Below are 118301 nucleotides of genomic sequence, written 5' to 3' on the forward strand. Positions count from 1 at the left end.
ACAGACGGTCGCGGCGTGGACACCTGTGGCCTCCGTTATGTGTTCGGGGCGGGATTCCAATCAAAAACAGCCTTAAAAAGGCAATTTTTTGTTCTGGCTGATGCTGGAGTTGCCTTTTATAGTAATCCGGACATCTTCTCCAGTGGACAGCTTGCATTACGCGTTACATGCCCTGGACAGTTGATCGAAATAGGACAGTATAAGTTGAAGAAGATCTCACTATACATAATAAAGAGCAAACAAAGAGTTGTATTGCTATAAGGGCAACCCTGAAGTAGGGTGCTGTGAGCTGAAGGTGTTTCAAAACCCATTTCGAAACACCTGTGAGTTTTGAAATCCACTGGAGGTCGGACCTGTTTCTAAACAGGCATGTGATATCCCCGCAATGGCCGAACTAGAGATGGCGAGGTTCGGTTCGGTTCAGGTTCAGAGCGCTTTTTGGCGAACCCCGAACCTGAACTTCGGTTCAGGTTCGGCTTTTACCTGAACTCTGAACCGAACTTCGTGTTCAGGTTCAATCCGGTTCAGTTCAGGTTCAGAACCGGTTCGAACTCTGAACCTATGTGTTCATAATGGGCCACCCCAGCACGCCCGCCGGGCCCATCCGGGGTGGCCCACACTCATCCCCATCGATGCCCCAGGCCTGCGACGGTGGCGCGCTTTAGTTAGCAGGCCGCGGATGGCCCTATGTGCTTGCTGCCAGTTGCTGTCAGATGCATCCGGGCTACGGGGTATCAATTTTGTGGGGATAACAGCCACAGGATCACCCACCTTCCGTCACTGGCTGTCGGGAGGAACACTGATGGCTCCCGGCATGTAACCCCATTCGGCATTTTTTGTCATCCGGAGGACCTTCTGCCGTCGGTCCGGCGCCTCCGGCGTTCGGCGTTCGAACGCGTTCGGACCCGGTTCAGGTCAAGCCAACACCGGCCGAACGCCGAACTGAACTTCAGGTTCAGGTTCAGCCTTGCGCTGAACTTTGAACCTGAACGCACGTTCGGTTCGGTCCGGTTCAGGTTCAAACTGGAAGGCCGAACCGGACGCCGCCATCGCTAGGCCGAACGGGCCGAGCTTGCTGACAGCCAATGACAGCTGTCAAAAAACTTCTTTCTCATCTTCCCATGGCACCAAAAGTCCCAGCCCTGCCAAAAATCGGAGCCCTCCACTATTCCGAGCCAATGCATCAGCTCGAGAAGCTGCTCAGATCACTTCCCACATCTATCCCACTTGGGTCTGACCACGACTTCACTGACTTCGAGCTCCATACCGATGCTGTGTTAGAGCTCGGCTGCACTCAGAGTGTTGTGAACCAGGACCTCGAGCGCCTCCTTTGGTATACGTCATCGAGTTTAAGAGCAGAGGGCCGGGCTTGGAAGCGGTTATGGTGGTCCTCCAGGAGTACATTACAGGCCAGCTGGGTAGAATCTCCTTCTCACGACATGGGTGGACGATTTGACTGCAGCGGTGGAGGCAGCCATCAAGAAGGATGGTAAAGCAGTGCGTAACAGCTTGTTTTCTCTTCTTCATCTCATAAATCTGTCCAGCAACGCAGATGCAAGGAAACCAGCAAAAAGCACCAGCGACAGGCTGAGAAGGATGTCGAGGATGCTAAAAAACGACAAAAGCTGGATGCAGTGATGCAGAAGAAATTGAAGGGGGCAATTGCGACAGTGGCAGCAGAGGTAACACATCAAGGGACAGTGCGTGAAGCGCACTCGAGAGCCTATAGACCACTGAATTATAACAGATAAGCTGGGCCTTCAATGATCTCATAGACACCGCCGTCAAGGAGAAGGGTGGGCGCAGCCATAACTCAGACGCGCTGCTAGATTCCCTTACCATTCGCTGCCAAACGGTTTTGCTCAATTCCACAAATAGCAAACCATGGCAATGGCACCATTGTGCAGGTCAAGGCTGCAAGGAGAGCTGGGCTTATCTACGCAACACTCTACATATCTACAAACATGCTTCAGCCTGTCCCAAACTCACTAATGAGCAACGCGCTGATTAGTGTGAAGTGCAGACTGCAAATGAGCTCTCTAACTAATCTAACCCACAAAACAACCAAACTCCACTTGTCATAGAGAGAGAGATATGTATAATGTCGAGTAGGAAAAGTCACAAAACCCCAAAATCGTCTTCTCCTTGTGTGACAACAGGCCCCTGTCAACAGAGCCTTGGCACAGATATGTAAGGTTGTAGGGTAGATACAAGTCTTCTTGCGAAAAACGTTGATTTTGTGTGCCCCAAAGCGTACTATCGACGAAACTCCGCAATAGAGAAGCGCCAATACAGGTATGAATAGTAATGAATATGTATCAGTAATTTAATCATTCTAAGCAACTAAAGTAAACGACAAGACCTAGGAATTGAATAACAATGAATAATCTGAACTGCAGAGAGGCCAAGTCACATCGGGGTTTTGGTAAAAAAAAGCAGCCCAAAGCTGGACTTATTTGTGGCAGATACAGGCCCAAATAACGGGGGGCTGATTGTTACGGCCCTGATTTAGGTGCACGTGACTTAGAAATTACCAAATAAGGTAATTTCCGAGTCACGCATGCGGAAATCCGCGGCCTTGATTTAAATCCAATCGGCTGACCCCATTTGGCGCTGGTTTTCCCACAAATAAGTCCTGCTGTTTTTGCGCGAATCCCCGATGTGAGTGCTGGTCTGTATAACACAGACTGTGTAACATTTGTGACCTGTGTATGTTCTTTGTGTGCTGCCTAAGAAGCAGTATTCAAAGACGTGATTCCAATGTCTCTTTTTGAGAAAATAACCTTTTGTTGTTGACAGAAAGAGGTATAAATTTTTTAATCAGCATCTGTTGGATTGTAAGGACAACCCCGGAGGCCTGAGATCAAGGTCCTAGCAGGGGAGGATCCAAAGAGTGAATAATGGTAAGTAAATACAAAGGAAGCTGACCTAGCAGGGAGGATCCAAAGAGAAGAAACTCTAAGGGTCCACCTGCTAGGTAGCTGAACTACATACTGTGCTCTTGATGTGCCAAGTGTGATTGTTGCTCTGAGCAGTATGCCTACGCCATGCATCTGTGTAGCCCACAGTTAACTGCCAGTTATTAGATGAGATGCGCCAGGTCAACACTGACAAGCCAGGGCTCTATCCAGGGTTCCCATTTAAATGAATTATTATTGAAGACAGGAATGAATAATTTGAACTTTTTTAAACTCCCAAGACCTTTTTTCGCCTAAGTTAACCATATTGACACTTGTCAGCGTGGATACAGGTATGAATAGTAATTAATATATATCTGTAATTCAAACTTATAAGTAACTGAAGTAAATGACAAGACCTAGGAAATGAATAGCAATGGATAATCTAAACTGTAGGTAGGCCTGTGTGACATACTGTTCCAAAAAGGAAATTTTGCTACAAGACACTTTAGCTAGTCCTACTGCCTGTATATAGCGTCATATTGAGTGACCAGCATCACAAATTTCCTCAAAAGGAACTTTCTTAGTCAATCATCAGAGATGTCACAGATTGTCACAAAATCCAAGTTGTGTATTTTGACTATATAAACAACTTTCATTAAGTAATCTGTAGTGACAGCTAAATAGTTGTGGCAGCACTAGCTAATCACTAACTGGTATATAACTGATAAGCCTCTATCTCCATAACTACTTAAGATAAATGCATGATTGAAGTATCATTAGGAAGGTTATCAAAGGTTGCCATTGATTGACCATGGTAGTTGATCAACATCATATGATATAATCACAATATTGACTATTCATTTATGTAAACACAGGAACATCTGGTACTCAAATAATGTAAGGTGACTGACTTGTAACTTCACATACTCCAAGCTAGTACTCTAGCATGTCCACCTCTGGCCCAAAGTGAATATAGCACTGAAAATGCTATGAATTGTTTCATCAGTTACTCTTATATTAAGCAGATGTTGTGTGAATGTATGCACATGTTTGGCATCAGCTTTAGCAATTTATTTACTCCACATTTCCATTTTTGGGACCACTGCTGTTGAAACCCTAATTTGGTAAGAAAAGCTGTAAAGTCTAATTGGGACACAAAGCTGTAAGATCAAGATTTTATATCAAGTACCATAAACAAGTGCAATCTAAGGCTATTTGTCATGTTGTTCTTGGCTGTAATATCAGTATAGAGGGCATGCAGACCTTGATATTTCATAAACTCATAAATAAAATTGGGCGGTTTAATTGGCACATTCAGTCTGCAAAAAATTGTGAAACAACATTTGAAGCTGGGGCGTAGCCCCAGCCTGTCTAGTGGTATTTGATCTTCATCAACTCTCAAAGATAAGCATGGATCTCCTGCTCACCTCAGTAGATCAAGCTAGAAGAGAGCTCACTTGAAAGGTATATTATTGTACAATTCTCTTGTCTATCTAGCAATCTCATCTGGTACCATCACATTAATCTATTAAATGCCAAGCATGACTGAATACTGAGTTGAGGAGTATTTTGCTGATATCCTAGGACCCTATGTATGGAATATCATGATCCAAGTTGATATAGCTCCACAGGATGGTCCTCCATGATCCTATCGATTTGTCAGCATGCGGCTAATACTAGGGTCAGGCAATCCATGGAGGCCTTAGGTGTCATATAACCCAGGATAGAGATATGCTAGTGGGGCAGAGACACAACTTTCTGGGAGGTAGACCATACCCCCACTGGTGGATATACTCAGATTCCTCAGACTCACAAAGATCATGCCATAGTGAACTCATCATCTCTAGAGTAGATAACACTGATCATGGTACTATAAGAGATCCGGAATAGCTATGAGGGTGGTTCAAGCACTGGACAGGTTCATTTGAAGGCCTATACCATCCTATGTTCAAGTCTTAGATCATACTTGAAATTAATTTCTAACCAGTCGTAAGAGCAAAGACACTCTCTTTTACTGACCGATTTCAATCAATTCAGCAGGCCTGTGACCCATGACCGTTTGGCTGAAATGTTTAATTCGCCGAATTACGTGTGACCTATTACCCGATTAGGAAATCTGGCACACCGCAGGCAGGGAAAATTTGAAATCTTACCCAATTGGGACACTTTGGGACCAAAAAAAATTTGCTGTAACCTGTGACCCGCTGAAATATTTTGGCCAAAAAATCTGATGTGACCGTGACCAGCCTAATTGAATGAAATGGGTCAGCTATAGTGTCAAATTTCAATTCCGAGTCTTAGGCAAAAAAAGGTCTTGGAGGTTTTGAAAAGTCCAAATTATTCATTCCTTTTTTCAATAATTATTCATTTGTATAGGAACCCTGGATAGAGCCCTGGCTTGTCAGGGTCCCCCTGGCTTGTCAGGGTCCCCCTGGCTTGTCAGGGTCCCCCTGGCACATCTTACCTGATAACTGGCAGTTAACTGTGGGCTACACAGGTCACCATGTCACAAGCTAGGTCTCAAGGGGATCACCAGTGCGGGCGGTAATGCACCCGATGGAGGCAGTGATACGATCACCAGAACCGCAATCGGACCGGAATCGTGATCGGAATCGGCGGGTTGAAGGGGAGCGTCCTTTGACCTGGATGGCTTATTATCAGAGACTCAGAGATGAGAGAGATACACTTTTTCAGTCTTTTAAACAAGAGCAAAAGGGAGTTATTTCAGAATCAGTTTCTATTTCAACAGAATAGGTTTTTTTTTTTTTTTTTTTTTGTAAAAACCTATGTTGACATGAGTAGAATAAATTCCTCTTGATGTGGAAAAAAAGAAAGATTCTCTGTGATGCTATGATATTTCTTCTCTGTAAAAAGATATATTCCACTGTTCACATTAAATTCATATATTACCACTAGTAATGGGAAATGAAAGTTTGGTTTGGTATTGGCTCTGTAGCTGTTGAACTGGCACATAGCAAGTTTGGTTGAAAGCTGTTGAATTATTTAAATGTCACGGTGCCTAAATTAGTCACATAGAAAACTGCAGAAAGATACCAGTATGGCTGTTTAGTGCAAAGTGATGCTCAAAATCAATATTAATCCCCAAATAATATCTTATTTAGAATCATACCCATCTGTCAAAGTACTCAGCTGCTCAGACTTCCAAAAAAGGCAAAGCTGACATCAGTAATGGAGTTACAAGAGTCCAACTAACTAAACATATTGATTCAAACATCCAGACATATTGATAGAGGTTATATAATGCTGGCACACACGGCCAAATGTTGAACCTTGGGGCTAAAAACCAGTCTTAGAGCTGAAAATCGCCTTCTTCGGCAATTCAACACATCGCGCCGGTTTAGGTATAAACCAGTTTTCGAATGCTTCTTAAATTGCAAACAGAATATAATGTCCCTAGTACCTGCACCCTCCCTGAGAGCAGGGTAACCGTGACCAGGTAGGTAGTGAACAAAATGTATTTGAACAAGGGTACTCAGGCAGGCAGGCCCAGCAGAGACCATTTACATATAGGGAAAGGCTTCTCGAGGAACTTGAAACCAGCGTCCATCATGAGCAGTTGAAACTTTGAATCTGGATAATAACACATTCTAATATCGTGTTTGTCGTCGTGGTGCTACACAATATACAAGATTGATAGTTAAGCGGGTATACAGTAGCGCGCAGTGCTAGAGGATTATTTTGTAGAAAGCTAAGCAGTAATCGTGGTGAATGCAATGCAGGTCATGAAAGCTAGAGGATATCGTCGTTATACGCGTTCCTTGGGCAATTCAGGCGGCACGTGTCCGTCCTGTTCGAGCTTGAAGCTGCTGCCCGCGCTGCCGCTTTGGCGCTCGACATCGTAGCCATCGTCGTCGTCTTCCTCATCGAGCTCCAGGGGTATTCCGCTCGTCATCGTCAGCGAACCGTCGTGGCTGCGCATCCGCGAGTGGCGGCGGGTCTCCCCGTCCAGGTGCGCGGCAGGCGGGACGATGAACTGCGAGTATATGTCGGGCGAGTATATGTTCGGGTTGGCGGAGAAGCGGATCGGGTTGGCGTTGGGGGACAGAACGGAGGCGTCGTGGATGATGTCGGTCACCCATTGATTCTTGGTGTTGCTGAACCGGCGGACGGCAGTGTTGGCGTCGTTCTCAGCGCGTAGGTTGAGGATTCTAAACCATTGAGTTGCAGAAATAATGACAGCAGACCACACACAGACGACAGCAAAGCACGCTCGAAATCTGGATGCTGGCGGGGGCATTGATAGCCTGGATCATCTCGTTGCCCTGGCTAGACGGCGCGGTCAGCGGGAAAGGGACCAGGAAACGCAAGGAACAAACATGAAAAAGATCACGTTCAGCCTGTTGACACCTGTCAGCTGTGGTGTTGCATCGGAGGACAGAGACATACAGATTGAATACGGAGATGGCGACAAAGTAGAAGAGCCCGTCGCGGACCATGCGCTTCATGAGCGAGTTGGTGGGCCCCTCGCGATTCTGTTCGAATAGGCGGTAGACCGTCAGCGCCGTCATGATGAAGTCGCATGTCCTGGAAGCACCGTCAGCTGCGGACAGAATGGAAGACGGTGGACTTACATCGGCGCGGCGTAGAAGGCGATAATGAACTTGGGGCCGGCGATCGAAGGCTTGCCGGTGACTGCACGACAAGTCAGTCAGGCCGAGAACGGGTCGGGGAGTGCTGACCCATGCATGGTCCCGGCCATTGTGGCAGACGGTTATCTAAAGTAACGGGTTTTAGTCACAGACAGAGACTGGTGCGGGGAAACGCACAGTCGAATGCGAGGATGGGGACCGCAATCATGACCCCGAGAAAGCCGACGAGCATTGTAATAAGGAAGGCGGCCATGTGGCGGTCGCAAGCATAGAGAGCGTAAACGCTGAGGCGATGAGAAATTGGCTGGCCAACATATGGAAGAGCTCACCGAATGGCGAGGACTACAAGTCATATTTAAGAAGAGCAGAGCCAAAAGAAATCGAAATGCTCACCCGCTTCGACGGAGAGATCGATAAGGACGGCAATACCAGGGAGAATGCGGACATAGCGCGCGCAGGCACTGGACGGACATATCAGTTGGTGACTGGAAAGGGAAGAAAGCCACGCACTTCTCGCTCCACCCAGCAAAGAACCCTTCAGAACAGACAATTCAAACGCTATTTCCGACTGCAAGAAAAGCACGCACAAACGTCGGTTACTGAAGCTGTATCAGAGGAAGTGCTGCATACTATGGAGTGGACGCACCAATTAGCACCATGAAGGTATAGTATCGGACCATGCAGTAGAGAAACTTGATTGGGGTCCATGATTTGGATTTCCAGATGTACTTGCGCTAGACGAAGATGTCGGTTGGTGGTTTTGCTCGACGCATCATGGGATACAACGCACCTCTTGTGGTAGACAGGACAGCCAGTCCCAAATCAGAATTGACGTCGTGCCTGCAAAAGAATCGCCGGTCAGGCCCAAAGGAAAAAACGACTTCGGCGGGACGAACACGCGATGTAAATCTGGGAGCGGCGTCATCGATGTCGGGGATAGGCAACGTCCGTACTTACCTGCGCTGCGTTAACCACACTTTCAAACTGGGTTTCAGACGCAGACATGGCTGCTGGTCGGGAGGAAAGGGGGGACGAACGGTGGGGGCAAAAAGCGTGGCGCGTGGGCACATTCTTGCTTTTATGCCACCACGAGTCTTCCAGCGATGGGATAGGCTCATGACTGGCAGGACAAGATAGATTCGCCGTCGCATTCGGAGCTGCAATTCTTCCTTGCCCCGGCTGGGATCGGCAAGCAAAGTGTCGTGGGAAAGCGTTACGGTAACGCTTCGAGACCGCATGATCGCCTCGTTCATTCTGACTGCCATTCCGGCTTTCATTGCCCACAACTTCGAAGATGGTGGTCCCTTCGCAAATGTGCGGTCGTGTGTCTTTCCGTTCTCCAAGATACACAGTTGCTCATCGCTATTTTTCAGCACTCGAGGGAGGATAGCAATCCACTTTGCTCTTAAGTTCTCGCGAGGTCTTCGCAATCCGCTCAATATGAGCTCGGTAGTACGGACCGCTGCCCTGGTGCCACCCCCTGCGGCCGTTCTCGTGTCAAAGTGCCAATCATAGTCCCACCAAAGTCCCACCCTGCCTCATTCGAGCCATCGCAATAGCTGTCCTTGAGCTGTCCAAATGCCTCGTATACCTCGGCAACCACAACATTATTCGCGCTTGCACTTATTGGGAACAAGGACTATCGGGCGCAAATCCGTCCGAGCATCTCCACATCGGATGACAGGGCCCTTCTGGAGGAGTATTTTGAGGGAGCAGTCGGACTTGCGAAGCTTCGAGTAAACCCCCCGCATCTCACCCCACTCTTTCGCCACACAACTCCCAGCTATAATATGCCGGAAATTTACCCTGGAGAAGTCGCGTACATCACTGGTGCTGCCTCAGGTAAGTCCTATTGTCGCTGTCGCGTGTCACGATCTCGACGGGGCTGGACACGACGATAGGAATCGGCAAGGCACTAGCGCTGCGCCTGGTCGGACAAGGGTCAGTCGCCTTCTTCTTTCCACCTGCTTGTCTCAACGTCCATTTTCCAGTGGACGGGTAGTCATAGCTGATGTTAATGGCGAAGCTGGTGCTAAATTCGCGACGGAATTGAACGAGAAGGCAGGCAGCGTGTGAGTGGCGACTTCTTTGCACGGCGCCTGCAACGAAATTAGCTGACGTTACTTCATTTTGGCAGGGTTTCCATCTCCGTCAAGGCGGACACCACAGTATGGGAGGAGCAACTCGCAGGGTTCCAGCTTGCAGTCGAGACGTTCAAGCGGATTGACTATGGTGCGTGCATGCTCCACTCTTCCCAATTCCTTTATTGTCGTTCTGTATCATTCTACTGAGTCATAACTCCACACAGTGTTCGCTAACGCGGGTGTGGCTGAGCGTCCATGGCTCCCGCCATTTGACCCGGCGGCCGCTGCCTCGCGTCCTCTCACAAAACCCAATCTCTCCACGGCCGACATCAATCTGACAGGCCAGCTTTACACCGCGGCCTTGGCGTTGCAGACCTTCGAACGGCAAGAGCCCAGCGAGCAATCTGGGTTCAGAGGGAAGCTCATCATGACTGCGTCCGTTTTTGGCTTCTTCCCTACACGCGCAATGCCCATGTATGCTGCGTCCAAGGCCGGAATTGTCCATTTTATGCGTTCAGCTGCCGAGTATTACGCCGATAAAAATATTACTGTCAATGCCAGTGCGTCGTTTTTCGGTTCTCTTCCCATGCACGGAGCGCTGACCGCTATCTTAGTTGCGCCTAACCTGATTGGTGCGTTTCCTGCCTGCATTTAGCCTGCCGTGGGTCTCAAAGACACCGAACAGATACGGGAATCGCGCCAGACGTGCTCTTCGTGCCCTTCCGCGAGCAGAATCTGCTCTCGGACATCCAGCTGGTCTTGGACCAGTTTCAGGTATTTCCCTCGTCATCTATCGCGTCACTAGAGCTGAGAGAAGCACACAGAAACTGCTCGGAAATAGCACTTTGAACGGCCAAGCGCTCTCGATAAGCCAGGCTAACGTGTGGGCCCACCCTCCCGACACATACAAGCTCGCTGAGAACCTGCCGGCGTGCGACCTGATCAGCGTAGAGATTTTTAAACTATTTGGAGATAAGACGAAGTAGAGAAGTGGTGTACAGATAGCGCGCGCGCTGAGAATGGACTGGGATATGAAAAATCGAACAGACTCTGAGATCTGAGCAGCTCTTATTGCCGCCCGTTCCCGGTTTTCGCGGTTCTGCACTCATTTCCGCATCAGGAAACACGGATTCGGCTATGGAACTGCCAGCCAAGATATGTATGGCCTCATAGCTATTATAGCACTACCGTAGACGTCTTCTGAAACTCCATAGCATTCTGTAGCGCTATAGACATCAGTATCAAAGATATGAATACTTGTGTAGTATTTACTGCTGGCTATCACCAGCTACCATAGTGCTACCAATATCACTAGCAAGAGTATGAATGACTATGAATCCATTGCTACTACCAGTTCACAATACTAGTTCCTCATATGAAAAATAAGAAGTTTGTGTGTAAAAAGTTGAAGAACAGTGAGCATATATTTACTACTAATATCATACATAGCTGAGAAGATTAGTTAACACACAACATAGCTGAGCAGACTAGTCAAGATACCAGTAGGAGGTATGTGACAAAATGGTCAGAGCATCAAGTCAGTTCCAGACCACACTATAGTTACTGAGAAAGCAGCTATTACATTCTCTACTTGGTCTAGTTGATTTGCTCTGCTTTACTCTGTTGTCTTTTGTTGATTCTCAACAAGGTCCTCGGTTCAAGTCCCACACTTGCCATTAGGTCATTAACAATAATAATAATAATAATACTGATAATTGAAAAGTGTCCCTTCCCTGATCTTCTGTGCCTTCTCGGTTGGCCAGTAAGTGGGGCAGGGGCAGTAATATTTGTCTCTTATTGCAGTGCATTTAGGCTGATATATAAGAATATGTGAGGGCTATGGCACTGCTATGGGGGATCTACGATAGCACTGGCATATGCTCCCATAGCACTCTGTAGCGCTATATATCAGGCAACTTGTCTACAGAGCTATGAGTGCTATAGATGCTTCTGTAGCGCTACCATGGCAGTTGCTGTGTTTCCTGATGCGTCGAGGCTGCAAGATGCTTTGATTATCTGATGATGATACGATAACTGACTCAAGCATCCCATTCAACGGTAATTACCACCAAACATTGGCATTGAGCCTGAGGTTCCACTGTCACCTGTGCGAGTTCTCGATTACAAGCCGCCCATTTGCTTTTGTGAGGGGCAGTGCTCCTTCCAACGCGTCGCGGCAAGCCGCATGCTGGACATCCCGCGCCAATGGATGCTCGATATACCCCTGCGCCTGCTTGACACCGATTTGAGTGGTCCAGCGCACAGTTTTCAGTTTTGGATGCGCCGAAAATACATCATCGAAAGCGGCCATGAGTGTGGAGTCCCAAGACCACTGGATTGCAGTGGGCTGGCTTGCAGGGTCTTCGACCTGCTTATGCCAGTCGAGGCTGTCGTCGATGCGAATGCCGGGGTCACGGTCCTCACTAAAAACGTGTAGAAGAAACGAGATCTCGGAAAGGCTGGGGGAGGCAGCGACAGGAAAGATGTTGGCCAGTGATTGATTGAGGACCCAACCAGGGTACCAGGTGAGTTGGGTGGTATCGGTGTCAACGTGAACGGTGCGAAGACGCGGCCAGCAATTGGGCAGTGTATATTTGCCGTCAAGTTTCCCTAAATCTGTGCCTACGGTCCAATTTTTAGAGTATTAATCATCACAGAATTGCCGCCTACCGTACTGAAACTCCAGACTTTCAATTGTCGGGGATGTTTGCTTGTACAGCTCCTCTATTGGCGCGTAGTCGTCATAAATGGTCCAAGTGGTGATGGCACGAATAAGCGGGAGGTAGATGCGAAGTCGGGTAAGCAGGAACATCTTTGCAATGCTCGCCTGCCGGGTAATGTCCAGCCTAATACTGGTGTTTGCGGGTAAAGCTTGAAGGTCGGAGTCTTCGGCCCTATCCTGTGCTCGGTAGTCCCATATACAGGAGTAGAGACGAAGATTGGCGGTGGCCGTCGCAGCGAGGATGATCAAATCCACAGGAAGGTGCTCTATCTGGCAGAGCTCGACAAGTTGGTATGGATTCAGAGAGCTACTAGTAAGAGTTTGAGGACGCCGCAAGAGTAAGAGCGACAGTATTGCTTGGGAGACCGCACCCGGTAGGCGGCTCCAATTCGTCCAATCTGTGGACCCAACAGACACCCGCCGCAAACTTGAAGAGGCGAGCGAAGACAGGAAGTTAGTTGATTCGGATTGGGGCGGGACGTCAGAACGCCATGGAGTACAAATGTTGATGTCCAACTCAATGATGTATTGTAAGAGGTGAGGGGTGTCCTTGAAGCGTTCGGCAGCGCGGGTCCAGGATGAGGTGTCAGCCGAAAGTACCAAGTAGCGATTCAAGCGTTTCTGGCAAGGATGGACAAATACCCGGGCGGAGAGACAGCAGCTTGTCAATGTGCTGTTGTCAACGATATAGTCGATAGTTTGGTCAAGCACTTCGAGAGGAAGGTGGACCATGAGAGATTGAGAAAGGCAAGGATCTCCTATGATCCCTTCTTTTGATCCTGACGACCACCACCATTCGCCTCCACCACTGGCATATTACTTGCCCTGATCCCTTAAGCCTACACAAATGTAATAGGCACGTCGCTGCACGGAGATGGACGTTGGAGGCAGAGAGCATCCTTTCGGCGTTTCGAAATGTGGCGGTATACCGCCATAATCCATCTTGCACCGCCCCCAGACTCTATTCCAGCCCATCTGCGGCTTACAGCAAAAATAGCTTTTTTCACTCTGCTCCCAGCAGCACGCATCTTAGCCTGGCTGTTGACACTTGGGGTCGAAAGCTCGAGGTGCGTCTTGGTCCTACTATACTGTATGTGCCTCCCGCTTGACCTGCACCAATTGCCAGTCAGCCATTCTCTCCAACCTGGCTCTCCTGTAGATTTCCATGGCAGGCATTACTCCCCCCAAAGCACCTACGTTGGCAACGGAGATGAATGGGGACCGGTGGAATTGGGGGCCAGAACGTATCATGATGTGCTTTTCAGGTGTGTGTTTTATTTCCCGTGGGTCGCAGCATTGTTGCTGACCTTGGCAGGCTCTAGCAAGTCAGCCGAATTGTGTCCAGCCCTCATATGGGTCCCAGCGCCAGAGGCGATACCTCTCATTCAAAACTGGAATCATCCCCGCCACGTCTGGACGGTCTGGCCAAGACAGTGCTTTATGGCCTGCGAGTTTTATACCCTCGTAGCCAGCCGCGAGCGTAGTAGTCCGATAAACGTCCTTCCGCCTCTTGTCTACTTCCCTTCCTGACGGGAAAGCGATTGAGACTCTCGCTGCCAGCCGATATATACGAACAACTTATGAAGATGGTGCGACAGCGCTTCGGCGGTGAAAAGGGGAGAAGGTCCGAGTCTGGTGCGTTATCTTCGGTCCCTGTTTACACAAATCAAATTGGCTTCACGGCTTTCAGGACAAGCCTTTTTGGAACGGAACGACAGGACAAACGCTCAAGTTTCATTGGGCTTCACTATTCAAAGGTTACACAACCTGGGACAACTCTTCTGCATCCACCATCTCCTTCCTCGCCGCATCTCTTGGCTGTATGTCCAGCGAATGAAACAACAATGTCGTTTGGGTCTAAGTATGTACATATCTGCTTAGTGTTACTTCTTTTCGCATATTCTCGGGCCGCTCTCGGCTTTTATATCGTTCCTTTCGAAGTAGCCATATTGCTGCCATATGTCCTTCATTTCAACCTACCCAGAACATAAGTTTTTGGTTCCACATGAAAAATCTGTGGCGGCAATCACAGTGCTGAGTCATCGACACTTTTTTCTTCTCTTCGCCGACAAATCATTCACCAATGACAATGCATCCGCTTCTCAAGCTGTCTTCTCTTGGAGGACTACCCCCTCTCACGAAGGAACGTGTCAACTTCTGACTAGAAGCCCAACTTGAAAAATTTGCAGAGACTAGCTCATTCTGCCACCCGCGGGACCTTGCGCGATTTTAACGCTTTTATGGACCACGTAATCACTCCTACCTTCCCCGAGAAACATCTCCCGCGACTCAGCTGTGTTGCCTACATCATTCTGGACCCATCAACAATCTCCAAATTTCTCCTGCAGGTCGACGATTTGGACCGTGAGGCGAACAGCAATGCGCTGGCCATTGCGCATGATACGATAGCACGCGCAATGCGAACCATTACCTTGGCTGGACTGTTGGCGAATCCCACGGTCGGCCCCGACGAGCGCGCCCCAATAGCGGTCCTCCAGGAGCTGTGGCCACGTATTTGGGAGTGGATATGTTTTCACGACAACTTTCGTGACCATGACATCTTTGACTTCGGGAAGCCCGCTGTGGCGATGTACCATGCGCACGTCTGCATGATCCATACACTCGTCCGGCACTCAGCCTTGAAGGCTCAACTTTACGCAACTCCGGGACTGTGGGAGTTACTTGGTCGTGCCTGGGCGATTTTCGTCGAGACGAGGGAGTACAACGGTCAGGGAATTATACAGCTGGCCGAAATCATTCTTTGGCACTCTTCAAGCATTGCCGAGTCGGTCTTGGACGATTCGCGTGTCGTCAATGACCTCGTTGCTGGAGTCGGCGGATTACAAGAGCTTGCCCGCATTTGCGTGAAGAGTCTCGACACGACTTTCCCACACGACCCATCCCTACAGTTACCTCTCACTCCACTAGCACAGGCCACGGCCTCGACCGTGCTCACTTTACTGAAATGCCACCCTCTTCATGAAAGCACGGTCTTCCATAAAACATTGAGCGAGCTTGGAGCTGTCGCGCCACTCGTTCGTGTTCTTCTCCGTGTGCTACACGAGTACCCGGTCCCTCGGACCCGCGTCAACGAACGAGGGATCATTTTCGCGACTTTCTCCGCTCTGTTCCGTGCTGTTTTAGCTATAAACGAGAGCGATCCGGTCCCTGGTTATCTTGAGGCGCTGAAGGCAGGCCTGCTCCCCGCGAGCCACAACTTTTACAGTGGCATCGAGCCAGAGGAACATGTTGCACATCTGCCGGCTCTCCTGTTCAGCACCCACATTATGACTTCGCCCCTCATTCTCGAGGAATTGAGCAAATGGGATCTCAAAAAAGTCGAAGACACCTCCGGTTTCGTCGATCCCGCCCTGGCGGAGGCGTGGCGCAACGTTTATACTCTGATTGAGTCACGATTGACTACGTTTTCCGCCCACAATGTGATGCGAGGGTCTGTCCGTCGAGGATGTTCCAATCCGAGAGTACGCTACTTACTTCTTTTTGTGATGACGGTAACACTAACCGAGATACTCTCTAGTGCGAAGAACTCCATCCGCGGGAGGTCATGAAGTGGTGCACGCTCTGCCACTTGACGCAATACTGCTCGAAGGATTGTCAACGTGAAGATTGGCATGCCCGACACACCATATACTGTGATGCGCCGGTTTTTGACGACATTGATCCCGGACGAATCTGTATGTTTTTATTCCCCTTCTGCCCAAGAACCCGAACTAATGGTCGACGCAGATAGACGCCGGCGTTCATTCATGCGGTCGTTGTTGAATGAAGAGTACACCAAACATGAGGAAGACATTGCGCGCCAGCTACTCCAGTTCTTCATCGTACACCGAGAACATGCGACCCCATATGTTTTATTCAGCTACACGGAAGTCAACACGCCGAACTGCGAGGTGACTGTTGGTGCCATCACACAACACAAGTCGCTGGTCTCCACATATCGCGAGGACATGGACCGCGCAATGTGCAGTGATGGGCGGTATCACCTCCACTTCCTTACGCTACCTGGGCGCCCAGACGCTCCCGACCGCTGGATGTTCTACCCGTTTCATTCGGTTGTAGGGGTGCTTGAGCCGGGGCTGCGGCGGCTTGCGGAGCGGGTGAAGCAGGAGAACACTAGCACTGGAGCGGAAGTGGACACCGAGGGTTATGCGGAGGAAATACGTCGTTTGTTGGAGCAAGAGCGTGGGGAGGGCGGCTTGCAAACCCACTAAAATACAATTCGTAACCATCACTAAAACTTCATGTCAGCATACTTATAGCTTTTGAAGCAGCTTGATAGAGCTAGATCCTTCTGAGTCATACCATTGTATTTATTATCTAAATGTTACACTACTGTTAGTTGACTGAATTTCTACCATGAACAAAAACAAGCAGGGATTAATAGGTATTTTAACAAGGCTCATTGGGTTACTGTACTATTTAGACCTTAAGTCCAGTGGTTCTTACACATTACACACTGAGCTTACCAGGTTATAAGTTCAGATGGTCATCTTACACTTCACATTACGGATTTCCGGAGAGTCCTTGGTTTGAGTTTGTTAGCAGAGTCACTGGAATTGAATGTGGATAAACTTGCTACTGGGATACTACCAGAGCAAACTTTGCTGTAGCAAGTACTGTATGATATCAAACAAACCTGTACTCTTTGCACTTGTGGGAGTGAAACATGTGGAATATAAGTGATGCTGAATACAGAAACAACTCCAGAAACAAGCAACATACAGAAATTATAGTTGATCTGTTTGGGCTCCATTACTCTTATATTAAGCAGATGTCGTGTGAATGTATGCACATGTTTGGCATCAGTTTTAGCAATTTATTTACTCCACATTTCCACTTTTGGGACCACTGCTGTTGAAACCCTAATTTGGTAAGAAAAGCTGTAAAGTCTAATTGGGACATAAAGCTGTAAAATCAAGATTTTACATCAAGTACCATAAACAAGTCCAATCTAAGGCTATTTGTGATGTTGTTCTTGGCTGTAATATCAGTATAGAGGGCATGTAGACCTTGATATTTCATAAACTCATGAATAAAATTGGCATATTCAGTCTGCAAAAAATTGTGAAACAATATTTGAAGCTGGGGCGTAGCCCCAGCCTGTCTAGTGGAAAATGTATCCATGCTGCAACCCATAACTGTAGGCAAGGGTACGGAATATAAGAGCAACATGAGGATGACAACTTGGACAAAGTTGGATAAGAAGTCTGGGTATAGGTGTGGTTGTGGTAATGATGGGATCAATGATGGTGATGATGGTGGATAGTATGGAGAATGTATTGGTGGTGGTGGTGTTGAACTTGAGTTGGGCAGAGAGGAAGGAGGTGTTGATATAAGGAGAGCAGACTAGGTTGGTCCCTCCATGTATTTCCGTAGCTTTTATTCACGCTTTGGATCCTCCCCTGCTAGGCTTTCGTCGGAGTCTCCAGGGTTGCCCTTACAGCTGTTCAATCCACAGAGGGCAATGTTCCATGAAGGTAGATGCATCTGAGCATAGTGGAGTCTTCATCTAATCACATAGACTACAGGTTCAGTATATTCAAGAAAGTCTTTATCCCTGACTCTGTAAAACAGAGAAGGGTTCTGTTGGTTGATAAGTACAATTGGTCTGCCAAAGTATTCAAGTCATTTTGATTGCAATATCATTCCCTTGAGAATTTCTTTGGATCACCAGAACATTCTCTTGATCATTTTTAAAGTTCTCATCAGTGTAAGGGAAACCCCGGAGGCCCGAGATCAGGGTCTAGCAGGGGAGGATCCAAAGAGAAGAAACTCTAAGGGTCCGCCTGCTAGGGAGCTGACTATAGCTTGTCCGTAGCTGCCGCTGTCGGGCACAGAAGGCTTGGGCGGCGTCGCAGGCAAGGTCCCAGGGCGACCGTTGGGAGGGCGTTGACAGATCGGTGATTGTGCGGGCGAGATGGAGGGTCGGACCGGAGTCAGAACCGGAATCGGACCGGAATCGGAGACGTCTCTGGGGGGCCAAAAGGGAGGTTCCCCTGACAATCATGTGTGTGTATTTTGAGCGGAGGGTATGTAGGTATGCGACTCAGACCACACACTCTCTTCAGAAGGGATAGTGGGAATATTCCATATTCTATATATGCCAGTGAAATTGCAGAATAGCCCACCAATCATGATTAGCTCTCCCCCTGAGCTACATTATTCTGCACTGGTCCAAGGGAAAATGAATGTGATTGCATTATTTATTAGCATATGTTACAGTACTTGAAATTCAAGTACTGTATCAATATTAATTGTACTTGAATCATACTACTTATTCCCTCTCTTGTTACATTCAGAGCAAATTCAGAGTTGGGGACTGCTGCTTGCTGGTACTAACACTCTTTATATGTTGTCCCAATATATTGTTTGTTGCTAAGTCCAAGGTCTGAGATCGCTTATCTAATCATTATCTAATCATTATCTAATCATTATCTAATCATTATCTTATCATGTTATTGTCATCAGAGAGGTGAGCTGAATTGAACCCAGCTTAGGACTGCAATTCACTATCCTAAGGGTAGTTCTCCTCACAGCCATATTATAATGCTGGAAACTAAGGTTGAAAATGCCAAAGGTTTGTTTAGGCATGTTATATCTTGTGCATCTTTTGGACACTCTGAGGTTATCCTTGGAGTGCAACAGGGTTTTTATGTGATGAAGGGATCTGAGCATTTCCCTTCAAACAGTTAAGGGCTCGTTCGGCAATGAGAAACCAGCCCGGTTTCTCGCGCGTCAAACGAGAAACACGGTTTCTCGTGGTTTCTCGGCCGGCCGGGTCACAGTAGTCACACATGTCACCGTAGTCACATCTGCAAAATTCTTTCGCTCTGCGCTTGTGCGACATCTTGCTGGCCAAATGCCCAAACCCAAAGAAGAGGGGCAGCCGAAGAAAACCTGCCATTACTCTGATGATGACCTCATCAAGATGATGGAGGAAGTGGTCCGCCGAAAGAGCTCTCTCGGTGATCCTGCGGGGCTGACAATGACGGCTGCCAACGAGATTGCGGCACTACTTTTAAATCCGCCACAGAAGGGACTTCCCGAAGACTGGTAGCTCTGTGAGGAATCAGTTCAACAAGGTGGGGGGCTTGCTTTGGTGACCAATGTGCTGCTAATTGCTGGTATACTAGCAAAAAGGCCTTTGGACCGAAGTCGCAAAGATCTGTGCCAACTTGGGCTTTGGGGCATGGAGCCATGAGTACGGAGCTAATATCCTGCCTGACCAGGCGGCCGTTTGGAAGGACTGGGTCGCAAAAAACCCGAAGTCAAAGCCGTTTCGCAATAAAGGCTTTCTGCTCTATAAGTACTTTGACGAAATCCTTCCGCTGGTTACTGCTGCTTCTCGTGGGCAAACCGTCTATCGTCCGAGGTCGGGGCTTGGTATGTCAACCAATACTACAGGTTTGTGATTGCTACTTTTACGATCTGGCCTGACACCTGCCTTGTAGCTTCAATTGACCTGGACAGCGACAGTGACATAGGCAGCGGAAGCCCAGTCGATAAAACACCGGGTAGCCCAACCGTCTGGGCTATTGAAGGGTCCGACCAGCCACTTCCCCCTGATGATGACAACGACAATACCCAGGACGATAACTTACTTCCGACTCCATCACAAATACGCACACGTAAACGCGGCCCATCGGAGACACCTCTTCCGTCAAGCCAAGCTTCCCGCAAGGCACGAGCAGCACCACCTGTCCATACCCATCGAAAGCATCTTCTGGTCGGATTAACAAAGAAGAGCGTTTCAAGGTTCTCGATACTCATATCAGCAATACGACAGAACTTCTCCGGTCGGTACTCCAGCCATTAGCGTTGCCAGCTGCGGCAGCACCTTCTTCCCCTCCTCCACTTCCTCCTCTGCCTCCTCCCAACACTCCAGCCCGTCTCCAAAGTGCAGTTAAGTACATACATCAGGTGGAGAGTGTATGGCTCCCAAATCGACTTGCGATGCGGTTTACGGATCTTTTGGAGAGCAACCGTGATCTGGTTGCATCATATATGGGCTTGTGGGGGACCCAACCGGCTGATGTTGTTTACCGGCGAGAATGGATTTTACGCAAACTTGGGGTTATGGAATATATTCCAGAAGGTTATGATCTTTCACTTGATTCTCTACTACCATTCACTTTTGATTCTCCTATGGATAACTTCGCATTCAGATTTGATAACAGGCTCTGATTCTAGATATTGTTCTCTAGGTAGTTCTGATACTGGATCCACATAGCATTTGCAATTGAATCTCGACGATCTTCTGCAAAGTCTTGTTCAGCTGCTGGAATAACGACCGAGGAAGCTAGGCCATTGTTTGTCTTGGCTTCATGACGTGGTATAGGGTCCCAAGCTTCATCGTCGACATCAAACCCTATCTCGTTGGCCTCGACAGGATCATAACGAAGAACCAAATTGTGGATTGCAATCAATGCAGTTGGAACACAAGCTTGGACTTCCATTGAATACTTCAATGGATGACACAGACAGGCCCAACGCTTTTTGAGCACTCCAAAAATTCGTTCGACAATATTTCGGGCTTGTGCATGGCGAAGATTAAAAAGCTCTTGTGCATTTGCAGGACTATAGAAAAAAAAATTGTTAGGTTTCTATTTTAAATAAAAATAAAATAAAAAACCATACGCAACATCAGCACGTCCCCATTCCTTCAAATGATATCGCACCCCACAATATGGAACCAAAAGAACCCGGCAATTTGGAAAGCCTGCATCAGCAAGAAAGAATTTACCATCAGGAATGATAAAATCTTCCATACGAGACTGGGCAAACATAGTTGCGTCTGCAGCGGAGCCATCATATCCGGTAACTGCATACTGGAATCGCATATCAAATGAACAGCAACAGAGAATGTTCTGTGAGACCTGTCCTTTCCGGTCACGATGGAACTGACGCTGCTCCTTTGATGGCCATGAAGGAATATGACTTCCATCAATGGCACCAAGGGCATTGTCAAAGAAAGGGGAGAATTTGGGATTGGTGGAGAACATAGAAGGGAGAGGTGTTGTTGCCGTCGGTAGATGAACGTAGCGGTTATAGAATTCCGGTCCCGAAAAAGCTGTCAGAATTCCACGAAAATAACTAATTGAATATCAGAAGAAGCAAAATATAGAGATGTCAGTGTTCATACAGGCTGATGGTCTCATTTGACCGTTGGAATCGTTCCCCGATATGGCGGACTGACAGCCCCGTAACACATGAGTACAAGAAAATTGCGAGTTTCTCTTCAAGGGATACGTGACGTGATGCAGAGTAGCCAAGCCAATGAAGCTCAGCAATCAGTATGTTGAATATATGGCGCCGCACGCCCAGCTCGGAGAGAATACGGTCTGGATGAGCGCTATTATATAACTCATCTACCCATGCTTGACCAGACAGAGCTGATGTATGGTATGGAATAGGCTCTGCACGTAGTGTATCTTGAACTAGCAAGGAGAGATACAGCAAGAGCTGCAGGAGGTGGGCTGCGAGGAGGGCAGCAAGTGCCTGTGCTCGTCTTGGGTCAGGAAGAACCATGATTAGTGTGACAGATGAGATCGTGCCCGATCTATCAATGCCAAGTAATTTGCAAGTCTCAGTTCTTGTTAAAATTCTACACTAGAAGGTTTACAGGCTATCTAGAACTCAGGGAGGGCGAGATTAAGAGCCAGCGCCCAAAAAGGAAGTCACGCCGAGCTTGCCTCGGCGCAGCGTGACAGCGAGAAACCACGAGAAACCGTGTTTCTCGTTTGACGCACGAGAAACCGGGCTGGTTTCTCGTTGCCGAACGAGCCCTAATCTGCATGCAGACCCTCTCAGAGCTGTTCGGACCCTCCAACCATCAACACGGATCTTTACCCATTTGGACTTTTGCTTTTTTACTTATATCCTTTAGGCATTCACCTTGTTTCCTCTGCCTTGTGTATGTCTTCTCGTTCCCCTTACTTACTATGCCTTATGTCTACCACTTAGTATAAGTACTCGTACTCTACACTCCTGTACTTCAGTTTTGTTATTAACATTTCTTACCTCGCTCTCTGCTCTCATCTCACTCCTCCCTGCGTTCTAAGCCTTATCACCTTTGGCTTATCTGAATGTATTCACAGGAGCTCACATATTTGTTCAGACTTGTATTCAACCACTCACTCCAATATCTGTGTTATGATAGTCACTCAGTTTACCTTCGAACTCTCCGTTACTTCCTTTTGGTCTTTGCATGCCACTTAACAAGGCAAGACCATATATTATGATATATTACGATAAAATTCATAATATAATATTTTACCTTATTAGTATTATATTACATTATGGTTATATTAGGCTGTAGAGGACCATATTATGTTATCATCATTATTGTGGATTTAGCATAATAATATCATAATAGTCCACCACTATAAAAAAACAAGTGTTGGAACTCAATATTATTTATTCTTATTTCCCAGAATTATTCATTACAGTGGAATCTGTCATATGGGATAATGTTGGTGGAAGCCCCAGGCCTGTTCCATAGTGCGGATATTCCAGATGAAATTTATTCTATCTATTCAGTTCAATATTAAATACCCAGAAAAGATGCTGGATTTACATAGTAAAATAAAAAGTGATATCTCTCTGACTTTTCCCTGCCTTGACCTCTTGCTCTACTGCCATCTACAAAATTCTGCCAGTGACGTGGTCTGGAATTAGCGCGACGCACTTCCATTTGGGTCTCCACTGTCCAGTGCTCGTCGTCAATGGAAGACACTTGAAGTTGTGTGTCAAATGACAACCCATTGAATGCGCTGCTACGGGAACAGTAAAAAAGCCATGGCAATCGGCGCCGGACCCTGAGAATGCCCATCGAAAAGAACAGATGAGCGCTGGGGCATCATCGTCGTCAACACTGACAACAGCAAGTCACAAGCAAGTCAAGACCCTTCAAGACCGCGTCACCGTCACGTGAGTGTGACATCGTCTCCATATGGCAGGCAAGAACGTCGTCATCGTCGGCGGGCACGGGAATGTACGCATTCCCCTCTCTTTCTGGACAAAGTTCATGGCCTGCGATAGGTCTCCCTCCGCCTTACCCGCCTCCTCACGCCAGCACACACGGTTACGTCACTCATCCGCACTACGGAGCACAATGCAGACATCGTGGCCGCTGGTTCCAAGCCCCTTCTTCTGTCCCTGGAGGGCGCAACTGTGGAACAGCTTGCCTCCACCTTAAGCGCGGCCAACGCAGATGTCGTGTACTTCAGTGCCGGTGCTGGGGGCAAGGGTGGCGAAGAGCGGACAAAGAGCGTCGACTACGAGGGCGCGCTGAAGGTGTTTGATGCAATAGAGAGTCTTGCAGAGGGGAGTCGCCCGCGGTTGATACTCGTTTCAGCGCTGGATGTACGAGACCCGGAGAAAGTGCCTGCCCATTATGTGCGTCTACTTATGCCCCATTATTTTGCTGTCAGGACTGACTCTGCTACCAGAGTGAAGAGGACATCGCACTCTCCACCCGCATCCGCGGCCACATCCCAGCATACATGAAGTGGAAGTACGAAGCGGACAAGAACCTCGCGCAACGCAAGGGCTTCAAGTGGACGATTCTCCGCCCAGGTGGGCTGACGAATACCGCTGGGACTGGGACGGCCAGCATCGGGCGGACACATCTGAGCCCTCAAATCTCGGTGTGTCGTGATATTTCGCTGCTGCTTGCCCCGATTGATGTGCTTGTAGCGTGACGACGTGGCCTTGACGCTTTTCCACCTCATCGACCGGGAAGATGCTGCCGGGCTTGCTATTGATATCGTCGGCGGGGAGATGGCCGTGGCTGAGGGGCTGGACAAGATGATCGCGAAAGGCGAGACGGACTTTTTGGGCTGAGCGGGAAATATAAGCTGTGTTTCTTGTGTTGATTAGTTTAAAGCCATAATTCATCTTCAGAATACTTAGTATCGCTCAAATATCAAATATCACAGGTCCGCGAAATTCGCCTCCGTTTCGTTGTCCAGCTTTTCAAGAACGTGAATATGACTCGTATGGATGTTGCTGGGGCTTGAGTGCGGAATCTTAAAGCCTGAGATCCTGGACCGAGTGGGCTGGGAAGATGGAATTGATATTTTCTTGAGGAGCATCGCATAACTGATAAGATTGCGACAATCGCCATTCTCTGTTGGCTGTCCTCACGACGATCTTGAGCGGCGTCGTCAAGCACGTGGGGGCCAACGTCAGCGATGGGCGCCCGGTAGTAGTCAAGGGGAAGGAAAAGATTTCGGTGGTCACAGCTATTGATTTCCCTCTTCCTTCGATGGCTCTCCCCGCGGAGCTCCTCGAGCAAATCGTTGGCCACATACCAGACACCTCCTCTGTGAAGAGCTGCTGTCTCGCCAGCTCGGTCCTCGTCTATCCCTGCCAAAAGCGGCTGTACAACATCCTTACCCTCCCCCTTGCGGACCCCGCTACCTGGGAGCGCGCCAGCGAGCGCTTTCAGCAAGTGCCGCACCTCCTCCAACATGTTGAGCATCTAGCAATAGAGCTCAGCCTGCTCGATCTCGCGGACTCCGTTTGGCCCGACTTCTTCGCCAAGCTGCTCAATCTCAAGAGCGTCTCCATCATGGCGGGGTCGACATCGGGACTCATCGGGTGGCCCACCGTTCCGGAACCGGTCGCCGTTGCTTTGGCCGCGCTGCTGCGGGCACGACATGCCCACCCACTCTCCCGTGTCTCTCTCACGCGGGTATCTCAACTGTCGACCGAGATTGTTTTGCTGTCCTTCAGGGCAACTGCGCGTCTGGCCATTACTTCCTGCAACATCGTCGAAGATGACGAGACGCCTTTGGTCGAGATGAGCACCGACGAATCCGCAGGAACTGGCACCGCGGTTTCACTGCGGCACAGCGCCAACATTGTCAAACGATTTGCCCAAAGTCCGATTTTGCGGTCTTTGGTCGCTTGCATTTCGTCGCTTGCTGTCTCGGGCCACAAGCAGGCTATCGGGAATGTCCTTACTCTTTGTCAGTGCGTCGCACCGACCATATCCCACCTCGAACTTCCCCCCTCTTGTCAGGTGTGCATTACTTTTTCTGTTCTGCGCTGACTCTCTTCGCAGGGCAGCTGTCAATGAGTGGCTCCCAATCGACTGCACTGCCTTCCTCGTGGCCAAATCTCCTCTCGGTTACACTTCATCTGAGAAAAGCAGAGCTCGAAGACACTTCCGTCTTGTCGTGGACCTTATCAGCGCTGATCAGCAGCATCCTCCCGCCCGACACCTGTCCCGCCCTGCGCGATCTCATCGTCGTCCTCGACATCCCGATCGACGACATGGCCGGGCTGGAATACGCGTTCGACGAGGTCGGGCTCGTGGAGGACGAGTTTGACTACACGCAGCCTATCCCCTGGTCGCTCGACCGGACGCGATTGGCGGCCATCGACGGCCTTGCAGCGGCACACCCGCGCCTGGCGACAGTCCAATGGACCGTGGTCGTCAATTTTGACTCCATTGGGCTCGTGGAGGACGCCTCAGAGCGCCTGCGCGCCGGCAGCCCTGCAGCATGTATACAGTATGATGCATGCTGCGCTGCGCTGCGGTCTGAGATGCCCCGGATGATGGAAATGGGACGGCTTTCTTTCAGGGGCCAAGACAGCTCGCGCCGCTAAGTATTGCCTGAACTTATGAATCTATTAGATTCCAGATTTAAAAATACGGAGACCATATGTTCATTATATAGGACTATCATCATGGTTGCGAAACTGGAAAATCCCTTATAAGGACCTGAGGAGACCTGATAGGCTTATCAGACAAAATAAGATTAACTCCCTAACCTGATAATGTCTGATTGGGTCTGGGGGAAGAGGTCTTGTCAGTTGAGAGCTTATAGGAACATATAGTCAAAATATATATAATAATTAGGGCATGCCCTTAGGCATAGTGTCGCTGCCCTGGAATCAAACATGGATATTATAACTAAAACATCACAAGTTTCTAAAAACACAACTGTCACTCTTATACTATTGCTGTCTCATCAATTAGACCTCCTTCGCCCGCACAATCACCAATCCGTCAAGACCCTCCCAACGATCACCTTGGGACAGAGCCTGCGACGCCGCTCAGGCCTTCTGCACTCTACGTCGGCAGTTACGGACGACCAGTATATAGTTGGTGTCCTAGCAGGCGGACCCTTAGAGTTTCTTCTCTTTGGATCCTCCCCTGCTAGGTCGGTCCCTCCGTGTATTTCCTGTAGTCTTATTTACTCTTTGGATCCTCCCCTGCTAGGCTTTCGTCGGAGTCTCCAGGGTTGCCCTTACAGCAGAAGAAACTCTCTACGGGATTAACCGGTCAAGATTGCCAGGTTTGGCGCTGATTCAGGCTCGGAGTACGAGTCCGTACCCCCCTCGTCACCGCCCCTGCCACTTGACCCCTCCTCCTCTGCTCTTGTCGTCTTTACGCCCGCTATGTCCACCGGAGCTGCTCCGGACGCTGACGCGCGCATGGACGCACTTGAGGCGAAACTAGACAACCTCACCAATATCCTCACCCACCTTGCTTCCCAGGCTTCCGCTGCCGCACCACCTTCGGCAGCTCCCGAACCGCCTTCGGCATCTCCGAATGCCCCCGACGCGGATGCGTTATTTGGTGATATTACTGTCGCCTCAAAACTGGTCTTACGACCAAACCCCCCGTTTGCGTTTAACGGAGATCGCGAACGCGGCCGCGCCTTCCTATACGCGGTCAAGACTTACGCTCGGCTTGCCCCGGAGGCCTTCGTGGTCAACGGAGAGCCGAGCGAAGAAAAGGCCGTCCGCTACGCCATGTCCTATATGGCGGAGGGGCCTGCTCAGCAGTGGGCAGAGCGTCATGGGAGCAAAACCCCCTTCCCCTTCCCTCGGTGGAACCTATTCCTCTCCGAGTTTCGCCTTCGGTTCGTTGAGGAGAACGAGCAGGACCTTGCGCTTGCCAAGTTGGAGAGCACGGGTTATCATATGGGAACGCGGGATGTCTACGGATACACCGACGACTTCGAGGACCTAATGGACCTCGCCGGATTCGAAGACGTGTTGGTTAAGGTGACCAAGTACCGCCACGGACTTGACCCCCTGATCAACAACGGCATCACATCTTCGAACGACCCCCCAGACCTCCGTGACTATCTGGGCTGGTGCACTCGGGCTTTCCGCCAATACGAAGCCTTGGTGCGGGCGAAGCTCATCAAAGGGACCACCCCCGCAGACGCCTTCGGGGGCTCCGCGTGGCGCATTCCCTATCGCCCGTTCGGCAACGCCGTTCCCCATCCGCCCGGTGGCCGCACCCGCGCCACCCGTGGCCCGCGCCCCCGTCTCGGTACCTCCGGCTCCCGTCCCTATGGAGTTGGATCGTACTAGGGCTCGGGGCGCCCCTCGTCGAGCCTGCTTCAGATGTGGCCACCCCAATCACTTGGCTCGGGACTGTCCGCTCCCCGCCGATGTTCGCCATATGGACATCCTCAACGAGGTGATCCAGCAACTTGGCGATGAGATGCTGGGAGAGCTGCTTGCGCGGTTGTCCGACACCGCAGCCTTAGCAGAGGCGCATTCGGAGGCTCCGGCAGAGGATTTTGTCCCCCGCGACGAGTGACTGGTGTGCCCTCGTTCGCGTCCATAAATCGTTTCACTTGTTTGTATGATGAATCAACTCCCTTGCCCTACAACGAGCCTGAAACGAAAGACGCACCCCCTGCCCCTCCGAAGCCCCCGTTTGGATTCGCCGACTTGCCTGGGAGAAAAAGCTACCTGGCAGCTATACCATCTCTGCCGCTCCTGGGGTTAACTCGCTCCACCTTCCTCTTGAGCTTGAGTCCACTGCGAACGCGCTCAAGCCTCTCCCTCTCAGGTCTGGTCGACTGCAGAGCCACTTCGGACTTTATCGACACAGAATACGTCAACCGAAACAACGTGCCAGTCCGAAATCTCTCAGTACCCATACCGGTCTACAATGTCGACGGCACCCCCAATGATGCTGGGTCTATTCGCCAAATCGCGGACCTGGTCCTACGGTACAACGGACACTCCGAACGCGTTCAGCTGGCTGTAACCCACCTTGGGAAACAGGACTTGATACTCGGGTGCGTCGGGGCGGCCCATCTGGCGACCTGGGGACGTGGTGCAGCGTGAAGTCAAACCTAGAAAGGTACAACGACCATCGGGCTTGCCGACGATTAAGGTGCTGTGCCTTTCGGAAATACTCCAAATTCTTATGGTCAGTCCAGATCTCGACCGGATGCGCGGCGCCCTCGAGGAAATGCCGATACTCCTCGAGTGTGCGGATGATCGCGAGCATCTCCTTGTCGTGAATCTCGTAGTTGCGCTGGACATCATTTAAGCTTTTGGAATAGAATGCTACAGGGTGCCACTTCCGCCCGGGGCGGATTGTTGTGAAAGAACCGCCCCCGTCGCATAATCTGAGCTGTCTGCTTCAAGTCAGAAAGGCCGAGAGTCGTCCGGGATCGCTAAGACGGGCTCTGAGACGACCGCGTCTTTGATAGCTTGAAAGGCGGCGGCCGGCGTCTCCCCAGGTCCATTTCTGGTCTTTCTTGGTGAGCGCGAAGAGAGGTTGCGCTAGGGCCGAGAAATCCTGAATGAACCTGCGGTAGAAATGAGCAAACCCCAGGAACTGCTGGACGTCCTTCTTGTTCTCGGGCGGAGGCCATGCGGAGACTCCGGCAACCTTAACGGGATCCATTTCGACGTGGTTGTGAGAGATGATAACCCCCAGGTACTCGATCGATGATTTCTCAAAGTCGCACTTCTCCTTGCGGAGGTACAGCTTGTCACTCCGGAGTTTACCATGATTTTGCCTCCCAAAAGTTGATTCAAAAAGGACTAATTTTTGGGCAAAAAATATTTTTACAGAAAACAAATAGTTTCCGCAAAGGGAAAATTTGATACAAACTGGTTAAAGTGGTTTCCCTTTGCAGAAACCATTTGTTTCCTGTAAAAATGATTTTTGTGCAAAAAGTAGTACTTTTTGTATCAACTTTTAGGAGGAAAAATCACACTAAACTCCGGAGTGTGTGCATTCGGAGTCGCCGAAGGACTTCGCGGACGATCTCGCGGTGCTTACGGAGGTTCGAATGTGCGATAAGGATATCGTCAAGGTAGATCATAACGTCTCCTGAGAGAATGAGATCCTGGAAAATGTCATTCATCATCGTTTGGAAAGTCGCGGGGGAGTTCGTCAGGCCAAAATACATCACCAAAGGTTCGAACAACCCTCGGTTAGTCCGAAAGGCCGCCTTCCACTTGTCTCCTTCTTTAATCCGGACGTTATTAAAGCCCCAGCGAACGTCGAGTTTGGTGAAGTAACGGGCGCCCTTAAGCCTGTTGATAAGGTCATTAATCAACGGGAGGGGGTACCGGTTCTTAATCGTCATTGCGTTGAGGGCGCGGTAGTCCTGGACAAACCGAAGTCCTCCGTCCTTTTTCTTAACGAAGAAGACGGGGGAAGCCATCGGAGATTTCGAAGGGCGGATACGGCCTGTGGCAAGTCCCTCCTCGATGAACTCGTCAAGTTCGCGCTGTTCAAGGGGGGAGATCGGATACACCTTGCAATTAGCGGGCTTCGCGTCGGGAACGAGTTCGATAGTGTGGTCCCAAGCCCTCCGCTCTGGTAACGTGTTGAAGGACTCCTTGTCAAAGACGTCTTGGAACTCCTTGGCCCAGTCCGGAATCTCCGAAGGCAGGGGGGCCGAGTTACGGGCGAAGGCCTCTGCAAGGCGTTGGGACACGGTGCTCCCAGCGCAAATCTCCTCGATTGGGCGAAAGGAGGTGTAGAAGATGCGGTCGCCGTCTTCAAGATGCTCGTCGTCGTCGAGATCTGGTGAGTGCTCCGGAGGGTCCGAAGGAGCTCCGAGTTCGTCGTCGGCATCGTCTAGGCCAGCGATATCGATAGCGCAAACGGTGGGGAAGGCGCCCGCAAGCAAGCGCGATTTAAGGAGTCGGAGGCGCCGAACCTCAGCGCGCTCGGTCCGTTCCTCGTCGCGGCAGGTGGAGCAGCTTCGGGGGCAGCGGCTCATTTTCACCTCCTTTGTTTCCCAGTTGATCTCGGGGTTATGCTTTTTGAGCCAGGAGTACCCGAGTATCAAGTCCTGTTTCCCGTGTCCGGCGACTCGCGTATCGTGGCAGAGCTCGATGATGCGCCTCCTTAGGTCCTTGTCTTTGGGGACTAAAACCTTGCTGCGGAAGTACAGGAGGTCGCCGGAGACGGCCCACTCGTCCGAACGTGATGAGCGGGGGCCCCGAACTTGACCTCGGACCTTCAAGAGTTGCCGGGCCGCAAGCGCGACGGGCTCCTCTAGGTCAGGCTCGCCGGATAGTGCTTCCTTGATGTCGCGGACAAGTTCGGAGCCAGGCCCAGAGACGGTGACGGCCTCAAGCGCGCGAACATGGAACAGTTCGGGGCGTAAGAGGGTAACATCCGAGTTGTCCTCGGAGATGCCGTGGTCAGGCCGACGAGAGAGAGCGTCGGGGCGGCCCATCTGGCGACCTGGGACGTGGTGCAGCGTGAAGTCAGACCTTAGAGTTGGTTTCGCGCAACTACTGGTGGCCGCAGATGTCTCGCCATATCGGACGCTACGTCGCGACCTGCGACTTATGCTGCCGCACGAAGGCCCTCCGAAGGCTTCCGCATGGAGAGCTGCATCCGACCGAAGTCCCGCCCGAACGTTGGCACACTGTCACTGTAGACTTCATTGTCGAGCTGCCCGAGGCCCATGGGTATGACGTGGTTATGGTAGTGGTTGACGCCCTCGGGAAGCGTGCCCACTTCACTGAGTGCCATACGACAATAGACGCGGTCGGAGCTGCCCGCTTGTACTATCGGAACGTCTGGAGGCACCACGGAACCCCCCGAGAAGTACATTTCGGACCGTGGCTCGCAGTTCATCGCTGACTTCACGCGCGAACTCTGGCGCTTAATTGGCGTCAACAGCTGCTATAGCTACTTCTATGCAAAAGATGTGGACAATTGTCCATGAGTGTAATGCAAAAGATGTGGACAACTGCTTCCAAGTCACAAATGTCACATTAGTTAAAAGAATAATTAATTATTTAAGAGGCTTATAGAGCCCTATTAGTGATGGGATCAATGCTATTTATATATTGTTTACAATGTGGAACCATTTTTGATAGAGATCAATTGTTTTGATGATTGGATGGTGTTACATCAATGTGACATGTGATTACATCAATTTCCTTGCCCTGTATTACAGACTGTTCCAAACTATATTACGAATCATCGGCCTGAAGAAAAGGTGATTTCTATTGCCATATATGGTATTAGCTTAGTCATATCTAGCAATTTGGCTCTTTAATTTAACATTTACTTTCCAGGCTTGTGACTTCTGGACAACTGTCCACATCTTTTGCATTACAGCTATGGACAACTGTCCACATCTTTCTTGAAAGATGGGGTATATGGGGTGGCGTCAAACCGGCTACCTCCACGGCTTACCACCCGCAAACCGACGGACAAACCGAGCGCGTTAACCAAGAGCTCGAGCAGTACATCCGGATCTTCACCAACTACCAACAAGACGACTGGGACGAGCTTATCCCTGCCGCTGAGTTCGCCTATAACAACCATGTTCACTCCTCCACTCAACAGGTACCCTTTATGACTGACACTGGTTGGCTCCCCCGAATGGGTTTCGAGCCAGGCGCCCGCTCAGAGTTGGAGTTGGTGAACGAGTTTCGCGATCGGATAGCAAACGGCGTCTCCGAGGCAAAGGCCGTGCTTGTTAAAGCCAAAGACGAGTATAAACGGTACTATGATCGGAAACATTCGGACGCTCCGAATATTCAAGTTGGTGATAAGGTTTGGTTGGACGCCTCTGACATTAGAACGACTCGGCCCTCCGAGAAGTTCTCCCACAAGCGCCTTGGACCGTTCAAGGTGCTCGCAGAGGTTAGCAAAGGTGCCTACAAGCTCGACCTCCCCCCGCGTTACTCCAAGCTCCACCCCGTCTTCCCCGTTGTTAAGCTCGAGCCCGCTCAGGACGACCCCTTCGATGGACGACCCGGCTACGACGAACCGCCCCCCGAACTAGAGGACGGAGTTCCCGAATGGGAAGTCGAGGAAATCTTGGATGCCAGGATAAGGTATAAGCGTCTTAACTATTTCGTCAGGTGGAAAGGCTACGATGCTTCACACGACTCGTGGGTTCGGTTCGACCGTGTCTTTGCGCCAGACAAGATTGCGGACTTCTATCGGAGATACCCGGGTAAACCACGGCACATCGCCTCAGCAACCTTCGACTCGCTGCCCTTCCGTATTATGCGTCGGGACGCCGCATTCAAAGGGGGGGGTGATGTCAGGGGAACCCCCGCTTTGGCCTCCTTCGGACCCTCTGAACGCATCCGAGGCGCATCCGACCGGCGCCCCCTCGGACGCTCCGACCCACCCCGACCATCGTCCATGGCCTCCTTCGCCCGCACAATCACCGATCCGTCAAGACCCTCCCAACGATCACCTTGGGACAGAGCCTGCGACGCCGCTCAGGCCTTCTGCACTCTACGTCGGCAGTTACGGACGACCAGTATATAGTTGGCGCCCTAGCAGGCGGACCCTTAGAGTTTCTTCTCTTTGGATCCTCCCCTGCTAGGTCGGTCCCTCCGTGTATTTCCTGTAGTCTTATTCACTCTTTGGATCCTCCCCTGCTAGGCTTTCGTCGGAGTCTCCAGGGTTGCCCTTACAATATCATGTTATAATTATATCAAATCATACATATGATATAGTTAATAATAACATCTATTCTTATGTCACCATACCAGAAAATAATATATTTAGTTTTCATTTACACCTCCAGGTAAACTAAACGGAAATAGTAAGAAAATGTTTAGTAAATGTTTATTACCATTTAAAAACGGATAAAAACGGTAACATAATAATATAAAATGATCAGCAATTTTATGGTACCTACTTGAGTTTATAAGGTTCATATAACTGAAAGATGTTATTTTCTCACTTTTAATAATGTTCTAGATGGGCATGTAGGTCAAGATTCATTGCCTTTGACTTATTCGATGCTAGATCATGTAATGGATTTCTTCAAGAGGAAGCCTACAAATGCAACAACCATTCATATTCATATGGAATGTATGTTCTACACTAGTATACATTTGGTAGCCAGACATATTCCTAGTAGTAATATAGTTATTAGTTTGTCTGCTATTGTTATTAGGAAATAACCATTTAAACCATTTGTTTTCATTTATTTACCATTTACATACAATGGTAAACTAAATGAAAATAAAAATGGTTGTAACCGTGTACAAACATTTGTACACGGAAATGGTTGGAGCCCTAGAAAATATATTACTCCTCTAGGATCAGGTTAAATGGGGCACTTCAAGTTATATACTAATTCCACTTATTCTTTCATATTACCAGTGTACTTATTGTGTTTCATCCAAAAGGAAACATAAGTACTATAGAAAAGTGGTATAATAGAATAGGCTTAAGGTATTTATTTAGTCTTGGACACCTAGACATTCCTACACACTCCTAAGACAAGGAACAGATTTATAATTATGTCCATATTTGGTTATTTTTGACAGTTTTGACATTTGATTGATGTTGTGGAAGAGTGTGACAGAAGGGTGTAGAAACGTTTGGGCTGGTTGACATCAGACCACCTACCATCACTCAGGCTATCCTGATTTCAAAGGGTACAGGCCTGAGAGACACCCACCGGCCTTGGAACATGTTCATAATAGCAATTTCTCAACAGTATTAGAATATACAATACACTTGTGTACCTCTGGCATAAGTTTAGCAGTAAAAACAAAACAGGTACTAAAATTACATCTCATACTGTCCTATTTTGATCAAGTGTCTGCGTTACGCATTACATTGACCAAAAAAGTCCTCGTCGAAAGAAAATTTTTTAGTCCTAAATTTCAAAAAAGTGCCGGACACTTGATTGAAATAGGACAGTATAGTCCAAGTGCCACTCTTAATCCTCTTAGCACTCCTCCCTAATCTCCTGTTGCCTCAGTTGCAACTTAGGCATGGGCATCAAGCGTGTCACATTGTTTGTGGGCCTCATGTTTCCCACATGCTTGTTCCATCTCCTTTGGGGTGCATGTTCCCTGTTGTCATATTCCATGTAATGTTGCACGTCCCAGGCCCCTGGTGGTCTAGCATCAGCTCTGGAGATGATAGGCTGTATCTTATTCATGACATTCATAACAAAATATGGAGGACCTGATCTAATTCCCAATGTTCCCAAGGTTAATCCTGGACAACAATGGGAAATTATTGCTCTCTTTTATGACAAATCCTGCTTTTATGCTAATGATCACAAATCCAAAGCCTGGTTCAAAGAAGACAGTTCTTTAAGAGAATAGCTAGGGTCAATTAAGTTATTTTATCACAGAAGCAACTGGACTTGTACTGTAGCATTTTAATCAATTTGGCGGTCAAACATCACACTATCTTAAAACACTGAAATGAAATTTTCTCGGCAGTCACATGCAAATGGGACAAACACCGGATTCACTCAGCAAATTGACAATGTTTGGCTAGCGTGGCCCTGCTGCGCCGTAATATGCGAAAAATTAAATACCAATTTGGCACCAATGTCAAATTTTTTGGGTGCCGAATTGATTAAAATGCTATAGTACTCTAAGATATCATGACTCCACAATGCAAGCAAGTTTATATATTCCGGAAGTAAAGGTGTGTACTGAGCAGCTTCTTGTGCAAGTCAAAGATGCACTTAATATAACAGCTCATATATCATTAGGGCCAGATGCCTCAGAAGCCTGGAATAAAAACAAAAGTAATGGAGGAGAACAAAGAACAGATTTTTATACTGAATGTCATACTATTTCTGAGATGTGCAATGAGTAAAATACTGCTTGCATGTCCTGAAGTACTGTATTACATGCGGTCGCAGCGCGGACACCTGTGGCCTCCATTATGCATTCGTGGCTAGATTGCGATTAAAAACAGCCCTAAAAAGGGAATTTTTTTTTTGTTCCGGCTCATGCCAGATCCTTTTATAGTAACCCGGATACCTTGTCTGGTGGACACCTTGTGTTATGTGTCACACCCCTGGACAATTGATCGAAATGGTACAGTACTTATAGTTATGATTCAAAAATATTTAGGTGGGAAAAGTTGCGGGAAATATATGAACCTTTTTCTTGGCCCCCAGAACTGAATGAATTTGTTCTAAAAATCCTTTCACCCCAGCCAAGTAAGCATTTCTTGGCTGAAAAACTCAATTTTTTTTTAAAAAATAATGATAGTAAGTATTTTACCTGTTTAGAATGTAATATGCCATTCTCAGTATGGCATGTTTATTTATTTATCACACTAGGTTTGGAACATTAGCCTTGTTAATTTTGCAAACCAGCAGCAAAATCCTTCAGACAAGGATATCATGGGAATTTAATTCAATTAACATTTTCATATGTTATGTCACACCTTTTACCATTCCAATTGATAGTACACTGGCAGTAGATACCAACTTTGCAACAGTTGATCTAGCTTCATTCAGACTGAAAAGGTACCATGGCAATATTATTGGAAACATAACTCTGAGCTTGAAAGATGGAGATTAATCTCAAAAATAAGTGGGGAATATCTGATTTTTAATGTTTTTCTGCATAGGACATGAGTTGAAGTACTTATATATAATACATGTGGATGCAAACTTGAAGACTTGATTAACCATCTCATGATTTACTCCTCAAACCTCTCCAACATTTCATCTGGGAGACAGCTCTCCATACTCACCCGCTCATATACTCGCAACTGCCCCTCACGACACACCAGTGTCAGCCGGCCGCGCTCACCATAAGCCTTCACCAGCGCCGCAATCTCCTTCAGCACGGCACCAAGAATTCTCAAGCTTGGCTGCACCTGCTGTTCTACCTGGGCAAACTCGCCTCGGCCAAGCTGACGCTTCACAACGCTTGCAAAGCGCCCGCGGTTGTGCACGCCAACAAAGTGGTTTGGCGTTTGTGCAAGGAAGAGTTGTGGGAAATTCTCGGGCCAGTCCATCTGCTGCGCACGCCGCTCCGTGCGGGTGGTGAGTTCAACCAGTGAGGTATGTGGGATGTGGGTCCCGCCCTCCAACACGGTCAGACCATTGTCGAGGGTGACTGGCTCAGGAGAGGCTGTAGCGCGGGTGGACGTCAGCGATGCCGCATAATCGTGCTGGCTGCTAAGACTGGTGGGAGGCGTTTTAGAGACATTCATGTTTGCTAGCCGGCCAACCAGATCGTCCAGGTCGCTTGCAGATGATGACGAGAGCGGCGTCGGGATGTAAGCGTCCACTTCGAAACGGACAACCATCTTTAGTCCCTCAAAACTCTGTCGAAGTTGCGTTGGAAATAACCGTTTGGAATGGAGTTCACTTACATAGCTGATAATTCGATGATGCCCAGAGCTTTCTGCGACACCGCGTGCGGCCGTCGTAGTGGCCTTTTCGAAGTTGAACCCATACGAAAAGCCACCCATCTGCTCCTGGTCTCGCTTCTCCCACCTATTGAACAACACGGTTCGGTTGCCCGGTGCAAGCTGCATATCAATGCGCCAATCTTTGAGCCTCCGCTCATCTGTCTGTGCCGGAATTGCCGTGCTATACGCTTGCCGCATATCGATCCAGCGGAGGAGCTTCCGCAGCCCGTTCCGATCAGTAATGAAGTCGATTTGCTCATCGGCCCAGTCGAAGGGCATCTCGGCGACGCGTGCATTGCGACAGTTTATTTCGTGCGCCTTGTCGACCGCTGCGATCAGCGGCACGAGCGTTTGTCCGTTCGGCGCGTGGTGCGAGTTTTGGTCGACAAAGACGATGCCCGTGTCTGCCGCAACTTGGATAGGCAGGCGGCGGTCCATCCAAGCCCGCGGTGTGCCTGTGAATGGATCAATCATCGGTCAATGTACCGGAACGTGACAGGGACGAACCAGGAACAACAATAGTTGGCGTCGCTGCAGTGGTCCAGTTGTACGAGCCCAGTGGCTTCAAGTTCTTGATTGTCACTGCTGTATTAGATGCGCCAGAACCCAGGTTCGGCACACGGAGTGTCTTGAGCGGCGAAGCGTGTAAGCCAGCCATGATGTCGCGGTCGGAAGGCAGCGTAACAGGCGTCTCACTGCGCGGAGGGGGGTAAAACGACGGCGAAGTGGGTGGCGTGGGGTTGGCGTAGGCAGTGTTGCTTGTTGGCGACGATGGTGGCCAAGCGCCGCGACCGCCGGCGCGACCGACCGCAGAACCCCTTGTCCCTCGTGACACGTAGCGTCCTCCACGTGTACTGCCGCGACCGCGGGTGGAGTCCATGCTGGTTTGTGCGAGACCTGGAGGGAGGGAAAGTTGGGATTGAGAAGCCCTCAGACCAGCGCTCGTCTCGCCGAGTTTATATGTCCCACTGGGAAGACCCTCGAAATACTTAGACGCCCTGCAACGAGGCTGGCCCACAGAAGCTGTTGGTGAGAGAGATTTGGGCGGAGATAAACGCAGAGTGTGTGGCGAAAGCTAAATCATGATCTGGGGGAAAGCTAAAGCATGATCTGGGGTGCCACTTCGGTACAGCTATCAGGGCGTTCTACTAAGTTCCCTGCAGCATACTGAGCATAGAACACTTGCCCGAAGCAAATCTCTATGACCCGTTGAGCTCGCAATTGCGCTTATTACTAACAACCACAAGTACACACCTGAACGGATTTCAAATTGTTCACTGCAACTTCAAATCCCATGCATGCGAAACAAAACACTGGCAGAGCAAAACTTGAAGCGAGCATCAGCCTGAGCGAGAGGATAAACCATCTTGTTAGACAGGGACAATTCGACATACCTAACATCTTCTCGTATTCATCTTTGCTATGGCTCCGTGAGTGGCGTCCGAAAGTGACAGTGCCAGTTTCCTCCTGTTTCCAACCAGCAATGGCGCTAGAAGAGTGGAGCGGCACACAAGCGCTACAGACATGCAGGGTTCGCAGGATTGGATGGCCTCAGCACAGATTTGGCTTGTCAGTGGCAAGCAGCGAGCACTTGGTGGCGAATTGGAAAAGATCGTGGCACGATTTCCTAATCTGGAAATTTCTCACGTCACTTTTTTCTTTTTCGTTTTACGTCCACCCAACACTCTTCTTTGACCCATGCCTGTTCCCGCGGAACTCATCGATAACATCATCGGACAAGTGGAGGACCGCGCGTCGCTGGAGAGCTGCTGCCTCGCCGCCTCAGTATTTGTTCATCCATGCCAAAAGCGACTGCACGCCTCGCTCAAGCTCACGCTGTCGCCGACGACGCTCGACTTCTGGGCACTCGCTGCCTACCACTTTCAAAAGGCGCCGCATCTGACGCAGCACGTCATACATCTCACCATCACGCTCGAGAAGAACGTTGGAACAGAGACGGAGGGCGACTTTGATCCTGATATCGAGTCCACGTACTTCGCGCGGTTCGACAAGCTGCAGACGGTCACTATTGCGGGAATGGGACGCGCTCAGCTCCCGTGGGCCACATTTCCGGAGACTGCCGCCAGCGCTGTCGCTGCCCTGCTCATGGACCGATGTACGCGGCCGCTCAAATCGATCAAATTGGTGTACTTTGCAATCACGGTGCCCGTTGTAATGCTCTGCCTCGATGCGTCGGAGACTCTGGAACTAGTTGGCTGTATCACCCAGGAAATTGGTACAGTTGATGGGTCCGTACTGGATATTGGACTTCTCCCAACTGGATCACGCCCACCCGCAAAATCCATTATTGTGAGCTCCAACCAGAGCATGTTGGAGCTCCTTGCAACGTCTCAGCTGCAATCTCGCCTACGTAATATCCACTCCCTGTCAATTCGAAGGGCTGGTGACGAAGTCGAGGCCATCGTCACTCTATTGACCGTGGTAGCACCGACTATCCGCAAAATTCGGCTTCCCAGTATGATTGGTGAGTGGATTATTATCCTTCCCTCACGCACGATTGAGCAGGTACACAGATAAGCATCCAGTTATGTTGTCATCTCTCGGGTTTCCCTCCCTCCCATCGAGTTGGCGGATGTTACGAATTCTGAAGATCACCATAGACATCAAAATACTCGAACAGCCCTTGTCGGAGTCGTGGATCATGATGCAGATAGCAGAGGTCATCCTCTCTCCTGGCGCAAGTCCACAGCTTACCGAGCTCGTTATTGAAACGCATGTGGAAATCAAGCCCATTCGCAAACCATACACCGATGCAGATCTTCAGGCTCATGTCGAACGCAGATATCACCCCTTTTTAAACGATGGCGGCCACTATAGCAGTGACGAGGAACTTGCCGTCACGGACGTGCCCCCCGAGTTCAGCCAGCCGATTTCCTACAAGTTTGACGCCGCGACTCTAGCTGCCCTCGACAGCGCATGTACGCTCCATACCGGCCTGGCCACTCTGCGCTTTCTCCTGGAGATCGACTTCCCGACACCGGCGCGGCGCCATCACGAGCCGGAAGAAGAGTCTCGACATCCTTATAACGCGGTGCAATTTTCGGCATGCCGGGATCAATTGGAAGCTGTGCTGTCGCAAACGACCGCTGTGGGACGGCTGACAATCGAGAATCAACTCCCGGCCCGATATTGCTATTATTAACAATGCAGACCATTACTTGGTTTAAGTTACGCGGCTGTGTGTGGAAGTACAGGTTGGGTTTAAAACCTATCATCCTTGCGCGAAATCAAACCAGGTATAGGTGAATAGAATATTAGCAATCTGTTATATATTTGAGCAGCCACGGAAGCTGCTTCACCGATGCCTTCCTTGTAGTACGAATCTATAAAACACACGTCGAAATGATAGAATCCAGAGACTAAATACCCTCATGATGTTGCGCCCGTATTCTTTCTATTTTCTACTCTCCGAGGATGCATAGCGGCGGAGATTGAGTACTCGTTCATAACGCTTTGCGCAACATGCGTCCGCGGTCGAGCAGGGTGTCTGCCTCGAAATAGCACCCCTTGAGCCAGCGATTTGGCTCGCCCTCCTTTCCCTCGCCGCCTTCTTTATCCGCAAAAGCGGTGCGTGCATGTAGGACCCGGCGGTTGTCGAATATGACGGCGTCGCCCTCTTTGAGGGTATACTCGAACATGCGGCCATCCTCTCCGAGCAACCGGGCAAACTCGGCGAGGGCAGTGTAGAATACGGCCGGGGTATCGATGTGGAGCGGGGCCTGGAAGGGCGGGGAGTAGTTTATCTGGGAGATCTCGCCCGCGGGGGTGAGCTCTATCGTGGGATGGGTGTGATGGAGGTGGTGTCCATCCACGATATAGTGGAACGGCACCGGCGTGGTAGCGAGCACAGAAAAAAGCTCAGGACTGTCGAGGCGGAGCTTCTGGGCGGCGTGGAAGGCATCGACGAAGAGAGAGGCCCCGCCAATCACGCGGTTACGCAGACAGTGCAGGGCCTGGTACTTGGGCGGGTTTTTAAAGTACCTGTGGTATGTCAGCGTCGAAAGGGGGGAAGATGGAGGCGACTCACAGGATGTCTTGGTGAAAGCCGAGGTATAAGTTGGTGAACGCGATGTTGGTACTGTCGCGCAAGTTGACGACATCCCAGACTGGCCCATAAAACGTGTCGCGGATCTGGCTGAAGCGTTCAGCGAGATTTCGCAGCTCACAGTTGGCGTCGCTAGTCTCTTGATTAGGAACACCTTTCTAGTGCTTGCCGGTCATTGCTGAGAAAAGGGGACAGAGAACAACATACGACGAATAGCAAGCCCCGACTACACAGCTGGTCAATGGCTGTCCGTAAGCCCGTCTTGCCCTGCAGCGCCTCGTAGTCAACGAATAGACTGGATGAGCCAGCTATGTTCTCCGCCACCCATGGCACTTCTTCCACGTCGTTATGGAATGCCTTCAGCCGCTCTCTTGAAGAATGCCGCTCGAGAAAGTCCCTCGGAAACACCGACTGGTGACCATCCTTCCACCGAATGTGCAGCTGCCCGTCAGCAAGCCGCACACCATCGGTAGCCGGCTGAATATCGTGTGGTATATCGGACGAGCGATGCAGCTTCTGGGAATTGCTGGGATGCACACATTCAGGTGAAAGGCACGAATCGCGGAGCCATCGGAAGGGAAAGCGGCCGAGCCCGTCAATCGTCAGCGCCTCTTCGGTGCGTGTGAACGAGGACCAGTGGCGCCGGAGCAGTTGGCCATGGCGGGGGTGGCGCAAAGTGGAAAGGATGATCATGGACGGAGCCAAGACGGAGCCGATTGCTGTGCAGCGGTAAGTATTTCTGACCTGGGCTATGACGTAACCGCCTCGCCCTTTCCTCCGCACCACCATCCACGAGAACATGAGCGGAGACGCAGCAGAGGCTGGGGCTGGCGCAGGCGGATGCTGCGGTGCGTTGCTTGCCTATGTTTTTTGCATATTATGCGTTAACTCCGCGTGACACTAGCGGTCGTCTTTTACACCATTTTCGCGCCATTCTGCAACACCAAGTCGTGGGGCAGTGGCGGGTCAAACGGCGTCGCGGGGTGCTGTGGGTCGTGCTGCAACCGGAGCTTTAACGAGGACAGCATGGACAAGTGGGACGGGATAAAACGGGACGGGGAAGGGCAGGGAGGGGAGAAGCAAACGCAGCCTGGGCCAACAGCGGCTATGGCCATGCCCGCAAAGACGGAAGGGGCTGTTGCAGGTACGCCAGAAAGTCATTTCATTCAGAATTTCACTGATTCCAAATAGATTCGTGAGGAGTACACAGAGACCCCTATATTCTTACACCCACGAAACATGAATAATACTTTTGGTTCGGATCCACGGAACATTCAACACGAGGAGGGCGACCCACAGGCCGCAGTGGCTATTGGATGTTTGTTTGTTTGTTTGTAATACGGTACATGCTTCCATCGGAGAGCTACCGAACCTAGCACCTAATCATAGGCGACCTGTCTCCCGTCTACAGGGCAACCTCTACCGGTAGATGCCACTAACCTGGATAATACATCATTTTCCACCTCACCAATTGATTAAGTTGTCGTCACACCAAACCATCACACACAACAAGTGGCTCAATGTTGTAACTTGTCATGGCGGGCAAAAATGACGTTTGAACGACGTTGGGGAAGAGAAACTTGAAATTCGTCCAATTAACTTGAAGCTTGAGCAGTATACTCCCCTAATGAAGTCTAGCACTAGACACGTGTTGCTAGCTGTGAGACAACTCAGGGAACGAAAACATCATCTGAAAGTTTGTTTGACAATGCCAAGCTATCTTCCCTCGACCTCTTTTATTTTCTGGACTATTAGTTGTCTACTATCCCATTTGAGCTACTACATTGCGAGCTGCTGCTGACCGCTCCGAAGTAGGTTCATCTCAGGCATCTGGAGAAAGTGTCATGGTGCCTGGTCAAAAAGATTCGGAGTCTCGTGTCTAGAGCGGCATTTCCTGGAGGAACCACATTGTCCATTCTCCCTCCTGAAGTTATTGTATAACCCACAATCAGGTTGGCAAGCCACTGTAATCGTGTAGCCGTACATTCCCTCCACCAAAAAGTTCACACCAATTCAATTTGTCCCCTGCCCCAAATTCCTCGCATATTCAATCAACCCGCTATAAACTGACCTTCAGCCCTACTCCAGAAATGAGAGAGAGATGATATACCGCACAGATGACCCGGTCATCCCCGTCAGCAGGTACGGCTTCTCCCGCGTCGCCTCCATCGTGCCCGCGATATCGATGTGGGCCCACTCGATCGTCTTGCCCAGGCCATGAACGAAATGCTTCAAGAAAAGTGCAGCGGTCGCGCTTCCTCCGGGTTTACCGCCGGTCTGGATTCGTGTCAAACGGGTATCAATAACGAAGAAGGGAGGACATTGCAGAGATCCGCGTTGCTGCTGTAGATTTGTGGGCCGTAATCTTCGTCGAGGGGCATCCGCCAGAACCGGTCGTATTCGGTCTCGCCAGCGGCGTGTAGCTTTTCCCAGAGCGCATCGGAGGACTTGAGAGATGTGAGAAACCAGTCGTTTGCCAAACCGGGCAACTCACAGAGAAGACGCCGGTGAATACTTCGCCCAATGCTATATCCATGGCGCTAAGAAAACGGTCAAAGGACTGAAATTTAACGACCAAAAGAAGTACATACTAGGTCAAAGTCGCGACATCGATCAATGTGTGAGCCTTGAATTCGGTCGAGCCATAGTAAATAGCGTCTTGCGTCTGAGTAAGCAACTCATTCCTCCAGGATAGTCAAAACTCACCAGCCAACACCAATCGACCCTCAGCATCCGTGTTGTCGACTTCGATGGACTTGCCGTTCATCGCGTAGATTCTATAACTCTATGAGAAACAGCCACCCAGAGCTGCTGCACAACTGACATATCGCCTGGTCTAGTAGCAGTCCCACTGGGCATGTTCTCCGCTAACGGTGTGAGCGCTACAACGTTGATACTGCACGAAACGTTAGAAAGTGGGTTAAAAGAACTCGGGAAGGTGTACAAACGGGAGCTTGAGTTTGGCGATAGCGAGGATGGCAGAAACTACGGATGCGGCCCCGCCTGGTGCAATGTCAGCCGCGAGAAAAATGGATGCGCGCCCTCACCCATATCTCCACGCATAAGTTTCATATCCTGCAACGATTGTCAGATACTGTCGATAAGAGCGAATGGAACTCACAGCGGAAGGCTTGAGGCTGATTCCCCCACTATCAAAAGTAATGCCTTTACCAACGAGAACTAATGGGGCGGCCTCTTTAGAGGAAGCACCGTTATAGTGACTGAATAAAAGCGGTCGGTGAACACTGAAGGGTTATGATGCATTGGCGTACATTTCCACAAATTTTCCCGGTTCAAAAGTGCCGCTGCAGACAGACAAGAATGTCCGCATGCCCTTTTCCTTCGCCCAAGCTTATAACTATCAGTTTTGGCAATTGAAAAAAAACGGAGAACACACCTTCGTCCCTTACTATAACCTCTGTGTTTTCGACTCCAGAGAACTCGGCGTGTATTCGCTGTGCAAAGAGCGTTGGCGTAAGCATATTTGCAGGGAGTTCCATGAGCTGCAAACCCGATTAGTCGAGGATGAGCAGGAAGAAGAAAAAAAGCACGCACAGTCCGGGCCAAGTTTTGGGCCTCTGCGTAAACAACCCCACGGTCCCATTCCACGGACGCATCGAGCGGCTTTAACCCGTTCGCTTTGAGCCGATGAGCAGGCTCAGTTTTGAGGGTAAACTTGTAGGTCGCCAAATGCGCAGCAACGGCTATCGAAAGGGTTGGTCGTAGAATGAAGATACGACTGGAAGCGTACCCGCGGCATGCGCGTCATGCGTAGTATCAACCAAGACCTGCTCAACATAGTCCTTCGACGCCAGCTCTTTCACCAAACCCCCGACTTGCCGCCTCACTGCCTCCCTCCGCGCATTACCCGTTTTCGAGGCGAAGTCCGGGCCCAGTGATCCCAGCGCAGTAACAGAGTCTTTCTCTCTGTCGTGGAAGACGCGCGATGAGCCGGCTTTCAGCGAAGCTGTTGATGGATTTGGCCAGAGCTTGCTGGCGGGCTGGGTTGGCGCGGTTGGGTCAAAAAGATGGACTGTTGCGGTGGACATGGAGCGGGATATGTTTCGCGCGTTGAAGAGGGTGCGCTGCAGCATGTGTTGGATTGGTTTGAGAGACTGCTGGCTCACCCAACCTTCGTCGTGTAAAGTGAAGAAAGACCCCTCGATTTGATTTGACGTCACGGGAAGACCGTGACATTCATATAATCCGTCTTGAATCCGTCTGCATTATACAAGGTTCTTAGCTCTTGTCTATGAACTATGATAGAATTCGTACTACTAGTACTAACTATGTAGTAGTTGGGTCGTGGTTTATCTTGGGTTTATCCCGCGGCCACGCAGCTGTGAACCCTTTTTTTAAATTTATTGCATGGCAACGCGTGACCGCGATTTGGTAATCCATGATCGCCGCTTCGTCGACTTCCATGACCAACGCTGAAGAGAATGGCTCCAACAAACGACGGAGGCTGCAGGGCAGCTGTGATGCTTGCAGGAGGAAGAAAAGTGTGTCTTTCTGTCCATCCCTCGTTAAAACTTCTCAAGGCCGTAGTTCGATGTACCCAACCCCTTCTTTTGCTGAAATCGACACTGACCAATCTCAGGCGACAGCGGGGAAATGCCCAACAACCGATGTACGAACTGCATATCGGCAGGCATTGCTTGTATGCACTTGAGGACCAAGGTGCGTTAGCAAAAGCTTGAATTGTCGGCTGGTTCTCATCTTGCCCACAGGGAACCGAAGCAAGGATGTCTGCCGACCGAGTCAAGGCGGCCCAGAACTACGTGGCCGGTGCTGTGTCCTCATCTTACTCCCCACCAATCGACCTAACCGCGTCAAGTCATATGCTATTGGAGGTCTGCCACTACGCTCGCGACCTGGAGGAAAGGTTAGCGGAAGCTGAGGCCAAGCTGCGAAATCATTCCAGCTCAAAACAATCGGAATTCCCTTCCCCCGACGATGCGGGGATGGAATACCATAACCCACTTATTACGAGCTGCGTCAACAACCTCTTCAACCCTTACCAGAAGCACGGCAGCAAGCCTGACACCTCCAATTTCGTCAATGCGGCGATTAAGCATATCCACCGCGGGCAAGTCTACGTCCTTGGTCTCCAACGGACAGAATTCTGGACCCCGCCCTCGGTGTGTTTCGTGTCCTTCCTCTGGTCTTTCTTACGACTCTCCACTAGTGGGAAATATGTACCGTCAAATATCCCCCGCTGGAATTCCCCGACCCTGATCTCCTGGAAACACTCGTCCGCATCTACTTCGAACAAATCAATCCTATCATTGGCATCCTCCACCGAACTTCTTTTGAACGGTCGCTAGATTCGAAACGACATCTGAGCGAGCGAGCGTTTGGGGAAGTGGTGCTTGGCGTATGTGCTGTCGCCAGCAAGTATAGCGATGACCGGCGCGTCTTCCTTGAGGAGAAAGATTCGGAGCACAGTGGGGGCTGGAAATATTTCTCCCAAATTCGGCCAACTAGTGCGTCATTCGACGCGACAAAGTCCTTATTGCAGCTGCAACGACTGGCGGCGCGTTTTCCCCCTTGTTTATCACTGCTGTCCAGCTCAACTTCTACAGCTCGGTGTCTTATACTTTTCCGCATCCTCCACTCCAGATGAATGCTGGTTTCATATCGGTGTCGGACTCCGTTTCCTCCATGCGGTAGCGGCCCAACACGAAGCATGGTATCGTAACACGCACCTTGAGCCGCTGGATGTCGAGCTTTACAAGCGCGTGTTCTGGATCTTCGTTTTCTGGGAAACACTCATGTCAACATTCAAGGGACGAGTCCGCTCCGTGGCGAGGTATGCTACATCCAACTCTCTCACACGGAACGAATGCTTACAAGCCACAAAGTTTTAAAGCCCCTCTTCCTACCCCGCTCGATGACCAATACTGGACTTTGTCCCCAAGCGAATCCGCAGCCATCCAGGAACAACAGCAGCTTGGACCTGGAAATACATCATCCAACCCGTCTATTCAAGCCTTTTTCTCTCCGTACTTTAAGCTTGTCGACCTTTATACGAACATTCAAAGTCGGGTGGTTGGTGTTTTTTCTTGCCGCTCGGGAAACCTTATGGCAACTCTTTCAACAGTATCCTGTGGACCAAAGGGAGCCCAGTAACGACGACATCATCGCTCTGGAGTGTGTTTTCCTCCAGCATGTCCTTGTCTTCGGGTTTTCTGACATATTATTAGTTCAGCGGTCAACCAATGGATCGATGATATTCCAGTGCATCGTGTGTTGCGGACCATCCTTTTGAGGGCAAATCTAACGAAATCGAGGTAGTGAAATGGAACCCACAACAGGAGAACCAGGTATTGTCTTGAAGCCTGTTCCGCGTCGCGCTCACCTTTCGCAGGTTTTTTTGGACCAGTCGGCTGTGCTGTTCGTATTTTCCACTTTGTGATAGAAGCATACTCTGACTATGCACTTCAGATATGCCTCGTATTACCACTGTAAGTGCTCATAGGACTCGAAATCTTGGTTTGACCTAACATCAGCGCAAATACTGATTCACCGACCATTTATTACCGCACCAGGCAAGGATTCCCCAACAACCGTTTGATCTTTTCCTTGCTTGTGTCTCGAGTTAACGTATGCCACAGATCTCTTTCCCGTCCATGGCAATTTGCGCCAACGCCGCTCGTTCCATCGGTCATGTGCTGGAGGTCCAAGCCAGGCGGGGCCGGGGCGTGATTTGCGCCGCAAGCATGATTGTGCGGCCTTTTTGCCGATTTCATCGACTCGTTCTAATCATACGGCACAGAGCATCTTGTTTGACGCGGCGGTCATTCTCCTTATCAACGTCTGGCGTCTGGGGGACTCGGGGAGGTCAAGGACAGACGGACATGATGACTTTGATCGTGCGACAGCAGATGTGAAGAATTGCGTCAAAGTGTTGCGGTTGTACGAGAGACGGTGGGCAGCTTTTCCTGCAGTTTATCGTTACTGATTGGGACTCTAGATGGAGACTTGCCGGTCGCTCCTGCGACATAATCAATGCTATGCTCAACTTCAGCAGACACAAGTCGTGGTCAAAGCGACCGCGCGAGCAGGAAGAAAAGCAGACGCAGCAAGAGAGTCCGGCCGATTCACCGCCCTCATTGTCGGTTAGCTCCGAAGGCTCTTCGCCTCGGTCTGTGGACGAGCAAATGGAGGCGCTAGAACGATCCCTTGCGGAGACAACGCACTTGTTCTCGCCTACCATGGCTAACCCCTCCAACCAACATATGTCGCAGGACGTCGCCGACACATATCTGGGTCGTATGCCGATTTACGCCACAGAACTGGGCAGCCTCCCTGTCCATCCGCGATTCGACAATAGCTATATGCCAATTCACCCACATTTCGCCGTGCCTCGAGAGCAACAGGCGCTGTACCAGCCATCGTCTCATTTTGACGCCCAGTTCGACGAGGTGCCGGGGACATTGGCCCCAGAACTTGTCTATCTCGCACAAGGTGTGTGTGTTTCTACAGTCGTTACTTGTTTTCCGACTAACAGCTCACACAGCGGCTTTGAAAGACCCGATAACTCCGGCCCCCCGCCCGCCCGCCGCCAAAGTGTTTGATGTTCCGATAAACCCTTAGTATGTCCCGTTCTGCCTCTTGTCATCAGACTGTGTGCTGATTCTGGATATTAGCTGGGAGCAGTGGACCGCGTATTTGGAGAACGTCAGCGGAATGAGCGAGGGCCTGCATTTTTGAGGTTTTTTGCTTTCAAACACGGACTGTGTACCTAAAAAAAGACACTATAGCATATGGGGACCCTCACACTGCCTAATCGGGAAGTTGTTTGACACTGTTTGGCATCGTCCTCGCGCAGGTGTCCTAGTGTAACGTCAATATCACACTAGATCCTCGATAGATATGGTTTAGTTGTGGGCGAAAACGGCAAGTGATGGACTGATAGCATATGCTCTATTTAGTAGATTCTTTATTTTTTGCCCTAAAGTCGCTCAGACAAACAGCTGCACAATATCCTGAGTAAAATTGTAAAAAAACTTAAATAGGCTCTGAGGCGATAGAGGATCCACTGCCATCTGTGCAAAAACTAGGGCAGTCCGATGGGCTGCGCGGTCAGGATATTCACACGGTAAATTCAAATCTTTCTTTTCCCTCAGAAACATGAACACAAATATCACCTTTTAATATATATTTCCTTCTGAAAGAAATAAGATATTTTATCTGAATAAAAATAGACACCAAAATGATTTCTTTTTATCTATCTTTAAGTACCAGAGAAAGACTCTCTTTTCATCACAATGAAAGAGCAATTAAAAGACTGCCATTTTGTCCAACTTTCTGTCTACAACAAATTGTGATCTTTATGTTTTTGCAAAAAGGCCAATTGAAAATCAGGGCTTTTGATGTGCCTTTTTGTGTTGCACAAAGAACAACTTTCATTGACACACAAAGACGTTCAGAAAGATCGTCTTTCTGTGCCTCTTTTGGACTATCACAAAGAACATCTTTGTGATTGCCCAAAAGGGGAAAGGAAAGGGTATCTTTCTGTACACCTTTCAGTTTGACTAAAACATTAGCTTTCTGTCAGGACTAATAGGCATGAAGAAATATAATATTTCTGTGCTACCCTAGGGTACACCTTGCAGCTCAGGTAGGGTTACCTTGGATGATATTGTGACAGAATGCTTATGTGATTGCCTACAATGCCCACCAATCACGTCATCATGAGGCACATTCGCTGCACCGTTTTCGCGCCTGCCTGCTCCCCCGCCACCTGCCAGCCCTTCTCCCGTCCGCCTGCACCCGACTACATTCCACCGCCAAGGTCAATCCCGCAAGCAAAAAGGGAATATTCATAAAGCAATTGTGGCTCAAGCTGCCTCTCGGACTGAAGACCCTTCCTTATCACCAACCATAACTCCTACAACACCTACCAAACCACTCCGCAACAAGATCTCAAACCTGTCAGCCGAAAATGTATTCCTTTGACAATCACTCCGTACTGAGCGACAGGGCCGTAGGCGAGCACGGAAGACCATCGCAATACTACGCAATGCACAGGCAACGGCATCTCTTGGTCTCCGAGCCTGCCACAATGATCTGAGTGGTGTAAAGCTGGCGCTAGTTGCTGCTCAGGCCCAGACCAAGTGCCTTCAAGATCGTCTTGCAGGGAAGGATGGGGAGAGTGAGGCGCTTCGAATGCGTCTCCAGAGTGCATTGAGCAAGAGCAGGGCACTGGAGAAGCAGCAGAAGCGGGCCAAGGGCATGCTGGAGGGTGCCATTCACCGAACACGGCGGGAGACCCAGAGAAAAGCTTCACACTTCAGCATCTTCCGACGGGGCGCCTATACGAACTCGGCGCGAGCAATGGCATGGCTGTTGATGACATCCGGGACCGCTGAATCCAAGGTCGGTGTAAGGGCAACCCCGGAAGCCTGAGATCAAGGTCCTAGCAGGGGAGGATCCAAAGAGAAGAAACTCTAAGGGTCCGCCTGCTAGGTAGCTGACTATATACTGCTTGTCCGTAGCTGCCGCTGTCGGGCACAGAAGGCTTGGGCAGCGTCGCAGGCGAGGTCCCAGGGCGACCATCGGGAGGGCGTTGACAGATCAGTGATTGTGCGGGCGAGATGGAGGGCCGGACCGGAGTTGGAACCAGAGTCGGACCAGAATCGGACGCGTCTCCGAGGGGTCAAAAGGGGGGGTTCCCCTGACAGTTGGCAGGGTGATACAGTCTATAGGACAGATTCTCGAGAAGCAAATCAATCGCCGCATGAGCAGCCAGACTGCATCGCGTGTGCGATTGGAGGGTGGTCTTGCAGCGCAGATGCAGGTGGCAAAAGAGGTTGGAGATGCGACTGGTGTGCTTCTTGACTTTATTTCCTACATAATCCAATTCTTGACACAGATTTGACTGCGAGCAGCGACAGAACAGGACACAAGCACATTGAATATGTCTCACGGTTCTTCAGCACCACCGTCGATGGCAAACGGCAGATGCGGACACTTGGCATCCAATCTGTCACTGACAAGAGCACACAGACCCACTCTCCCACACATCCGCGATGCGCTACTTGTCAACGTCGGGCTCGGGCCGTATCGGGGCGTCGGGGGGTCCGACTTCGACGGGGTCTGAGGAGCACGAGGGATGGGTATTCGCCCGGAGAATAGACGATATTAGCCTAGCGACTACATCTTGTCAGTACGGTTTTTATACGCTACGATATTAGGGATGGATCGGATGGGCGCCAGGTCCCAGGGCGGATCGGATGGGCGCTGCGTAGGGCCGCAGGGGTGAAGGGAAGGGGTTGGAAGAATGGGGGAACGTCGAGGAGGATGGCGGTATGCGGGCCCATGCGGGTCCGTTCGGGCCCGTGCGGCCTTATGGCCCGGACGGCCCGACCCGAACCGTGACACTACTGGCATTTCTTGATGGATATCTGGAGACCTGGCACAGATTTGCAGGTGAGTTTGTGAAAGGCGGAACCATTGACGGTCTGACAGCTGCCGAACGTGAAGCAGCCTGGCTCTCAGCAACAAATGATCACAATGAGGGTGCCTTGGGATGGATGAAAGTTTACCTCCGCAGGCACCCCCGGATGTCGCTGCATCAAATGAATGCGCAATTCATGTTTGAGCGTAATGGCACGGCAGAGTGGATGGAAAGGAATCTCACGGATGCAGACCACAAGTATCTCCGGCAGTTTGCACGATCGACACAACAATCAAAGCTGGAGCAGAAGCGGCGCCAAGAGCTGGTAGAGGCAGACGAGGCAGCCGTGGTCGCCAAGAAGAAGAAAATTGAGGAGACAGAGCAGAAGGAACGTGAGAAGCTCGACGCGCTGTACAAGATCAAGCTTGTTGTCGTGCAGGAGGAAGTCTTGAGGCTGAATGTCAAGACAATCAAAGAGCAGATTGCAGTGTGGCAGCGGTGGGACAAGGAGGTTCCACCAGTGGGAAAGCTCAATGGGGCGGGTGCTCCAGGTCAAAAGGAGCGCCAGGTTGCGCTTTTGGCTGCAATTCAGCGGGCTAATGGACAAGATCCACGTCCGGCACGCAATTCTTGACTTTTGGGACAATTTAATACACATTTTAATTGTACTTCTTGCTATAGCTACATAATTTACATATATCTAATGTCCTGAAGTACTTCTGCAGTGCGGGAGCCATGAAATGCCCTTGTAACACAAGTGTCGCATCAAGCTTCACCAGATTGGGTGGCGGTGACGCGTGGGAATGGCCATCACATCAACCGCTATTGAGGCTCTCAGGCTCCCCATAGCATAGCAATTGAATTTTTTAATATCACATTATTTATCGCCTTGTCAAATCAATATTTGAGAGTGGAGTTGTTCAGAGAAGTAGATCCAAGGGTGAACATCGGGGTATGGGCAATACAGTATACTGTAAAAAAGATTAGGTACAACTTCAGTCTGATCTGGCAGTAAATACACATGAAAAATACAGTACAGGTTCAACTTTACTATACAAAAAGATCAGAGACAACTTGGCTAAAATACAACTAAAAATATGGTACAACTTTATGTTGACAACAACTGCATGTTTGTCAAATATAACTTTGTGCTTGATATGTACATGTTGCTCAAAGATAACTATTGATCTGCAGACAACTTTTAGAATGACATGTACAACTTTCTTGAGAACAACTTTTTAAAAGACAAGAACAACTTTTTATATTACAACTTTTCTAAAGACAACTTTCTTGATCAAAGAATATAACTACAACTTTCCTAGTGACATGTTCAAGTTAGGTTGTGAGACAACTTTTTTCAAAGAAGTATCTATTTTCGTTTCTGGTCATATATACAACTTTGCTAGAGACAACTTCCTATCATATACAACTTTACCTGTTAATCCCAGATATTTCTTGTAGTTAGAATGTACAATACAGTGTGGTGTGCATTTTAACTAGAAATATCTCTATAAATGGCTCAATACTGCAATAAAGAGAGTTTAAAGTTGCAATAAATATAATAATTCTGGGGCATAAGACTTGAATGATAAGATGGCAACCTATGCTGCAATATCTACTTGAAACAAGACTATAAATATTATAATAAGCTAACAGATCATTGATGTGGCCAAAAAAGGCAATTTCAGTTGCAAGACACTATAAGGTACTGTAGCATTTTATTCAATTCGGCGGTCACGCGTCACACCAGCCTTAAAATGCCGAAATTTTTTCGGCGGTCACACTCGACAGCCTCGACACCGAATTCCCTCGGCTGATGTACCATTTTTGGCTGGTGCGGCCTGCCGAAATCTGCCCAAAATTTTCGGCAGTCACACTTGGAGCTGCCAGACACCGAAAATTTCATTTCGGCGCCGATGTCACACCAATTTCGGGCGCCGAATTGAATAAAATGCTACAGTATATGGTATATAGACTATAATATCCACTGTCTCTGGTGATATTACAATAAAAAAAATTGGTAGAAATATTGCAGCATCAATAGATGTGATGAATAATGATGAGATGATCTAGATACACTAATAATATTATATTGTCAAGGATATTGGTCTTAATACTCAGGTACCCTTAGTAGTGCTTTCGTCACCTATGCAAGTTACCTAGTAAGATATCGGTAATTATTTGTCACAAACAACATCAAATCAGAGGATGCCAGTTGGCCAGTAAAGGCAAGCAAGAAGCACCGTGAAAAGATATTGTAAAGATGATGCAATTCGAAGACTGGGGTACAAGACGAGATCTACTCTACTTATATACCCTACTCCCATATGTTTACCATGCCTAATACAAGAGGCAATGACATCATACTTTAGCCATGCTTTTTGCCTCATGTCTAACTCCATGCTGTCAATCAACATCAGCATCGACATCTGATGATCCAATCACTATCTTATCATCCATCTTATCTCCTCCTTGTCCCATCTTATCAACCGGGGCCAAAATAAAAGGTTTAAATGGTGAAGAACAAGGTTTGATAAAGGTCCCCTGATACTTAATAGTCTACCGGCCCTACCCACTCATTATGGAATAGTCCAAGAATAGTCACAGTCACAGGGGACAGGTTGATAAATCATAATATCAGATCAGTTGGAATCTATTGGATGATGGAACTTGAGAATATGAAGACAGATCTTACTTACTTAAGGGATGGGACCTCCTGACTTTTCACTCAATAAACATCAGATATAACTCTACTGGATACAGGCTGCCCGGGTAGACCCGCTGAATTGGAGTTGATAACAATTTTTTATTACCAAGGTCATAGGTGAACTGGACTAGGATTGCAAGATATGGGACATAATATACTATAGTGCACAGTGAGACGGAACAAAAAATAAGTAGCTATATGAGCTATGCAAATCAAGGATACACGCAAGGGGAGTCGAACCCCTGCCGCTTGCTCAGGCTGTAACATCTGAATGGAAGGCAAGCATGATAACCGCTTCACCATGCGTGTGACGGGACGCAAACATAACGCATGGCCTTGATCCTATACCCTGTAGGTTTGGTGGTCTGGCACTTATCATAACAAACCCGCAGACGGTATCCCAGTCCTCTCACCATAGCTCCAAAGCAGATACCACTAGCTCTCATGCTTGCTTGTCATGCAATTTGAGCTTGTGTTGATGTTCTATTCCTGCGTTGTCTGGTTTCTATCGACTCATTCAGTGCCGGACATTAGCTCCTTCACAACCAAGTACACCTCCTTCTTCCCACTCTCGACCCACACCGGTCCAAGCGTGCCCGTCAACTTCATCCCGACAGCGTCCCGCGACTCGCCATCCGGCAGCCGAAGCTCGAAGTTCCGGACGACAGCAGCTAGCAGTGTGTGTAGTTCAAGCAGTCTAATCGCAGCCATCAGCGCAAATCGATCGATCCGTAATCCTCACAAGAAGCGCCATCTGCGGGGTGCAATCTATGAGCATCTCAAGTTTGAACTAGAAGGAATACGCACCCTAGACACGTGCGTGGGCCGGTAAGGAAGGTCGACCTGCAAGATACTAGTATGAGACAGCCCTTGGTGGATATGGACGGAAGCGACGCACAGGTTGGCATATGGGCCATACATTAGCGGTCGCGCGGCATGGTCAACATCCATCCATCGCGCGGGCTTGAACTGGTCGGCATCATCGCCCCAAACTGCGACGTTCCTGAAAGATCATTGTAGAACTCAAATATTATATGGGTAATCGGACGATACCGATGGTAAGAGGAAGTGGCGATGAACACGGCCTCGCCACGCTTGATGTTCAGTGGTCGGGTCGTGTTGGGTATCTGGCTGGCACTGTCAGGGATCGGGATTGTAGTGTTCCGGAGGGCGATTCGCTCTGAGATCGCAACGCCCGGATAAAAGCGAAGTATTTCCTGCATCCATGATCAACTTCAATCTTATGGAATAAACCGCGCATGCCTTGATTAAAGACGTGAGCAACGGCGCATCGTCCTCGTTTCCGTCGCGCAACTCCGTTCGGATGCGCCGCTGCAAGTCCGGGTCGCACGCAAGCTCGAAGAGCGCAAATGACATCGCGTTCGTCTGTCAATTGTGGATCAGCAGGTCGGACCAGTTAGGCGGGCAATAGCCCTACAGCAGACTGGGTTCCGGCGATGAGGAAGCGGCCAGTTTGGCCCGCAAGTTCGTCAAGAGACAGCTGCTCGCCGAATGATTGGACGGATACTACATGGCATATGAGTAAAAAGAAATTGAATCGGTAGCGATGTGATTTACCTATGGAACCAACGACATTCAAGTTGCTGCGTACCGCAGCGCCTTGGCCGTTGACCTGCGAGACGACCACACGCTGACCCAGCGCGGTGGACAGCTGCCGGAGACGCCGGAGAATGCTGAACGGTGGCTTTGGCAGACGGGACGTGAGAGGCAGCAATGCGGGTGAGGCGAGGGCATCGCTGAGGAGCTTTGCCGGTGATGTCTTTGAAGCAAAAGCACTATGTGAGGTGTCAGTTAAGATCTCAAGGAGAAGGGTGCAGGCACACCTCATTTCGGCCATCGTCCTTAGCAAGTCGGGACCGAGGTCTTGCACGCTGATTCCCAGTACGCCACGGCAGACGGCACCCAGGGTTGCAGTGGAGAGAGAGGGACAGACGTCGGCGCCGAGCGAACTATCAACGGTTGACAGTTTCCGGAGGGCATCGACCAGCTGTCATTTGTTGTAAGCTGGGGTCGTCTGGAATAGGCTTTGCATACATCTGAAGCGACGTGATCCAATGCGGGCTTGTACCCCTGGACTGCCTCTGGTGTAAAGCCAGGGCCCATAGCTCCGCGGATGCGTTCATGTTGTCCGCCTGGGCCGGACTATAGGTGATACCGCGGACTAAACATGTTGACATTGACCCACCTTGCACATAGCTTAAGCTTAAGACTCCCTCCACCAGTGCCGTGGTATGCTCGAATGTAGGCGTGTGCTCGAAGTCAGGGCTCGACAAGACGTGGGCCATGGCTTGTGGATCGGCCAGAAGGACACGTTGTCGCTGATGATTTTATAAGTCGGCGATGAACCTCGATAGCAAAGGCATTTCTCACCCCGAAGCATGCCTTGACCCTGTAGACTGGCCCAAACGTCTTCTGCCACGCGAACTCGAAAGCGCCATATTGCGTAGACAAGAGCAACTCCCGCATATTTCCTAATAATAAGGTGAGAGGACGGTGAGGAACAAGAGCAACAGCATACCGTAAAGCCAGGAGGAGGACATAGGGCCAGGGAGTGTCGCAATCCCTCCGTCCCGCGGCTTCATGTTCACAGCTGCATAAACAATTGCCAGCGCCAAGGCGGCCAGGGCCGATGCTGTGGGGAACAATTCAAGCATTATGAACACATAGCGCTAGCTGGCGGCCTCTTATACGGACATGTAGCGGAATGAAGACGTCGGTGATGGGACGGGAAGAGTGAGAGATCAAAATCGCACTTCCGCCGCCATGTCACATCCCAAAATGGAGATGTGGGAAACGGCAGAGAAGGCGCCGTCGGCCGGCAGTCTTGACCTTCCGCTCACCCTAACCGCCAGGGGCTCGACGACGATGACGGTCGCACCCGTCTCCTTGCACCCTGCTACCATGTTCTCCTTCCGCCTCGACCTTCCCAAGGCTGCGACCGCTGCCACACCTCAGCCCCGCCCAGCCGAAATCTCATTCCGCGTCTTCGAAAGCCCTCATACTCCTCCACCACTGCAGGGAACACTGGCCTACGACCTCGCCAACAAGAATTTCGACCTTCGATGGAGCAGTATTCAAGAATTTGAGTCGTGGTTGGTTCGAGAGGAGGAGGAGAAGGGGTGTGAGCTGCGGAAGGTGAAAGAGTACAAGCCAAGAAGAAACGAGAACCGCGAGAATGGGACTCGACATCGCTATGTTTGCTCGCGCGCTGGCACTGGCGGCCTCAAGAAGTATGTCAAGCTGCTTCCGCTACGCCGACGCAAGATACAAAACAAGCGAACCAACTGTCCTTGTCGACTGCTCGTCAAGACGTACCCTGGCAGCCCCATCGTCCTTGCCACATACCACTCTCAACACAACCACGTTCTAGGCGACGATAACCTCAAGTTCACTCGTATTTCACGGACTACGCGGGAACATATCGCTGGACTTCTTCGCGCGGGAGCAGCAGCGACGTCAATAGTGCGTTAACCTTCTGTTCATCAAGTTTATCTCACTTTACGCAGCTTTCCAACCTTCATGGTCTTCCTGAACCTAGCATCAAGAACCTCAAAGCTGCCATCGCACCCAGCAACACTGCTCCAGTCCGCAACACCCTTGTCGAGCTTCGCGACATCCGCCGGATTGAGAAATCACTTGAAGCTGAGAAGATTCGTATGCACCGCGATGATGGACGGTCAACACGTATCTGGGTGGATAACCTGCGTGAAGTCGACTGCATTCTTGGCTTCAAAGCGAAATGCGACCCACCGCCGCCAAACTCGGGTCTGGCAAGTGACCTCTTCTTCCTGGCAATTCAGACGCCTTGGCAAAGAGAAATGTACTCGAAGTATGGCGAAGGCATCCTTTGCATCGATGCAACGCACAATATCACGATTTACGAGAACCTCCTACTTACGACACTGGTCGTCCGCGATAAGTGGGCCCATGGTCAGTACACCGCTTCTATCTTCGTAATGGTGTCGGATGCTGAGTTGCTCAAGGAATACCAGTTGCTTGGATGCTACACTCGGACGGCACTCAGGTTACGATCGAGTACTTCCTCAAGCTGCATCTTCAACGCAACGCAACCATACCGCGATACCTCATGACAGACTTTGACTGGGCAGAAGTCAACGCATCAAATCGAGTTTTCAAGACTGCATTTGTCTTACTCTGCTGGTGGCATGTTCTGCGTGCATGGAAGAAGCACCTCAACGCCGACTTACATCCAGACTTGTGGAACCTGCTGCAGCGATGGATCCGCGTCACCGACCAGAGCCAGTTTGATGCAATGTGGACTCAAATCAAGCTCATTGGCCCTCGTGGATTCGTCGAGTACATGGCCGAGTATTACATGAAGCCCGACGTCGTCAAAATGTGGTCAGCGGTATATCGCACGCAGCGGTCAGTTTTCGAGCGATGTGATACCAACATGCTCATCGAGGCGTGCGTGTCCATTCCTCGAAACTGATATCAATTGACTGGTTTCGCAGGTACCATCATGTCCTCAAGTCGAAATTTCTTCTCGGTAAACGCAATTGGCGGATGGATCATCTCATCAGCATTCTCATATTCCGTGTTATCCCCCACTATGAGCTTCGAATACGCCGCCAACAGCTTGGCTTCGAAGGAGACGATGTCGAAGCACAAAAACGACAAGAAATTATCAAACAGAGTGCAGAGCTGACCGAGAAGGACATCCAGGCATGGACTCTCAGTCTTTTCATTCGTTTCACTGATGCTTTGAAGCGTGTGGGTCCTAATCGATATCTTGTATCTTCAAGAAATGTCTATGGTCATCAATACAACGTCGATATCTAGGCAATGGCACGGGTAGGCCATACCCGCGCGGGTACGCGGGTTTTACCCGTGCGGGGGTACGGGTACGGGTCAGTGCAGCCCTTACCCGTCGCTTCCTGACTCAGCTGGTTCCCCTCGTGGTTGGTGGTCAAGAAGTTCTCTGTTCGATTCCGAATTTGTGTTCCATTTTTACCGCACATTTCTGGCGTACTTTGGACACTAATCACAGTCTCGTCACCATGCCTTCTTGACTCCCTGTGCCACCCGTGGGTAAACCCATACCCGTACCCGCGGGTATGGGTACTGTGGCTGTGCGGGTAAGGGTACGGGTAGGCCCTCGGATACCCGTGGGTATACCCGTGCCATTCCCTATCGATATCTCTGCTTATACCTGCAGCTGTCTCGACTTTCCGCTAATTCAATACTGCAAGCACATCGCTGCCGTTCAAACAAACTTTGAAGAAGACACAACACCTATACCCTTGCCACACGAACTGGAAACCACGGACAGCCGCGAGTTGGATCTCTCAACAGACAGCGAGACCGGGTCCCTTGGCAGCACGAGTGATGACGGTCGTGGCACTGAATACGAGATTGAAGTCGAAGTCGGAGATCCCAATGCGAACAACAACGACAACGCTCAGACCACGTACCCTGACGAACTGCAGAGCAATACTGCTGACGATCTCAAGCTATTCGCAAGAGATTTAGAGCGTGTCGCTGCTCGCTTACGTCGACCTGGCCTCAAGAGCTCCAAATTTCCCTCCTTCTCCTCTTGGCAAGCGTCTCTTGATGATATTCTTCGTGCTACCGATGATAGTGATGTGCTGCCGACTTCTCAAAGTGTTCACCCACGGATGAAGCAATGGAACAAGACAAAACTGCTTATGCAACCAGGGCATGCCCAACCAAAACCACCCAGACAACCGCCGTCTCTCGTTCTCCCGACAGTTAAGAATAAGTCGAAAGCGAAAAGGAAGGCCGACACCGCCAACCCTTCGACAACGACACCACGGAAGCAAGCCCGACTTGATGTAAACTCGGTATCGACTGCTTCACTACCCCCTCCAGACCTACCTACCTACGCCAATTACCCTCCATACTTTGCTATACCTCCTAAATATCCACCGCATGTATTGCACGCTAGGAAATGACACTTCTATGGATACTGGTTTGTACTTCGTCGTTCAGTGACTTCAGTATTGAGAGGGGTGCCGATTATTGCCGCACTGCCGACGCGCTCGATCCGAGCTTCAATAGTTCCCACACTCCTTTTTGAGATGTGACCTGGCGGCGGAATTTTCACAAGTGTGAGAGATCACCGTGACTGTGACGCGGAAAATACCGTCATCATCCGAGGCACAGCCACCTCATTGATCTTGTCTCTGCCCACACGGTTCCTCCGGCCGCCACGTCCAAAAGCAGGCCTACATTCGGCGCCGAAATGGATGGTCGTCAAGCACTTGACTTGACGCAGCAAAATACCCGAATTCGGCTGTCGCTACGCTGGTTGATTCCAATATCACCTCTGCTCACCACTCAGACCTGGTGCGCCATCCTTTGCCTCCCTCTTCTCGCTAACAACTGGGACATAGACACGCCATGCCGCCCCTCCCGCCCGAGCTAATTGAGCATATCGTCGGCCACATCCGGACCCAGGCGTCCCTCAAAAAGTGCTGCCTCGCCGCGCGCGCATTCGTCCACCCCTGCCAGAAGCGCCTTCTCGCCACGCTCTCCCTTCCTGTAGCCAAGCCAAGCCGCTGGAAGCGCGCGGTCACGCACTTCGAGCAGTCACCGCACCTCGCCTTGCTCGTTGCCCGCCTAAACATCGAGCTCGACTGGGATGTGCCTGAGCCTGGCGCGTTCGCGGCTGTCGGCCCGGACTTCCTTGCACAGATGGCACAGCTCAAGGGCGTGTCGTTTACTTCGAACACGACGGGCGTGGTGTCGTGGGGAAGAATGCCCGCCCCGGTGGATGTCGCGTTGACCGCGCTTTTCCTTGACCGTCGAAGACAACAACGACCGCTTGATTATGTGACCCTCCACCACGTTTCCGACATTTCAAGTCGGGCCCTTTCCCTTTACATCGGCGCGTGTAAGCGACTACGCTTCACATCGTCTATTGCGGCGGCGCACAAGCCTGAGGACGACAACGAATCTTTCGAGGGCGGGTATGGGGACCAACCCGTCACCTCTATCTCCCTACGTTACACTTCCACCGTTGCCCGCCGACTGGGTGATACGCAACCGCTGCGGGTGTGTCTACCCGCCATCGCCTTCCTGACCCTCTCTGGCCACGATCACAATATAGAGGACCTACTCCCCGCGTATGCCTTGCTCGCGCCGACTATCCCCCGCATTGAGCTCCCCTCGATGTGTGCGTGGAATTCATTTGTCTTTCTTCCCATTGACATGAGCGGCAGATGACATTGCGTTGGACGATGCCAAAGCATACGCGCTCCCGACAAATTGGCCAGCGCTGCGCGTCCTCACAGCACGCTTCACGGCTAACGAGCTCGAAGACAGTCCCCCGTGGACGGTAACGCAGCTGATTGACACGATGCTCCAGCCAGAAGCGTGTCCGCAGTTAAGCGAGCTCGTTGTGGTGCTTCGGGTCAAAATTGATGACTCTGAGTATTACGATGATGAGGACGAGGAGGACGAGGATGATGAGGATGATGATGAGGATAACGAGGATGGCGATGAGAAGGAAGAGGATGATGATGACGATAACGACGGTGAAGAAGAGCAGGAGGGAGAGGATGACAGTGCAGACGAGGACACAGATGAAGAACCTGCCAGGAAAGGCACGCAGTCTGCATCAGCCGCCGAGCGGAAGGGACCTTTCGACAGCACCCTGCCCATCGCGTTCGCATTTAACCCAGCGACGATTGCACGGCTCGACACGCGGGCGGTGTCGCATCCCACCCTCGCATCGCTGTGCTGGGAGGTCGTAATCGAGTTCAAGTCGACGGGAATGGAGTACGAGGGAATGACATATACCCCGCACGACGTCGAAAAGGCCAAAGTGCAGTATGTCGCCTGCTGCGCGGCCCTGAAAGAGTTGATGCCTGAGATGGTGGCAAAGGGGAAGTTGGCATTTCGAAGTCGGGATCCTGAGCCTTAATGGAAGGCCCGGGCTGGTAAACTTCTGCTGCAACCACTTATCACATCACATAATTTCTGTAAATGCGGTCTTGAATGCGGTCAGGGGCCATTTGGTAAACTGTGCTCATCCAGGAAAATGTATCAATATTGCCCAAAAACTTCTATTATGTATTGATGATAAATGGAATCCACTCTGTGATATTGCTGATGAATTGAGTCTCACAGAGGAAGAGAAATCACATAATTTACTTACTCTCATTTAAAAGTGAATATAAAAAAACCTTTGATCCTAATTATAAATCAGTTAATCTATCTGATATATGTAGGATTTTTGTAGAAGAGGAATTCTATATGTCCTCACAACCTGCATGAAGAATACAAACAGAATGACAATACATCAAAAGATATTAATGTATTTTTAATTGTTAAAGTTGTTAACCGGGAACCCAGGAGATTACAAACCCTGACTACTTGTAGCATTGAGAATTACTTCAGCAGAGGATTGTGGCAATAATGAGAAATTTGAAATACAATTCACTAATACAGCAACACCCTTACTGTTGTATTTTATTCAATTCGAATGCCAAAAGTGGTGTGACATTCAATACGAAAATATCAATTCGAATTATTTCCTAATTAGGAAACTCTTGGCGCCGGAGGCGCCCGGAAATGTCATAAATTGCCTTTTTGGGAGAGGATTTTGAGCAAAATGGTGTGACATACGAAAAAATTTCGAATTTTATAGCTACTGTGACACGTGACATACGAACTGAATAAAATGCTACAGTAAACCTTAAATCAGCCTGGCTAGGTGCACTTATGTTGGTGCTTGAACTGACTGGTCCTGATTGTGTGTTGAATATTTGTACTACTGACCCATTATTATCTGACTTATTAGTTAAGAACCGCTGTTTGCTTGAAAATGACATGTCACATCCAATATTCCCATTATTTACTGCATGCCTATCATACATGCATATGAGAGAGAGAACACAGAAAACCTACTTTAGGAAAATTTTGGATAACAAGACAAGTTTACTTACTGGTGAACCTTTTACTCCATAGTTGTTAGAAACAGAAGCTGAAGTTACATTTCACCAGATATTTCACTACAAAGTGGATCACAGCAATTATTTTCAAAAATAATAATCAAATCAACCTATCACATACCCATCCACAAATTACTTCTATCAACCTTGAAAGAACTCAGGTAACAATAAAGGAGTTTGCTCATTATGAACCTACAGATGCAGCTATATGGAAATCAATAAGATTATCACAATTAAGTGTGAAAATTAGAGATCTTTTATGGAAAACTGTCACGGATAAGACCCGGCCCGTCCGCTCCGGCGCTGGTGTCGGGCCATTGCGGGCCCGCAACACGCAGCACGTGACGACGGGGAACATGTGCCCCAGTAGGAGGAACGCACACGTGGGAAGCACGTGACCGAGAACGACGCGTCGAGCCGTCGCCGAGCCCAACTCAACACAAGGGGACTGGGGAGGAGTGCTAGGAGGTCAGGAGTAGCGCCTGGCCTGCAAGGGATATGCGATCGTCCCCTCTGCGGCCAGGAACGGGAGCGAGGAGGAGGAGGAGAGGCCAGGGTGTCCGATCACCCCCTTTGCGGGCCCGGCGTATATAAAGGCGCGATAGTGTACCCTGTACCCTATCGCTTAGATCGTCTGAAGAACTACCTTACTCCGTGCAAGGAGACGCTATCGACTCATCGGGCCCGACACGACCCGATTCGAACCATCGACCAACCGACTACGACAAGGGACCGAGTTCACGGGCCCTTTCGGTTTCGATCTACACCGCCCGCCATACTTGCGGGCCCGACTATCCGTCTGTTCTGTTCCGGGCGCGCGTTCTTAGGAGAAGCCCTTGCACGGCCCGACCCGCAGTCTGACAGAATCTAAGCGATCCCCCTACACCCGCAACAGAATGGACACTACCACCGTCATCGCACTCCCGGCGTGGGCTACGATAGTGGCTATCGTCATCGCCTCCCTTGCCTACCTATACGGACGCATCCTCAAAGCCCAACCCGTGGTTTTCGACCGCGTCCTCTACGGGAGAAAGGAGCCCGCCCTGAAGTGGGGCACCCCTAGGCGGGTCTCCCTGGACGAACACCATCGGCACATGGAACACGCCTGCCCGGCCCATGGTGTCAGGCCCGCCGCAAAGCGCCGACGCCTCAACAACTCACCGCCCCTCCCCGCGTACGGCCGGACCCCGATCCGAATCGTCTCAGACCGCCCCGGGCCGCCGGCACACTCTGCCTGATGAAATGGGGCACACCTCCCTCCGTACGAAGGCCCTGGGGACCATCCTTATTCCTCTCATAATCTGCTCTATTTTAACCTTTGGCGGGGCCTCGGGGCCCCTAATAATAAAAATCCCCTGTTTTTACCCACCACGCGACGAACGAGCACAAGACGAGTGGTTGATTGCAAAAAATACAAAAAAACACGAACCAAAAAAAAAAAGAAACAAGATATAGTCCGAACCACAACGGGGAAGTCCTACGAGAGGGGGCCGACTTGACAAGGCGCGCGAACGACGACAGCAAACGAAAGGATGGGGATACCCGAACGCCGAGACCCGAGTAGACGGGGAACTCTGGCCGATGTCGCCGAAAGACGACCAACGATCCGCCTAAGCCTAATCCAGGTCCATCATGTTGAAGCTCAGGCCGTCCCGACGGCACACATCCGCATACACCTCTCGTTCAGCGGCCCGACGCTCTAAACCCTCCGGCGTTTCCCAGAACCCCGACCTCTCGCCCTCAGACCGGTGGATAGCCAGGAGAATGGCGCCCAGATAGCGGCACACGTCGGCAACGTCCCGCGATGCTGTCAGGGACTCCAGCGAGTTCACCAACCGGAGGTCTGCGTCTAGAGAACGCATCGACGACAACTCCGCAAGGGCACGGGTCCGAGCATCCGGAAAACCCCCGTCGGCCGAATGAACCGCTGACTGTTGCAACAGCAGCACGCCCAACGGCGACAAGCATTGATCGGCAGGCACCGACAGATCCCCATGCAGCCGGCGAGACTCGGCGATAGCCCGATCCAAGTCCCACCCTCTCCCGAACCACAGGGAGACTCGAGGGAATGACGGCACCTGGAAACCCATGGTGGGATAAGAAGGAGGGCGGGTCTGACCTAACCCTAATACAAAAAAACACGAACAAAAAAAAAAAGAAACAAGATATAGTCCGAACCACAACGGGGAAGTCCTACGAGAGGGGGCCGACTTGACAAGGCGCGCGAACGACGACAGCAAACGAAAGGATGGGGATACCCGAACGCCGAAACCCGAGTAGACGGGGAACTCTGGCCGATGTCGCCGAAAGACGACCAACGATCCGCCTAAGCCTAATCCAGGTCCATCATGTTGAAGCTCAGGCCGTCCCGACGGCACACATCCGCATACACCTCTCGTTCAGCGGCCCGACGCTCTAAACCCTCCGGCGTTTCCCAGAACCCCGACCTCTCGCCCTCAGACCGGTGGATAGCCAGGAGAATGGCGCCCAGATAGCGGCACACGTTGGCAACGTCCCGCGATGCTGTCAGGGACTCCAGCGAGTTCACCAACCGGAGGTCTGCGTCTAGAGAACGCATCGACGACAACTCCGCAAGGGCACGGGTCCGAGCATCCGGAAACCCCCCGTCGGCCGAATGAACCGCTGACTGTTGCAACAGCAGCACGCCCAACGGCGACAAGCATTGATCGGCAGGCACCGACAGATCCCCATGCAGCCGGCGAGACTCAGCGATAGCCCGATCCAAGTCCCACCCTCTCCCGAACCACAGAGAGACTCGAAAGAATGACGGCACCTGGAAACCCATGGTGGGATAAGAAGGAGGGCGGGTCTGACCCGCAGGAGCGGGCGGCCGGAACGACGCTTCTCCTGACGAGCGATCCGCGACAGGGGGGGGTTGGCCAGCGGAAATTGGGGCGAGGTCTCGGCCGGGACCAACCCGGCGATGGCGGGGGAGACGGCGAGCGGGTGCGAACTCGTTTTCGCACGGGGGACGGGGAGGAGTCCCGAGAGGACCCTGACGAGAGGACGACCGGGCGGCGACGACGGCCCGACCGTCGGGGTCGGGCTCCGCCCGAACCAATCCTCGTTTGAACGGGGCAAATAGGAGAACAAGAAGGATCGGTATGGAACCGATGCGGACAGCCCGACTAGATCGGCGAAGCGGGGATCGGGATGCAGCAGCGCAAACTCGCCATCCTCGACTTGACGCTCCCAAAATTCGAAGGAAAACTCGCGCAGATCCGCGGAACGAGCCTTGTACGCATCTGCAGGAGACCGCCAACGCAGACAGGCATGATGGAGCGGGCTGCACGCGTCACAAGCCCGACGCACGGGACCAGGGAGTTTCTGGGGAGAACTATCTGGGGCGCCCCACACGGTGCATAAACGATCGTGAGCAATGCAATACTCGCAGCGAGGGGAAAGGGATCGGATCACTGTTCCCGGCTCTCCCCGGGAAAAGCGCCAACTGCCCAGTGGATTCTAGACGAGAGGCCAAGGGGGTGCCGAAATCCCGGTGCAACGGGGTGGGCGACGAGGCCGGGGAGAAAGGAGGATCAAGTTCATCCTCTGCCGACTCGTGTTCCGAAGGGTCGATCCCTAGCGAGGACAAACGACGGGGGCCGGCGATCACTTCCACGTCCGAATCCGACTCCGGATCAGAGGGGAAGAACAGTAAGGTCGAAACCGGCGGGGCACCGCCATGCTCTACGTCGATCTCCATCGAAGGGGAGGACCGCGCCCGAGACACGGGCGTAGGGAAAACGCGCTTCACCATCGAGGCCGCTGCCTCGGAATCTTCCCGGACAAGGAAACGCCCGCTTCTGCCTCATCCAACGAAGGGCCACCCGAGAACACGAACTTGTCTCGAGGATCTTGCAAGGAGACGACCCGGACGAAGGAGGACCACCGGTCGGCGTGAAGAAACGGCGGGACGAGGGACGGAGGGAGAGGGCCCAGCAGCCGGGCCAACGTATCAGGACGCGCCATGTTCTCTTGGGGAAATACGCGGAAGGCGGCCACGTGGGCTAGGATAAGGAATCGATCCGATACGAAGGAGGGAAGGCCGGCCGAGGAGGCGCAAGACAATGCATGCAGGATAAGGCGCTGGATGAAGACCGTAAGCGCACGGCCGGAAGCGAGCAAGGAAGGAAACATACCACCCAACGCCACAAGCGGGGAAAGAACGAATCACTGGGAGAAGAAGTGTCGGCAGAGAGGAGATGGGCAAGGAGGCCACGGCCCAGTTGTCCGAACAAGGGGCGGATATCCTGAAGGGAGCCGTCCTCGCGACGCCAGATGAAGGAGGAGGGAAACGCATCGAACAAAACGCCAAAGTAAAGGTGGTGGGGCCCGAAGACAACGGGCTGCCACAGACCGGCTTTCATCAGGCGGTCGAACTCGCCTTGCCACAAGATTCGACGGGAAGACGACGGGAACTGGGGCGCTGCAGGGGGGACTGGGAGAGTGGGAGCTCGATGCGAACGGACTACGGGGGCCAACCGAGGGAGCAGCTTGGAGGAATACTCGGCAACTTGATACAGAGGCAAGACCTCCAACGGGCGGAGGCGCTCGAACGACTCCCGGTACGACGGGTCTCGCCCTTGCGCGATGGGCCAGGAGGCAGGAAACTCGACAAGAGACATAGAGGCGAAACGAACGAACAGACGACCAGGTTCCGACGACGGGGGAACCATCTGAGGGACGAGGGGGGGCAATAACCCGGAGCGGTACAAGTTGGGGGATGACATGGAGAGAATTAGAAGGGGAACCCCCGGCTTATATGGAGAACGAACGCGTTCTATATCGAACTCGACCGAGGCGCGCAGCACAGCCTACTCGCAAGCAATATGAACAAAGGACGCGCAACTGAATTGAAAAACACCTACGATACGCCGCACGTGACCGCGGTGAAACACTTGATAGACAGGAAGAATCGATCTGCGGACGCCACGAGGCGACGGAAGCCGCGGGAGATTAAAACGCGCAGCCGAAGCTTAGCTTAAGCTTATGGGCTGGATGGAATTTGCGATTGGAAGGACGAGCTAGAGTCAAATTAACCCGAGAAACCGGGGCGACCGAGCCACGCCGACTCGAGACGAGTCGTTCCTAGGGAGGGGGTGATGTCACGGATAAGACCCGGCCCGTCCGCTCCGGCGCTGGTGTCGGGCCATTGCGGGCCCGCAACACGCAGCACGTGATGACGGGGAACATGCGCCCCAGTAGGAGGAACGCACACGTGGGAAGCACGTGACCGAGAACGACGCGTCGAGCCGTCGCCGAGCCCAACTCGACACAAGGGGACTGGGGAGGAGTGCTAGGAGGTCAGGAGTAGTGCCTGGCCCGCAAGGGATGTGCGATCGTCCCCTCTGCGGCCAGGAACGGGAGCGAGGAGGAGGAGGAGAGGCCAGGGTGTCCGATCACCCCCTTTGCGGGCCCGCGTATATAAAGGCGCGATAGTGTACCCTGTACCCTATTGCTTAGATCATCTAAAGAACTACCTTACTCCGTGCAAGGAGACGCTATCGACTCATCGGGCCCGACACAACCCGATTCGAACCTCCGACCACCGACTACGGCAAGGGACCAAGTTCACGGGCCCTTTCGGTTTCGATCTACCCCGCCCGCCGTACTTGCGGGCCTGACTACCCGTCTGTTCTGTTCCGGGCCGCGCGTTCTTAGGAGAAGTCCTTGCACGGCCCGACCCGCAGTCTGACAAAAACTATATATACCACATTTAGAGTGGGACTATTCTGGGATAATATTCCCCACCTACAAACCTTTGGTGAATGCCCTCTATGTAAAGTTCCAGAAACTCTGGAACATATCATGTTAGAATGTATAGCTTTAGAAAGATTCCAGATTTGGCAAATTTCATACTAGTAAGGGAATTGGTTGTCACGTCACAGTCACAGTGACAAGCAGAGACGCTGAGAGGCATCCAGGACCTATTGAAGCCCTTTCTGGGCCTTCTAAGGATGCCCCGGCCTGTCCGCTCCAGCGCTGGTGTCGGGTCATTGCGGGCCTGCAACATGCAGCACGTGACGACGGGGAACAGGCGCCCCAGTAGGAGGAACACACATGTGGGAAGCATGTAACCGAGAACGACATATCGAGCCGTTGCCAAGCCTAGCTTTGTTGAAAGAATAGATGTGAATTCAATGTCCATTGCAGAGTAAGTACAAAGTATTTATACTCCAGTGAATATTCTAGTAAATTCTATAAGTGTGAGTCAATGGAAACAAGTAGAACTTTTGAAAATTCCTGATGCTGCGCGTCCGGAGCTTGGCCCGGCGCTGAGTCATTCCTCGGCGATGGCTCGCATTCGCCTCTCCTTCAACAAACTTGACACCAGGGGATTAGGGGGCATGCAGCCTAGGGCACTGCAGTATGCACGAGCCTTAACGGCAGTAGGCCTTACCCAAGGGAAGACCCAATGACAGGGACCATGGTTTCAAGTTTTTCAGATAATTTCTGACTAAGTCCAATACATTGTAGGCTTTTCACTGGTATCTAGGGTGTGGATAATTTGAATAATATACTTGAAGTCTGTATACTAATGAGATAGTTGACAGAGAATGGATAATGATGAATACATTCCTATGCCTTCTTAAGCCATGACAAGACAATTTTCCACCTCAGTCGGAGTCAATCCTCAAGACCACACCAATATCAGCTTTTGGAAGTTTGCAGTATTCACAATGTTCTGAAGCACATAGGAAAGTGCAAGTCAAAGAAAAGGGCTGGTTGATAGTATTATAATTAGCCTATTGTATCATATGAAGCAAAAATCTGTTTTTTGTTAGTAATGTACAAGATAAAAGTTGAGTAAAAGTAGGGGATTGCAGCAACTCGGAGGCAAATTTAGGGTAAAACTCCGAGCCCCCAAAAAAGTTGGGTAAGACGACCTTAGCATGTGAGCCGTCCTGTTGCAGATGACCTTTGCCGCGGCTGTCATGAAACACTTCGCCGTCGGGCCACGGCGAGCGATATGACTCCTGACCGCTGACGCCATCTGAGCGTGAGGTGGCAGCAGAAAACGCCTCTGCCCCAGCAGTGCCGCCCACGGAGCTTGTCTCAGGCCACCACCAGCATGTCGACCAACACCGAGAGCGACCAGCGCCACTCCTCTGCCCACCCGGCCTCCCAGTCAGTCTCGCCGCCCCGACGGGCCTTTGGTGCGGCAATTTCCGCGATGGGTGCCCGATTGCGTGGCGTGAGTGTGGGGAGGGACCGCGAGGCTGCCAGTGGGCGGGGGGATGTCGATGGGTACAATGCAGAGACAGAGTCGCTGGCAAGCACAGTCGTGGAGGGGGTAACGAACGCGAGTGTCACTGGTGTGTGCCTTCTTTTATACCCCTGACGAGAGAGATAAGGCGCGCGATAAGCCTCGATGCGGCGCCTTGTCGTCCTTATCTCTCTCCGTTGACGACATACCGCTGACGTACGTCCCTAGATCGCTCGCTCTCTCGCGGCCGCGTGCGTTTTCGCTCTACTCGCCATCGGTAGCCCTAACACAGCGCATATAGTACTCCTCTGGTCGCGGCGGAGCAGGAAATATCTATCCCACGGTCCCGGTTCCGCCCGTACCAACTCCTTCAACCGTCCCGCCTTTCCCCGCCGACCCTAATCAAGAGTTTCCGTGGCCCCGTGGCCGCGACCGCGCCAGGCAGCCAGCAGGCTCGGGCCAAGGCTCCCCACAGACCTCCCAGTCGCCAACCGGTGCCGGCCAGCGCTCGACATCAACCTCCGTGGATCCTGCTGCAAAAATCAAGCGCTCGACGGGGCGTGGCGGCGCCGGAAACTTCAGCCGCAGTCCGCCCCCGCCCGTCAATGAGCCAATGGCGCAGCGCCTCGAGCCAGCCGCGAGCGTGGTGAGCTTTATAGCCCCGTCTGTGGTGTCTATTCACTCAGCACATGTTGCAGCGTTCTTCAGGCAGAGGAGGGATTGGGAATATCGTGCGGCCCACGCAGAACGACACAACGCGCTGATCTGGATCTCTTTCCTTTACCCTCTTGGTCTTGGTGTACAGTAGTACTGCAATCAACAATTCGACATGAATCTTGTAAACTCTCCTGTTGCTAAGGATTGTATTGTGTATACCAAGTTTTTTAAAGGCAGGAACTCTCTGTGACGGTCTTTCCATAACTCCCTGTGAGAAGAAATTCACCATCTGGAAGAAATTTTTTACCTTGCTTTAGCTAGGTCCCGTATGTGCAAAAAGAATCCTAACAAGTGTAAACAAAAAAAACAAACAGATGTAAACAACGCGATGAAGATGGCTGTGTACATAGATATAAACAACGCGTCGTTACATCTGTCAGTTACTGTGAGTCTACCGCGCCTGCCCCGGGCGCGCATCGCGCTCCTCCCATTTCCCCTTCCTTGCCTGCGCGTAACGTTGTCGATGGGTTGCGCGTTGTCCGTTGACCCTGAGCACGTTGATTTAACTTTGTTGATGTGATCGATAACTCAGTTGGCGGGGCGGCTATGTGCCAGCTAAGCTTTTGGCCGCCCTCACTCCACTCTTCCTTCCACCACCGATGAGTAGCCCCGCGAATGCGACCGACGACTGGGAGAGTTTGGAGGCGATGTGGTTGAATCTACCCATCGAGAAGGGGGCCGCTAGTGCTGAACAGGTCGTCCTCTCAGTGGCGTTCGTGGGGAATTCGTGCGAGCATCAAATCTGGAACCAACATTATGCAGCGGCATCTTCGTCACCTGGTGGATCCTACCGTTTCCCAGGGGCGCCTATTTCAACCTGTGGCATCTGTTGCGTCTTGGGCAAGATTAAGCCCTTGTGTGTACAAGTCAGGCCGTTTCGTTCGCACCACGAGAAAGCCGGCGACATATTTCTTCCGAATATTACCCTGAAAGACACGGTCTAAGAGGGAGTGAGAGACGATAGATGGTGAGTTACCTTCCGTTTAAAAGCTTCCTGTCCGCTCTCTGACAGTCTTCATCCCCCTCTTTTCACGCTCCCAGACGATCTCATTCCCACAAAAGCAAATCGATGGACCATCTATTTGAAGATGTTGCGGTGCCAGGGGACGGTCGGTGGCGAAAAAAAAAGAGTTATATGTTGCTAACTTTGAACGATATTGTAAAGACTCTTCTATGCTCACATCTTTGTATAAACTAGTCAGTATTCGTGTTTCGGCCAGAGGGATCTTGTTCACCTTTTTGTAGCCTGCCGACATGGTACTACTCGAAGCCATACCTTCCCCCGCTCCCAAAATTTTGTTCGCAAGCGCCATTGGGGAAGTAGGTGGATCAGACGACGAGGTTCCCCCGCTAATGGAACCTTGTGAGGCATTTGCGCGCTTTCGGTACTTCACTGACGGAGATGCAGACGTTCCTGCGTCTAATGCTACGCGGGTTCATCAACCTTCGACTCTGGACGGAGGCTTGCCGCTAGAGCTCTGGAGAATGGTGTATCGGTCGCTCTCTTTCCTGGACCTCAGGAAACTCACATTCTGTAACTCGTTCTTTCGGCTATCTGGCAAGCTTTATTTTCGCGACCGAATCTTTTTCTTGCTGCAAGACCACTTCTTGGGCGACAAGGCACGAGATGTGTTGGAGGTTCTCGCTCGTCATAATGGCGGTATCGTAGGCTCCGCGGGGATGTACCTGATGATGCCGGAGGAGGCGGCCGATCGTCCGTGGTATCTTCAGAATCTCAACCTGGCTGTCGGACACGGGGGTCTTGCTGCGCTGCGACCTTTGTTGAAAGACAATGGGTTAGAGGAGGCGCCAATCGACATTTTGATTCCGAATGTTTACTCACAAGTCAACGATATATTCTGTCCCGCTTACGATGATGCTTGGGCTGGAACGCATAGGCGCTTTTACTTCACCCCTTCAACTCCTACCTCGTCCCCTTCTTCTTCACGCGCAACGACACCAGCTGGTGAGGTTCCAGCGCCTGCGACTGCACCATCGGATGAAGAAGAGGGTGGTATCGTTATGGAGCTTGTCGCACCTCCTGTGGATTACGCCAAACCACCTTCTGGTATCGTTATTACCGTCAGCGAGAGCATCCAGTCGCATCCGATGGGAATGTGGCTGTCCACCTTGTTGCATTCCATGCAAGGTATCTTCATCACCACCTCTGCTGTCGTTATCCAATATCCGACTCATTTGCGCGAGGGTGTGACCTATTTGCGCTACACTGCACCAGTGAGCTCGCCGAACTTCAATCTGAACATTTTCAAGGCGGAAATGCAGCAGAGAAATTTCCGCACCATTTTCTCCGCTAGTCGTCGCGCCGGGGAGCCTCTGGTGCCCTGCATTGCGAAGTTCTGCCCTATGGAATTTCGGCCTATGCAACACGACCATCGCCAATGCATCTTCTCTTTTCCTAAATTGACACGAACCTTCGATTGGTTGGGGGAGCAAGCGAAGACCGGTTTTCCCGATGTCACTATGGGTTTTCATTCCACCTTGGATCGTTGCAGTCTCTATGGCTGCTTCAATATGCGTTTGTTGCAGAAGTATGCGGAATTACCTATGGCGGAATTATGGCGTACTTCTAACCTGAAAGACGTCCGTTTGGCAGCTGTTAAGCGTAATCTGAAAGTTGCCATTAAGCAGGTGCGTTCTCTTCCGTCTTTGTCCTTGTTTTGACGTTGCTCGTTTGAAGGCTTATGACGGGCGGTTTGCGTGGGCTGTATTGTTCTCTCCAGGTGCTGGATCACCTTTTCTTGTGCGGGTTCCTGTCGTTAAGGGGGCTCCCCGACATCCCAAATTTCCGCATCTGGTTCCAGAACCATGGTTAGAGCGTTTGGCAGACGAGGGAGTGCGAAATGAAAACTCTCTTCAAGGGCCTAGGTTCGATTTCCTGGGTGCAGTCACTTATAACAGGTACTTGTTCTTTCCTATGGTGGTTGACCGACCGCATGCGATGAAAGAAGGAACCGTCCTCGGTGTCTATTTTAGCACCTCGGAGCGCCGGGAGACTCGCAACGGGTTACTCGCCAACAAGTACATGGCCTTGCACAACCCTATGGCAAGTCCTCACATCACAGGAGATGTTTTGGTCGTTATGCAAAGGGAGGGTGAATTTGTTCATCCATTAGATGTTTTTTCAAACATGCAAGTAGTCGGTGGGTTGGTAACTGCGTGAGTTTTCCCTTTGGGGAAATATTTCATTTTTTTAATACTTCCACGTAGATGGTGGACAACTCACTGGCACCTTTTGGATCGTCGGAATCTCATGTTCCCTTGACTGAAGAGATGGTTCCATGGTTGTATGTAGGCCGTTTTAGTTAGCAATTGCGTTGTATGCCATGCCAGTCGAATTTTTTTCGCGCTTCGTCAATGAAGTAGATAAGCTGGACAACCATGTGACTGATATCGATCCTAAGCCTCATGACATGTACAGCCCCTTCGTTTGCCTTCATCTTACCCTGAGCTTTTATTCCTCATCGGCTCGCGTTGACAGCTGCTAAGGTGGCTAGCACTGGTCAGTTGGAGGTCTTCATGTGTTTACGCTGACGATATTAGAGTGGGAAAGCGTAGGAACCTTGATTGATCTTCAACACTTTGCTCGATGTTAGCAACATGCGGGTATTGAGGGTTCGATTCCGACACTCTGGCTGTCGTCCACTGGGAAACCTTGTCCGTCACCCTCGGTATGTGGCGTATCGTGGGTTGTGAACTGGTGCTTGTTCTGATTCATACCTTATAAAAAGGTCTTGTGCTTGCAATGCCATTCAAAAATTTAGTTTCGCGTTCCTATTCGACACCTAGGACGATGGGTCAGTCATGCTTTCTCTTACCACATTCTTTTGATTCGTTGTAGATAACGTCGACGCGGCGCGCTCATCTATCTTGTTGTCGCCGTCGTATTTGGCATCCCCTCTCTTTTCGTTCAACTGGACAGAAGAAAGTTTTGGTCACACTTGCCGAGGCCCCGCGAGTGGGCAGTCCCATCTTCGGGCTGTTGGTCGCGTTTGCAGTCAGCGCGCTTATGTTGACGGTTTGGGTTCCTGGAGACCTGATTCCTACCCCATTTCAAAGGCGGCATATTCTTTCATCTTGCAGGACCCTGGTGAGTTTTACAATATTTTGTATCTTGAAGACTGTCTAAAATGATGCATCTAGTCGGCACCGTTTTTCACCAAGATTGGGCAAGTCAACTGGCTAATGCCCGTGCGTTGCAACGGGCCGTTTGTGGCAACTCGTCAGGCTTTCATTTTATTCTCGCTGATTTGGGAGACACGTTACGCTTCTCCAAACGGGCTGTAGTACCTAAAAGTGAAGACCTCGTTGGTAAGTGCGTTAAAGGCTATCTCGGGTCGGTCATTTTATCTTTTTTCAGCAAGACGGGATTGGTTAGTTCCTCGTGTTTGTGCAGATTTACTTTCTACGGAATACCGCGGCCATGTAGTGGAGCCCCTTGTGGTGCGGGACGTGGACAACACACTCGTGCGAGATCACACACTTAGTGGACTGCTGCCAGGCAGCATCGTCCAAGTCCAGTTCGAGCTCCATCACATAGTGATCCGTCAACCGATGATGGAACCTCGACATTGTTTTTCTGGTAAGTAGATTTTATATTCCTATTAACGCATTCCATAATGTATAATCATTTGCTTAGCTTCTGTTCGTGACGTTGTCATTCTTGAACGCAGCCCTGCATCGGAGATGGAACATAATGCAGTGGCGGGAGACGGTGACACTTCTACGGGTGCGGACCATGACACTGAGGACCATGACACAGGGGTGATGGTGCAGGTGGAATGAAATGATTATATGTGAGGCGAATCGGACTCTGGTCGTCGACACCTTAAATGGATTGGTTTAGTGTCTGGAAAGTTTCTAAAAAGTGAATATATATTGAGATATGTGACGTGTCTCCTTCCTTTTAACCTAACTCATCCCCCCACTGCTCGCCGTATGTGTGAGATGCGCGACATAATGATTCAACTGGAAACCAGCTTTGCATCCAGGGTGTCCCTTCTCCGCTAATTACGGTTGCGAACAAGTTAAGCGCTCGCTGTTGTGCTAGATCCACGTGAGCGTGATGGCCAATGAACTGGACATTCCCTTGAACATCCTCTCCGATGACGACAACGCGATAGGGCATTGTTTGGTCGATCTTCAACGTATCCCAATGCACACCGACGACGGGAAGCACCCATTCCGGGCTGATGTACAGTTGTTTCGGGTGTTTGTCAAATTCAACCAGTATCGGCTTGTCGAAATTCTCGGGTGTGATGACTTCTGTGAGCACAACGAAACCTCGTTTCCCCACCGCATCTGCCTGTTTTTGTGACAGTCGCCCTCGGTGAATGCTGGCAATCACTACGTCAAGACATTTGCCACGCAGCTTCGGATGAGACAGCCAGTGGGATTTTGGGACGACGGGAATAGTCGCGGTCTTCTCTAATGGATTAGCCCTCGCCAGAAAGTTGAAGTATTGAGTAGGTAGTGCTATCTGAGGCAATTATCTTACTTTGCTGTGACCTTTGAAATGAGACTTACAGTTAGTTTGGTATCTTTCTATAGCCATATCAATGTTAGCCTGTGCGTCGGAATTAGCCACTCACTAACATTACTTCCAGACCCCCAGCCGGTATTTGTTTATGAAACGATGGTTTGTCGGTCAGTGAAAACGTCGCAACGATATAACCCTCTTGTCCTGCGTATCGACCATACCGCACGATTACTGAATCGCCAGGCACGAAGAACCTGGAGACATTGCACACGGGTACATTAGACAGAGCCACTTGTCGGTCTAATATAGTAAGAGTCGCGGGAATGCGGCCACGCTGGATCCGGTCCACTATCCCTATGCGAAAGCGGTGGTGGCCGTGCATAATAATAACACGGTCGCCGATGTTGAGTTGGATAGGACCCCATATAAAATGAGGTTGCAGGTTGCGTCGATCGACAACAACTTCGTCTCCTTCCTGAGCTGGGCTAAGAATCGCCGTCGTTAAGTTGGCTCCGTACAGATCGAGAGGTTGATTTTCGGCGCTAATTCGCACTCGACAGAGACCAGACAACTCGGCATCCGTTATGATCCCCGTTGTTCGTTCTTCGAATGGTGTTGAATGCGCTGGCACCGATACTCGACAGCCAGCTACCAGCATTGGCCCGTCTCGACTGCACATGATATCACATGCGCAGTTGTTGACGACCTCCTCCCAGAGGGCCATTTCGTTATCCCATGGCGAATGTATGATGTCTAGTGTTTGGGAGACGGAGGTCATTGATGTTTCAAAACCATGCAGGGTAACGTTGGCAACAATAAGATGGTGATGTGAGGAGCATTTCCTCGGTTCGGCGAGAGTGGAATACATTGCTGTCGATGTAGTGGTCGTCGACGCCAGAGGTTGGGCGTGCCATAGTTCATCGTCTGTTAACAAGACCAACTGCCCTGGTTTCAAGCACTCGAATTCTCGATGAAGACGGGCCCACGAGTAAGTCTTTTCAGCGCGGGTCTCAGGTGACGAGGACATGGTGTTGACCACCGAATGTGACGCCGACCCTAAATTGACCAGCGAGGGCGAGAAGCTTCTCGCATGTGGCGTGCGAACCATGCTACAGTGGGTTAGAGCGGCATCCGTATGTGGGAGGGGAAGGATACCCCGAAGCGGGAGTGGGTCGGGGACGCGCATCTCTGACGGCGACACTTTAAACTCTTGTTGGTGACAACGAGTAAGAGAAGCTTAGGTAAACGCCACTTTAGGGTGATTGATGATGACAATCAACAACTGTTGATTAAGTATCACAATTTTTTCACACCGTACATACAAACTTCAATGGCTAGAAGGGAGTTGCACCACGGAACCAGTCGTCATGAAGACATATAATTCGACGGCGCGGTAAAGCGCGTCGTTGGCTGTAGTTTACTCAGTAGAAAAACAAAATTTATACAAGTACGCACTTTTCCCTTCCATCACTGCATTTTTGAACTCTTTGGTGTATACCGTATAGAAAAAGGTCGACGTGACTTTGTCAGTCGTCCATTGTCGGAGTTCCGCAGGCAGGACCGAACTGATTGGCACTGAGAACATAGTACAAACCACCCTCGAAGAGACAACCACTCGTAGGGACATCGTCGGCTTTACCCATTGCCTCGAAATCAGTTACGGAGTCTTGCTTGACAGTACCAACAACAGGTTGGTCATCCAGATTCTCAGTGGGCAAGATTTTGTCGAATACGTTGTTGTTAAACATTCCGTGCTCGCGGACCTGTGCGGGTGAAAAGAGAACGACCAATATATGTGGCTCTTACCGTGAAGCTGGCTTTGCGATTTTTCTTAACGACAGCACCATTGCCATCCAACAATGGCCGCGAAGGTTCCAACACAACGGCAAAACTGAATCACGATCAGGACTTGTGACGAGAAGCAGAGACTGAGACTTACAAGTGGTTGGCTAGATAATTGGTAGGCCTGTTCCCCAAGTCCGCACCAAACAAAGCCCAGTGCGCCAGTGCAGTCCGCCATTCGTCCACGTAACGCGAAAAGAATTCGACGATGCTGGCGACAACTGGATCCTGTATCTGAGCTAAGTTGCTCGCGTGCTCGCCACAGGCAGTCTTGTGCAACTGCCAGTCTTGTTTTTGACAAACTGCGTCGCAGTAGCGGGTAACTTTGCAAACAGAGCAACACTGGCTTGGTCGCGGAGTGCCACAGTAGCTGCAGCGCGTCGTCCAGCGCGACAATAGAACAGCGCGGGCCATGAAAACCAAATCGTGAGGTCCACAACGAACTGTCGAACACAGCGTTTAAATATGGCATTATCATGTCATCATCGACTACAAGTAACAGAGATTCACGGTTTACCCGTAGTGGCGTCCGAATATCTCTCACGGGTTAACCTCGTGAGAGTTAGTAATCGCTCATCTTCTGACTTCAGCTTCTCCGAAGGGTGTGTAGTGAACAATGTCACATCGAAACCGCGAAGAATGCGAATACTGTCTCGTCCGCGGCTGCGAGAGAGTGCCACATAAGCATTGAATGGGCTCAGTTGTCCGTGTGGCGGTTGTTCCAAGTCCACGATTACATACGGGATCGTCTGGCCCTGGGACTTGTAATCTGTGAAGGCGTAACCTGCGGTCAGGGCATACTGGTGACGCCGGATGGGGACTACGCCATGGGAAGGAGTATTGATAGAGAAGGAACAAGACGTGGGCGTGATTGGCAACACCCCGGGATCTAAGTTTTCGAAAGGAGGGAAGGTGAAATCGTCGATCTTTATGAGAATTAAAGACGGGGGATAGTCCAGGGTGTACCGCCCGCGGTCATCGCGTGCCAGAGGATAGTTTTCGCGAGAATCGAGTCGGATATCTGTGATCTTTCCCCGGGTACCGTTGGCCAAATCGGCCTGTGTCGATATATTCCATAACACCATTGCTTTCATTCCTACGGCTATTTCGACGAAATCAGGTAGTTTCCCAGTTTTTCGGTCGGAGAGCCCCGCTACGACGAATTGTTCCTCGAGAGAGAGAGGACGAAGTGGTTTTCGCACGATATCTTCGGCTTTTGACAAGTAGATGCTATTACCAGAGGCATTTCTGTGGCGCAGAAGCGCGGCAGCGTTCCACTGAGTTCTAGCTGCGTGTCGAGGGGTAACAAGTACGGCATCACACCAAGGATTAGTCTGCCAGGCTTCGTGGTTGTTCGTCACGAGCAAACCCCGCAACATTTCGATGTCCTCAACGCCACATGCTCCTTGTCGCAGGCGTCGAAGGAATGAGGTCCATCGCGCATCTTTTACTCGATTTTGCTGGGTCAATGTGATTACCGTGTCGAATTGCCGATAAAACATGAACCCCAGTTGAGACAGTAGAGAAACTCCACAGTCTGGGTTATATAGTGCCGCTGTGGGGTTTCCTACCGGAGGAAATTGATGCGGGTCTCCCACCAATATGACGTTGACATTTCCGAAGGGACGAGAAGCAGGAGCTTGGCCAATAGAGGCTTTCACGTATCCCAAGATTTGCGAAAGCTGGCCCAAAACCTTCTTCGTAAGCATAGAGTACTCGTCGACAACCAAATAGCGCGCGTGGGGATTATATTTCGCCTGCGCCGTTCCTGTACTTGTTGACTGGATTCTGAGCGTAACGTCAAATAACATGAATTTCCGAGTCATTAAATAGACCCTTACTTGTTAACCAGTTTTCTTTTTCTGAAAATCGAATCGGAATACCAGCCCATTGATGTAGAGTCTGCCCCTTGATGAGAGTTGCCGATATACCGGTCGTCCCTGTTTTGGCTAGCAGATGGCCGCAGCGTAGGAAATCGAAGGTGTGACTCAAGGCATTAAGTAACACAGTTTTACCTGTGCCGCCTTCACCCTGAACGATCATCAGAAGCTGAGCTTGTTGTTCTCCATTCAAGTATTTCCGCAGATGTCGTTCTACAATGTTATGGGCTTGTGCTTGTTCAGTGTTGAGGATATCAAGCGCTTGTTGTTGATCTCTGGTACGTGTCCTGTTCTCGTCGTTGTCGAGCGAGTCGACCGCCCCATTAGCGATAAAAGACGAAGCAGTAAGATCTCGGAGCACAGTCCCGCTGTCGAGTTCCGGCTGAGGTAAGTTTGAGGCTTGAAGTGGGAGAGTGAGAGTTTCTCGGGTCAACGCCGCGACTTTCACTTCCCACTCCTTATACATTAGTTCATCGTCAAGGGACGCTTTTTGGCAAGGAGGTAACTCCGAAGTCGTAGGTGTCGCATGTTGCTGAAAAATCTGCGCTCGGAATGCAACATCCATCGCCTGAGCCCCGTAACGATACTCCGCCGCTGAGATTTTGTGACGTCGAGCTTGTTCGATGTCCGCTGGAGTATAAACCATGAGGTTAGGAGAATGAGCGTCCATTGCCGTAGGATATGATTCATGGGCCGACTCTATGTCCACATCTCTGTCAAACCGACCTCCCTCTTTCCTCCGCTTAGCACTCGAAGAACACTCGTGAAAATATTCAATATTGTCGATAAGTCGTCTCGTTTCGTCTCCACAAAGCTCGAGGAATGCAACCAAGGCGAGTTGGAAAGACTCGAAATCCACCGTGAGATCAGATAGATCGCGCCAAGGTTTCAAGAGCACAAGAATTTGAGCGGCGTAGTTCTCTTGATTCGCATCTTGGCGACTTGGTATCCAACGTCCAACTATATGAAGCGCCGTTTCTTGCTTTTCGCCTCTGATGACACGCGCTCCTTTACGCTGCGATGCAGTCACATACGGGTACCGTTCCTTACGTGGTCTTCCCCCTACGCGGTTTCACTTCTTCTTCAGAGTCACTAGAGTTATCGCCTTCAGATCTCGCACGCGCATCATGGTAAGTCGTCAACAGAAAGTCATAAAGACTAAGCGCGGATAGTCCCTCGCCACGTTCAGAGTATTGCGCTAGTTGGTCGTGTACTGTAATTTTCCCATTTTCTAGTACAAGCCTGGGAGCCTGCATATCTCTTTGTTAGCCTAGGCATCGATGGAACAATAGGCGAGGGAATGAACCTACATGCGAACTTGAATCACCGCTAAGAATCCCCGTCAGCGGGGTAGCTGCAGAGCAACTAATCAACTCTCACCGTTGTTTTATATGAGGGAATGCACGGTGTAACGCACTGACCACTGAGTCCCAGTACACCTTAATGAAAGTATGGGAGATATAGCGGTCACCCCATCCCATCAAGTAACTAACAACTTCGGGCCCGCTTAATTCATACTGTCGACTCAAGGTATTGGCGCATTGTTGGAATAGTTTTTTGTTGATTTTCTGAATCGGGTTATCCGTCGATATGGTTTGCGGGTCGTTGGTGAAAAAAGTGCAGTTGGCTAGCAGAGCAGACGCATTAGCTGCTTGAACTTGCTTCTTTGCGATATAGAGTGTGATATAGAATGCGATGTCTTTCGTTTCCCAAGCGTTCGTGAGTAACTTGATATCCATGTTGGAGCGGGTAACGGTGAAGATGGCTGGGTTCCACGGATTAAGGAAACTATATCGGCGTTTTGGTCCCCAGTTGCCTTCGGCATCGACCCAGTCATCGGCATATGTTGCCCAAGGGTGACCTCTTTTACACACGAGTTTGCCATTCCTACCCTTTAGACAGTAGTGGATTGTGCACGAATGTGCTTGTACGACGGATGCATTCCTATCTTCCGCTTTGCGCCTCCGGTCCTCGTACTGAGGTAATCGTGGATCTTCAGGTCGAGAAAAAGCGATGCTGGATTTCGCTCTGCGTCGTTCTGTGGCGCTATCTTGGATGTCGGAGGATATATCGGCCTTGATATTTGCGCGGATAAACCGCCGAATCTTGTCCCGGAAGATATCAGACAGAAGAACCTCCTGCATGCGTGCGGCAGTTGGTGCACTCCTGAGCCAAAAAAGTATGTGGAGATGCAAGGAGCCACGAGCTTGCGCTTCCACCGTTCCTATATACCCGTTGATAACGCCCAATACCCCAACTTTGCGCTCTATCGACCCACGGGCTTTAACGGTCAACCCTAACATCTCCTCCAATACAATGTTGATGACGACATGGAAATATTCTGCGGCGGCATATGGGTCCGCACCGATTATATGCGCTCTTTGCGTGGCCGTCGGTCCCGACTTGGCCACAAATTGGTCCAAATCAATGTCTACACCCGCCAACACTTGAGCAATTGGATCGTTAGTGTCGGATAGATTGATCGTCGCCCAAATACTTGGTGGGTTGAATTTGAGTGTCATACCCCATATCTGCGACCGAATTGAGACCCTGTTCTCGTCGGTACCTTGAACCTTGGCACGAACAGTGGTTATATGCTGACGTAGCAAGCGCATGGTTGGGTTGGAGAGGGTGACATTGAGATTTTCCTCCTCACTGGCGTCTAGAAAGTCCTTGGGTTTCAGCCTCATAAAGTCCTCGTAGTTGGCGATGAATTGATTATGATCGATGTGTAAAGCAGCAGAGCGGCACACTTGACGCTTCCACAGCACACCAAAGACTTGGAAGATAAATTGAGTGTGATGTCGGAATCGGCCTGACGCGTGTTGCAACGCCCATCGGACATGTTCTTCATAGGTCACCTTCACGCTCCTGTCAACCTCGAAACCACCACAGCCGTAGGGAAAAAGCATTGGAAAAGCCCCAAGCAAGTGATTGGGGTTGGAGGGTCCGCCATCAAATCGTTCGTGATTTTCGTCTCGTCTAGCGTACTCGTTGACGAAGGCACTACCTTTCCGTACGCCATAGTCTTGTGCGAAAGGAGCAGGAATGAAGTTCTCAACCGCGTGAGCGAATAGGGTCGCGTCCGGAATTCCCTCCCCGCCCGGTGTCAACGACTCCATGCACCTGTAAAGGGAAAACCGCTGGATCTGGACACACGCCTCAAGCCCAAACTCGAAGAAACAAGTGGGTGAAAAAATTACCTTGATCTATGTTGTCGATATCCCCATCTTCTTCGTCAATAACCGTTGGGTCAGCTATCCGTCGATCAGGATAGGTAGCGTATAGACAAGCGAGTTCAACACGTACCGTCGAAGTTATCTATTAGATCATCAGTATCCGTCGGGTCGTCTATGCCCAGGAAATTCTCTTCTTGTTCGACGTCCCCGTCAAGTTCGGTAGGCTCACCCGGTTCGTCGTCTGCTCTTTCACTTGCTTCATCGTCGTCCATAGTGGCGTAACCCGTGTGTTCTCGTCCAACAGCATCGACATCTGTCGAATATCGGACCGACTCCATTATCTCCTGCGGTACATCGTCTTCCGGGAGGGACCGCAATCGATCCTCGGAAATGCGGACTTCGGCGTATAACGCATTGTTGCGCTTCAGCCACATTAAGGCATCGAAAACTCTCTGTCTCCTAACGCGGAAGAGCCCGGGCATGCATCGTAATGCTTTTTTGCCCACACCCACGAAGGTGACACCGATGGTGGCGGCGAGTAGCATCGATGGACGGGGTACCAAGTTTCCTGAAACCATCTCTGCGATGTCGGAGGCAGGCAGCTTGAACGTGGAAACATTGCCCTTGAGCTTCTCGTTCGCTAGATTCAGTCTACCGGGTCCCTGGGACGATAGGCCCGCGTTGCGGATGTTTTTAGGGTATATCTTGATGATGTAGGCGACTGGAAAGTAGAGTGATACAAGCAGTTGCTCCGGTAATGTGAGAATGCTAAGTTCAAAGGGAACGTCGCCGATCCACATGTTATTACCCAACGAGAACTTGGGTCGGTCACATCGGCGAAGATTTCGCAGGCAGGTAGTGCAGATATTGTTGAGCTGATGAGGACTAGCAGTCTCATGAAGCAAAAGTCCGTCGATTAACTGATGCGCTGCATGCGGATGTGTTGATTTCAATAGGTGCTTGTTTGGAAGTGACCGCAACATATGTTGCTCTATTTCGCGCGAGGGTAGGTTCCGTGCACAGACGACACATATCTTCTTGCTTAGGGCTTGATTGCTCGTGCGGTCGATGAACCTTGTTGGCGTCAGAAGACTCTTTGTACGACAAACGGGGAAATCACCTAGATATACAATCGTGCACGACTTCTGGCCCCGGAACCGATAAGAATTCGCTATCGATCAAATCTTGGCCGCTAAGTAGCGTAAAGTTTCTTCTAACCTCATCGGAACTGGGTTCCAACCGCGGTTTTTTCACTCTACGCGCCGGCTGTGCTGCAGTCGATGGTGCCTTTCTCTTGGAGCCGGGGTGGGCGCGGACGTCTTGTTGAATGAGATTTTGTAAGTCGACGTCTAATGTGGCCAAATACGAAAATAAAGCTCTCCACGACTGCTTCGCTTTCGATGGCAATTGGCAGTGACGGTCCAGTAATTGGAAAGCTTCCCTGAGAGTGTATGTCGCGAATACAGTCTCCATGACTTCGGCCGCGTCCCGCTGACCTATACGGGGTGCCTTGTGGTTGGAGTTTGAGGAAATTGGATTGTTTCGCTCTATATATCTCGCGCGGCTGTACCACACCAATTTACGGCATGCAACACCCTTCCGACCCCATCGCTGGTCTGCGCAAGATCGTGGACCAAGAAGTCAGTCGCCGCAGAAACCCCGCCGAGAGAAGACTTACGCCAGATGGGTCTTTGAACCCTTTACACTTGATGTGGGCTTTGCACCTTCACGGCCACAACTTCATCGCCAACGCTTCGCTATGGTTTCGACTTCTTTCCACCAATTCCCGGTTCTCCTGACTCGACTGCTTTCCGCGGCGCGAGAAAGACCCCGGAAGGTGATTCGACGTTTCGTTGTATCCTTGCAGGGCAAATAGCCGACATGCCTGCAACGGTTAGCATCGGGACTGGTTTTGAAATCACCCTGTGCATGCCTGATTGGTCTGCATGGGGTTGGGATGCGTCTGAATTCGAAGAAACGTGGGACTCACAAATGTATGTCTTACGGGGCATCGTCTTCAAAGATTTGCGAGACCACAAAACAGAGGTCCTCGTGCGTACATTGTTGGCAAGGCGTCCTTCGTTTGTTAATCGCTCCTTAGAGGACATACTATCGGAGTTGGTGTGCAGGCGAGAAGGTAATTATTCAAGTTGGAGGAGGGGAGCATGCAACCAAGGTGTTGGTACCGCTCAACGACTGGGACTACGAGCTATATCAACCTCGTGCGCCCGAGAAGTTGTATCCTCTTACGTGTGGGGACACGCTGGTTATGGAGTGCGAGTTGAACCATTGCACGACGCTAGCCACCACCCAAAACTACATCGAACATCAGAGAGTGAATATTTAACGAGGCTCAAGTATAAAGGTTGACATACAGCGCAGGTGTACAACATTCAGTCACGAACAATCAAGTTGGTGAAGCCGAGGATGAAAATCGTGAATCAGGTGCGATCGTGTGCGTGTCAGGCTTCGGTGGTGAGGACTGATTTGAAGAGAACCAGATTACTAGAGTTCTAGAGACAGCCGTCGTATGGTGAAGCGAATGCTATGTGTGGATCGTCGCTGCACCGTTGCGTTAGCCTGGCCGCGGGTTCGGAAGCGGAAGGTCGTGGTGTGACGATGAGAGTGACCACTCACGTGTCGTGACTGTGATGTGAAATCTCGATCCCTCTTGCCATCGGGCTCTTATTCTTCTACAATTGCAACATTGCATACATCGCTAGAGCCTATCCCAATGACTATTCACATCGCACGCCACCAGCTTCCTAGAAGTATGCCGCCACGTCGTTTGTCTGAAAACTCACTCTGTTGCTTAAAAAGCAATCACCATCGAAGGCTACGCAGAAAGCTCCTTGCACGCTCTCATACAGACCATGCCGCCAGTCATCTATACCGCCCCGTCTTTCACCCAGCAGGTTATAGCGGATGTGACTCGCACCATAATCGGGATGCGCAAAGCAGAGGCAGGTGTGCGTTGTTCAAGACCTAATAACGACTGACAAGATCCCAGCGTGCTAGACACGTCGAAAGCTCTTATTATATGGGGTTGTTGTTCGCGACAGGCCACACCGAACCTGTCTTCGTCACTGTCCCAACGAAAATCCATAAGACGAAAGCCGAGTCCCCTCGCGATCTCGATTTGTTCTGGTGGATCCCCCGTACCACAGAGCGTCATGCATCGGTCACTGAGATTTCAAGCTCCATGGCTATCGTCAGAAGTTGGCCTATGGATGACCCTGATTTGTTGGACTACGCCTATGTGGTTTTTTGTCTACCGCAACCCGCTGATGCAATGACCAACCCCCCCAACTCGCAGGGCGTCGAACGAGATGGTGCGCACTATGCTTCCGGCTTTTCCCGTTTCCTGGTTCGGGAACATAGTGGTTGTACGCACCTTGAGAAACCAGCCATATCAACCCGACACGGAAGGTGTCGGCAACATGACAATAGAAGACACTTTGTCTGCGAAGGCCCTGGTCAAAATGTACGTGAGAAAATTAACGCCACGATGACTCCACTGAGAAAAAATCATTGTAGGTTGGTCCGAGAGCGTCTTATTGGGCGAGATATCCTGTCGTCGTAGGGTGCATAAAACAACCTATACTTACATGTCCTTCGTGTCGACTTCGCTATGTCCACTCTGCCTTCTATGCTTTTCTTCGACTCGCCGAACTGCGTTGATGCTCTCCTTCGACATTGTTCTTGGTCTGAGTTTCACGCGCTTGCTGGCTGCAATCGCTTGCTGTCAGAACACGCTCGAGATGTCTTCATCGAACGGGTGGCCTACCGAATCTTACCTTTTGTGAAAACAGTGAAGGAGAAACATCTTGTCAGCGAAATGGCCTTGGTGCAGCGGTTCTTGGATCTACTTGAATCAACTGGGTCGATCCTCGTGTCCTCCGTGCCACTGAGCTTGGTCACATTCTCTTCGAACGAAGACGAAGAGGCGAATATAAACACTCTCGACATATTGTGCCCACAAGCAGCTCTCGATGCTTGGAGATCCTTCTTCGAACTGAAGCTCGGTTACTATAGGTATGCATTAATACCTGTATTGCGCTAGTGCTCGACCTTTGTACAGGTACACCCGAAACGTCATCCACCTTCAACATGCGGGGCGTGTTACGGACTCCTTCTGTTTTACAAACCGAACTCACGTGCGTACGACAACGCTCTTGTGCATGATTTGCTTATAGAGTAACACCTTTAGCTCACCATTGTGTACCTTATGGTCACATCGTCGACTAGTGTGCTACCGACGGCCTTTTCGACCCAATTCACCTCCCAAATGAACTTCCTTACAGGCTATACGCTCGTGTGCCCGTACCCACATCTCACACGTGATCGCCTATCGCTTCCGGGCTGGGGTGACGATACCCAGTGGGATTGGTTTCTCGGAAACGCAGCCCATCATGTGGGTCCGCTATTCCCTTGGATCACACTGCTGTCCAGCTCCAGAGACCTCAGTAAACCATGCAAACTAGATTGTCCCCGGGTCATTCGCTCCTGGAAAGGGTTAGAGGGAGTCGAATTTTTTACATTCAGTAAACGCGGTCGTGGACAGGTTTTTAAACAGAACACAGATTTCGATTGGTGTTTATCGGGCAATTGCTTAAACGCGTCATGTAAATACAGGGGAGGAGTTGCTCGAAAATAATTAAACGTGACTGTGACTTGTTTTGTTGATGTGATCGAACGTTGTAGAAAACTGTCGGAGTAATGCGATAATGGGCGTTTCGCCCGCCCTCACTCCGTCACCTTCCTAGTCCCTACCATGACTGCATCAACAAACCAAACGGATCTCTGGAGCACGTTAGCAGAACAATATCTGAATTTACCCCCACCGAGTCCGAGTCTTCCCACTGGCACCTCTGGATCACCGGGGAACGCCATAACAGCTGTGAGAGCCATGCCCGTACTCTGCGAGCACATCATATGTCGCGATCACATTGAGTTCAGAAAGAACTTACCCACACCCACGCCATCGCCTCTTGTCTCTGGCGAACAGCCTACGCTCACAGGTGGAGTTTCGCTTCGCAGGAACGTCGGTCGTGGATTGCGAAATGTGTTTGGCGCGAGATGCTATCACGCCTCTGGGAGCAGGCAAACCAACGCGCATCTTCAGACGCTATCGCGGAAAGGCGCGAGAATCGTTTCTACCGGATTTTACTTTAAGCACGTCGGGGGAGGAAACCGATATCGAGCAAGCTGAAGTAGTTGCACGTGAGTCCTTCGAAGCCATATAACAAGTACTCACTTCTTTCCTCGCTCTGAAGCGCCAACGGTATCGCACACTCAGTCGCCACACTGAAAGCCCAATCAACATAATGCTCCCCGTGAACACCAATGGTGATCGCCAGAGCCCACATGTCGTAGATTCCAAACTCACGTTGCACAGCAGAGTCCGAAGCAAGCACCGAACAGCTAATCGAGCAAATGAACTGTACATTATCCACGCAGCCCAGCCAAGAACCGAGTGGTCGGTATATGCCAATAGCGCAGTAGTAGTCGCTGATGTCAATTCGTTCTGACTAGAATGTCATATCCCTGAAAATGGCATTGACCCAAACGCGAGTGCAAGCCCGCTGAAATCTATTGAGACTAGGCCAGACGACAACGAGTACACGGCAGGCGACGACCTAGGAAGCAACGTACGTCCAACTGACGACGGACTCACGAATTCTGAAGCTACTTCCCGACAGGCGTCCGTTGAACGTGACAGCGACCGACAGGACGACTCAGTGTTCTTCGACGACCTCACCAATCGCTTGTTCACCTTTATCCGGCGGAATAACGTGGTTCGAGCGGTTCCACTCGAAAGCGATACTCCGCATTCGAGTTCAGGTTGGACGAGTGGTGAGGATCCCGAGTATTAGTGTCACCGGCTCACCATCGTGGTAGATGATGAAATTCCACACGAGAGGTTGTTCAGTGAGTGGCTCGATACATCCGCGAGTTCAGAGAGGTTCTAACAATTGCAAGGAAATCATACGAGTCAATTCGAGACAGAGGTGGCCGTCCAAGAGACAAACCTTCAGCCTTCTTACGACGTCGGCCTTCCGTTAGAGCTGTGGCGGATAATTTACCGCACACTATCCTTCATGGATCTACAACAAGTCGGCCAATGCAACAACTTCTTCAAAGAATCGGTGAAGCGATACTTGCGAGATCGGATCTACTTTATGTTGAGCGACAATTTCCTCGGCACTCATACCCACGCGTTTCTTGACATTCTCGCTCGCTTTAACGGAGGCTTAGTGGGTTCTGCGGGCATGTATATTGTGATGCCCGAGGACTCTGGAGAACAGTCTTGGTACCTTCAGAATCTGAACGTCGCTATTGGACGGGGTGGCTTGGCTGCTCTGTCGCTTCTGTTCAAAGAAATCGGGTTCGAAGAAGATGACATGCCTGTTTGGAGACCCCATGTCTACTCCCGTCTATCCCACGAGCAAGTCACTGCTTATCCTGACAACTGGCTAGGACGGCATAAGCTGTTCCGTTCCATCCCTGCTAAGCCTTCGACGAACTCCGAGAACGATGATGGCGACTCTGAAAGCATCCATTCCTCGTCCTCGTTTTCGTCCTCGACATCCGACGGAGAATGGGACGGTTGGGCCTCGACCACCGACTCTGAATCGTCCTATCTTTTCCCCCCGCCCGATACGCATATGAAACGCCCCCCTCCGGAAGGACAATCACTGTGAGCGAAAGTACACAGATCCACCCGCTGGCGTTGTGGTTGTCCAACATGATCCATTCGTTGCACGGTATCATGATCACACCCTCCACAATTATCCTCCAATACCCTTTCGACGTCAGAGATCGTGTGGTGTGTATGCGTGAAAGCGCGGTTTGGATGGGCATGGTTACCGATTCTCGAAGACTGCGGTGGGAGATGGGAAAGAGGGGATTCCGCACCCTCGCCTCCTTGAACAAGCCATCGGGGTATCCACCCATCCCCTGCCATCCTTCTGTGTGTTGTATGCAGTTTCGCAGCATGCAGAACGACCGTCGACAGTGTATCTTCGCCTTCCCTTCGTTGTCCAACACAGTAGACTGGTTGGGGCAGCAGGCAATGCACGGCTTCCCGCATACCACGATGTCTTTTCACTCGACCTTCGATCGTTGCGGATACCATCGCTGTGTTCACGCGCAGGTGCTGCAGACTCGCACCAACTTCGATAGAAGGTACCTCCTAAGTGGGTGCAACCTAGAGGAAACGAAAATTATGGCCATTAGCAGAAACGTCACGAAAGTAATTGAACAGGCGAGACAGATCTTACTCAATAATGCGCTCCGCTCACCTTTCGTCTAGGCCTATGGCGATAGGTTCACGTTGGGTTTGCTATACCCTCCGTGTGCAGCTACCCCCCATCTCGTTAGAGTTCCTATCAATGTCGGTGCTCGCAGAGAAACGCCGACCTTCGAGGAACTGGTTCCGGACTTCTGGTTGAATCGCCCGATAGAAGACCCCGACCTGCGAGACATTTCACTAACAGCACCAAGATTTAGTGTCCTAGGAGGGGTAACGTATAACACTTACATCTTCAAGAAGGTCCCGCTTGACGGACCAGTCGCAATAAAACCCAACGTAATCCTCGGCATTTACTTCAGCACCATTGATCAAAACCAGACCCGCAACGCCATCCTCATGGACAAAGCGAGTTTTTTGCAGGGAACGCCGTCCTCTCCCTATATTACAGGTGACGTCCTGGTGGTCGCTCAACAGAACCAAGAGTTTATAGACCCTCGCGCCGCAACTGAAAATACAGAGGACTTAGCTAACTTCATAAAGAGGTGCGCTTTACCTGATAACTATTACCGAAACCTGAAGCGGAAGCCAGCTGGTGGGCGGCGATGTGGCACACCGTTAACCGTACCAATTTGATAGTTCCTTAAACAGATGACGTAGTATGCATGCCTAAAATTGATACATCATCCCTTGGCTTTTCCTTTTCCCGTACTAGTCACGAAGACTAAGACTTTCTTCGTCCTTCGCTGCTCACCCCCGGTTGTCTATATCGCTTTAAAAGAGGTCGTTCGTTTTGGTATTGAGTTATGCCTTATCACTTACCCCACTTGACACTGCAAGAAGACTTCTACTTGGGAGATCGCGTCAACACGGAATTGGGGGTCTTCAACAGAACGTATCTAACACGCCATGACGACTCCCCACTCGAAATCGTCATCAACGGGTTAGTACTCGATGTTAAAGAAACGGATACGAAGTGTTATGTGCGTATGATGCTATAACCGCGTGGACCCTTGGGTGCTCATTGTTAGAAAGACGCTGGTTCTACGTTCACCTGGTTCCCGAGCCCCGATATTCAACGACCTCTTCGACAAGACAGTGAATGCACTCACTTTTATCATGAATAAAGAACCTCACCCTGACCTCGCATGTACCGTCCTTCACGTTCGTCTCCCATTAACGCGCTGTCAGCTTCACAACTCCATTCAAAAATGGTCCAGCAACGGGGCAACCGCGGAGTCTAGTGTCATCATCATTCATTGCGACGGAAGCTCTAAGATGGTGTGTGTGGAGGTCGACGATACCCTATTCTGAAACTGACACCACATAGACAGACATGGGATGGAACCCACAAAGGAGCCCCGTCTTACAGCCTCTCGATATTCAAAATGACTCCATACCACCTCGCCGTCGTCTCACGCCCGGCTCGATGGTTGTCGTTATCACCCGCTTAGTGCGCAAAGAGGTGATCAACGACGCTTTCGACCACGGCACCCACCTGTGGCGCATCGTGGGTGTCTCGCATTACGAAAATCGTAGCTATCATAATGCTATTCCAGAACTGGACTCTAGAAGCACGAGCAGTATCAGTCATTCACAACATCGCTGGTAACATAGAAGGAACAGCTCAAGAAGCCTTGGTTTGATTTTTTCTTTACATTGAATACAACCACCGACCAAATTTACCACGGGCGTCGCCTCTGAGAAAATCACAAAGGGATGAAACACGGGACCGAACGACCACACACAACGACGGTGCATATAGGTTTGTCCTATAAAACGACACCGACAAATCGACTGTCGAACGTCCACAGTAAGCAACGACTTCGTTGGTGAAAAATGGGTAACATTTTACTCTCCTAACGAAAAATTTGTGATATATCAATAGGTGACACGCTTTCGAATTTGCACAACACTTTACTGCAAGCGCCTTTGTACCTCGGATCGAAAAAGCTCCACTACTCGTGGAAGCGCAAGGATAATGGGCATGTGGTATGTCTTCTGGACGAAGACGGGAAGAGAGGTAAAGTTGCTGTCCTATCTGCGATCGGTAAGGTCTCGGATGGGCAAGCAAACATCGACGGCGTGGGAGGCTGGCGCATGGGCTTCAAAGATAAAGTTGAAAAGGCCAAATTCTCCTTCTTATTGGAGAAACCCGGTGCGATATTTGATAAAAACCGCTTCAATGACTAATCACTGAGAACAGAAGGAACGGTTTTCAGCGCGGATTGGGAGCGCCAAATCGAAAACGCGACACGCGTCCAACTAGGCATCTGTGATAATACCAACTCCCGACACTTTATCGTGTCCGATCCGTCTGGGAGTGTTCTGCGTTTCACGAAACCGGTATTTGAGCGCAAGCGCGATGGAGAAAAACGTATGCGCGCCTCTAAAACCATACCTATCGCATATGACTCTTCTATTCTATAGGTGTCGTCTTCCCTGGAGAATGGACGGTACCGGAAGAGTGTCAAGACGCGTTTGACGAAGCTTGCAAGAAACACCATATACGTCCTCTGAAAGTTCACGACGAAAGCAATTCCCTTGTGAGCGGCGACGACATTCGTGAGCAAGTTGTTGGTAGTCTCGTGGAAGTTAGCTTCACTCTGAAGCACTATGCATTGCGCGATGCGGGCCCTCCCCCTTCGTCTTATAATGGTTTCACTGGTCTGTGCAACTCGATATCATTATCGGTTCTGTTGACAAATTGCATATCTAGCTACGGTGGTGGCTATTACCATCCTTCAAACCTCCTTGCCTGAAGAACTGTGCGATTTCGTTACTGCGGGGGACCTGCGCCGTCGCGCCAAGGAAGAGACGGTCGACGAGGACGAGATGCCCGAGGCACCGGTTAACACGCCGAAGGGAGACAGACCTAGCAATGATTCGACTTCTACTCTCGACGACGGAGTGGGTACTGGTGCGCAGAGTACATCCGTCGTCAACGTTGAGGCAGAGAAACAGAAAGACGACACAGCTAAGCCACCACGTACGTGTAATACCTCACCCGAAGGGCATGATCTTACTCTGATTACCCAGCGAAACGTAGAAAGCTTTTGGACAAGCCAAAAAACAAGCTTAACGAAAAGGAGGCTGGAGCAATTGAAGGTTTCGAGGTAATTGGGGGAGGCGACGTGTGATATATACAAGTTCAAATAGGTGTCCGCGACAAATACACGATTGCTGTCTTCCTTGTTCCTATTGGCGAAGCCTTGTGATGGTTTGAAGCTTCATTTTACTGTGAGGACTCGGTCTGTACCTACCGACGGGGCGTCTCCGAGCAATGGTACGAAGATCTCCTGAGGTGCTGGCCCCCCGCCATTGTGATAGCCTCGAAGAAGAAAGTAGTGGAACGCACTTCAGGTACCTGAACTGTCAAACTGTCGATGTTATGGACAACAAGAATCAAGGGTTTTATTGGCCCATTTTGTATCATCTAGGGCTTAAATATATACATCAACCTCGGCAGTACGTCGATCGAGAAACGCGACATATCCTACTTCCTGCCCCAAAGCGAGTTGTGGTCGATGGGGATTGAATTGATCCCCAACTGACTTGCGGTTTTGGTTGTCATTGGGAGACTTGAATATACGCACGATAGACTCCGCCGCGACAATCCATGCCTAGTAACGTGCTTTTAGCACTCTCTTCATCTGGAATCTAAGGAAATCCACACACAATGTTCCAAACCCGTCCCCTCAAATCTGGTGTGTCTTCCCTGAACAAAGTGACGGAACACCACACCAAAGCTCCCGCTTCCAACACTGAACAGTCTAAAGAAGCGATGGGCACTTCGGCAGCCAGCTCAGGAGAGGCCAAACCCAGGCCAACGACTAACTTTCCCTCAAGAAGGGTTAAGAACACTCGGGCGAACGCGAAAGCACTTACCAAGATAGTTTTGGTATCAGCGAAGACCATGATTAAATCCTGTTCTTCACGGGAATCGAATCGCAAGGCGGAATGGACTTGCATCGGAACCTGACAAATGGGTTAATCTTAGTTCAAGGGAAAAATAAACCTACGTGGATGGACTCCCTCCACGCAGCCTGTAACTCGTTGAGGAAGAGCACAGTGCGACGAAAAGACGGGTGCATGAAACCACCCGGAGTTGATATCAAAAGAGTCTGTGCGATCAGCTTAACAATATCGGTGAGAACACTTTGAGCAACTTACAGAGCGTGATTCCCCTGTGTGGAATATTTCTTCAAGTTTCCCAACAAACTCCAGAACGAAAGGAACTCTGTTGCGGGAGCCATCCACAACGCGCCTAAGCTCATTACCGCTGTCCCCAGCGAAGAGAACGGGTCCGAGCTCCAAGTCGTGAGAAGCGCGATATCTCAAAGGATCTTCGGTTCCCCCCACGAATGTAGCCATGTTTACAATAGGTATACGGAACCTACAGCCACAGTTTTATAGGTGAAGAGCGCGAGGATAATAAAAACCATATATTCAGAATGAGCAACTCCGATAAACGGCATCCATAAAAACATCATTCAAAGACGAGTACTTGTGCCGCGGGGTTCTTTAGAACAATACATCCTGCGAAGGACACGGGCATGCAAAGTCCAATGCTGATAAAAATTAGATCGCACGCCACCAGCCACTGGGAAACATACCGTGTCCCATGCCTGACCATCAAACACGAGACGATCTTCCCGCATGACCACTGCCTCAACATGAAGCATGGCGCCGACTTCGAGGACAGCAGAGTGAACACTAGCACCAGGAATAAACGGCGAATGATTATAATCCGTTTTAGTCTACGCGAGCGTTAACAAAAGAGGAGAAGATCAGGCCAGGCTCACCATTAAGACATTGTCCTCCTTATAGATCACTATGAGTTTACCAGAATCCATGATCCCTGGCGCGAAGCAGAAATGCAAGCTCTTGCTGGGCTTCGAGGGACGTGAGGACCCTAGACACAGTACCAAAAAAAAAGACCCACATGAATTATTGAATCTCCCGAATCGACGAGCTCTTGAAGATTCAGAACCGTGCGTTCGAAAGCGTCTGCGTACGGCCCTTCTGGTTCACAGAGCAAGATTGTCTGCAAAAACACATAGTTGAACACGATAGCCTGACAAAGAAAAAGAAGCTAAAGGGACCTTGTACTTTGCGGTCATCGAGCTCTTCACCAGCAAAACGCACAATGCCAACAAAACTCAACACAAAGGGCTCATTGACTGCGTCGTCGTTGTCGTCGATCGCATATCGCACTTCTGTGTTGTCCGCGCGCGTCACGGAATGGAGGTCAAGGATTAGCCGGGGAAAGAGAACAACCGTCGAAGAAGGGAGAGGGTGCGCAAAAGTCAGGACGGGATCCATCACCCTCGCCAATACGTGACATCACATTTAACTAACAATTCGGCATGATTATATAACAGATTTGTCATCGACGCTGTGGCGCAAGTGTGAGAGTCACCTTACATGAACAAAAAAAGGATGGCAGCAGCTGCAATTTACTCTACAACCTCACAAGCATCGACAAACCCACGGTCGACTCGCTCCTCACTCAATCCAACAAAAGTCCCATCGCTAAATGAGTTATACGAGGACACAGACACCGGATAACCGTCGTTGAAAAACGATGAATCCGTGTGGCCGTAAGATACTGATGAAAGAACAGTCAGGAAAAAAGAAATAGAAGGAAGAGCGAGAAGGTTACCAACCTTGACTTGGTCCCCAAAACTCTGGTGTGAACATACTGCGATGAGACAATTCGACGCCCTGAAAAACATATTTGATTTATAAATTCCAGTTGAAATGTTGCTCCCACAGTATCAACGACGCCAACATTGGGCCACGATCCAGTTGTGCTGCCGTCGGCCGAAGTGGGGGTTAAACAGTCTGAGACAAATTCCAGCCGCGGGTAAACGAAAGTATGGTCGTTGACAAGAGCTTGCAGATCATCTTCCCTAAATTCTAAAGATGGGTAGGCGGCCATAGAATTTACATCGACATTCAGAGGTGGTCCATCTGATAGTTCAGCCTACCACCGGTAATCAGTGGAGAACGAAAAGAAAAATACAACACCTGGATCGTACAACTCGCAAGCAATCCGGTCCCGTGGTATCTGACTCTACACAAGTCACCCAATCTGGTCGAGGGTACATCGCGAAAAACTAAAATTAAAAGTCAATCGCTATGATAACATCAAAGGAAACAGTGCACATCACAAACAGCGACAGGAGATGTGGACAAAACTGGATAGGAATGGGTCACTTGTGCATACGGCACCATATCACGGCGACCAAAAATCCGAAGTTGATACCGCATGATCCATTCTGCAGTAAACTGATCACAACATCCAACCAAAGCGCAAACACGTACCACAGGTTCTGGCATGAAACCTCTTATGCAAGCGCGGCGGCAGCTGAGGTGCATCATAACACCAGTATAAAGCCCCTTTGGCTATCACGCGCCCTCCGTCCGCCGATAAGGTGATACCAGTGGATATGATATCATGATAATTGGGTTGGTCGATGCGAGCAACCTCCAGTGAGAAAACCTCCAGTCTGACAGGAGACAGAATCTTCACGGACAAACCAGATGGTTTCGTTGCGAACTCGACAAAATTGACGGATGTTTTTGAGAAGGCATCTAGAAAAACATATTCCCCACTTCCATCGACCACTGCTCCATCGACGAAAGTGATATTGGCAAACAACGTGTTGAACGAGTTCTCAGAGGGTGTAAACCAAGGCAACACGCCATTGCGTTGAGGTCGTTCGAAGTGCAGCAACCACATGGGAATGGGGGTATCTTCTGCCATCTTTGGTCTAGCGCGAGCGTTGAGAAGGTTGCTAACTACAAAAATATGGGTGAGTCAATCGTCTTCTCCGAACCTGGACTCAAACTTACGCCAAGGAGCGAGGGAAGTAGCCTTGAGTTGTCGAATGAGAACCGCTAACTCACGGCCGCTTCTGACCTCATTTAGCCGGCTAAAGATGAAATTCGCGATAAACTGGTTGCGACTCATCCCAGAGCTATCCGACTTAGGGTAGCATAATTCGCTAGCCTCAAGATGAGAGACCAGCCCTAAGGAACTAAGAAACGACATAGACAAGCGGGGACAGCAAACCTTGAACAAAGACGACAAGACTACAAAGTTAACGACACGACTGAGCCAGCAAAGCAAAAAACATACGACAAAAAAGACCAGGTTCTTCCAAACACAACTGTGCATTCCCAGCCACACGCTTGATAAAGTTCGTTGACCTGCAGTGGCAGAGTCATCGGAAAATTAGCAGCCTGTATGACGATCGTTGCTGAATGTACCCCACCTGCGCTTGTGGAAAGAAAAAGACGTCTGAGTCTAGTGTCGACGCAACAACCCTAGTAAAAATGGAGTCTGGTTCCACCTGGCTCGACATAGCTAACAGAAGACAGTAAAGGTGAGAGGCGGCGGAATGCGAACCAACCACGGAGTGGAGGAAAGAAAGCCGTAGAATTCCCTAAAGAGAAGACTGAATGGGATACGGAATCATCCTACAAACGTCTTAAAAGTGACATCGTTATTTTTACCAACAGCTTTTGTTGCCAGTGCGTGGGCGCTTGGAACCTGGCACTAATGAAGGAGGGTCATGTAATCAAATCGAGCGTGGACAAAGGGCGGTGTCGCACGCAAGATTCCAAGGATGGCCTGGGGTATAAGGGAGAGTAATTCGAGACCAAAAAATGGTGGAAAAAAAAGGAGGAACAAAGCGAGAAATGCTTTAATAATCACGGTCACTGATGAGGAGATGTGACTGAAGAACCTCATTAGTCAAGATGACTAAAGCAAGGTCTCCGACTGCGGCACCCGTGCCGGAGGCCCTTGTACTTATACTAGTAGATATTTGAAGTGTAGGTTTCCCACCCTACCCGCGGGAGCCCCGCGCATCATAATCAATCAATCGAGTCCGTGGTCATGACACTCCGTGTAACAGTGTTGGCCGTGCCAATGAACCTTCGGCTCCAAGTCGACTCGCCTATATAACTTGCAGGCACTCTGGGTAACAAGTTGGAGGCAGGATTCGAGCAAGAATTCTAGATCCTTCAGATGCGCAGTCCGCTTGGCGAGCGTATAGTATACAGGAGGATCGGCACACGGGGATCTTCATCCCGGCCGGCGACTTGACGAGATGCCGCTTTTTGCTTTTGACGTTCCACGTTGCCGGTCCTCTCTGTCCCCACTTCCCCTCCACCCTCAGCGCTAGCTATGCCCGGTCTATCCCTCGACAGCCCGCTCTCGCTGTACTCCATCCCGGCGATGTGGGCCACCGCGTTCGCCCCCGTTGTGTTGCGGGTGTGTGCCATGGCAGACATTGCCAGACAGACTACAGTGCGCTGACGGCAGACGGTAGACGATGACGATCATGAAGACGAAGGGGTACAACAAGTGCGTGCTATCCTGGCCTCTAGCTGCCTTCTTATTCCACGCAGCCTCGCGCCACGCGGCAATACCGCTCAGGTCGCTAACGACAAGGCCGTGCCCCCAGCCGTGGCTGCACGCATACAGCGACTGGAAGGCGCGCATTACGTGGGTGCTCTTATCTTTGGTGTCGTGCGCGTCTAACGATTGCAAAGAATGGCATGGAGAACTTCCCGCTATGGGCAAGTGCAGTGGTGCGTCCTTCCGGCCACCTACTTTACTCCGCGCTCATCATCACAGCTTGCTGCCAACTACGCCGGCCTGGACAACCGCAAGGTCAACACCATCTCCCTCGTATAGTGCGTATGCCCTTGTTGCATACCGTCTGTGACTCATTCTCGCCGCAAGTATACTCGGCCGCGTCCTCTACAACTACTTCTACATCACCCAGCGAACGGTCACCCAGAGCAATCTCCGCTCGGTTGTTTTCTTCGGGATCCTGCGTACGTGGTCTCTGCCAGGGACACGACAACTGACCGTGATCCTTTAGCGCTCCCGGTGTATCTTCTGATCAGTGCTGCGTCCAAAGTAGCCAGCGGATAGTTAACGAACACAGCTTCACCTTACTGCCCTGTCAATATGAGGGAAGGAAGCTGCAAGCGGCAGATGACGAACCTTCTATTATTATCACCAACTAAGTCTTTTGCAAGTTCTCTTCACTAGATAATAAAGTTGACATCTTTCTATTATTTCTTTTAGAAAAAATAGTATCTTATCTGTTAAGTTGGCCTATTTTCAATTATGGTTGTAGACATGGTACAATAAAAGTTGCTTGTGAAATTTCCCCTGAACTCAGCATTATTTCCATTGTGAGTCATGGAACTGTGTTGCTTTGGGGCTGATTATCAGCAGTGATTGCCCAAGGGATCAACCGGACAAGATTGCCAGGTTTGGCGCTGATTCAGGCTTGGAGTATGAGTCCGTCCTGCCCTCGTCACTGCCCCTGCCACTTGTCCCCTCCTCCTCCACTCCTGTGGTCCCTGCACCTGTCATGCCGTCCGGAGTCACTCTCACCGCAGATGCCTGGCTGGACTCACTCAAGGCGAAAATTGATAGCCTAACTGAGGCCCTTGCCTTACTCTCCAAACTGGGGACTTCCGCCTATCACATAGGTACAAAGGATGTCTACCGGTACACCAATGGCTTCGAGGACCTGATGGACCTCGCCGGATTCGAAGACGCGTTGGTCAAGGTGACCAAGTTCCGCCACAGACTTGATCCCCTGATCAACAACGGAATCACGTCCTCGAATGACCCCCCGGACCTCCGGGACTATCTTAGCTGGCGCACCCGGGCCTTCCGTCAATACGAGGCCCTGGTCCGGGCCAAGCTGATCAAGTCAGCCGCCCCCAAGACGCCTGGCGGTTTGATTCGGACTCCGTTTCCGGTCAACCGCGTCCCGGCTCCGGCTCCCTTCCGCCCGGTGGCTCCGGTCGTGCCACCCGCGGCCCGCGCCCCCGCTCCGGCGCCTCCAGCTCCCGTCCCCATGGAGTTGGATCGCACTAGGGCTCGGGGTGCCCCTCGTCGCGCCTGCTTCAGGTGCGGCGACCCAAACCATCTCGCCCGAGATTGCCCCCTCCCCGCGGATGTCCGCTCAATGGACATCCTCGACGAGGTGATCCAACAACTCGGTGACGAGATGTTAGCGGAGTTGATCGCCCGCTACTCGGACACAGCTGCGCTGCCGGAAACAGCCGCGGAGTCGATGGCCGGAGAGGATTTTGTCCCCCGCGACGAGTGACTGGTGTGCCCTCGTTCGCGTCCGTAAATCGTTTCGCTTGTTTGTATGACGAATCAATTCCTTTGCCCTACAACGAGCCTGAAACGAAAGACATACCCTCCCCCGCCCCGTTTCGACTCCGTCTCCGACTTCGCCCGCGACTCCGGTCATCGTCCTTCGCCGCCTCACTGCCTGGGAAAAGAAACTGCCCAAGCAGTACACTGTCGCTGCTTCCCCTGGAGTGAACTCCCTCCACCTCCCGTTGGAGCTAGAGTCCACTACCAGCGCGCTTAAGCTCTCGCTCTCCGGCCTGGTTGACTGTGGTGCCACCTCCGACTTTATCGACACGAACTATGTCGCTCGGAATGGCATTCCGGTCCGCACCCTGGCGCAACCGATTCCGGTCTTTAACGTTGATGGCACTCCGAACGACGCCGGCTCCATCAACCAGATCGCGGACTTGGTCTTACGCTACAAAGGCCATTCCGAGCGTGTTCAACTCGCCGTCACTCATCTTGGTAAACAAGACCTTATTCTGGGGTACTCCTGGCTGCGGAAGCATAACCCGGAAATCAATTGGGAAACCAAGGAGGTCAAGATGACACGGTGCCCCCGCGGTTGCTCCACTTGCCGCGAGGAAGAACGCGTTGAACGGACTGAGCTACGGCGACTCCGGCTGCTCCAGAAGCGACTCCGCTCCGGCCCGTTCCCCTCGGTCTGCACCATGGACCTCTCTGGGCCTGACGACGGAGACGATTCCGTCTCCGGTGACGACTCCGCCCTGCCTGATCTGATGCCGGACTCCGACGACGATGAAGACGATGGTCAGCTTGAAGATGGTGACCGCATCTTCTACACCTCGTTCCGCCCCTCGGAGGAGATACGCGCTGGCAGTACTGTCTCACAGCGCCTGGCCGAAGCCTTCGCCAGGAACTCCGCCCCTCCGCCCTCCGAGATCCCGGACTGGGCTAAGGAGTTTCAGGATGTCTTCAACAAGGAGTCCTTCGACACGCTACCGGAGCGGAGAGCCTGGGACCACGCCATTGAACTCGTCCCCGACGCTAAGCCCACCAACTGCAAGGTGTACCCCATCTCGCCCCTCGAGCAACGCGAGCCTCGACGCGTTCATTGAGGAAGGGCTTTCGACGGGCCGGATTCGCCCCTCCAAGTCTCCGATGGCGTCTCCGGTCTTCTTCGTCAAGAAGAAGGACGGCGGACTCCGCTTCGTCCAGGACTACCGTGCTCTCAACGCGATGACTGTCAAAAACCGGTACCCCCTTCCGCTGATCAACGACCTCATCAACCGGCTCAAAGGCGCTCGTTACTTCACCAAACTCGGACGTCCGTTGGGGCTTCAACAACGTCCGGATCAAGGAAGGTGACGAGTGGAAAGCGGCTTTCCGGACTAACCGAGGCCTGTTCGAGCCCTTGGTGATGTATTTCGGCCTGACAAACTCTCCCGCGACGTTCCAAACGATGATGAATGACATTTTCCAGGACCTCATCCTCTCCGGAGACGTCATGATCTACCTTGACGACATCCTGATCGCCCATTCCGACCTCCGGAAACACCGGCAGATCGTTCAGGAGCAGCTCCTATAGTCAGATCTATGCATAAGATATGGGTGGTGTCCAGGGAATATTATGTATAAGATATGGGTCCAGCTATTTGTAATATATAACAGCCCTTGAATTTATTATTATTAGACTACCTGAGAGGGTTATCAGTGATGGAGTGATGGCATCTAGATATATACCTTGATGTGGAACCATTTTTGATTGGCATCAGTGATTCTGATGGCTATATAGAGATCCATCAATTTCATCCCAATTAGGATGATAATCTCTTTTCCCTATCACACAGTCCCCCTAACTACATACCGGGTCATCGGCCTGAAGAAATAGGACTTAAGGATATTATATATGATATTACATAAGTGATATCTGTTAATCCTGTTGTGTAATATCAGTTTTGATCTCCTGTCACAATTCCTGTCACAAGTCTCAGTTATAGGTCTCTGGTGAAACACCCATATCTTATGGATAGCTTTCTGTGGACCTCACCAGCATTTTATGCATAGATCTAGCCATAGAGGGTGTCAGGAGGTCTTGCGGCGACTCCGAGAGCACAAGTTGTACCTCCGAGCGGAGAAGTGCGACTTTGAAAAATCGTCAATCGAGTACCTCGGAGTCATCATCTCCCACAACCACGTCGAAATGGACCCCGTCAAGGTCGCAGGCGTCTCCGCTTGGCCGACTCCGGAAAACAAGAAGGACATTCAGCAGTTCCTTGGGTTCGCTAATTTCTACCGCAGGTTCATTCGGGACTTCTCGACCCTGGCGCGCCCTCTTTTCGTGCTCACCAAGAAGGACCAGCAATGGACTTGGGGCAATGCGGAGGCCTCCGCGTTCCAAGCGATCAAGGACGCAGTCACCTCGGAACCGGTCCTGGCGATTCCGGACGACGCACGGCCTTTCCGACTTGAGGCGGACAGCTCTGATTATGCGACGGGGCGGTTCTTTCACAATCCGCCCCGGACGGGAAGTGGCACCCTGTAGCATTCTATTCCAAAAGCTTAAATGATGTCCAGCGCAACTACGAAATCCCACGACAAGGAGATGCTGGCAATCATCCCGCACTCGAGGAGTATAGACACTTCCTCGAGGGCGCCGTGCATCCCGTCGAGATTTGGACTGACCATAAGAATCTGGAGTACTTCAGGAAGACGCAGCACCTCAACCGGAGACAGGCCCGCTGGTCCCTCTACCTCTCCCGGTTCGACTTCACGCTGCACCACAAGCCCGGCCGCGACATGGGCCGACCTGACGCCCTCTCTCGGAGACCCGACCACGGAATCGATTCCGACAACTCCGGCGTCGTCCTTCTGCGGCCCGAACTCTTCCATGTCCGCGCTCTCGAAGGTGTTTCCGTTTCCGGCCCTGGTTCTGAACTCCTTCGCGACATCCGCGATGCCCTCTCCGGTGAGCCTGACTTAGAGGAGCCCGTCGCACTAGCGGCCCGGCAACTCCTAAAGGTCCAAGGTCAAGCTCGAGGCCCCCGCTCCTCGCGCTCCAACGAGTGGGCTGTCTCCGGTGGTCTTCTTCACTTTCGTGGGAAGATTGTCGTACCTAAGGATAAGGACCTCCGGAGACGCATCATCGAGCTCTGCCACGACACTCGAGTTGCCGGACACGCTGGTCGCTTCAAGACCTTGGAGTTGGTCTCCCGGAACTACTGGTGGCCTCAGATGTCTCGCCATATTGGCCGGTACTTCGCGACCTGTGACTTGTGCTGTCGCACCAAAGCACTCCGGAGACTGCCCCACGGAGAGCTGCACCCAACGGAAACGCCCCCAGAGCGTTGGCATACCGTCTCCGTCGACTTCATCGTCGAAGCTTCCGGAGGCCCATGGGTACGACGCGATCATGGTCGTCGTCGACACCCTTGGGAAGCGTGCCCACTTCTCGGAGTGTCACACCACGGTCGACGCAGTAGGGGCGGCTCGCCTCTACTACCGGAATGTCTGGCGCCATCACGGGACTCCCGAGACGCACGTCTCCGACCGCGGCTCGCAGTTCATCGCGGACTTCACCCGAGAACTCTGGCGTCTAATCGGCATCAAGCCTGCCACGTCCACCGCGTACCACCCGCAGACAGACGGTCAAACAGAGCGCGTCAACCAGGAGCTGGAGCAGTACCTGCGGATCTTTACCAACTATCAGCAGGACGACTGGGATGAGCTGATTCCGGCCGCGGAGTTCGCCTACAACAACCACGTTCACTCCTCCACGCAACAAGTCCCCTTCATGACGGACACGGGACGACTCCCGCGCATGGGCTTCGAACCCGGAGTCCGTTCCGCTATGGAGTCCGTGAACAAGTTCCGCGACCGGATTGCCACTGGTGTTGCCGAAGCCAAGGCCGCGCTCACTAAGGCCAAAGAGGAGTACAAGCGCTACTACGACCGGAGACGCACTCCGTCTCCGGAGTTTAAGGTTGGCAACCGTGTTTGGCTGGATGCCTCTGACATCAGGACGACTCGCCCCTCGGAGAAGTTCTCCCACCGCCGTCTGGGACCATTCAAGATAGTCGCGGAGATCAGCAAAGGTGCCTACAAGCTCGACCTCCCTCCGCGCTACTCGAAGCTCCACCCGGTCTTCCCTGTCGTCAAGCTCGAGCTCGCCCAAGACGACCCCTTCGACGGACGCCCCGGCTACGACCAGCCCCCTCCGGACCTCGAGGACGGAGTCCCGGAGTGGGAAGTAGAGGAAATCCTGGACGCAAGGGTGAGGTATAAACGGCTGAATTACTTCGTCAGATGGAAAGGCTACGACGCGTCGCACGACCAGTGGGTCCGCTTCGACCGCGTCTTCGCCCCGGAGAAAATCGCGGAGTTCTATCGTAAGTACCCTGGCAAACCACGGCACATCGCCTCCGCAACCTTCGACTCGATTCCGTTCCGGTCTATGCGTCGGGACGCCGCATTCAAAGGGGGGGGTGATGTCAGGGGAACCTCCCTTTCAGCCCCTCGGAGACGATTCCGATTCCGGTCCGACTCCGGTTCTGACTCTGGCGATCGCATCACCGCCTCCGTCAGGCGCATCGCCGCCCCCGCCTGGCGATCCCCCTGGGACCTGGCCTGCGACATGGCGCAGGCATACTGCACGGAGCAACAATCAACCTTGGCGCGTCAAGAGCGCAGTATATAGTTCCGCTACCTAGCAGGCGGACCCTTAGAGTTTCTTCTCTTTGGATCCTCCCCTGCTAGGTCAGCCTCACTTGTATTTGCTTACTTCTATTCACTCTTTGGATCGTCCCCTGCTAGGACCTTGATCTCAGGCCTCCGGGGTTGCCCTTACACTCCCGTCCCTATGGAGTTGGATTGCACCAGGGCTCGGGGTGCTCCTCGTCACGCCTACTTCAGGTGTTGTGGCGACCCAAACCATCTTGCCCGCTCAATGGACATCCTCCCTGCTGGAGACGGTAGCGGAGTCGATGGCCGGAGAGGATTTTGTCTCCCGCGATGAGTGACCAGTGTGCCCTCATTCACCTCCATAAATCATTTTGCCTCTTTGTATGATGAATGCAGTTCTTTGCCCTACAATGAGCCCAAAACGAAAGACACACCCTCTTCTGCCCCTGCCTCGACTCCATCTCCGACTCCGCCCGTGACTCTGGTCATCGTCCTTCGCCGCCTCACTGCCTGGCAAAAGAAACGAACCAAGCAGTATACTGTCGCTGCCTCCCCTGGGGTGAACTCCCTCCACCTCTCATTGGAGCTAGAGTCCGCCAACTGCAAGGTGTACCTCATGTCGCCTCTTGATGGCGTCTCCAGTCTTGGAAGGATGGCGAACTCCGCTTCATCCAGGACTACCAGGCGTCTCGATTCCGGCCTGCCTGATCTGACATCGAACTCGGACTCGGACGACGATGATGACCAGCTCGAAGATGGTGACCGCATCTTCTAGAGATACGCACAGGCAGCACTGTCTCACAGCACCTGGCTGAAGCCTTTGCCAGGAACTCCACCCCACCACTCTCAGACATCCCAGACTGGACGGAGTGGAGAGCCGACCACGCTATTGAACTTGTCCCCGACGCTAAGCCCACCAACTGCAAGGTGTACCCCATCTCGCCCCTCAAGCAACGTAAGCTCGATGTGCTCATTGAGGAAGGGCTGTCGACAGGCCGGATTTGCCCCTCCAAGTCTCCGATGGCGTCTCTGGTCTTCTTTGTCAAGAAGAAGGATGGCGGACTACGCTTTATCCAGGACTACCGGGCTCTCAACGTGATGACCGTCAAAAACCGGTGCCCCCTTCCACTGATCAACGACCTCATCAACCGGTTCAAAGGTGCTCGTTACTTCACTAAACTCGACGTCCGCTGGGGCTTCAACAATGTCCAGATCAAAGAAGGTGATGAGTGGAAAGCAGCCTTCCGGACTAACCGAGGCCTGTTCGAGCCCTTGGTGATGTATTTCGGCCTGACAAACTCTCCCACGACATTCCAAATGATGATGAATGATATTTTTCAGGACCTCATCCTCTCCGGAGTCTGGAAACGTCATGATCTACCTTGACAAAATCTTGATCACCCATTCTGACCTCCGGAAACACTGGCAGATCATTCAGGAGGTCTTACGGACAGGCCCGGTGGTCACTTTACCTCTCCCGGTTCGACTTCATGCTGCACCACAAGCCAGGCCGCGGTATGGGTTGACCTGACGCCTTCTCTCGGAGAGCTGATCACGGAGTCAATTACGACAACTCCAACGTTGTCCTTCTGCGCCCCGAACTCTTCCACATCCACACACTCAAAGGTGTTTCCGTTTCCAGTCCCGGTTCCGCACTCGAAGGTGTTTCCGTTTCCGGTCCCGGTTCCGAACTCCTTCGTGACATTCGCGATGCCCTGTCCAGCGAGCCCGACCAGTGGGCCATCTCCAGTGGTCTTCTCCACTTTCGTGGGAAGATCGTTGTACCTAAGGACAAGGACCTGCGGAGACATATCATCGAGCTCTGCCACGACGCTCAAGTTGCTGGACATGCTGGTCGCTTCAAGACCTTGGAGTTGGTCTCCCGGAACTACTGGTGGCCCCAAATGTCTCGCCATATTGGCCAGTACGTTGCAACCTGTGACTTGTGCTGTCGTACCAAGGCACTCCGGAGACTGCCCCACAGGGAGCTGCACCCCATGGAAACTCCCCCGGAACGCTGGCATACCGTTTCCGTCGACTTCATAGTAGAGGTCCCCAAAGCCCATGGGTATGACGCGATCATGGTCGTCATTGACATCCTCGGAAAGCGCGCCCACTTCTCGGAGTGTCATACGACGGTCGATGCCCCGGTTACGACCATACCCTCCAGACCTTGAGGATAGAGTCCCAGAGTGGGAAGTAGAAGATATCTTGGATGCAAGGGTGAGGTATAAATGTCGTGAATTCGCCCACACGGACCGAACTCCGGGCGGATCACGGAGGCAGTGTCAGCCCGACGCTGACTCCAGTTTTCTCTGACTCTGTTCTCTTGCTGACTCCATAGGCTTGTGTCAGGAACAGGGCCGGCCCGGGCCCACGTGACGGTCTCCTGCCAGTCTGACAAGTGTGGGAAAGATGGTTCAACCCCCATAGCTGGGTGGTCGGCAGCCAGGCAGCGTAGATGGTGCCACTGCTGCAATAGAGAGCAGGGTAGGGACAGCTCGGGGCGGCTCGAGACGCCCCGCTGTCACGTTGTGTGACAGCGGTGTCACAGGATGCGAGTAGTCGTCTAGAGTGTCCTACCCCTGCTGAAGGGAATGAGTCCATAGCCAAAGAGTGCTGCCTAGTAGGGTTGGTGCCCGAGGCATAGGCCGGGCCAGTTGAACAAGCCGTTCGGGCGGGGCGTGACGTAACGCGGTCACGCCCGACGGTTCGGGGGGTCGAGGGGAGTCGCCCCGCAGCGGGGGCTGCGGGCCCGAGACCCCTAGAGCGCTTGAGAAGGGTTGCCAGTCCAAGGGGCGACATATCTCCTTTCCTGGAGAAACGAGTCGCTGTGGCTCCTAGACACCGCGTGACTGCGCGGTGTGACGCGTGACATGCGGGCCCGATCGGGCCCGCTCCCTCCCATCGCCCCGTACCAGGGGAACCCAGAGCTTGAGGCCAGAGAGCAAGAAGAAGTGGCTAGGACAAGGGTGAACATAAGAGGCAAGAGCCTGAGCTGTCCAGCCCAACCAAGGGCTCAGGTCAATGAGGCAAGCTAGCCTGGAGTGTTGGAAGTCGTCTAGACGCCCCTTTCCTGGGGTATGGTCGCAGCAACCCCCCTCTAGGGGACCAGGCCGGAGTAGGGTTCAAAGGAAGAGACTTCAATGCTAAACCTAAGGTACAGGAGTAATACTGTAGTCTTTATATACTGTGGGCGCTAGGGGCCGATCGGGCCCGCTGAGGGTCGATCAGAATGGAGCAGGGGATGTCTCTGGTCGTCCCTGGTCGCTCCGCTAGGAGCCCAGGGACCATTCCTCTGGAAAGGAGCCATGCCAAAGTCGACACTAAGGAGTGTTTGGCAATGCAACAGTAAGGAGCTCCCTCCTGATCCCTGTGGTTGTCTGGGGCCGATTGGGCCCGCTGTCAAGGCCGTCCGGCGGCGCATCATGATCCCTGATGGCGGGTCATGATGGCTTGATGGCTGACTAAAGCGCGATCCGTGATTATGTCCCTTCTCTGGGATATTAGTGTTGTTGCTCAGTGCTTTGAGCTTGTGAATATATGAGGGCTTGTCAAGCCCTAGGGCTCTAAGGGTGGTGAGGGCCCGTCGGGCCGTATAGGGCCCGACGGCCCGACCCGAACCGTCACATCACCCCCCCACTAGGCGAAACTCGTCCCGAGTTTTATGGTCCAATTTCCGTATCCAATTCCAATTGTTGAGAAAAATTAACGTCGATTTCCGCATCCCATTCCGGTTTGAAAAAAAACTTCCGTGATTCGCATGTAGGTGCCTTCTTGTTTGAAGGGCTTGGTCGATATCCACTTCTCATCTTCCGCCCTCTACCCAGTCACGTTCTGCCTAGAGATGATCGGACACCCCCAACGCTCTTCTGGTTCTCCCCCTTCCCGGTTCCTGGCTGCAGAGGAGGTGGTCGGACACCTCATGCAGACCAGGCGCTGCGCCTAACCTCCCAGCACTCCTCCCCATCGCCTGTTGCCCCAGGCGCGCCTTTGCAAGGGATGATCGGACATCCAGACGCTTCTGAGTCTCCCCCATTTCTCCCGTTCCTAGCCGCAGAGGGGACGATCGGACATCCCTTGTCGGCCAGGCGCTACTCCTAACCTCCTAGCACTCCTCCCCTATCGCCTTGTGTCGAGTTGGGCTCGGCGACGGCTCGACGCGTCGTTCTCGGTCACGTGCTTCCCACGTGTGCGTTCCTCCTACTGGGGCGCATGTTCCCTGTCGTCACGTGCTGCGTGCTACGGGCCCGCGATGGCCCGACACCAGCGCCGGAGCGGACGGGCCAGGTCTTATCCGTGACATCGCCCCCTCCCTTGGAACGACTCATCTCGAGTCGGCGTGGCTTGGTCGCCCCCGGTTTCTCGGGGTGTTTGGTTGTTCACATTTTCCGAACACTGGCTTCCAATTACATGCTGAGCATTGGCTGCGCGTTTTTAGACCTTTCGTAGCTTCTCCTGTTTGCGTAGTTTCAGCCCGGTCCGGTCCAGTGCGTCCGCGCATATGCAATGTTCAATCTCGTTGCCAGTCGAAGCCCAGAGGCGATGGGGTCGCTATGACGACACCTAGCCATCCCTCTGTCCAGCCTCCAATTTTGGGGTGTTATTGTCCCCGGTTTTCGCCGCCATTGTGCAGCTACACCCCGTTCCAGGGGTCGTCATTGTCGTTACGTATCGTCGTTGTGCCTCTCTGATTGTCGGGGCTTGTCGGGCCGATTCGGGCCGATTTTCGTTGTCGGTTTCATTCCCTCGGTCGTACAAGGGTTTGAACGTCAATTCCCACAGTTTTAGGGTGTGTCTGGTTGAAGGCCAGCGCCTTTGAACAAAATTTCCCACAGTTGGGAGATGGGTCACGTTTCGGGCACACGGGACGGGTCTCTTGCTAGTGAAAAGAGCCTGGGTCTGCTTCTTCCCCCAGCGCTCCCAGAGTGGTTTTCCACTCTCCTTGGCTGCTATAGAGGTTGGGACGGACTCAACGTTTCCCGTGCCTCAAGCGCCGTTCACCGGAGTGGACGCCCCATGGCAGATAGAAGTTGCGGCCCAGAAGTCGACATCTGGGGGAGCCGATATTCCTTACCTCGGCGCCAGGGTACAAGAATTCGAAAGAAGAGGGTATAGAGAAAGAATTTGCCGAGTAGGGGCGAAAGAAACAAAGGTTTGTGTTCGGACCAACGGGTCATCGGGCCCGTAGATTGACAGGGCAGACTTCGAGTCGGGCCGCGCAAGGTCTCTCTTAAGAACGCACACCCAGAACAGAACAGACGGATCGTCGGGCCCGCAAGTATGGCGAGCGGGGTAGATTTGAACCGAAAGGGCCCGTTAATTCGGTCCCTTGTCGTTGTCGGTGATCGAAGGTTCGAATCGGGTCGTTTCGTCTTGTCGTTAGGCGCAGAAGGTATGGAAGAACTCCTTAACCGGAGTGGACAAGTGGAGCAGGTTTTGACCTGTTCCCAGGAGTTTTAACGCGAAGGGGTGGACTCCTCAACCCATAAGACAAATGGAGCAAAAGTTGTTGGCTCCCAGGAGTTTCAAGACGACAGGGATAACTCCTCAACCCATTGGATGAAGTGCCGACACATAGAGTGGTCGTTCAGCACAGAAAGGATGCTCCAAGAACTTGAGCTTTCCAGAGAGCGCCCCACACTTGAAAGAAGGACAGTAAAGGAGGTTTAGCATTCTGTCAGGAACAGGGCCGGCCCGGGCCCACGTGACGGTCTCCTGCCAGTCTGACAAGTGTGGGAAAGATGGTTCAACCCCCATAGCTGGGTGGTCGGCAGCCAGGCAGCGTAGATGGTGCCACTGCTGCAATAGAGAGCAGGGTAGGGACAGCTCGGGGCGGCTCGAGACGCCCCGCTGTCACGTTGTGTGACAGCGGTGTCACAGGATGCGAGTAGTCGTCTAGAGTGTCCTACCCCTGCTGAAGGGAATGAGTCCATAGCCAAAGAGTGCTGCCTAGTAGGGTTGGTGCCCGAGGCATAGGCCGGGCCAGTTGAACAAGCCGTTCGGGCGGGGCGTGACGTAACGCGGTCACGCCCGACGGTTCGGGGGGTCGAGGGGAGTCGCCCCGCAGGGGGGCTGCGGGCCCGAGACCCCTAGAGCGCTTGAGAAGGGTTGCCAGTCCAAGGGGCGACATATCTCCTTTCCTGGAGAAACGAGTCGCTGTGGCTCCTAGACACCGCGTGACTGCGCGGTGTGACGCGTGACATGCGGGCCCGATCGGGCCCGCTCCCTCCCATCGCCCCGTACCAGGGGAACCCAGAGCTTGAGGCCAGAGAGCAAGAAGAAGTGGCTAGGACAAGGGTGAACATAAGAGACAAGAGCCTGAGCTGTCCAGCCCAACCAAGGGCTCAGGTCAATGAGGCAAGCTAGCCTGGAGTGTTGGAAGTCGTCTAGACGCCCCTTTCCTGGGGTATGGTCGCAGCAACCCCCCTCTAGGGGACCAGGCCGGAGTAGGGTTCAAAGGAAGAGACTTCAATGCTAAACCTAAGGTACAGGAGTAATACTGTAGTCTTTATATACTGTGGGCGCTAGGGGCCGATCGGGCCCGCTGAGGGTCGATCAGAATGGAGCAGGGGATGTCTCTGGTCGTCCCTGGTCGCTCCGCTAGGAGCCCAGGGACCATTCCTCTGGAAAGGAGCCATGCCAAAGTCGACACTAAGGAGTGTTTGGCAATGCAACAGTAAGGAGCTCCCTCCTGATCCCTGTGGTTGTCTGGGGCCGATTGGGCCCGCTGTCAAGGCCGTCCGGCGGCGCATCATGATCCCTGATGGCGGGTCATGATGGCTTGATGGCTGACTAAAGCGCGATCCGTGATTATGTCCCTTCTCTGGGATATTAGTGTTGTTGCTCAGTGCTTTGAGCTTGTGAATATATGAGGGCTTGTCAAGCCCTAGGGCTCTAAGGGTGGTGAGGGCCCGTCGGGCCGTATAGGGCCCGACGGCCCGACCCGAACCGTCACAGCTTGTATGACTCTATCTGACTCCGTACTACTATGACTCTGTATTGACTCAGTAGATAGCAGTATATAAAGCCTGTACTCTGTCTGTCTAATCCATCGTTCTTCTCTCCCACCTCGTTCAACAATAAACGGCTGAATTACTTCGTCAGATGGAAAGGCTATGACACGTTACACGACCAGTGGGTTCGCTTCAACCGCGTGTTTGCCCCGGAGAAAATCACGGAGTTCTATGGTAAGTACCCTGGCAAACCACCGCACATCGCCTCTGCAACCTTCGATACAATTCCGTTCCAGTCTATGCATCAGGATGCCGCATTCAAAGGGGGGAACCCCCCTTTCGGCCCCTCGAAGACGTGTTCGATTCCGGTCCAACTCCGGTTCCGACTCCAGTCCGGCCCTCCATCTCGCCCGCACAATCACCGATCTGTCAACGCCCTCCCAACGGTCGCCCTGGGACCTTGCCTGCAATGCCGCCCAGGCCTTCTGTGCCCAGCAGCGGCAGCTACAGACAAGCAGTATATAGTCAGCTACCTAGCAGGCAGACCCTCAGACTTTCTTCTCTTTGGATCCTCCCCTGCTAGGTCAGCTTCATTTGTATTTGCTTACCAATGTTCACGCTTTGGATCCTCCCCTGCTAAGACCTTGATCTCAGGCCTCCGGGGTTGCCCTTACATACAAGTTATAATATAGAGTAGTAATAAATATCAAATTCTACTGAACCACAAAACTTCATCCTGCATAATAGGTAATCTGGGATGTTGGCTAATGATATACATAATATGATGTTCAAATTGAATCAATCATCACCAATACCTAGCTACTATCATGAACAGGAGATCCTGTCAAAAGACTCCTAAAGGGATAATGAATTATGGGAACTTGTTGTTTTACAATAGATATAGGTACCTATGGTTGCTGCACCAGAAATCTACACCTGTCTCTCTTTATCAGTTTCGCTCTTATTCTGCAAATCTTACATCAACTACTCTTGTTCTTCTTTCTTTGTGTTTTGTGTGATGTAATAGCAGTAATGCTACAAGATTGAACAGATGGAAGTATACAACTTTCTGTCATCTCAGTCTATATTCACAATGATCATTTTATTCTAAAGGTATTTATCAACCAAAAGACTCAGATATGTCCCCAGCAGGATTTCAAATTTGAACCCTTGAACCATAGACCTGATGAGATTAAGCCACCACTGCTGAGCACAGTAATGCCAAATCAGGACAGCTGAAAAGCTTACTACTAAATACAGAAGGCTTACTAACAACGGCTGATCTTCACATTCCTCTAAGGAGACAAACCTGAAGGTTCGTCAATTATAGATCCATCCCCTCGAAATTGTTCGCCCCCACAACAACACTGCTCCAGGAAAACACCAGGCCAGAGACCATTGTCACTTTGAGCGTGTCTATCCACATCGTGGTCACCTGCGCTGGCGGGCGCCAGTGGCGTGGGAGCACACCGACATGACATTCCTTAAATGTCAGCATTTCTTCCTCGCTGTGGATGTCCGTTTCGACGCCTACACGCGAGGCAATAAAGTGAATGAAGGCGTCCTCGTCAAACGCAAGCACAGAGCGCAAATCGAGCGTCTGCAGCTGGGGTGCAAGGATGAATTGTCCGCGCGAGTCATGGCGCAACGCAAGCTCGGACAGAAGCACGGTGGTGATCGTGGGCTCACTGCCTTCGTGATCGCCGATAGACAGCGTGCGGAGGGCGGGGAGCAGCTGCAGGCATTCGACAAGACTGTCGGGGGACAGGTCGGCGTCTGTGAGGTCCAGCGATGACAGGCTGACGCTGAACGACGAGCGACGGGCCAGGTCAGCGAAGGCCACGGGTGGCCAGGCGACAGTCAGCGACGCACGTCCCGGTGCTTTTCTGAACGCAAGCTGCCGGAGATACGGGAGACAGAGTGCCGACAAGACATTCTCCAGTTGCTCGGATTGGCCCACGCAGATGTCGAGGCGCTGCAAGGGGGAAGTGACAGGCTGCGTTAGGGGCGGGTACTTGGTGAGGAGGACGAGACGATACGCTATCTTGCGGGGGAGCTTCTCCATGACGCGGAGGGCGGCGGTTTTTGCCTCGGGTGATGACTCGGGGTGGATGACACATCCGAGATTCACCAAATTGATTGGCAGGAAGCCGCCAACAAGGTCGATGAGCGAGGCGTCGACAGAGAGGTTGCGCAGGAACCGTGAGTTGGACAGACAGCTGAATATATCGCTGCTGATTCTTCCAGCCTTGCGACAGCCCGTGAAGCTCAGGCTGAGGGACTGCAATTGCGCTGCTCCGGCCAGCATGTCGGTGATTGCGGTCAGCTGAGCGGCATCCAGAATGCGGGTGGCTTGCAAGCTTTTGAGACGTGGAATCTGTGCTCTGAGAAGGGGGGTATAAGCGGAGCTGAAGGGAGCCAGTCGGCAATGAAGAGGCACACTCGCCGACAATTGTATCGCCCGCTGCACCATCGGTTGTTGGGTCTCGGCCTTGGTGACTCTGATGGTTGACCAGAGAGTAGGGCAGTGGAGAACAACGTCCCGCCAGTTCACACAGACACCCGCAAGTGTCTGGTAGGCGCTATGCCCCTCGCTCGCGCCGACAAGCGCAAAAATGTGGAGGAGGATGTCCGGTGGAAGTCGACGGATAGGTGCAACGAGCGCATAGAAGGTGTAAAGATGCTCCCGGGCCAGTTCGCGCCGGTGCTCTGCCAAACGAAGTAGAACCTGCAAGCCCTCGATCTCCGTGTCGTGGGCCGCCAGCGCAGCAGTCGCTGCCGACACCCTTTCGGAAAAGGCAGCCGCCTCGGCATAGCTCATGCCAGCATTGCCGCGAAGGATCTGTTGGATCCGCAGCACCGGGGGGAGCATCGGGAGGCGGGGGGCGAGTGGGTGGTCAGCCATGGTATGAGCCAAGTGACGCGAGACTGAGACTAAGACAGGAGTCCGACATCTGAGTCATGCAAGTTAGCATAGAGACATGTTTCGATTTGTAATTGTCTATCCAGTGACTCCGAGTGAGTGCGCGGTCGTGAAGGCGCAAACAACAACAACAAAACATTGAATGGCCCGTAGCCTGGGCCGTACTTTACTATTTTAATCATTTCGTCACCCCCCGGAGTGCGTGACATGTGCGACGAACCTAAACATTCGTCGCGCCTTCCCCATTAGGGAATTTCGGCGCGGATCCGGCGAGAAATTGCCTTTTATGGACAAATTTGGGGCAAAATATTGCCGGAGCTGTGTGACTGACGAAAAAAATTCGTCGGGCTGAGCCCTGTGTGACGCGTGACCGACGAACTGATTAAAATAGTACAGTAATAAGGCTGCTTGAAGGCTGCAGCCGCTTTCTCGCGGGCCACGTCGGCGCCCCAGATGAGGCAAGACTCCTACTGCCAGGCCTATTGTAGAGTGTGCTCGGGACTCAAGCACTGGCTCCACTAGTTCTAGAAGGTGTCGCAGTTGTGTGCATGAAAAACGAAAAAAGGAAAGTGTGACGTGTGAAACGCCGGCCCGCATGTCAAAGGAATCATGAGTCAACATATTTCCCGATCGCCGACACAGCCTCCACCTCTCTTCTTTTTACCCGTCATCCCTCGATGGAGGTTGTGAGCTGTACTGTCGGCCAACGCCTCCTCATATGCTCACTAGCGCCTTGTTTCTTCATTCTGCGACGTCCGCCGCCGAAATATCAAAAGCGCAATTCGCCGGCCCTAGCAACCGGGAACAACAACGCTCCTGCTATTCCAACAATTGTACGGTGTCTTTTTCAAGCGCCCCAGAGCATTGACACCAATGAGTTGTTCATTCCGCTTTTTCTCTCGCGCGCTGTAAGTGTTTTAGGTCCCGGTCGATGCATTCTGACTGAACGCAAAGTCATCTGAGGTGCCGGTCTACAGGAATATGTCTCGTCCTTGCCCGATGAGGGAGCGACCGAGCTGTCGTCTTGACTCACCCGCTGCTCATTTCCCAGGGAGTTTCGGCCCGGAGGTTCGGGGCGGCCGAAACAAATCCTGCCGATCTTGTGTCTCAGTTCGGCATCTGCTTATTGAAGTCCGCTGAATGGCGGTTTCCTCAGCTGTATTTCGTGTTCCCAGTGGGGTCTGTGTTGCGGGATTTGACGTGTCTTGACTATCATCGACTCGCAATCCCTTCGCTGCTCGCTCCGGCCACACACTGACTCAAAGACGCCGTACTCGGGAGGTACGTGCTGTAAACCTTTTCATTGACTTCAAGGTGTCCAACTCCCTCTTGTCTTCATTTTGGGAAATTCTTTGTGTACACCTGCTGTACGATCTAATTCAACGCGCCGAAACTGTTATTGATTCCCGCAGGATCGACGCCTGCCCGATGAACGCCCACATAGATGAATGAAGCCGCGCAGTTGTTAGGGACGCACGGCCCCGCCTGCATTCGTGTGTTAACTCAGCTGTTTTCTCTGCCCCAGCCTGAGGTATAAGAGACGAAACGCTTTGGCGTTCTCCCCCATTACTTACTTCTCCCCCAGCACATCCATTGCTGCGGAAATGACCTCGCGGAGCACTCCCTGCAGCAACTGCCGTGGGCAAAAGATCAAAGTACGCTTTCCTCCCGCATGACTCCGTGATCTAACGACCTATATGTAGTGTGTACCGGCCCCAGATGGCTCCAACAAGCAATGCGCGCGCTGCCAAAAGAAAGGTCTTGCGTGCGACCTCCCGCCTGAACGAAATGAATACGCTGCAACGTACGCGTTCCCGGCTGCGAATGCATACTACCCCACTGGCACCTCGAGTGGGATGCTTCCATATACGGCGCCAGCCCCAACAAATCACCGCCCACGCTACTCTGACGGTGTTCCCTATCCAGACCTTTCCCTGGTCAACCCACCGGCGGCGCACTCGCACTCTTACGTTCCCCGGCCAGCGCATGGGCAGGGTATTTACCGGGGCATGCCCATACCGCCTTCAGCTTCGACACACAACAATATTCCGCCTACGTCCGCTGATTACCGTTCGGCCTCAGCGACCCCCGTCCAGAAGATCTCTGGACGGGGACACCCTGCGCCGAAGAGCTGACTGCCTAAGTAACGAATTTCAATGAACAATTCATATATTTATCAGGGGACTATCTACTAGCACGATGAATCTAGATGTCAGAACGAGATCGAACAGTAGTGAATTCATGACCGTGTATTCTAAATCCAGACTGAATGTAATGCAAACTTCCTTGACGATGTCTCCGGGTCCTCCGTGCTGCATGCATCGTTCAGTCGACGCGATCCCAGTGATACCAGCGCGGTGCTCCGCAACATTGACGGCGCATCTGTTGAATCAACACGCAGCGGTGTGAATCATGATGAGACGATGGCCGACTGTCCATAAATCATGATCGCATGATACATCACTCCTCTGATGCACAGCTTTCCGCGGCTTGTCCTCTTACCACAACCGACGCGATGCGATCTTTCTCTCAGCGCCAAGCAACGGACCCCCCGTCGGTCTCCTCTCCGCGCCGTGCTTTCTTATCGCAGCCCTCGCTCTAGAATTGCACCGTCGGTGGGCAATGGGTCTTGTGGCTGTGTGAGCCACACACACTCGTGATGACTCATGAATCAGCCATTGGATCCGCGTGCTTCTCAGCAACGTGGCGGCGATCCAGCAGTCGAGCCTCGAGCGCCTTCTCTCCGAGTCACATTGCCCCAGCTGACGCGCAGATAGCGACTGCTTCCTGATAACTTCTCACCGTCGGAAGGCTCCGTCGGCCGTAGATATGTCCCTCCACGCCTTCGGCCTGCTTCTCATGAATTCATGACTACAATGTCATGATTAGCAGTAAGCCATCACGCAAATCGTGGCTTCGTCGCGTCGAGTCGATATGCTTCATGATTCAAGTCTCAGGCTCACATATAATGGTAGCACTGTGCCCTCCAAGCATCTCTGTATTCTCCGAATAGCCGCTGCAACCCATTCTCGCAAGATGACCGCCAGGAAAACACCGTGCACCAATTGTCGGAGGGAAAAGGTCAAGGTGCGTATCTGTGTGCTGAGTCCAGATACTTCTAA

The 118301-nt window shown here is 51.4% G+C and overlaps 18 protein-coding genes across 18 annotated transcripts; 11 read left to right on the forward strand and 7 right to left on the reverse strand.

Moving 5' to 3' along the window:
• Positions 1-6666: 6666 nt before the first annotated feature.
• Positions 6667-8515, reverse strand: MIND_00979300 (uncharacterized protein; the record flags this gene model as incomplete). The annotated part of the gene is made up of 15 exons (XM_037366403.1): positions 6667-7069; positions 7113-7187; positions 7238-7258; positions 7308-7445; positions 7493-7553; positions 7601-7636; positions 7688-7794; positions 7840-7852; positions 7904-7971; positions 8021-8045; positions 8098-8109; positions 8157-8244; positions 8301-8350; positions 8407-8419; positions 8468-8515. The coding sequence occupies 15 exons, from the start codon at positions 8513-8515 to the stop codon at positions 6667-6669; spliced, it is 1158 nt and encodes a 385-aa protein (XP_037217815.1).
• Positions 8516-8746: 231 nt separating this feature from the next.
• On the forward strand, positions 8747-10580 carry MIND_00979400 (NAD(P)-binding protein; the record flags this gene model as incomplete). The annotated part of the gene is made up of 10 exons (XM_037366404.1): positions 8747-8832; positions 8884-8962; positions 9070-9352; positions 9412-9451; positions 9502-9582; positions 9648-9742; positions 9819-10154; positions 10209-10226; positions 10280-10368; positions 10419-10580. The coding sequence occupies 10 exons, from the start codon at positions 8747-8749 to the stop codon at positions 10578-10580; spliced, it is 1269 nt and encodes a 422-aa protein (XP_037217816.1).
• Positions 10581-11695: 1115 nt separating this feature from the next.
• On the reverse strand, positions 11696-13048 carry MIND_00979500 (uncharacterized protein; the record flags this gene model as incomplete). The annotated part of the gene is made up of 2 exons (XM_037366405.1): positions 11696-12216; positions 12265-13048. 2 exons carry the CDS (start codon positions 13046-13048, stop codon positions 11696-11698), a joined length of 1305 nt encoding a protein of 434 aa, XP_037217817.1.
• Positions 13049-14556: 1508 nt separating this feature from the next.
• On the forward strand, positions 14557-16548 carry MIND_00979600 (MYND-type domain-containing protein; the record flags this gene model as incomplete). The annotated part of the gene is made up of 3 exons (XM_037366406.1): positions 14557-15798; positions 15855-16011; positions 16064-16548. The coding sequence occupies 3 exons, from the start codon at positions 14557-14559 to the stop codon at positions 16546-16548; spliced, it is 1884 nt and encodes a 627-aa protein (XP_037217818.1).
• Positions 16549-23276: 6728 nt separating this feature from the next.
• Positions 23277-24181, forward strand: MIND_00979700 (NAD(P)-bd-dom domain-containing protein; the record flags this gene model as incomplete). Its single annotated transcript, XM_037366407.1, has 4 exons — positions 23277-23330; positions 23378-23734; positions 23788-23985; positions 24035-24181. Exons 1-4 carry the CDS (start codon positions 23289-23291, stop codon positions 24179-24181), a joined length of 744 nt encoding a protein of 247 aa, XP_037217819.1. The 5' UTR covers positions 23277-23288.
• A 424-nt stretch (positions 24182-24605) lies between these two features.
• MIND_00979800 (uncharacterized protein) lies at positions 24606-25954 on the forward strand (the record flags this gene model as incomplete). The annotated part of the gene is made up of 2 exons (XM_037366408.1): positions 24606-25359; positions 25407-25954. 2 exons carry the CDS (start codon positions 24606-24608, stop codon positions 25952-25954), a joined length of 1302 nt encoding a protein of 433 aa, XP_037217820.1.
• A 10066-nt stretch (positions 25955-36020) lies between these two features.
• MIND_00979900 (uncharacterized protein) lies at positions 36021-37620 on the reverse strand (the record flags this gene model as incomplete). Its single annotated transcript, XM_037366409.1, has 2 exons — positions 36021-37195; positions 37248-37620. 2 exons carry the CDS (start codon positions 37618-37620, stop codon positions 36021-36023), a joined length of 1548 nt encoding a protein of 515 aa, XP_037217821.1.
• An 818-nt stretch (positions 37621-38438) lies between these two features.
• MIND_00980000 (uncharacterized protein) lies at positions 38439-39903 on the forward strand (the record flags this gene model as incomplete). Its single annotated transcript, XM_037366410.1, has 2 exons — positions 38439-39225; positions 39275-39903. 2 exons carry the CDS (start codon positions 38439-38441, stop codon positions 39901-39903), a joined length of 1416 nt encoding a protein of 471 aa, XP_037217822.1.
• Positions 39904-40204: 301 nt separating this feature from the next.
• MIND_00980100 (Glycoside hydrolase family 5 protein) lies at positions 40205-41607 on the reverse strand (the record flags this gene model as incomplete). Its single annotated transcript, XM_037366411.1, has 3 exons — positions 40205-40742; positions 40789-40964; positions 41014-41607. 3 exons carry the CDS (start codon positions 41605-41607, stop codon positions 40205-40207), a joined length of 1308 nt encoding a protein of 435 aa, XP_037217823.1.
• Positions 41576-42005, forward strand: MIND_00980200 (uncharacterized protein; the record flags this gene model as incomplete). Its single annotated transcript, XM_037366412.1, has 3 exons — positions 41576-41654; positions 41711-41950; positions 41998-42005. Exons 1-3 carry the CDS (start codon positions 41606-41608, stop codon positions 42003-42005), a joined length of 297 nt encoding a protein of 98 aa, XP_037217824.1. The 5' UTR covers positions 41576-41605.
• Positions 42006-42819: 814 nt separating this feature from the next.
• Positions 42820-44855, reverse strand: MIND_00980300 (Leucine aminopeptidase; the record flags this gene model as incomplete). The annotated part of the gene is made up of 14 exons (XM_037366413.1): positions 42820-42865; positions 42917-43083; positions 43128-43253; positions 43301-43346; positions 43398-43464; positions 43513-43583; positions 43631-43702; positions 43755-43809; positions 43854-43881; positions 43928-44027; positions 44079-44157; positions 44204-44309; positions 44362-44510; positions 44558-44855. The coding sequence occupies 14 exons, from the start codon at positions 44853-44855 to the stop codon at positions 42820-42822; spliced, it is 1410 nt and encodes a 469-aa protein (XP_037217825.1).
• A 553-nt stretch (positions 44856-45408) lies between these two features.
• On the forward strand, positions 45409-48522 carry MIND_00980400 (uncharacterized protein; the record flags this gene model as incomplete). The annotated part of the gene is made up of 16 exons (XM_037366414.1): positions 45409-45486; positions 45537-45947; positions 45995-46342; positions 46392-46618; positions 46671-46857; positions 46910-46959; positions 47013-47053; positions 47104-47132; positions 47177-47202; positions 47254-47273; positions 47319-47377; positions 47424-47534; positions 47585-47736; positions 47783-48276; positions 48329-48404; positions 48459-48522. Exons 1-16 carry the CDS (start codon positions 45421-45423, stop codon positions 48520-48522), a joined length of 2361 nt encoding a protein of 786 aa, XP_037217826.1. The 5' UTR covers positions 45409-45420.
• A 2855-nt stretch (positions 48523-51377) lies between these two features.
• On the forward strand, positions 51378-51845 carry MIND_00980500 (uncharacterized protein; the record flags this gene model as incomplete). The annotated part of the gene is made up of 1 exon (XM_037366415.1): positions 51378-51845. The coding sequence occupies one exon, from the start codon at positions 51378-51380 to the stop codon at positions 51843-51845; it is 468 nt and encodes a 155-aa protein (XP_037217827.1).
• Positions 51846-54431: 2586 nt separating this feature from the next.
• MIND_00980600 (Cytochrome P450) lies at positions 54432-56593 on the reverse strand (the record flags this gene model as incomplete). The annotated part of the gene is made up of 13 exons (XM_037366416.1): positions 54432-54615; positions 54661-54672; positions 54726-54761; positions 54817-54921; positions 54972-55135; positions 55182-55304; positions 55357-55445; positions 55497-55714; positions 55763-55926; positions 55974-56071; positions 56125-56257; positions 56310-56410; positions 56458-56593. The coding sequence occupies 13 exons, from the start codon at positions 56591-56593 to the stop codon at positions 54432-54434; spliced, it is 1563 nt and encodes a 520-aa protein (XP_037217828.1).
• A 3730-nt stretch (positions 56594-60323) lies between these two features.
• Positions 60324-61848, forward strand: MIND_00980700 (uncharacterized protein; the record flags this gene model as incomplete). The annotated part of the gene is made up of 2 exons (XM_037366417.1): positions 60324-61098; positions 61145-61848. The coding sequence occupies 2 exons, from the start codon at positions 60324-60326 to the stop codon at positions 61846-61848; spliced, it is 1479 nt and encodes a 492-aa protein (XP_037217829.1).
• An 8123-nt stretch (positions 61849-69971) lies between these two features.
• On the forward strand, positions 69972-70870 carry MIND_00980800 (uncharacterized protein; the record flags this gene model as incomplete). Its single annotated transcript, XM_037366418.1, has 4 exons — positions 69972-70215; positions 70335-70357; positions 70408-70752; positions 70805-70870. The coding sequence occupies 4 exons, from the start codon at positions 69972-69974 to the stop codon at positions 70868-70870; spliced, it is 678 nt and encodes a 225-aa protein (XP_037217830.1).
• An 11635-nt stretch (positions 70871-82505) lies between these two features.
• On the reverse strand, positions 82506-84694 carry MIND_00980900 (ATP-dependent DNA helicase; the record flags this gene model as incomplete). The annotated part of the gene is made up of 5 exons (XM_037366419.1): positions 82506-82573; positions 82609-83168; positions 83227-83299; positions 83352-84295; positions 84342-84694. 5 exons carry the CDS (start codon positions 84692-84694, stop codon positions 82506-82508), a joined length of 1998 nt encoding a protein of 665 aa, XP_037217831.1.
• Positions 84695-98673: 13979 nt separating this feature from the next.
• MIND_00981000 (uncharacterized protein) lies at positions 98674-99429 on the forward strand (the record flags this gene model as incomplete). The annotated part of the gene is made up of 7 exons (XM_037366420.1): positions 98674-98760; positions 98819-98853; positions 98898-98994; positions 99042-99080; positions 99127-99185; positions 99235-99329; positions 99377-99429. 7 exons carry the CDS (start codon positions 98674-98676, stop codon positions 99427-99429), a joined length of 465 nt encoding a protein of 154 aa, XP_037217832.1.
• Between the last annotated feature and the right edge of the window lie 18872 nt (positions 99430-118301).

Source organism: Mycena indigotica, assembly GCF_014461135.1.
Source record: "Mycena indigotica strain 171206Taipei chromosome Unknown Mind.scaff0008, whole genome shotgun sequence".
NCBI classification, from domain to species: domain Eukaryota; kingdom Fungi; phylum Basidiomycota; class Agaricomycetes; order Agaricales; family Mycenaceae; genus Mycena; species Mycena indigotica.